General features: G+C 33.8%; 8 protein-coding genes and 1 pseudogene across 9 annotated transcripts; 5 read left to right on the top strand and 4 right to left on the bottom strand.

Annotated features, from left to right (window-relative positions):
- The first annotated feature begins 30,203 nt into the window (after positions 1–30,203).
- LOC132602964 (flavanone 3-dioxygenase 2-like) lies at positions 30,204–35,529 on the top strand. The gene is made up of 4 exons (XM_060315796.1): positions 30,204–30,525; positions 30,864–31,111; positions 34,146–34,470; positions 35,018–35,529. The coding sequence occupies exons 1-4, from the start codon at positions 30,325–30,327 to the stop codon at positions 35,264–35,266; spliced, it is 1,023 nt and encodes a 340-aa protein (XP_060171779.1). The 5' UTR covers positions 30,204–30,324; the 3' UTR covers positions 35,267–35,529.
- Positions 35,530–36,077: 548 nt separating this feature from the next.
- Positions 36,078–38,936, bottom strand: LOC132602975 (heavy metal-associated isoprenylated plant protein 9-like; annotated as a pseudogene).
- A 140-nt stretch (positions 38,937–39,076) lies between these two features.
- LOC132602954 (IAA-amino acid hydrolase ILR1-like 5) lies at positions 39,077–44,188 on the bottom strand. The gene is made up of 5 exons (XM_060315786.1): positions 43,749–44,188; positions 42,795–42,920; positions 40,632–40,946; positions 40,279–40,407; positions 39,077–39,754 (listed from the first exon to the last, which is right to left on the bottom strand). The coding sequence occupies exons 1-5, from the start codon at positions 44,079–44,081 to the stop codon at positions 39,374–39,376; spliced, it is 1,284 nt and encodes a 427-aa protein (XP_060171769.1). The 5' UTR covers positions 44,082–44,188; the 3' UTR covers positions 39,077–39,373.
- Positions 44,189–46,308: 2,120 nt separating this feature from the next.
- On the bottom strand, positions 46,309–51,670 carry LOC132602944 (NAC domain-containing protein 91-like). Its single transcript, XM_060315776.1, is given in 6 exon segments — positions 46,309–46,853; positions 46,931–47,380; positions 47,502–47,849; positions 47,957–48,238; positions 49,853–50,133; positions 51,124–51,670. Coding segments are annotated over 6 exon segments (1,860 nt in total). The 5' UTR covers positions 51,314–51,670; the 3' UTR covers positions 46,309–46,544.
- Positions 51,671–79,271: 27,601 nt separating this feature from the next.
- Positions 79,272–80,623, top strand: LOC132617291 (uncharacterized). Its single transcript, XM_060332267.1, has 5 exons — positions 79,272–79,344; positions 79,637–79,735; positions 79,940–80,031; positions 80,201–80,260; positions 80,358–80,623. Exons 1-5 carry the CDS (start codon positions 79,272–79,274, stop codon positions 80,469–80,471), a joined length of 438 nt encoding a protein of 145 aa, XP_060188250.1. The 3' UTR covers positions 80,472–80,623.
- Positions 80,624–96,751: 16,128 nt separating this feature from the next.
- LOC132626027 (serine/threonine-protein phosphatase 7 long form homolog) lies at positions 96,752–98,994 on the bottom strand. Its single transcript, XM_060340740.1, has 4 exons — positions 98,206–98,994; positions 97,951–98,113; positions 97,405–97,842; positions 96,752–97,321 (listed from the first exon to the last, which is right to left on the bottom strand). The coding sequence occupies exons 1-4, from the start codon at positions 98,232–98,234 to the stop codon at positions 97,106–97,108; spliced, it is 846 nt and encodes a 281-aa protein (XP_060196723.1). The 5' UTR covers positions 98,235–98,994; the 3' UTR covers positions 96,752–97,105.
- Positions 98,995–99,781: 787 nt separating this feature from the next.
- On the top strand, positions 99,782–101,632 carry LOC132602935 (uncharacterized). 2 transcript variants are annotated; one of them, XR_009567898.1, is made up of 4 exons: positions 99,782–100,128; positions 100,231–100,329; positions 100,421–100,863; positions 100,962–101,632. XR_009567898.1 is itself a non-coding variant. In XM_060315764.1 (3 exons), the coding sequence occupies exons 1-3, from the start codon at positions 100,071–100,073 to the stop codon at positions 100,486–100,488; spliced, it is 225 nt and encodes a 74-aa protein (XP_060171747.1). In that variant the 5' UTR covers positions 99,782–100,070; the 3' UTR covers positions 100,489–100,953. The 2 variants fall into 2 exon arrangements, 1 of the variants encoding a protein (XP_060171747.1); XM_060315764.1 differs by lacking the exon at positions 100,962–101,632 and having other exon boundaries at positions 100,421–100,953.
- Positions 101,633–107,676: 6,044 nt separating this feature from the next.
- Positions 107,677–108,931, top strand: LOC132626022 (uncharacterized). Its single transcript, XM_060340728.1, has 2 exons — positions 107,677–107,903; positions 108,454–108,931. The coding sequence occupies exons 1-2, from the start codon at positions 107,799–107,801 to the stop codon at positions 108,718–108,720; spliced, it is 372 nt and encodes a 123-aa protein (XP_060196711.1). The 5' UTR covers positions 107,677–107,798; the 3' UTR covers positions 108,721–108,931.
- A 14,377-nt stretch (positions 108,932–123,308) lies between these two features.
- LOC132602922 (pathogenesis-related thaumatin-like protein 3.5) lies at positions 123,309–125,419 on the top strand. Its single transcript, XM_060315738.1, has 3 exons — positions 123,309–123,954; positions 124,483–124,744; positions 125,083–125,419. Exons 1-3 carry the CDS (start codon positions 123,465–123,467, stop codon positions 125,237–125,239), a joined length of 909 nt encoding a protein of 302 aa, XP_060171721.1. The 5' UTR covers positions 123,309–123,464; the 3' UTR covers positions 125,240–125,419.
- The last annotated feature ends 2,056 nt before the right edge of the window (positions 125,420–127,475 follow it).

Here is a 127,475-nt window from a genome sequence, read left to right as displayed (position 1 = left end):
GTTTCTTAAAAATGAAGAAAATGATTTCATTAGTCGAAGTAGAAGGAAAAACAAATTCCGCATGTGACATTCTATATTGATTGTGTCCTCATAACTTCACACCATATATAGGCCCCATCCTCCCCACCTCACTCCCCTAACTCCCCCCCCCCCCCCCCCTTCAAATAGTATTTATCTAGATTATATACAAATGATTTTACGATAATATTTTTTGCTTAAGTACCAAACACAAGAAAATAAGTAAGAAACCATTTATTTTTCTAGAAAATATATTTCAAGAGAACAATTTCCATGGAAAACATTATATTTTCTTCTGTACCGAACACACCTAAATTACTAAACATCCGTTGCCAGTGAATTAACTTCGGAGTTTAAATCTTCTTGCTTCTGAAATACATTTCTATTGTCTCAAGCTATATTTACTTTCCTAATAACAGGAAAATATAGAAAAGAAATCAGGAATGAAATCTTGAGTGCTTTCCAGTAAAAATGCATCAGTGACCTGATCAGTGACGAATCAAGCAATTAGATCAGAGACTAGAACCGTACCAGTGAATTTTGCTTTTTTTATATATGCCTCAATTTAATATAGTACACATACATATTTATAATCAGAGGAAGATTCAGAATTATAATTTGATGGGTTATCAAATTCTACCATATTTTCTTTCTGGATATGCAACCTAACACCTCTATCCTTACTGAATTACCGCCACAGAACGTGAGATATATAACAGCTGATACCAGACAATGGGGCTAGCTATGACCTAGTCATTGATCTTCTTCTATTTCCTCTGGACCTCAATTCTTTCCTTTTTATTCCTTTGATCTTCTTTTCTCAATAAAAGAGGACCAACAGTGGGTGTTGTCACAATTATGATCATCTAACTTTCACTTTTTGTTCATCAATCCAGTTAGCTAGTGGAAGGTGCATTGTCTAATCTGCTCCGGAGACTTCCGTCAATTTCTTGACGTTTTAAGTACTATTGACTAATGTTCGGTCAAAATTGCATATATTTAGCTATTATTTACCTCACATTTTAATACTTTTAATTGTCTTTTGAGTATTAATTATAATGGTTTGTGCTTACAATATATTTTACTATGTCGAAATAAAGCGGTGTGAAGATGAAGAGGTTTGGAGCAAAAGCTAATTAAAGGGAAGGGAAAAGAAAGGAGACACAAAGTGGTGGCTTATGATTAGGAAATTATGGCAATGATTAAGCAATCATGGAGTATACTTTGCAATTAAGATTGAATTGAGAAGAAAAAAATGGGCAGAACGCGGAAAATTTGTTTGGGCTATTATAAATAGTCTATAAGACAGGATTTTTACATAATTTTGGCTAACTTGAAATCCAGAGTTCATAACTTTTGACCTAGAGAGAGCTTGGAGCCGTTGTGGAGGCCGTAGTTACAGGGTTTTTCCTTCTCTTTTTTGTAATACTTATTTTGGCGTTTTTATTCGGATGATTTGTTATTTTTCTTTCATGTCTATGTGGAGCTAAACTCTTTAGTTCTAGGATTTTGGCTCAAACATGAAAGTTGTGGTTTGACGATATCTATTGATTTCCATGTTTGAGTTGCTAATTATTTATTCTTGATCTTAATTGTTTGATTATTTGACGAAATAGTTGAGAACTATCTGTGGTGCGTGATTTCAACTTGAAAGAGGGAATTCACATACGTAATAAGAATAAATAGAGTTCGTTCGATTTAATCATTTCGCTACTGAGGATAGAGATATACCTTTTAGCCCTACTTAGTTGGCTACGGAGAAATAAATGCGTTATTGTTACCTCTAGCAACCATAGAGATATAGGCATTACAGTAGCATCTACAGGCTTGTGAGTAGTTCGAGAGAATATCATAGAGTTAACATCAACCCGTCAACTAGTAACTCAGGAAATTGATAGGTAGAACGGTTTAAAGACTCAACTGGATTGTTAGTGGTCATAGCCCTAGATCTTTCTCTTCTTCGATAAAAATTTGATCTTTCTTGGTTTAAGTTCATTATTTGCTTTCTTTTTATTTTTAGTTAGTTTATAAATATAACTTTGGATTTTATTTCTTGTTTAGATAATTAGCATTAGTTTAATTTAGTAAATAGTTAATCATAAGTCCCTCTGCGTCTGGGAGCAACAAGTTTTTGGCGCCGTTGCCGGGGATTTAAAAATTAACTGTTTACCTAGATTAGAATTTTCTTTTTGTCTATGCAAGCTTTTTTTTAAATATATTTATTCTTAATATAATATTTTTGTTATCTTTATTGACATGGCATCTTGGAATAAAATTTGGTTGAATATTGGTTGTTCTTATTTTGGTGATCTTTGTCTGATGTGTGGAGGACCCCACCTGTGGAACACTGTTATAATATTTACGGGAATGGGTTGTGCGCACCTACCTAATCCTTTGTGTGTAATATTTGTAGTAGATGTGGTGGTCAACATGGCCATTGGAATGGTTGTCCTAACTCTCATTCCCCATTCCCGAGCCCCTATTATAATTCTCTTGTTGTTTGCTGTCACGCCCCGAACCTGGGCCTGGGCGTAACACGGCACTCGGTGCCTGACTGCATGTGACCGAGCGAACCAACTGGCTGACTGAATCAACATGAGATACCAAAACGTAACTGAATGTGGAAACAACTAAACACATGATGATATACTAAAGGTCTGACTTAAATCATAATGCGGAAATACTTAGACAATCTGAAATATATCTGACAGTAGCCAACATGGCTAAACCAAAACGATTAAACAACTGCCACCAAGGCTAACATAATAAATATCTGACTGTCTGAACTGTGTCTATGAAGCCTCTAAGAGTACTGAATGATAGAGTTATCTATGAACTGAAATAACTGGATAGCTGACACCGCCCCGAAGAAATGTGGGGCTCACCAGTAGCTGATACGTGCACTCCTAATTAGCTGAGTCGTCAACCTGTGTATCGTTACCTGCATCGCGAGATGCAGGCCCCCAAGCAATAAAAAGGGACATCAGTACATTTGAATTGTACTGGTATGTAAAGCAACTGAAGCAATAAAATACTGGAACTGGAACTGAAACTGAAACTGAACTAAACAGGAAAGCAAGAAGCTGAAGTACTCCCTGTTCTGGATGAAGAATCACCTGTAAAACTGTATATATATAACTGTGGCCTAGGGCCCAAATAATGTGCACAAAACTGTGGCCTCTGGCCCAAGCAATACGTATGCATAAACTGTGGCCTAGGGCCCAAAAGTACAGATACAGGTGTTCAACATTGATATTTTACAAAACTGAGACTGGCTATAGCTGATAGCATGATAACTGTTTCTGATTCGGGGACTCTTGCAGTTAACTGGTTATACACTGACTGAGACTCATGTGATAATAATGCATAAGTCTATAAGGATTACGTGCTGGGTTCATGATGTTCAAAGTGACAACCATGAACGAATTCTGTAACTGCAACCCTAGAAGATAACAGTTCTATATCATTTCATGAAAACTAGAGCTAACTATATTCTGAGTCAAATTTCTAACAAGTATGAAGAATGAGGCGTAGGGAGAATCATGAACATTCCCTAACGTAGATAGTTAGCCTCACATACCTCAATTCCAGCCTTTGAGCGTAATACAATGTTCGTCAACCCTCTCAACTTTGATCTATATCAATACAAGTCAAAGGGATTCTATATTAGCAATAATATTCATGCTTTGGTCATCTAAGCATTTTATCAAACACTTGGTGGGCATGAAGCTCCACAACCTTCATTAATGGTGTTTTCTTCACCCAATCCCATTCTATTACTTCTAGATGATTCTACAATCTCAATTAGATGTAATTAACATCATTCTTCATCAGTCATATGAATACAACAAATCCCAAGTCAACAATCCAACAACCCTAGCATAGTTCATATAATTCGCTTCATCAAACCCAATTATTATTCTCCCAAGAATACATCAACACTTTAATCATCATGAGAAAGTCATGAAACTTACCTTAGATAGTGGTTGAACAAGTCTTGAGTGGAGTTACTCCTTTAGCACCAAAACCCTACTTCACTTCCCTTGGGTTTTCTTGAATTAGATGAACTTTGGCTAGGTTTCATACATTTGGGTTCATGGATTTGGTGTTATTGATCATGGATTTCCCTTGAATTTTCTTGTGGATGAAATGTTGAGAGGGTTCTAGAGGGTTTTCGGACCAAAAATGGTGAGAAAATGGGTTAAAAACGAAGTTGGGTCTATATATAATTGTCCAGAAGGTTCGGAACTGGCACAACATGCGACACCATATGCGAGTCGCATGTCGAACATGCGAGTCGCATGTTGTGTCGCAAATCATGCCAGCAGCCTAACTTTCACTGGCACAACATGCGACACCAAATGCGAGTCGCATGTTGAACATGCGACACCAAATGCGAGTCGCATGTTGAACATGCGAGTCGCATGTTGCGCCAGAACGTGATGAACTATCTGCGGTAAAATGGCCATAACTTTTGATCCCGATATGCTGTGAGGGCCCACGACCTATGGTTGGAAAGCTCTTTCAATTATCTACAACTTTCATCCTGTGGTGTTTTTCCCAAATTCCAACTTTATAATAGCGTTTTGGCCCCTTCAAATCAGAACATCCGAAAACGTTTTCCTTAACTCGCCCTTTTGGATGGCTTATGCCCATATTTGGCTTATGGGTCTTTCTTGAAACTTACTTAACACTTCATTACCAATATAAGGGACATTATAACTCTTCTCCAAAATTTCATTAAGCCATCATTAATTCGATACTCGAAATCCTTTCCCGATACACAACATATACCTTGCTTTCCTTAACAACTTTTGTCTCCTACCTCCAATATCTTTGAAACCTCATTTAGAATCATTAAATATTATTCCTTACTTATCGAAACATCATATGCATCATGCCCTTCGTCAGTCAATTCACTGTGCATGAACAGACAAAGTGACGAGGTGTTACATTTGCGATGTTAACAGGAGTAATGAAGTGGAGGATGCAGAAAGTCTTGCTCGGGTTAGAGATATGATGAAACAAATAGTGGAGCACGACACATTAATAAGAGAGCAAAATGCAGAACTAGGGAAGGCCATAGAGAGGATTCGTGTAAAACTCACAGAGATGCAGGCTGAGTCTGAACACATGTAATGATCTACAAGTTACAGACTTAGCTAATACCCTAGACGAACCTCAAACAGAAGAAGAAAGTGAGTTCTTGCAAGGAGATTGCTTTGAAGAAGCAGGGATAGTGAGTCAACCTTGGCTAACGGAACAAGCTTAACAAATGAAATTTCATGGGTTTCTCCGTGATGGACTTACAGACATGGCGACACAATTGATAGAAGGCAGAACTGAGCTCAGACAAGAGATAGACCAATTTGGCTCAGATATTCATGACTTGCAAGCTCTAATGAATAAAAAGGTTGAGTTGTTTGATGCCCAACCACCAATTGTTGTGGATACTGGCCAACTTATGGAGCAGAAAGAGGAATTTCTACCATTCGACCAGAATATTGTTAATGATGTCGAGGTTGGGGGAGTATGCATTAGTAAGGATGTAAAAACATAATGTAGTTTTGGAGTTGGGGTGTGTTGTTCCTCATTTTAAACAGTTTTCTACATTATGTTTGGTTGGCAACATGGAAATCGAGCTCTCCACGCCGACGAAAAAGTGTATAGATAGGGAACAAGAGCCTTACATCCTGAAATTTGTCAGACCGAAAAGACAAAACGAGATTCCTCACTTAAGGGCCAGGAAATGCAAAATGCGACACCTATTGCTTGGTTCCTTTATTTTCACACCACTGCCCCATGAGCGAAGTAGAAAAATTGATGTAAAATTAGGGGCACAATTTATATCCTCATAGTTAAAGGAAAAGTGGTGAAGGTGATGGCGTCGTGCCGTGACGTTAACTAAAGCGCTTGTTGGGAGGCAACCCAATATGTAATAATTTTAGATTTTTATTTTTATAGTGTCACGTTTTCTTTTGTTTCTATTTTGTAGATTAGGGGGGAAGTCTAAGTACCTGAAGTTGAAAGCTAAGGAGCATGTTTGGGCTTAAGTGTGGGGTTGTCCCGACCCTTAATATTGAGGATTATTCTGCTAGCTACGCCCTAGAGGGTCTCAGGGAGTATTTCTCACCTTTGTTTTAATTTTTTCCTATGTTATACATGCATCGAGGATAATGCATATTTTTAAGTGTGGGATGGGGGGTACTTCCGATTTTTGAGGTCAAGGATGATATGCCATAGGATTTTTTTTATTTCTTAGCCTTATATATTTATATTAAAAAAAATAGAAAACCAAGAAAATTCAAAAAGATTTTAATTTTTTCTTTTATTTTTCTTTTATAGTTTTTTTTCTCATTAGCATCATCGATCATCCACTCCTTGGGTTTTCTTATGACCTCGATTCTTTCCCGAGGGGGGCTTTGAACCGGATAATCTTTTATTTAGGACTAATTTTTTTAAGGAGTAGTAAAAGAGAGAGAAGAAAGACCCGTTTTGACTTGTTTGATACTAGCATATTTGGGCCTTAACTTGAGTAATACTTTCCTGTGAGTGCTTGAGTAATGAAAAGATAGCAGACTTTCTGACGCCTACACTCAGGGTTGACTCTGTATATAGCTTATTCTTATTTTGTCATTCGTGATGATCGTATACGTCCTAGAGTAGAATTGATCCATCTTGATTGATACTTGTGCCGTGTGTGATGACCTGACTTTGCAAGCGAACCGCTCTACACTATGACCACAATCGATATGGTTCAATATTTGTAAGTTTGGTTTCGGTAAAGTGCAGGACAATAAATCATTAATCATAGTTTATTCACTCCGACTTACATATAGTAGAGAATTATGACTTGAATTTTTTAAGAAATGTCTCAATTTTATCATATTAACACATTGCACGTACATAAATATTCAAGAAAAAAGCAAAAGAAATTTCCTTAATTAGTTAATTAAATATCACAAAAAAGATATTTCAATCAAGACAAACAATTCTTATAAAGTTTACATAATCTAATAAGTAATAATCAAAATGTACACAACTCCAATAAAAAAAAATGGAAATACAAGGATAGTAAAAAAAATTACCCACAATTAAATTGAATGTTTGAAACAAATACTGCAACAATTTTCAAGATGACATTAAATGAGATTTAATTTGTACTTATTCTATTTTTATTATTTTATGTACCCATACTTGTAAGTTATAATCAAATATATTATATAACAAAATATATATTATAAGTCATTAATATTCTTTAGTCAATTAAATTTAGGATTTTAGACCTTTATTTAGCTTATACTTTGATTAAAATTATTATTAATTATATTATATAACCAAATAATATAAGTCTTTAATATTCTTTAGTCTATTAATTTTAAAATCTTATACCTTTTATTAGCTTATATTTATTTTTAAAATTATTGTTATTTATGTAATAAGTAATATGACATATATTGATTATATATGTAATTAAATGTTATGTATTTCGCTGTTTTTCCTAATAAATACTGAATAGTGTACTAAATACTTTTTTTTTTTTTTAAATGCATACTGTTGACACTTAATTTTGGCTCGACGTGCTTAAAATTAACGTTTCGAGTGGTCCTGATTCGTTAAAGAGCACAAAATAGCTTTTTACACAATTTTGTATTTTTCGAGAATTTATCGATAATTATCCTTATTTTAGAAATTTTATCAATTTATTGTCATTTTCAAGAAACATTATTTTTGCACATGTACGGCGTAATACTACAATTTTTTGTGCAGTTAATAATTGTTTCTTAATTTTATAGCCTGTATATTTTTATATCTTATACATTAATATTTATATTTTATACATACATTATCACTTATACATGTATTAGTTAACTATATTTTAGTACAGTCCGTCAGTGTAGAGAAAATCAGAGCAATTAATTCTTAAACACAGAGCAAGAATCAATCAAGTCAAGGTCTTGTCACTTTTTAAAATGTTGACATTTGAAGTGATGGGTTGGGTTCTTCATCCATTGGTTAATAAATTTTTAAACATTGGTTAAAAGGGAGAAATCACCATTGGACAATGACCTAAAGACCAAATGTGGCATTAAGGGGACAATGTGGTGTAATCCTTTATTTTTCGAACAAAACAAGGGATCATTTTGTATTATAAATAGATGAGATATGTCTTCATATTTTTTCATCACTTGCACACTACCTCACACACATTTTTCTTCTTTCTACACTCTCTAGATATTTTCTTTCTATAGGAAGACTAGCAAGGCTAGCACTTTCTTCCTCTTAATATATTTTTTAATTGTCTTTATATTTCATTCATACATTGCTTCTTTACTTATTCATAAATATTGTCTTTACATTTATTTACTTGCATTGTCTTTATATTTTTTTTATATACATTGCCTTTATATTTATTTATCTATAGTATTTTTACATTTATTTATATACATTGTGTCTTTATATTTCTTCATATATTTTTGTATTCTCTATACATTTTTCTTTACATTTTCCTTACACTCTCCACACTTTTCCTTTATATTATCTTACATCTATCAATTCCTTTATATATTTTTTATACACATACGTTATATACAGATACATGTACATATTTACATTACTTAACTACAAAGAAAAGAATGGAGAAACTTTTTATTAAAAGGAATGCACTTATTGTCTCTACATTTTTTATGCACTATCTTTATATTTTGTTATATTGTCTCTACAACTTTATTTATTTTCAATACATGTATACATTGTCAAGTATTTTTCTTTACACTTTTGTCAATACCATCACACTACATGCCTATTTTTTTATATATATTTTGCTATTTACATTTACTCTGCATTGGCTATACATCATATTTATATTTACCTATATTTTCATTTTTTATTCTTATGTTCTTTTTACATACATAATTCACCTATTCATTTGTTACATTACATATACTACACTAATCTTAGAGTCAAATTAAGTTTCATCATTCTTTTGTTAAATCACTTTTTCAAAAACTTTATGTCAAATCATCTTTTCAATAACTTTTTGTCAAATTACTTTTTCGAGGATTTTGGTCACATTACTTTTTCAAAGAATCTTTATCAAATCACTTTTTAAAGACTTTATGTCACATATCTTACTTTTTGACTTTTTCAAATTATTTTAACTAATACTTTTTCTTTCATCTTGCAATTTATTACAAAGACTAATGATAGTAGTCTTGTTAGATTTACAGACAGTGATTGGACTGGTGACATGATGCAAAGAAAAAGTACTTCTGGATATGCATTTTATTTGGGGTCTGGTGTATTTTCTTGGTCTTCAAAAAAGCAACAAGTTGTTGCTTTGTCAACGGCTAAAGCAGAGTACATGGCTGCAACAAGTAGTGCTACACAAGCATTATGGTTGAGAAGGATGCTTGGATTTCTTCAACACAAGCAAGATAGTCCTACAAAAATATTTTGTGATAGCAAGTCTGCGATTGAGTTAACAAAGAATCCAGTTTTTCATGGCCGCATCAAACACATTGACATTAAATATCACTTCATTCGTGATTTGGTTCAAGATAAGGAGATAGTTATTGATTATTGCAAGACTGAAGAACAAGTTGTTGATGTTTTCACAAAGCCACTAAAATTGGAGTTGTTCATAAAGTTGAAGATAATGCTGGGCATGGTCAAGTTTGAAGGTCTTGGCTTAAGGGAAGCTATGTAGGAAATAAACGAAGAGTAGGAAACCTAAGTTGTTTAGGATTTAGTTTATTTAATTCATGTCTAGTTAGGATTTATTTATCAAATCCATATTGGAATATGTTTTTCTAGTCCTAGATTATTTTGGTTTCTAGTATTATAAATAGGGATGTTATGTCACATATTTTCATTGTAGTTGGATTCAAGAGTTTTGAGTTATGAAGTAAAGCCTCCTACCTTCTCTCTTTAGTTTGATAAATTTCTTCTATATAGTCATTGTTGAGTCTTTCATGTGTGCTTATATTATTCCTTTGAGTAATTTTATTTCCTTCAACTACATCCACTATATTTACAGTTATATTATTAAAAAGGAAAAAAGATTTTTTATATAATTTCCTTAGCTAGTGATAAAGATTCAATTTTTATACGATTGCTTTTCTTCCATAGAAGATAGGTTTGCCATGGGGAAAAGCCTAACCTTTTTTTTTAGTGCAGTCGTATCCAAAATGTTTGATTATCTCGATGTTGTGCATTTTAAGAGACAAAGCCTCTTCTGCTTCAGTACAGATCCAAGGAATGTAACATTAATTCTACTTTATTTTCTTTGGTGCATTTTCATAGGGAATATCCTTTCCTTTTATTTGCTGGGCATTGCTAATTTGGGTTTCTCGCTAATTAGAGGATTCTTACTTGTTTATTTTTCTTTATTTTTGAGAGGTTAAGTACTCAAATTTTACATAGCTCTGTTATTAATTCTTGTGTTTTTTTGCAGCCAAAGAAGAACTTAAATATTTACTCGAGTATCTTCACCAGTACTTATTTCTCATTTTGTTATTGCTTCACAAATTAATACTATATATACTTATGATCAACGTTTGACAATATATTCGTACTAAAATTACAAGTTTTCTCTTTTCACTGGTACATGAAGTTGGAAATTTATTCAAGAGTGAAGTTGTTCGAAAAGTGGTTACATTAACATTTCAGGAAGCAACATACATTCATCTTTTTCATTTTATCAATATATCTTGTATTTCAATTAGACTTTCATGTTGGATAGAATTTACTTTATTTGAGTGTTTTGATTTAAGGAGTTTGTAATGAGATATTACCACAATCTAGTATTAGTTGTTCTTAATTATAAGATCATAGGTGAAATTTTTGCATGTTTTATTATGTTATTTCCAATTTATATAATGATAAATTCTCGAATTAACGAAGAACTAGGTAAATACTAATTGTAAATATTACCACCACGGAATTAAACGTGATAAATATTTGTAATTATTGACAAAAAAATTCTATCTTTAAATGCTCATCTTTTAACGACTACATTATATTTTCCAGACAGACAAATTTATAGAAATTCATCATAAATTGAATACAACATTTCGTGACAAAAATAATATTTTTCTGAGCATCGTCTTTCCATTAACTATGAGTTAGTTTTGCATTTTATGACAATTATAATTGTCACTAATCATGACAATTATAGTGACAAATTTGTATTGTTAGTAAAAGCAATATTTTTAGTGACGAAATAATAAGTTTAGCTACAAAATTGTAAACCATTTATACAAACAAAGTTGACGATGTTCTATATATTTTGGGACGAAATATTTTTTTGTATATAAAAGGCAATCTTTAGTGACAAAATTACGTTTTTTAACTACAAAAAAAATATAACTTTAGAGACAATTGACATCATCACTAAAAAACTAAATGGTTAGTGACAAGATAATTTCATCGCCATTAATTGCCTTTTTAGTGACGAAAACACGCTATTACCTACAAAATGTTTTACTTTTTCTTACAAACAAGTTCGTCACAAATACTATGCATTTAGGGACGAAAAAGGATTTCGTAGTTAATATAACTTTATTTAGCGATGAAATGCTAATTTGTGTTCGCATACTAAAAGTGACCCATTTTTCGGGACGAACGATTGACAAAAAAAAATTCGTCACACAAAATTTTTTGTGACGAAATATGATTTATGTGTGACGAAATTATTCGTCACTGATAATCGAATTTGTTGTAGTGATATTGCCAATACTTTTTATATCTCGCTTTGAGCAGGGGGGTCTATTGGAAACAGCCTCCCTGCCCGTTAAAAGGTAGGGGTAAGGTCTGCGTACACTCTACTCTCCCCAGACCCCACATGGTGGGATTATACTGGGTATGTTTTTGTTGATTTATATTGCATCAGTCATGACTAGACACTATATTTAAAAAATAATTTTAAAATTTATGGTTAACAGTAAGTCTTAGATATTCGTGTGCTGATAATCATATCATTAAAGATAAAATAATATTTTTAAATATAAAAGATTAACGTTTTTGTGAGATAAACTAAAAGAAAATTATAACTCGTAAGTTGAGATAAAGTGACAACTTTTTTGTCACGACCCAATTCGCGAGTCGTAGTGGCACCTACACTATCCCTCCGAGTAGGCGAACCACACTACTAATAACAAGTTAAATAAGCGGAAAATTAAATAAGCATAAGTTATCAAGTCTTAAATACTTATCATAACTAGAAATGTCACGACAATCCCAAAATCTGGTCAAAAGGTACAAGAGCGCTAACATAGTACGGAATATAAGTCTAATAATACCCGAAGGCTACATATTGTCTGTCGAATACAAAAACAGAAATAAATAAATGAGGTCCTTCAGGGGCCACGGATGACCAAGTAGCTCACCCTGAATGACTGAAAGATGTCACCCTCACGTATCAGTCACGGAGTGTAGAACTGGAGCCTGGATCGTACTCTGCACTCAACAAAAGTGCAGCAAGAGTAGTATCAGTACAACACTAGTACCGGTAAGCATCATAGGCCGACAATGATTAGATAACGTATGAAGAAGTGGAAACTAACAAGAAGCACATAGAGCAAACAGGTATGGTCACATATAATATACAAGTAAGTGTAAAGGAATCATGAAATCAACCAAGACAGATATAGTTCACCAGATGATCAGTCAAATGTATGAGTGAATGAATGCAATGCAATGCAACATTTACCTCTCTCACTCCACTCTCGTACACACATGCTAAGGGAAGTGCCTCGAAGCCATGACCCATGGGGGACCCGCGAAATCCATGTACCACTCGTGCTCTCCGGCAGAAATCTCGGAGGCTTTCAATCACTCTCAATCTCCGGCAAGGACCTCGGAGTCTCTCTGTCACTCTCAATCTCCGGCACAAACCTCGGAGTCTCTCAATCACTTAGCTCACCATCATCACAAGAATAATATGGAAGGCATGTCATGCATGATAGTAGTCTCAACAATATCACCAATGTACAATAATCAAATACAAGTCATATTAATGTTATCATTCCTTTTCATATGATGAGGGAGCTAGTATATGATAGAGACGCAACAGGTGATAATCACAGAAAATAACACATATGGCGACAAGCCCACATAACAGCTGACAGAACCAACTTAATTGGAATCCACCTCCACTTCATGCCCGAAGGCCTATATGCTATCCCCGTCACTTTCTACAACTACATACGATTCTCTAATCAGAGTCTAACTAAAGTAGACCGTAACCTACCTCAATGCCGAGCGGATGCCACGAACAATCAAACTAATGTCGTCTCTTTGCGTAGAGCCTCTGAACCATCAAAATCTATAAAATATGCGATCTACGTTAGAATTCGAATCTAAGGACACCCATATTGTTATATTTATATTCGAAACCCAAAAAGCGCACCCCAAAAAGTGGTCTTGTGTCACGACCCGACTAGGAGCCGCAACGAGCACCCGGGGCTAACCACCGAGCACCGCTCATTATACTGCTCACTATACTCATTATACTATTCTTTATCAAATTCATATACAATTCATGCTAGAAATCGTACTTTTATAAACATAAGCCCTTAGGCTATCAAAATAGTAGTATGCATATACGTAAAAATTGTGAGACCATACTATCCACACTGCGTACCTACGAGCCTCTACTGAAGTACTATACATATAGGCGGAACAAGACTCCGTCATGCCCAAAATATACATAGATATACACAATAGAATAACCATAAGCACCTCCGAACAATGGAGTGCTCTCAAATCAGCCGCTAACTCCTATGCACCTGGATCAAGATTGTCTCCCTGTCTACCTATGGGCATGAACACAACGTCCAAGAAAACGAACGTCAGTACGAATATTGTACTGAGTTTGAGAGGCATAATCAATAATAATACATCAATGAAATAGGGAGGCATCAATAAAATAAGGTATAATCTGTAACTAACTGTGAATTATAGAGGCATACTGCATGTTGACTTACTCCATACTCATCATCTCATGTATGCATAACACATATGTATATAAACTGCCCGACCATATAGGTACGGTGTGATAATCAATAACATTAGCCCGCGTCCAGGCCTCCCGCGTCCGGGGTATCATCTCATGCCGCCCACTAGTGGTGTCTGCCCATGCCGTCTGGCCATGGTGTATAAGCTGCCTGCCTTCGCGGTGACTGTCCGGCCAACTAGGCGCGGTGTAACATAATCATAACATGCTCATCATAATACATGTATAATAACTCAAGGATAGCTATACTTTATCGGGGTGACCTGAGGTAGCGGACCCCCGAATCCATTATGGAACTTTTTTAAGTATTCTGCCTCACCTTGAAGGAAATAGTATATAAGGTGAGTGGTTACAATAAATGACACCATTAACGTCATAGGAACATCATATTATAAATTCTAGAATCGTTATACTAAATTCTTCATCATCATTATTGAACTCATACTGTGTCTCATGTGGTTATCCATGAACATGACTATTAATTTTCTAGAATGTAGGAAATTCATGAAGAGGAAGGAAAAGTCATGCTATAAGATTCATGTCATAGAAAGAAGGGACTAGCCTCGCATACCTTGAACTCTATCTAATGTTCAACGTCTACTTCTTGAGCTCGCATGTCTAAAATTAAGATAACATAGGCCACAGTTAGATTATCCACATCACTTACTAACCAATCCAAGTACGAATGAAACTTAACAAAATTCGGGCAGCATTTCCCCTGTAAACTTAACAATCCTCAAAATTTCAACTTAGCCAAACATCAATAAAAATACCAACAACAACAATACCAACAATTTCATATCAAACTAGAATTAAATCCATTCTTAAATTACTCCCAAAACAGCCCAATATGCATTCGAATGCTAATACTTGTATATACTTCTTTATTTCCGTATATCCATAGTATAAAAATAACAACTACAACGAATCCAACAATAATAATACCAATCCTAATTCCAACAATAATAATACCAATCTTAATCCAACAATAATTCATCTAATTCACCATAGTTAAGTTGATATAACTATTACGCACAAACAAAACAGCACCAACAATATCATATACGATTTCCCATTATTTGTTCGTATTTCTCATCCCACAATTTAGCTATGAACTGGAAGAACTTTAAATATATCTAGTAGAGGAGAACCCTTACCTTATTTGCCAAGAACTCCTCTTCTTCCTCCTTACTTCACTTTGAAGAAATCACTGATTTGCTATTACCCGGAGATTATCGACGTGGATATAATCTCTATGTTGTTCCTTGTACTTTTCCTCTGTGGTTCAGCTAAAAGACTTGATCTCTTTCTTTAAATAATTCTACGTTCCTATCCTTTCAAGAAAATATAGAATCTGAAGTCTTTCTCACAATTGAAGAATGATTTATGAAAAGAGTAGTATATAATTTCCTTTGTAAATTATGGGGACCACCCCTTATCCCACACTTCCAAAAACGTGCCACTTCACCCTTGCATGCTCTTAAATAATATATGTAGGATGATAATCATATTGTTTCCTCACATGCAGCCACGTAAAAGCTCATCCACCTAAGCACTTATCTACCTAACCACTTTAATTAATTACTTTGTTAAAATACCCTTTAGTAGTATAAAATTAGAACAAGTCATGTAGCAACATTGCACAATTATTGTACACGTTTTTTTTTATCTGAATGAAATGAAAACTCAACTCTTTTCATCATTCCTTCACCGTGGGGCTCAACTACCTTTTCCATGTGTTATTACTAGGGGTGGGCACAGTTTGGGCCAACCCGAAATCTGAACTTTTTAAATATTTAGTTTGGATATTTGGATTATGGATTGGACTTCGGATTTTATTTTTAAAATTTATGAATTTCAGATTGGATATGGATTTAGTACTACGGATTTTTGGATATCCGAAAATCCGAAATTTTTATAGCCCTACCTATATCATATGTGCCCAGTACTAATAAGTCTAGTTTCTAAAGGTCTAATAGATTAGTACCTGAGTCTCTACCCATTAAAATATTAAGTCGAATATACAATTATCTACTAAATCAAATATAATATAGGATTTTCTTACTTCTCAAGTCTCAAAAGTCTCACGTTAGTGTCACCCATGGCAGAGTTCTTTGTTATTTTTCAGATGACTACTTAGATTTTATTTTATTCATTTTCACTTTTCCAGAATGCTTTTATTTGGTATAGATTTACTATGTTGGACATGACTTGGATTTGTTAATCCTAATTTGAACTGGAAGGCTTTTTTTACTGAGCAATTAAGATTTAGATTTACCTCTCTGGAACTAACACACATGAATTTCGTTCCCAATAAGTTTGCCTTAACTCTCAACAGTCAAATCCAAAAATCCAAAATATCCAAACCGAATAATCCGAAACCGGGCTTAAAATATCCAATCCAATCCGAACTTATTTGGATTGGATTTGGATTGTAATTTCTTCAATCCGAAAACCAAATATTCAAACCGAAAATTTCATATCCAATCCGATGGCCCGAATGCCCACCCCTAATTATTACCTTGGAAACTCATCTGAATGCTTCCACTTATACATAATGTCAATGAGTCATATTTTATTTTTCTTGGCATGGCCCCACGTGGCCACATTAGGATAGTGTTTATCCTTTTTTTTTGGTCTCGTAGATTTATTTAATTGTTACCCACTCACAATCCAACACTTGGCAATTTATCCGGATAATTAATTTCTTGATCTCAGTCCACTTAAACATGAACCACTTTTAACACACCTCATATACTCATTATCGTAATTATGTTGTAGAACTTTAATCCATAGCCTGTTTATACATACACCAAATGTCGTTCCCGATCACCGTCGTCACACTTGTTAAGTCCTAAATTATTTCAGGACTTCATCCTTGGATACACCGAGCTCTTAATTTTTGTGTTTTGATATAACTAAATCTTCCAACCTCGAGTAAATTTTCTTAGGTTGGACGGTCCAATTTTTTTTCCGATCCAAAATACAGAATATTATAGCTTGGATCGTATTTCGTTCAAATAAATTTCAAACCTCGACGAAACTTATTTCCTTCGATTTGTTTAATTTCTAATCCTTTTTATACATTTGTACCATCCCTCTAACCACCTATGAACTTGAGGGATAACCTCGCTTCCGTTACTAATGTGATTTAACTCGCACGCTTTTCAACGCACAAAAATACGGGATGTAACACCTTTGGCCCACAAGGGCAAAATTGAAATTTTATTTAAATATCAATCTACCCATAACCTAAGGGTCATATATCTAGAAAATTAGCCAATTGCATTCACAAATGGACTCTCAAATTATAAATTCTCATCTTTTAAGACTAGGGCACAAAACCTTTAATTACCTCAAAATCTTCACGTATGATTAACATCTCACTTTTCACCACTCAAATACCATGAATTTGAAGATGTTCATATAATAAGATACCATAATATTTAATTAGAAAACACCCAATGTATTAAAAATTAAAGTGGCAAACTAATAACATAAAGACAAAATTCAAAAATGGAAGTGAAATAATGAAACCGGAGGACCTTCAACAAAAGAACAGGAACAGAATTAAACATAAGACTTAATAAGTAAGGATTTAAATATTGACAAGATAAACATAAAAGGACACTTTGAAATTGAAAGAATGTACAGTGCCTACAAATTGAAAAAAAACGCACAGTGCATATAAGGGAAGAGTAAGAGAACGTGTGAAATATTTTCCCCACCCAATTCATCCCTATTGTCCAACAATAGCTGTACACCATAGCTTCCTATTTTGTCCTCTATTCAATTGACCATTGTATTGGAAAAGTCCTCTTCACAAATTAATATTATAATAAACATATTATGGGACACTTTCCAAAGCAAAAGCAATCTGAAAATTTACTACAAAAACGTGTGAAGTGTTTTTTTTCCTCATCCCTTCGTCCTTTTGCTGCCACCCAATTGCACTAGTTGTCCCCTACTTATCATATTCATTATGTTGACCAATGCACAAATTGATAATTCTAGGCAAAGTAACAAGGACCAGACGGATGGCATATCTGGTTGCCTTTGTATTTGGTGAAAATAAAATAAAATTTCACTGCTCCTTCAATATTAACTGACAATGCCTTCTTCTGTTCGTCTTTTTTCTCCCCTCTAGGTTAGAAATAAGTGAATAATTTTTTCCCATATTTTTTTTTCCTCTTTCTTTTGGAATATAACGTGCCAGATAAAAGGGTAGTGGGCTTGGCCCACTTACTTATTTAACTAATTCATGCACCATTTCATATATTAAAATCATATGAATAAATACAACATAATCCCATACCCTTTTTGTAGTTTTAAAGTGTTAAACGACCAAATGGGTCGTTACATTTTTGAGATAGAGCCACCTTTCATTATGTCTTTCGCCCGAAAAGACGTTGGTGGTCACGTTTATTTTAACTCGGTCGTGTCACGTTTATTTTACGTCGGTCAAATAATAATTTAATCAAGTCGGTAAATATGAAAAGCAACTGTGAACTATTAATTAATAGGAGTATTATAAACTTGATCTGATCTGATGCACGTGAAAGAACCAAGGACTACGCGTTATATATATACTAGATATGAAAAGCCTATGCATAAATATTATTGTTTTTTGCATTTTGTGTTCTTGCGTCAGTTCAAGTATCGACAATATGCGACTTGATAAGTTTGATCTTATAGTAATTTGATGATGGAGAGATAATAATGCAAAGTTGTTGTTCGAGTGAACCAGTTAGTTGTTTCGAATTTTTGGTGATTCACTTGATGCAGCTGAAGAGTTGCAAGATGCCAATAACTGCAATTATAGGAAAATAGTTAATTTACTACTATAACTTAACATGATATCATGATGCTCTACTATTTTTTTCGCTTTTTTTTTTTTTTTTTTTGCTATTCTACGATAATGACAACTTCAGTTATGATTTTGAATTTCCACCCTTAATTCCAAATTTGATATCATCTTGTTAAATTTTAATTCTAGAAAAATTTTCGAAAACAACATTTATATTTTTGTTGCTTTCAAATATAAAATAATTGCATTGTGGATTTGAAATCCTTAAAGAGCAAATAGGAAGAGTGTTAAACTTAGAAGAACGCAGACCCAAAAAAAAATGGAATAAGTATAGTACTCTGGGTCCCACGGCTCCCATATTTCCCAATGAAGACCCAAGCACGTGTCCTTGAGCACATCACCTTTTCTAAGAATTTAAAAAGCACCCAAACTTCTCCCTATTTACTAAAATGTTAACAGATAAATAATGAAATAAATTCAAAAGTCAAGGGCAAAGTACTAAATGAATTCTAGTACCTTTTTTTTTTTTGTCCAAAATGAATGAAGTTTTCAAAACCCAAGAAGATATCAAATAATTATTTTCAAAGTTACCCTTCTCTCAAATGAATTTTTTTAATCCCAGCATTAAATATTTCTGATAGTTTGAAAAAAAAAAAAAGAATAGTATTGTGAAATGACTCTTTAATTAATATAATTAATTAACTTTCAAAATTTATTTATTTTGGACGGGAAGAAGTATAAATTTTACAAAATAATAAATGTGACAAAGAGGGAGCAGTTACCTAGTTAATGAAATCACCTTTAATTTGAAATTCCAACTTTAGAAATTGGTGGAAAGTTTTTTTTATGTTAATGGTTTCAGTTAATTTTGTTCCTATGAAATTGTTCCTAAAGTTAAGTTAAAAATTGCAGCCTAAAGTAGAAAACCCATACTTCTACTCCTAGCAACGTTATAGACATACGGTAAGCTACAAGTATTTTCACAGATGGAAAAGTGAGTGGGCCCACATTCTGTAAGAGTCACAGTTGACAAAGCTTGCAATTGCAAGCGTGTAGCATGTAAAAGTCAGGTGGGACCCGAATTTCAACATAGTCATAACACGTGGCAACCGATTATTGGCAACAACCACTGTAAAAATGAAATGACCAAACAGCCGCAGTGCCAGGCAGGCATGTTGACGGGGTGCTGCCTGATTGTTTGTCTTGGAAAAAACATGGGTGTGGCATAAGCAGACCATGAAACAGACACGTGAAGCTCCTCACTGTTGCTTCTTATTACTACTAGACGTCCTAGGTCTGTGCGCCAACATTTTAAATTATAGTGTATTTTTATATATGTAGTTGTGTTGGGATAGTAATAATATATATATTTTATATTACTAATAAATATACATAAATTTATATTATTTTTATACATATATATTATGCTCAAAATATGATTAATATAATATTTTAATTTATGCTTCGTATCTAAAACTTTATTATATTAGTGTTTGCTATGAATACAAAGTCGGCAAAAATTTATTAATATTTTTTAAAGGAGAAAACTTGTTTAAAAGGAAACTATTTTTCTCTCTTTGAGATAAAATAATAGTAATGCTTAACCATCAGTTGATACTTTAAATTTTAATTCGATTAATTTAAAAGTGTAAAATACTTATTATTTTTTTATCAAATTTTGATTTGGATAATTCTAATTCAAATTATTAAATTAATTTTACATGTTTAAACCGAAATAAAGTAAAAAATTTGATTTTCTATTTAACCGAAGAAATACTATTTTTTTATTTTTGGTAAATATTCTCGGTTTAGCTCATTTTACTTGTCATGTTGTCTTTTGCATGTTTTTTTAAGGAAACGTCAATTAAAATTAAAATTTGACTAATTTACCTTATTCATTATTTGATCTTCATTTGATATTATTTTTTCTTTTGCGACATTAATCTCTTTTCACATTTATTAGAGTAAGAATAAAAATGAAAAAGTAATTAAATTCTATCTTATTTTAAAATATAAATATTTCAAGTATAATTATTTTAGTAAACATAACAAATAAATGACATGGCGGAATAGCAAATACAACAGTTCAATATCTAAATTAGATCTCACGTTAATATAAAAAAAATGTATAATTTGGCTACTTAACCTTTTGAAGAAAAACAATAATATGGGGTCCATATTTTTTGTTGTACAATTATTTCATTTGCTCCCACTAATGGGTTGATACGCATGTGGCAATGAATCCATCATTATTGACTTAATGAGATACTTTGAAAATTACACGAATACTGTTTGATTTTTTAATATGGGATGCACTTTTTTTTTTTACATTATTACTTTACACTGTTTCTATCCATATTTCTACTATATTAGAAGAGTGGGTTTGGTCGTCAATCACCCACTCTTCTAATATAGTTAAATAAAAAAAAATTAAGGTGGGGTCCACGTGAAAAATTAGGAGACAATTGGAAAAACAAATTAAGATGGCCTCCACGTGAAGAAGTAAGAGACAATTGCAAAAAAAAAAAGACATTTAAATAATGATAATAAATTCAGAAAATGGTAAAGGTACGCTTAAAGAAAATTTAAAGAAAAGAAATTCAGAAAAAAAAATAACGATTTAAATTAAACACAAAAAAAGCTAAAGAATTCATAAAATCAAAAGATTTAAAACTTATATCTTTGGGTAAGGATAAAAATGCACTAATTTTGGACACATACGTCTCACACAAATAATGAGGAATAACAACAAGAAGATGAAATACAAACGGTCAAGAAATGTGTACACATATTTTCTAAAAATGATGAAGTTGGTCTATACTTAAAAATTTAAGACTACAACAGATGCTAACACATGAAAGCATTTTTCAGTGTTGAAAGTGTTTTTTAGTGTTGTTGAGTAGAAATAGATGATGGCATGAAACTCGGTAGGAGAAGGTATATTTCAAATCTTTCAATTGGACAACCAAACCAGGAAAGTCATATATGAGATAAGCGGACTAAGTAAAATAATTTATTGATATTTTCAATTAATTGAATTATAATACTTTCTATAATAATAATTCCATAATTATATTACTAAAAAGTACACTCTCTGTCCTAATTTATGTGACATAGTTTGACTAGGCACGAAGTTTAAAGAAGAAACGAAAGATCTTTGAAAATTATGGTCTAAAACAATTCATAGATATTTGTGTGGATTTAAATCATTTCATTAAAGGTAAAAAGGGAAGTTTCAAGTTAAATGATTTCTCAACATAAAAATATATCATTCTTTTTTAGCAGACTAAAAAGAAAACTGTGGTACCATTTTTTGTGTTGGGCCCGTTCTAGCACGGGCTTTCATCATCTAGTATATATATACTATGTTCAAAACACGATTAATATAAGATTATAGTTTGTGCTCCGTATCCAAAACTTTATTATATTAATGTTTGCTACGAATACAAAGGCTGCAAAAATTTATTAATACTTTTTAAAAGAGAACACTTGTTGAAAAGGAAACTATTTTCTTCTATTTGAGATAAAACAATAGCAATATTTAAGCATCAGTTGATACTTTCAATTTTAATTCGATTAATTTAAAGGTGTAAAATACTTATTATTTTTTATCAAATTTTGATTTTAATAATTCTAATTCAAATTGTTAAATTAATTTTACATGTTTAAAACGAAACAAAGTAAAAATTTGATAAATACGATTAATATAACATTGTAACTTGTGCTCCGTATCCAAAACTTTATTATATCTATGAATACAAAATCTGCAAAAATTTATTAATACTTTTTAACAGAGAAAACTTGTTTAAAAGGAAACTATTTTCCTCTCTTCGAGATAAAAGAATAGCAATATTTAAACATCAGTTGATACTTTCAGTTTTAATTCGATTAATTTAAAGGTATAAAATACTTTTTTTTTCAAATTTTGATTCAAATTTTTAAATTAATTTTACATGTTTAAAACGAAACAAAGTAGAAATTTGATTTTCTATTTAAACGAAGAACGACTATTTTTTAATTTTTGGTAAATATTCTCGATTTAGCTCATTTTACTTGACATGTTGTCTTTTGCATGGTTTTTTACGGAAACGTCAATTAGAATTATAATTTGACTAATTTACCTTATTCATTATTTGATCTCCATTTGATATTATTTTTTCTTTTACGACATTAACCTCTTTTCACATTTATTAGAGTAAGAATAAAAATGAAAAAGTAATTAAATTCTATCTTATTTTAAAATATAAATATTTTAAGTATATTTATTTTAGTAAACATAACAAATAAATGACATGGTGGAATAGCAAATACAACAATTCAATATCTAGATTAGATTTTAGGCTAATATAAAAAAAAATTGTATGATTTGGCTACCTAATCTTTTGAAGAAAAGCAATAATATGGGATCCATATTTTTTGCTGTACAATAATTTCATTTGCTCTCACTAAACGGTTAATATGCATGTGACAATAAATCCATCATTATTGACTTAATAAGAAACTTTGGAAATTACATGAATAATGTTTGATTTTTTAATATGGGGTGCACTTTTTTTTTTACATTATTTATTTTTTAATATGGGATCCACCTTTTTTAATATGGGGTTTCACTTTTTTTAATATGGGGTTTCACTTTTTTTTTTTTCAATTGCATGGTGTTTAGTATGGGGCCCACCTTTTTTTTTTTTTTGGTGGAACGGACGATGATCCACCCGTGCTTCTATATAGTTAGAAAAATATATAGAAGCATGGGTTAAACCCGTGCTTCGTCGTCAGTCATCATTTAAAAAAAAAAAAAAAAAAGGGGGGGGGGGGGGACCCCGCCATCTCCAAACTCATGTAAAAAAAAAAAAGTGGACCCCATATTAAAAAAATTAAGCAATATTATAAAAAAAAAAGTGGACCTCATTAAAAAAACAAGCAATTTCTACTATATTAGAAGCACCGGTTGGTGCTTCTTTCGTCGTCCGTGTGTGGGCCCCCCCCCCCAAACATTAAAAAAAAAAGAAAAAATTTTGGGCCTCATATTTTAAACAGGCCCTAAAAAAAAAAAAATTATGGGCCCCATATTCAACAACATCCAGTATTAAAAAAAATTGTAAAAAAAAATGTGGGCCCCATATTAAACAACATCCAGTATTAAAAAAAAAAAGTCAAACCCACCACATCAAAACTCACGAAAAAAAAAAGTGGACCATATATTAACAAAATTAAACAATATTGAAAAAAAAAGTGAATCCCATATTTTTGGGCCCCATATTAAACTGGCCCTAAAAAAAAATTGTGAGCCCCATATTCAACAACATCCAGTATTAGAAAATATTAGAAGCACCGGCTGGTGCTTCTTTCGTCGTCTGTGTGTGGAACCCCCCCCCCCCCCCCCCCACCAACATAAAAAAAATATTTGGGCCCCATATTTTAAACAGGCCCTAAAAAAAATTGTGGGCCCCATATTCAACAACATCCAGTATTAAAAAAAAAGTGGAACTCACCACATCCAAACTCACGGGAAAAAAAAAGTGGACCCTATATTAACAAAATCAAGCAATATTAAAAAAAAAGTGAACCCCATATTTAAAAAACAAACAATGTTAAAAAAAATGTGGGCCCCATATTAAACATGATGCGTATTCATAGCAAACACTAATATAATAAAGTTTTAAATACGGAGCACCAACTACAATGTTATATTAATCGTGTTTTGAACATAGTATCCCATATTGACAAAATCAAGCAATATATAAAAAAAAATGGATCCCATATTAAAAAAATAAACAATATAAAAAAAAAGTGCAGAATTTGTATTCTTAGCAAACACTAATATAATAAAGTTTTAGATACGGAGCACAAATTACAATGTTATATCAATCATGTTTTGAACATAGTATATATATAAAAAAAATAAAAATTGTGCCTCATATTAAACTGGCCCATAAAAAAAAAAAAAATGTAAAAAAGAAATTGTGGGCCTCATATATATTGACCCCATACTAAACAACATCAAGCAATATATAAAAGAAAAAAGTGAAACCCACCATCTCTAAACTCACGGTAAAAAAAGTGGAACCCATATTAACAAAATCAAGCAATATCAAAAAAACTAAATTGAACCCCATATTAAAAAAAAATAATGTCAAAAAAGACTTTGTATTCGTAGTAAACACTAATATAATAAAGTTTTAGATACGGAGTACAAACTACAATGTTATGTTAATCGTGTTTTGAACACAGTATGTGTATATATATATATATATATATGCATAAAAATAATGCAAATTAATAATGTCAAAAAAAAAGTGCACCCCATATTAAAAAATCAAACAATATTCATGTAATTTGCAAAGTATCTCATTAAGTCAATAATGATGGATTTATTATCGCGTGCGTATCAATCCATTAGTGGGAGCAAATTAAATTATTGTACAGTAACATACTTAAAATACTTATATATTAAAATAAGATAGAATCTAATTACTTTTTCATTTTTTCCTTACTCTAATAAATGTGAAAATAATTGTAGGCCCCATATTAAACACCATGCGTATTTGTAGCAAACACTAATATAATAAAGTTTTAAATATAGAGCACAAACTACAATGTTATATTAATTGTGTTTTGAAAATAGTATCCCATATTAACAAAATCAAGCAATATATATACAAAAAAAAAGTGAATCCCATATTAAAAAAATGAACAATGTAAAAAAAAAAAAGTGCAGACTTTGTAATTAGCAAACACTAATATAATAAAGTTTTAGATACGGAACACAAATTACAATGTTATATCAATCGTGTTTTGAACATAGTATATATATATATTATATACATAAAAATAATGCAAACTAATAATGTCCAAAAGGGTGGGCCCCATACTAAATGACACCAAGCAATATAAAAAATAAAAACAAAAAAGAAGAAACTATATAAAGCATGGGTTTAGACCCATGCTTCATCGTCCGTTGACCCTTTAAAAAAAAGTGGAACTAACCACATCCAAACTCACGGAAAAAAAGTGAACCCCATATTAACAGAATCAAGCAATATTAAAAAAAAAATGTGAATCCCATATTAATAAAACAAACAATGTTAAAAAACAAATGCTTAGAAAATCAAACAATTAAATCAATAATGATGGACTCTTTAAAATAAGGAAAAAAATCAATTTCTACTTTGTTTCGTTTTAAACATGTAAAATTAATTTAATAATTTGAATTATAATTATCTAAATCAAAATTTGATAAAAAATAATAAGTATTTTACACCGTTAAATTAATCGAATTAAAATTGAAAGTATCAACTGATGCTTAAATATTGCTATTGTTTTATCTCAAAGAGAGGAAAATAGTTTCTTTTTAAACAAGTCTTCTCTTTTAAAAAGTATTAATAAATTTTCGTAGCAAAGACGAATAAAATAAAGTTCTAGATACGGAGCACAAACTACAATGTTATATTAATCGTATTTTGAACATAGTATATATATATATATATATATATATATATATATATATATATATATCATTATCTAAACACAACTATATATACATAAATACACTATAATTCGAAGTGTTGGGCCCGTGCGCAGCACGGGCATAGGCCATCTAGTGTTAAATAGAAGTATGGGTTAAACCCATGCTTCGTCGTCAGTCATCATTTTTTTTAAAAATCAGGTGGGCCCCATACTAAAAAATAAAAACACCTAGAATATTAAAAAAAAAAAAAAGTGGATCCCGCCATCTCCAAACTCATGTAAAAAAAAAAAAAAAAAAACGGACCCCATATTAAAAAAATCAAGCAACATTAAAAAAAAAGTGAAACCCATATTAAAAAAAATAGAAATGTAAAAAAAAAATACGTGCACCCCATATTAAGTATAGAAGCATGGGTTAAACCCATGCTTCGTCGTCAGTCATCATTTTTTTTTTAAATAAGTGGGCCCCACACTAAAAACACCAAGAATATTAAAAAAAAAAAGGAAAAATAAAGTGGACCCCGCCATCTCCAAACTCATGTGGAAAAAAAAAACGGACCCCAAATTAAAAAAATCAAGCAATATTTAAAAAAAAAAATGAACCCCATATTAAAAAAACAAGTAATGTCAAATAGAAGCATGGGTTAAACCCATGCTTCGTCGTGAGTCATCATTTAAAAAAAAAAAATAGGTGGGCCCCATGCTAAAAACACCAAGAATATTAAAAAAATGAAAAAAAAAGTGAATCCCGCCATCTCCAAACTCATGTAAAAAAAAAAAAAAGCGGACCCCAAATTAAAAAAATCAAACAATATTAAAAAAAAAAAAAGTGAACCCCATATTAAAAAAATAAGCAATGTCAAAAAAAAAAAAAAAACATGCATCCCATATTAAAAAATCAAACAATATTCGTGTAATTCCCAAAGTATCCCCATTAAGTCAATAATGGTGGATTCATTGTCACATGCATATCAACCCATTAGTGGGAGCAAGTGAAATTATTATACAACAAAAAACATGGACCCCATATTATTGCTTTTCTTCAAAAGGTTAAATAGCCAAACCATACAATTTCCTTTCTTTTCTTATATTAGCCTGATATCTAATCTAGATATTTAACTGTTGTATATGTTATTCCGCCATGTCATTTATTTGTTATGTTTACTAAAATAAATATACTTAAAATATTTATATTTTAAAATAAGATAGAATTTAATTACTTTTTCATTTTTTTCCTTACTCTAATAAATGTGAAAAGAGATTAACGTCGTAAAATAAAAAATAATATTAAATGGAGATCAAATAATTAATAAGGTGAATTAGTAAAATTCTAATTCTAATTGACGTTTCCTTAAAAAACCGTGCAAAAGACAACATGACAATTAAAATGAGCTAAACCAAGAATATTTACCAAAAATTAAAAAATAGCAGTTCTTCGTTTAAATAGAAAATCAAATTTCTACTTTGTTTCGTTTTAAACATGTCAATTACTTTAATAATTTGAATTAGAATTATCTAAATCAAAATTTGATAAAAAATAATAAGTATTGTTTAGGTCCAATCTATATACATTAACAATAGAATATTTTACACCTTTAAATTAATCTAATTAAAATTTAAAGTATCAACTGATGCTTAATTATTGGTATTGTTTTATCTGAAAGAGAGGAAAATAGTTTTCTTTTAAACAAGTCTTCTCTTTTAAAAAGTATTAATAAATTTTTGCCATCTTTGTATTCGTAGCAAACACTAATATAATAAAGTTTTGGATATGGAGCACAAACTACAATGTTATATTAATCGTGTTTTGAACATAGTGTGTGTATATATATATATATATATATATATATATATATATAAACAGTGCAAACTTATGTATGTTTATTAGCAATATAAAATATATATATTATCACTATCCAAACACAACTACATACACATATATAAACTATAATCCAAAGTGTTGGCGCACGGGCATGCGCCGTCTAGTATAAGAGAAGAATAAGAAAATATTAGTGTCACTTGGCCCGTGCTAAGCCTGGGTCAATATTAACATTAAAATCTTTTTTTTTGCGCGGATTGCCCTTCATTTGGGGTGGTCTTTAATTTTTGCCCTTTAAATTGGTGGTCTTTCAGTATTGCCCCTCGCCTAACACCCTGAAGTTGTGGGTTCAAGGCAGAATTTTCTCGAGGTAGAGGTTGCATAATTCTGCCTCAGGTAGAATTTGCATGGGAACAAGCAAAATTTGCACGGGCTGAAATTCTGCCTGTGCAGGCAAAAATTCTGCCTGAAGGGCAGAATTTAAAGACCACCATTTTGAGAAGTAAAAATTAAAGACCGCCTCCAGCGAAGGGCAATCCTGCAAATTGCCCCATTAAAATTAAATGTATAATTATTTTTTATTTTTCACTCTCTCTTTTTGACATTAGGTTATTGAAGGAGCAGTACTTTGCCATTTTCTACAAAATCTTAAAAACTAAATCATAATATAGAAATATTTGAAAGTTAAAGAAGAATTTCCTTTTATTTTCAAATAAATTCATGATATCACATCTTTTTTTTTTTAATTTCATTGAAGGCTTTTGGGAATATAGTGTCCAATAATCCAAATTGAACTATATCATATATCGAATTAATTTGACTCATTTGTTCCTGAATTAAATCAATATTGACTAACCAACTATTGCAAAAAGATATTTGAGTGTACAAGAAATGCTAGCACGATTTTCAACCTCAAATAAATAAAGAAACTATGACTTGAAAGTCGATAAGTGACGTTATATTTAATTGAAAATGAACTAATGCATGACAAAGCAACAGTCTGTTGACGAAGCTAATCATTTGTTTACAAATGTTTTTATTCTTTATTTTCCTTTATCGCACTGGGTATTTCAATATCTATTGTTGAAATTCAATATCAAATAGACCAGTTCATTCTTTTTGCGAAACATTCCAAGAAGAAAGAACAAATTCGACAATCTATTTTAAGCTAAAATTAATAAAAAATACAAAATTATATTCATTTATTTTATTAGCTATCCTAAACGCACTACTTTCAATAGCAAGCTCACCATATAAGAGCATAAGAGCTCAATAAATTATTCATAGTAATGTTAAATTTTAAAATCTTTAGAGGAATGCCAAAAGCAATATCGTTAGTGGAATCTATATTTTTAAGCTTAAGATAAGAGAATAAGATCTATAAATAGACTTATAAATATCTATATTAGTGATACCCATCTCAGAAGACGGAATCATTAAGCAATGAATATGCACAATGACTGATGTGTCTTAGTAGATTTATTATGACATTGATTTCATTTTTTGTTAAGGAAAAAAATGTTCCTTCCTTCTCATTTTATGTGAAAGTATTATTCTTTGGGTAGTCAGATCATTTAAAAAAAAAATATTTTAACTGACTAACTATGTGGCCTTTGGTACTTTTGAATCATTAAAATAAAATTTATATATTTAAAAACTAAGCAAAAAAATTATGAATAATTGCTCTCCTACGTGAATTATTATATTTTTTTAAGATTATTTTTTATTTTATTTTTGTTGACAAAAACTTATAAGTAAAATAAAAAAGAATTACATAATTATTTTACCATGTAGAAAATTAGTGATTAAACACCAATACATACAACACTAAAGAGTTGGTGCAAGGGCGGGGGGTGTGGGGTGGGGGAGAGGGGGGGGGGGGGGCGGTGTGTGAAGAGATTGAATTAGAGTCTTGCAATATATCTAAAAGTATGTTTTTTCTTATTTACCAAATTAGATAATGGCAGTTAAAGTAATATTAAACTAAATTAAGGGCAACATAGAAGAGAAATAAGACAAACTTTCAAAGTCGAACAACACATGTCATCTATAAAATAGCTATCGGAAATTACAAACTTGCTTATCAATAGTAGTAATACCCTGAGGTTCCTAGAAACTACTAGCATATCTTGAACATTAAACATTCTTGCTCCTGCACTCTCAACTACATCTGTTTTTTCATGTTGTTGACATATAATGAAGACCACAAGTGTTCTTTCCAATGGAACCTACTCAACCCTCCCTGAGATTTATATTCGCCCTGAATCTCAAAGGCCTCATTTGTCTGAAGTTGTTGACAGACAAGATGTTGTTCCAGTTATCGACTTGTGTTGCAGTGATAGAAACATTATCATTCATCAAATTGGCGAAGCTTGTCGTCTTTATGGATTTTTCCAGGTTCTCCTTTTCATTTCATTAACGCATAGAGTTAATAATCTCTTTGTATTCCAATTTGTGTGGCACACCATTAGTCAAAAAGGTTTTCTTTTACCATGGTTTTGTTAAACAATTTTTCAATTATTTTGAACTATACATTAACTGTCAAATGACTTTCAAATATGTAAATTTTATTTTTAAGAAAGTTGAAAAATCTACGTTTGAATGCTCATCGAAAACTACGTATTTTGACATCCGTGCTCTGGACGTTGCTACATATGGTGGAGCACAGGAAGTAGTCATTTTTTAATGGCCTTCATCATTTTTTTTCTTATGGAACTTAGCTTGATTATGATCAGGTAATAAACCATGGTGTACCAAAGGAAGTAATAGATGAAATGCTAGAGGTTGCCCATGAGTTTTTCAGGCTACCTGTGGAAGAGAAAATGAAGTTATATTCAGATGATCCATCAAAGACCATGAGATTATCCACTAGTTTTAATGTGAAGAAGGAAACTGTTCATAATTGGAGAGATTATCTTAGACTGCATTGTTATCCTTTGGAGAAATACGCCCCTGAATGGCCTTCTAATCCCTCTTCTTTCAGGTAAACACAATTACATTCCCTCAAGCTAATTAGTTTTATGTTTCAATCTAATGTAATAAAATAGTTCATTCAAGTGCGCCAATACCATTACTACCAAAAACAAAAAAAGAAGAAGAAGAAGAAGGGAATTAACGACGGATAAATTATATAGCTAAATAAAAAAGGTTGCTAATCCTATTTACCCATAAATTTATGGCAACCTACGAGTTATTTAGTTGTAGATTAATAACGAATTTCGTAATTAATTTTTAATTTTCTTTTTAGTCATGTTCGGGTCCCTCTTTTAAAACATTTTTTTCTCTCTTTTTCCTTTTTTTTTTTATCGTTCACGGTCATTTTCTATGAAGCGTGTTTGTCAGGTATCTAAGGTGTTTTTTGTGCAAATTATTTGTCACGTATCTAACGAGTCGTATTCTTGTTTGTCATGTCTTTAAGTTGTGTAAAATATTATCACGTATCTAACTAGCCGTATTTTGTTTGTCATCTCTCTTAGTTGTTTTTGCGTAAACGTTATGTTACATATATATCTGGGTAGATTATTTGTTACTATTAAGTTCTTTCTATGTTAAAAAAGAAAAAAGAAGTACGGAAGATGTGAAACCCCCGAATAAAAAAGAGTGTTCACTTAATCTTTATTTTTTTAATTAAAAAAGATTATTCACCTACCAAATTAAAAAAGAATTTACGTGTCAATTGACTAAATTTCAATATCTATTTAATTATGAGTATTTTAGTCAAATTACCTATTTTTCTCTATAAGTTAGTATTTTTTAAGGTGTGTAACTGGCTAAATGGATACTTATTTTATCCGGAGGGAGTGCTATATTCGTTAAAGTACACCTTCATTGTTTAAGCCACGTGTCAATATTTCTGTGGTGAATATAAAAAATCTAGCTAGAGTAATGGGTCCCAAGACAATTCTTTCCCCAACAATGAATTTACAAAGTTAATGATTAACTTTGATTTGATTGTTTAAGAGCTCTAATTAGATTATGTCAAATTAGTCTGCATAACCCTTTTTCAATTCATAAGGGTGATGAATAGTGTTTTAAAAGGCGTTTCTGAGGTGAGTTCCGGGGCAAAGCGTACCAAAAACGCATCGAGACGTACAAGCGGGGTTTACCCCGAGGCAAAATGTACCAAAAACGCATCGAGGCGTACAGGCGGGGCGTAAGCCCCAACCTTCGGGGCGTTCGCCTAGGCATAAGCCCCAACATTTGAGGCGTTCATTTGGGACGTAAGCCCGGGGAACTTTTATAAATTTGAGCCAAAATTGCTTAATAATTTTTTAAAAAAGTTAAATATCCAGTAATTAATTCATAGTAAATTCTCAAACTAAATATTTCAAAAAGTCAAAAGTTTTTTCTAATGGTTTATCCTAATTTCATTAGCTTTTCTCATTGTTGTTTACGGAGTAACATAACATATACACTTTATACCTTTGTATGCAAAGTAAACTACAAAGCAAAGAGTTTTGTCCTCCAATTCTTACTATCTTCCATGTTTGCATTTTCCTTCATTATGCTTTATTTTCTTCAAGATTTTTTTAGCATTCTTCAATTTATAATTTTCAAGATAGTTTTTAGTTTTAGAATTTCTTTTGATATCACTCTAGTTTAGATAATGTTTTGAAGACTCTACTCTAGCTATTTGTATTATAATGAATATTAATTTGTATTTAGTTTTAGGTTTTAAAATAATAACTTTATATTATTGTCAATTTTATCTTTGAATTATTAGGACAAAGTATCGTTTTGTCAACTCTAATTATGTTTCATCATAGTCATGTTATTGTGTAATGCATCTTTACATTCACTTTTTCATGATATTTTTAATAATTCATGCATATGCTATTATGTTAATAATAAATATATATATATTTTTATACTAATTCTTTTATTTATTTATATAATTTTAGTATATTTTTTACTTATATTTTTATTTTATTAATTTAAAAAAAAATAAAAATTAAATATTCGTGGGGCTTACGCCTTGCGAGACATATGTAAAACGCTTCGCCTTACGCCCGCATCTTTTAAAACACTGGACTGATGATGAATAAAATCTCACGCGATTGTGCTGACCTATTTTTCTAAAGAAACAAAAATTGAAACAAAAACGAATATTTATTTTTATACAAACAAGAATTTTTATTTGACCTCACACAATTAACACAAATTATATGGAGTATTTCCGCATGAAAGCAACTTGTCGTCGGCATGACGGCATCATGGTGACATAGATGGTAGATAGAAATTGTGTAAGCTTCTGCGATAGATAATTGATTCCCTTTGTTGTCAGGTAGTATTATTACACTAGTAGACAACGACTTTAGGATTGGATTTCGATTTGGTCCGTGAAAGAACCTTTTTTGTAAAAAGATACAGTACTGTAATTTTATCAATCTGGTCGTATTTCGAGAACATTTTTCTGTCTTTTGAATATTTAATTTCTTAAACTAAGATTCGATTTTTTTTTTTTTTAAATTCAACGATGTGCTATTGAGTTCCGCGATCGGTTATCTCAGCATGTCATATTTTTTTATTGTTTTCAGTAAGTATTTAATATCTATATTGACAATAGTAGTGTATAAAATAAATATAATTCATTGTGATAATGAAGTGGATCTATTTAATTTAAGTTTATGTTTTAAATTAATTAGAAGATGTGAATGTAGTACTATTTTTTTTAGATTTATTCTTTCAATAGTTTTTGGTTATCTTGTCTAATCTTTCTATTTTTTTTCTTCGGATTGAATTTACACAGTTTTTCTACATTTACTTCGGTTTGCTAACTCAACTGTAGAGCTTCGTTGGTTGATTTCAAAATAGTATATGCGGTAGAAAAATGGATGATTTTTTTTTTTTTTTTTCTTTAAGAAAAGTCTTTTTACTCTCAAACTTTATTTTTGTTTCTCTCTTCATCTTTGGATTCATGCTTTTGTCTTTCATCCTTTTCCATTTTTTTCTTGTTTTTTACTCGTTTTAATTGGGAGAAGAATCTAATTACACCCTTTAATTTATTCAATGGACAGGAAAATAGTGAGCAGATACTGCACGGAAGTTCGACAACTTGGATATAGATTGGAAGAAGCAATATCAGAGAGCCTAGGCCTTGAGAAAGATTGTATAAAGAATGCGTTGGGTGAACAAGGTCAACATATGGCTATCAATTTTTACCCTCAGTGTCCAGAACCTGAACTCACTTATGGGCTACCAGCCCATACAGATCCAAATGCCCTTACTATTCTTCTTCAAGATTTGCAAGTAGAAGGTCTTCAAGTTCTCAAGGATGGAAAATGGTTATCTGTTAAACCTCAGCCTAATGCCTTTGTCATCAATATTGGTGATCAATTGGAGGTAAACCATACTCTCTTTTATTTCATGATAAGATTTTAAGTTAGTTACACTACTGTGGCTTAACCTGTTATGACAGATTACTTTATTTTTTTTCACGTTATCCTATAGTAGATGTATTCATTAGTTATTTATTGTCGTTGGTCAAAGTTGAAGATATTATTAAGTAAATAGAAGTCGTATATCCTATATATTTAACAGTTTAATTAAGTTTTTAGACGAGATAGTTACGCACAGTTCGGTATGATAGCAAAGGTCCTAAATTTAAACTTCACCGCCACACATTATGAAATAGAAATCTCCGCTAGCTTGACAGATGGAGAAAGAATCAGGCTGACCACATGTGAGAGAATGTCTTGAAGATATAATAGTAAATAAAACTATACCCTCTCAAATAAGTTAAAATTTTAGATGAGATGGTCACACATTTCACAGTGTAAGAGGTTTAAACATGGTTAAGCGCAGAGAACTTATAAATAGAAAAAAACTCCTAGTATACTCTTGCAAGTTCCTTACAGTGATATTTGAAATACTCGTGTTTATCCTGCAGGCATTGAGTAACGGAAAGTACAAAAGTGTATGGCATCGAGCTATTGTAAATTCAGACAAACCAAGGATGTCCGTGGCTTCTTTCCTTTGTCCTTCTGAAAGTGCAATTATTAGTGCTCCACAAACCTTAACTGAAGATGGGTCACCAACCATTTATCGGGATTTCACTTATCCCGAGTATTACAACAAATTTTGGAGCAGGAATTTAGACCAGGAACACTGTTTGGAACTTTTCAAGAAAGGAAACTAATACTAGTATTTGTATGTGGGTTCAAGTTATATATCAGTATGAAGAATTCTTACATCGACCTGTGTGTAGTTTGTCACACAGCTAGCTATCGTCAGGCCATCTAATAAATGTGTTAGGCAATTTTACACTGGTAGTATAAGGAATTTTTATATCTGCCTATGTGTGTTTTTGTCACACAGCTACCGATCGAGCAGGCCATCGTAATAAATGTGTTAGGAGATTTGTACAATAATCTGCCTTTGCAGAAGTTTTCTCTTCTCTTATCCTTTTTGTTGTAGTTTCTCGCTGAAGTTATGACTTCATTTCCTAGCTGATTATGGTATGTATAAAATATCAAGATCCGCGTAAAAACAACAAAATCATCAATGCAATCATTTAGATTGCATTGTCTTTTGACCATTGACACCCTTTAAGGTTAAGCTGCAACATCTGTTTGCTTTTATTTCATACAGAAAATTAATACTGTACAACCATTGCAGACGAACAAGATTTAAGGTAACTGATTTGAACCCAATGAGTTCTATCAAGAAAAATGCGCTTTCTTTATGTATATGATTATTTTGATTTAGCTCATTTTGCCTTGGGCCATCATCTTGTACCTGAGTACTTATCGATCCTGTGGGGAAAAATCCTTAAACTTGCATCTGACCGTCTTATATTATTCTAGAGGACTTGAGATTGTTGTCTTACTCCTCCCTCTTGAAAATAGTAATTTTATAAAACTCTTTTTATGGCTATACGGGCAACCTTTATGACTTTTTAACATTGAAATTATTTTTCCCTTAAGCTATCATCCAATTACATACGGATGTTACTGAAATGTTATATATAAATTTCGGTTCTTTTCCTCTGGCATCATCATCAGTTGCTCCCCTGTTTCATATGTAGAATCAAACTGGGAAAGATGAAATTGCTTGTCTGATACAAAATGCAAAGAAACATAGGAGTTGGTCATCCACCAAATATCTCATGTGGTAGTCTCAGCCCAAGATATATCAAAACTCAGAGAAAATGGTCTTCTATGACCACTTACAATTAATGTAGAAGAAGATGATCTTTCACGTAACTGTTATTATTGGTTACGTTATGCAACATGCATTAGGATTTTCATCGGAGAAGAGATAAGGAGGCGGGATTCGTTCAGTGACATATAGTGGCTGGCAATAATACATCAGCTTATTGATGATTTCTTCTCCTTCCGATGCCTTACTACTATCGTGGCCACCTTCTTTCTTTTCTTCTTCATCTTGTTTCTTAGCTTCTTCATCTGGATTTGGATCTGGATCTTCAATCTTTGGTTCTTCCGTATGCTTCTGGGTTTCAGGTTGACGGACAATTTTGGCCTGTTTTTTCGTTCGCCTGTATACATAGTCAACGAGCTTGTTGGCGTCCATGCTTCCTTTTACTATTACTTTCCCTAAGCTCAGATCTGTTTCCACCGTGCTCACCCCTAAATTAATCATGAAGGAGATTATTAGTAGTACTATTTATCCTTAAGTCATAACAATTGGTCTCCTAATATATTTTTATGCATGGTATGATTTGATGATTTGAGGAAGAATGTGTTAGTGTTACCGACTTACAATGGATTCTTACTAATTTGCGGATCAGAAAATTAAGTGCAAAATTATAGGAACGAAGTTTGGACTCACTAGCACGATATAATACATATCGTGAATTTTCACATTTACAAACTTAAAATTCTGGACCCGTGTACTTAAAATTTTGCTAGCTAATATTAAAGAACTCGTTTGTATACCTCTCATTTTTAGAATTGTTCTTTTCAGTTGCTGGGCACAGGCCTCACAATGCATGTTGACAGTGAGCTCAATTGTCCTCAATTCACTAACCTGAAAAGGTAATATAACAAGAAGGATCAAACATTTACATTTATGGTCTTTATGTATATTCTTCAGCAAGAAATATACTGTAGGAGTATAAAAGATATACCCGTGAAGCAACAAATTCAGGTAGAGGTTCACCCTCAGCTTCAGGCAGGGGGATAGTACTTTTGCAACTCTATTTGTTTTCTTAACAATCCTCTCGCACACTGCTTGTGGTTCGATCATTCCCTTTATTGTCACTTGATTTTGCCCCATATCTATCATCACTCTCTCAACTCCTGCTCCATTTAGACATAGATTAATTAGTAGTTTTCTAAAATAGCGTCAGAAGAAAACAACCCTGGAAAACATAGTGGAGAATTGAAGGTGCACATAAACTTATCAGGACATCACAAACAAAGTGAAATATAGAGCAGAATAAAAACCTCTAATCTTTGAAATGGACCTCTCAATCTTCTTGGCACATCCTCAACAATGCAAGTCTATGTACAACATGAAAGAAGAAGATGGTTTTGATTCTTCTTTCTCCTCTATGTTCTCTTCTTTCTTTACCTCTATTTTCAGGTCTTCTTTAGAGGGCTTCTATCAAACATAATAATCAACTGTGTGAACATTTTGTCATAGTCTAATCAAATATCATAAATTCAGATTCACCAAAAGAAACAAATTCAAGAAAGGAAAATATGACTAACTTGTTTAGCTTCTTCACCCATTGTCTCTGCTGATGAGCCCTGCTTATGAGTAGTGAGGAGAAACCAGCCACCAAGCTTTTATATCCTGAAAACGAGGAGAATCAAATTACAATCACAGGACAATATGAGTTTGCAAAATTGTGGGCGCTACGATTGTTACACACAAAAAAAGAAGCTAACTCTGCGATGGCAGAGCACATGCAGGGGACCTAACTGAATAAAGGGTACCTCTTGTAATCTTATTTAATTCCTCCTTTTTGTACATTAGTTGAACTGTATTCAGGGAGGAGGGAAAGGAGAAAGGGGATTCCACAAAGCAGGGGATACCCAAATTTATGGACATAAAGAATATTAATAGCTGAGAGAAAGTAGAGAGAATAATCTTATGTAAGAGTTTTAAGGTATATGCTCAACATAATCAGGTCATTAATTAAAAAGTTTTAAGTAAATATCTTGATAAGTATAACTGATAATTTGGTATATATAATAACTGGAGTAACATATAATCACAAGTTAAAATTTACTGATAATATGAAAAAGATGTTCACACCGTCAATTCAATTCCATCTATAAACAACCTGAAGGATCTTGAATTCAGTCGTATCTTTAGTTTCATCGGTATGTTTTCATATGATTTGAAGGATCCTGTGCCGACAAGTCAGCAAAGAAAAGGCATTTATATACCGAACTGTTTGTTGCCATACAACTTTGTAAGTTGAACAAAAATGGGTTGTATCAAACTTTAGGGATGCTAAAGCACTAATGATTTGAGTATAAGGATGTTCATTCCTCAAAGTTGGTCTCACATGGGTTCTCCCAAGTCCACACCCCAAGCCCCTGCCCCTTCTCTCGGGGCAAAAGGCAACAACAAAAAAAAAAAGAAAAAAAAAAGATGGATTCAGCAAAGCCTAGTAGCTTCGTTCATTAAAAAATCCACAAAATATGAACAAATATTAAATTCTAAATGCAATTATTAGCACTTGAGTAATCCACTTCTGCCTACGTCTGACTACTACTAAATGCACCAGGTTGTGACTGGCTCCCAACAATTTTTAGGGTGGTGTTTGTGTTACTAGATAAAATATTGACATTTCATCATGGAGGCGGATTCAAGATTTGGTTTATAAGTTCCTACAACCACCTAAAATTAATATATAATTTAATAGTTGGGTTCACAATCAAATATTATAGATTTTTAATAAAATTTTAATACGCATACAAGGTACGAGCAAAAGTTATTGGGTTCACGTGACCTCAATAGTTTTCATGCTACATCCGCCAAACACACCTGTATTACCAAATTGCCACAAAAGACAGCAACTTGCACTAGATTTTGCATTATTCATTTGGCAAGTGCGTTTGGACCGGCATCCTTAGCTACTTGCTTGTTGCCTTGTTACATAAGAGAAATTTTAAAGAGCACAAGGCTACCATGGCAATCAAGAAAATGGAAATCGCCCACATGAACCGACGCTCATCACCATATTAGGTTTGCTTATTTATGTCGTATTATATACAAGTGACTGGAACGTTTATGCAACTCCAGAGACCATCAAACCACAATGTATTATCTAAACTGCAGTAGGATGTTGGTAATCATTCAGATACGTCTCTGCTATGGCTGTGTGCATCGCTGCTCCAATTGGCAGGACATCCTCGTCAAGAAAGAAGTGAGGGGAGTGTGGGGCGTGGGTAGAACCCACTTTTTCATTTCTGATCCCTATTTGAAAGATAACTCCAGGAATCACTTGTTGATAGAAGGCAAAGTCCTCACCTGCCATAACCTTTTCAGCTTCCTTGACATTCTGAGGACCAAGCACGAGTCTGCCAACCCTCTCTATATGTTGATGTAAACGCTCATCATTTGTGCAAGCTGGATATGCTGGGAACTCCTCCTCTTTCATGTCAATGTACGCCTTACACCTATGCACAGCTGCCTGTCCTTCAACTACCTGCAGGCTCCGCATAAATGTGTGTTTCAAATGCACAAAATTACTACAAGAAACCTAGGTTCTGTTCTTATTAGAAAGAACTTGTAGCAATTTCATTGATACTTGACATTGAAGACAATTAGCATCTACTGCAACGATACAATGAGAAATACATGATTCAATGGTAAAAATAATAACCTTCTCTTTTGAGGAGAGGAACAAAATTGATTATGAAAGAGAGAGAAGCAAAGCAGGAAATGTGATCCTATGGATGCTAGAGTTACTTCATATGGCATCTTCATGGGCAAAGTGCAAAAACACCACTAGTTATATACGTGTTCAAGAAGTCATCCTTAATCTTGTAAGTTGATTACATAGGTTTATGTAAACCATCATTTCTCAATGGTTAAGAATGCAATCCCAATGGCTATCTCTCAAAAAGAATTTCAAAATTTATAATACAAAATTATACGTTAAAGGAGTCTGACAGAAGATCTAATTGCAGATGGTAGCTAACAACAGTCAAGGTTCACGTAGCCAAGTACCTCTTTCACCCTCTTTTGAAGTTGAAGCAAGCCTTCAGTTGTAAGACTCCTCATAGTTCCCCCAAATTCAACATAAGGTGGAATTATATTTGATGCTGATCCACCTCTGACATAAGTAACAGAAAGAACCTTCAGGTAGAAGTGAAAATTTCAATATCAGTCAGCTTAACTATCAATGAGGCAACAAATGAGTTGTCACACTCCAAAAAAAAAAAAAAAGTTTCTAAAGGGAATACACAACACATGCCTACATAATGGTAAACATACCAAAATGTACATTTCTTATGAGGTAAACATCTTGAAGAAAAATAGAAGACAAAGGATTGGATGAAAATTGAGATTAGGGTACATACTTGACTATGAAGGGGATCTACTTCTCTCGAGATGAGCTGCTGCAATGCCACAATTGCAAATGATGCAGCAAGTACCGGATCAACAGTTTCGTGGGGTAGTGCAGCATGCCCACCTTTTCCTTCTATTTTTGCTTCAAAGAAGGAAACAGAAGCTAAAACGGGTCCAGGACTAGTGCCGATGCCCCCTGTAGGTCTTTCAAAATCAACATGCATACCAAATATAGCTTCTACACCACCTAGTGCTCCTTCCTTTATCATATGATATGCACCAGCTCCTCCTTCCTCGGCAGGTTGGAAAACAAGTCTCACGGTTCCCTTTGTGGTTTACAAAAGAATTACAGTAACATTGACATTAGCTAATAAGAGCTATTGAATGATGCCACACAAAGGACAAAACAGATGAGGTGAATTTGAACAGTGTTTTAGGAGTGTCATGTGACAAATGTATTCCTATGAAGTTGAAAAGAATAATCTAATAGTATCATTCAGACAATTACAGACTGACAAGTAGTCAAACAGTGTGGTTCGAAACCGGATGTTCCGATGGATATATAGCAAGGTGAAGCATATGTTGTTATACATAAAGAGATCCAAGATATGGTCATAGTGATACTTGTAGAAGATGATTAGGTGGACACTATTAGTCCTCTAGGGGAGGATGATCCAAATTTCAGATCATGAGTATTAAAGAAGAATATGGCATGTCGTTTTTTTTAATAGCCTGCTATGAAGTTTCCGAGGCTCTATCGAAAACAGCCTCTCTAACCCGCAAAGGTAGAGGTAAGGCCTGCATACACACACCCTTCCCGGACCCCACTTGTTGGAATATACTGGGTATGTTGTTGTTTGTTCCTATGAAGTTTGGCCTGTTCCAAAGGAGACAAATTAAGACAATAAATATGTGGCTTAACTTTTTGGAATAGATGTACTCTTCATGATCTCCCCCAAGGTGATATGTCAGTAACACAGTATTATTGTGCTCTCATCCGTTTCTGGAAACAACTAGCTGTTTTTGAAAGTCCTTATTCAGAATGCCAGCAGATTCAAGGAGATCTTCAAAGAGGAGAAAAACTCTAAGTTCCTTTTAGGCCCAACAAAGAAACAGATAATCGGGCACAAGTGAACCTGTCTCTCCTCAGCAAAGAACAAGTCGAATGGCTGCAAGAAAATGTTCAATCAGGGAGCATCTCTGACTCCAACCGCTCAACATATGGAAAGGGAAAGGGAGTTAGAACACAACTTGAAATAGCAGTCAGGACACGATTCATCAGAGTTGAAAGACTTTGAGAGAGAGACATTTCCTTCTCCAACAATACACTCATTCTCCAACTTCTCAATCATTTTGTCTCAAGTTTGCAGGACTTATAATTGGCCCCAAATGGTATACCAAGGTATGTAGATGGAAAATTTCCAGTCTTGCACCCCTAAACAGTAGCTCACTTCTGTGTTGCTTTAACTTCGCCTATTAAATACTATATGATATTTCTGGATAGATTTATGTGACGATCAAACACTGGTTTGGAGTGCAGAAACAATTGTGTACAAGAGGACTGAGCAGTTTGCCAGTGTTGTAAGTTATCTTGCACAAAAATTGAGATGGCTCAAAAGCTGTAAAGTTCTATTGACTACCTAGATCATATAAGGAAGTTTTTTTGACCTGTCCTAGATGAACATATACAAAGCTCTTAATGTTCTATATTATTTCTCAAACAAGAGGTATGCAAGTAATGAACGAATGAACAAATGAACAAACTCTTTTAGAAAATAATAAGATATATCTTGTTTGTCAGTTCCGTTTGAGTCCAGTCTTTCATTATCCAGACAAAGTACACATAATATCCCCTCCATGAAAGAATGTTATTGTCTACAGTCATCTTTGTGTAAGAAATGCCTCCTTTTGTAATAAGCTCCAAAGGCCCAGCTTAAGTGCAAACATAGATAATAAGTTGAAGCACAACGGAGACTATGATCAACATAATCACTATGTTAAAAACCTAGTAGTAAGTATTAATTTTGAGAACAAGCAATCTGGTCATTGGTCAACATTTACATTGTGCAAAGAATCTTTTGTTGCAGAATCACATAAGCACAAATTACATTCAAAATGGATCAGTATTAGTGAAGAGGGTAAAGCTCCGTTAAACCAAACATCAACAAACTCACATTAAGTTCGCCCTTCCGTTCATTCAGCAGCTTAGCAGCACCAAGAAGCATCGTCGTATGAGCATCGTGTCCACATCCATGCATTTTGCCATTGACTTTGCTCTTATGTTCCCATTCAACGAGTTCCTGTGGTTATATTCACTCGAGATCAATATCTGAGACATCTCACACTTAAATATCCATAGTAGTAAGAATCTTCCTTTCTATATCTGCTCATATAACCCTCACAACGCATAGCCGGTCACAAATCCAAAATAAAGTTGGAGGACTGCTAGGTTGACAACCAGTGTAAAAAAAAATCTAACTATATTGAATCCTCTGGAATTGTGTTATAATTATGCTTTTGGACTGCAGTAACTTTATTTTACCGCTTTAGTTTTTTGAAAAAATCCTAGTTAATATAGTTTGTTAGCCACCTATTCCTGTTCGGTACTAATTAGTTAGTTGAAATTCTGATTTTGTGGAGATATTGTAAGCTAGTATTATGATCATCTTTTATTGGCTTTTGTTACTGCTAGTATTATAAATGTAGAGCTCAATAAAGCTAAATAAATTAGTTCCACGTTGACCGCATAGTCCAGTATATTTCTCTTAGCCCTTTGTTATTTCTCTAAGTTTCTTTTGTTAAAAACCAACAATTTGATACAGAAGATTCATACAACTGACCCAATTAATTCAAGATTGGGGTATAGTTAGTTGGTTGATAGTAAAAAAAATATTGGGTAACTAGTGCATATGTACCTTCGCCAAACTTAATTACCGGGAGTAGCCCAAATATACAAAACATATATACTGATATGTATGGTATATGTATATTTAAGTATAAATATACAAATTCCTATACATTTACTGGCTGGTTTGTAAACTAGATCACCCCAAAGGTATTGGGCTGTCATTTTCCCAAAAAAATAAATATTTGTGTCTGCAGAAAATTTCAAAGGAATTGACACAAACCTGAATAGGAAGGGCATCCATATCAGCTCTTAAAGCAACAACAGGGGGAAAACCGTTGCCAATTTGAGCAACAAAACCAGTTTTGGCAAAAGGGTATTTATAATAAACACCAAGTTTATCAAGTTCACTACGAATGAGTGCACTTGTATTATATTCTTGAAATCTAAGTTCTGGGTATTCGTGAATTTTCCTTCTTATGGATACTAACCAATCTTTATCTTTCTTTGCTGAGCTCAGTACCTTTTTAGCAAATTCTTGATCAAAATAGCTGCCTTGAATTGAATACAGGAAGCTGAAGCACAAAAGATGTACAAAGGGGGAAAATGAGAACATTTTGCCAGTTTTTCTGTGTGATTTTGCTGTTGATGGTTCATTTAGACGTTGTTTACACCAGTAAAAGACATTGGTCTTTTCCCTTTCTATTTTGCCACGATCCGACGAGCCGTTTGGACATGATTTAATGATGAAATCATGATGCATGAAATTATGTTTGGATATGTAATTTGAATTTCTTAAATTATAATTTTTTTATAAACATAAAAATCTCATAAGTAATGAAAATCATCAAAATTTTCCTAATTCTTATGTAATCTTACCAAATGAGTAAATTATAGTTCATAATAAAATTAATGCGTTACTAGAAAGCCTTTCTAAAATAATACAATATCAATTGATCAAACTTTAGTTCAATAAAAAAAAATTCAACATGAATAGTAATGTAACTACTCTTTAATATAATCCTCCCACATAGTAAACATGATTGGTAAATACATTTTACCAACTTGAAGATTAATATTTAATACAAATGGTTGGTAACCATGATTGGTAAATATATGTACCAACTTATGGGTTTTTTTTTACCAAAATATAAACATATGGGTCAAATTTTACATTTATATTTTTTGAAATTATGCCTTTTTGGATGATTTGGAATTTCATCTCATGAGATGAAATCAGAGATGAAATCGCATGTCCAAACGTTGATTTCATCTCATGGGATGAAATTGCATGTCCAAACGCCTGCTAATTCTAAACAAGAGACAGGGATACGCTAACAAAGGAGGAGTAATAGTCTGTCTAAATTCAGCTTATTTTGAAAAGTATTTTTTTTAAAACTGCTTTTAAATAGTTTGTATTTAATCAATTAATTTAAAAAATACTTTTGAATAGTAATTAGTGTTTGGTCAAGTTTTTAAACAGTGTTTCTAAGTATATTTTTCTCAAAAATAATTTTAAAAAAAATACTTTTGAATAAAAAAAAAAATTTAGCTTCCGAAAAACTGATTCTGCTATTCCCAAAGTCCTTGTTTTTCTCAAAAGCTTTGATCTCTAAGGCTATAACTCTTTTCAAATTCATCCTTTTTCATTTGTTAACTTTTGGTGATTTTTCCAAGGAACCTTTTTTAAAGTTAATATATGTTTAAATAAGTGAACTCTTTATATGATTAGAATCTACATAAAAAAGTGTTATGAATTCACTTAATTGTGGATGGTTGTTCAATGAACTTGTGAGCATACATATATCTAATCAATGTATTACTTGTGATATGTAATTCTGGAATATCTGTATATCATATATATATAAAAGGGTATTCTTCACCTTTCAGAAATACACACTTGAATGAGAAAAAACTCTACATTCTCCTCTCTCTATCTCTTGTTTATATGTCTTGTTTTATTTCCGGCAATTTTCAGGATTGCCCTTCGCTGGGGGTGGTCTTTAATTTTTATCCCTCAAAATGATGGTCTTTAAATTTTGTCCTTTAGACAGAAATTCTGGCTTGCATTTTTTTTTAACTGAGCTGGGGTTCGAACTCACTACCTCCGAATTTTAGGCGAAGGGCAAAACTTAAAGACCATCAATTTAAAGGGCAAAAATTAAAGAGCACCCCAAATGAAGGACAATCCGCGCAAAAAAAAAAAAAGTTTTATTTCCACTCAAAGCCTTTCCTGAAGAAGCCATCAATCCCTTTGAAGATGCTATCCATTTATTGCGACTCTTACAATCCTAGGTCTATCCTTAATGAATTTACAACAGAAGGTACATTAAGTCATAATTAATTCTTATAAATAAAATGTTCAGTAAAAGGCTATAATATTTGTAATAAGAGGGACAAAGTTATGTAACTTTCCAAATAAGTCAATAGAATGTATCCATTAAACCTATACTATATGTATGGAAAACTTGGCATATGCTATCCATATGAGAGGGAAATCAATGTGCCGACTTTTTGGCAAACGAAAAGTAAGAGCATGATGAAGATTCGATAATATGAGTAAATGCACTTTAGGATATGGAGATTCTTCTCATATCATATATGAGCGGTGTTACTTTTGAATGATAATAAAATACAACAACATACTCAGTGAGATCCTACATGTGGGGTCTAGGGAAGGTGAAATGTATGCAAATCTTACCCCTACTTTGTGTGAGGTAGTATACTTTAAAGCTGTTGAGCACAAACAGGGCTATAACGGCTTCCACAGCTTCAACTTATGGTCATTCCTTGAGTAAAGCCAAGGAGAGGTCATATAATGAGGGATGGTAATACCAAGGAGGTAAGTCAATATGCCAAATGCAAATCTTTGGATAAAGTCTAAATTAGATCTCCATACACAGCATAGTACTACTTGAGAGACTAATGTACAAAACGAGCCAATCATAAAATATACACCAGCAACTTCCAAGTTGTCTCAACTCGAGCTCCTCTGCTATAATAAAAAAGCAGATAAAAATCAACAAAACATAAAAGCCAGTTCATGCTACTGCGAGCACCTCTATCATCCATCAAGAACTTATTTACAAAACTTCATTCGGGATGCAGACTATCTCAGCTCAATGCATCTCCAAAGACCCAAGAAGACTACGAGCACACTTACAACCATGAGCAGCTTGGATATGTAGAAACTTAAGGAAAACGAAGACATTGCTGCTCTCTTTGATACTTCAGCAACTGGAAAATCAATTGTATCTTTCGCATTTGCTCTCAAGTCTTCAACCACTAGACCATCCCCTTGAAATTCTTTGCACATGGTATCTTGTGTTTCATCACAGGAGATAGCAGCGCCAGCATTAGAACTGTCTTCAGTGGAGAACTTTTCACTCTGCACATGCCAATTATTAAATATATGTCAATGTGTCACCTTTTAGCCTTTTTTCGTGAGGGATTAGGGAGATTTACCTCAGACACAGTTAACAGTTCTTCATGATTTGCTCCGCCCTGATCATAATCAGAAGGCTTGTGACACTCAACTCTTCCAGCTTGAAGTTTCACTTGGTAACGTATTCTTCTATCAGTAGTTCCTTGCGTTCCAGAATCAGGTTTTTTACGCATCGGCCGAGTCCTTAGTGTTATTCCGGTTCCAAAACCAGACTCATTACCTATATTGCTATAACCGCTCGATTCATCAGAGTTTAGTGAGCTGTGGACCTGCATTCCACCAGAACCAGCAGACAAAATAACCTCTCCAGGGTTGAGGAAATCCAGATTCCCCATCGAGTGATCATTGATAACATAAGGTGTTGCAAACGCCTCTTCCACTGTGGTTGCAACAGAATTAACCTCTCTCATTGCTGCAGTCTCTTCACGATTTGCCAACAGCAGCTCGGGTTCAAATAAATCTGTCCCAACCTGGGACAAAAAGAATAGCAACAGAAGATTAGTTTTCTGAAAAAACAGTTTAATTTCAAGTATCTGACATCTTGAATCGTGAATGCACAAAACTGAAAGACACCTACAGATTTCCACTTACTGGCTCTTGTCTAACTTGTGCCTTCGACTCACTAAGTGATCCAGAGTCCTTAACTGATGCCCTTGTTATAGTATTAATACTGTTTGAGGCAAACCGGACTGACCTTAATCCCAGTCCAGAATCTTCATAGGAAAGCTCATCAGAGCTGACAAGAATTGAATTAAAAAACTCATTAGTATCAACAGTGTTCTGAAACTGGACATCCTTTTGATCACAGCTGATCTCATTGGTCATGGGAGCATGTAAGTAAGAAGATCCAAACTCCACCTGGGAGGAGATTTTCCAATCAAGACGCTCTGGTGAAGGGTCACAAAACATTTCCAACAATTTCTCTAACACGGGATCTGGCTAAAATATGAAGCAAACAAATAAGTAGAATATTAGTTTAACCAATTGTCTGCAACGAAAAACTCAATTTTTAAGAAAAAGGCAGAAACGGCAATTGCTTTACTTACTGGTAATGATGTTATCTCCAACATTGGATCTTCAGTATTATCAGCAGTGCAAATATTGCCATGAGTTTCGCCTCCAGAGGTCTTTGGTGGATTGCTTATATTACTATCACTTTCCAGGATTGGAGATGGAGCCACTGCCTTTGGTAATCCATCATCAGTAGGTGATTTTCCAACAGCAGTAGAAGAAACAAACTGTTCAACTTCATCCAAGTGTGAACTTTCGACATTTTCATCTTGCTTCAATTCAGTCTTCTTAAAGAGACGACAAAGCACAAAGGCTCCCTGCACCAGGAAAATGTTTACCAATATGTTCCAATTTACACGGCTATACGAATAGAAACGTAAGCTAATTTATTAATGATTAAACTAACAATGGTGCATCTGATCTGCAATTGTTGACGGAGACATCTCCACTTTTTAAGTGCTTGGTTGCTACTAGTTTGAGTAATTGCAGACCAGCGAATATGGTGTAATTAAATCAATGGCACTATAAACGGTTCGTTTCAAAAAAGAATCTACAAGTGTGACTTTTCGAACAAGATATGCCAATCGAACATCTATTGAAGCTCTTTTACACAAGAAGCATACAATCATACACGGTAATGGATTTAGATGCTCTAAGTCCTCTATTTTGTGGTTGTAACAAAGGAATCTAGTTTTTACATCGGTCAATTGATGCGCCTAATACTGTAAAATAGTTGGGAGCTAGATAGATGACTGTGCTTGAGATGCTTCTGACAGTGTGCTATCAATGCGAGTAATCCGATTTATCCAAAACAACAAAAAACAACATTCTAGCAATTCAAAAATTGTGATTCACATGTAACCTATTAATAGGATTCACCATGTCAAAATCAAATATCATAAACAGACAATCTAGTCAAAAAACATACAACCACATACAGAAGAGAAGCCAATATCTAGTACAGCTACTCCTGGAGTCCTGGTATGGTACATAAGTGACACTTCAATACATAACGGAGTTAGACACTGAAGAAAATCCATTTTAAGGTTTTAAAAGAGGGATTGAACTATGAAATTTGCCCCTAATATATCATAGATTATTCCAGCAATTCAAAACTTTTGATTCATACATGGACTAAGACTTCACAAAACCCTATCACAAGCAGAATCGTTTATCATAAATGATCTTTCCTTTTTGTTCAAGATCCCAATATTTCTATTCTGGTGGTTCTTCAATACACTTGCTGATGATGACAAATTTGGTAATTTAAAACGCCATCAACTTGTTATTGAAGATAACTTGGGAAAAAGACAGGATAAAGTAAATTTGGAACTCCATGATCCCCCTTTTCACCCATTAAGTGATAATTGATTGTCATAGATAGCATACAATTAGCAGAGGGCGAAGATAGCTTCATCCCCATAAATTTTTGCATCTTTTTTTTTTTCCCGAAAAGGTAACATTTTTGCATCTTCATAGGGCAAATCTAAGTGCAAGAGGATACATAGGACGGGAATACTCTTACTGATAGGTCTGACAAGTCAAATAAATAGGACCTGATAAGATTATGCATTATAAAATAACTTTGCCTTCTGTAGGAACTGTGCCCATGCGAATGGAATGTAAAAGTTATCAATAACCGTGCACCCAATACTTTGTGGTCAAAAGATAAGAGGACTAACTATATTTAAACTGGCCAATCATATGCCACCCCATTTAAGTAAACGCTATTGATACAATGTCACATTAAGACATGATTTCTCTGAGATAAGAAACAGCTAGATATGCCACTATACCTTCGAGTAGATTAGATTAGCCTATAATTTCACATATGGAACAAGCAACCTTTTTCTAACTAAAACTATCCCAAAACCAAGATAAATGAATAAGAAGTTCAAATTGAAGGAGAGCGGAGAGATTTTAGTCCCTACCTGTCCAGGGTGTGAACCATCCAATGACTTGTCAGTTGCACGATATTCATGAATAACCCAATGCATCCTCTTTCCATCAGGAGCTCGCCCATTGTAGTATACCAAGGTCTTCTTCATCCCAATCTTCACCCCCTTTCTAGTGGCTATGCTTCTATCTTTACCAGTAGCTTTCCAGTATCCTCGTTCTGTGGCTCGGTTCAATCGCTGCCCATTTTGGTACTTCCTATCTATGGGACAGAAGTAGTACCACTCATTGTCATTTGACTCTACCACAGACAAATCTGCAATCATTTGAAACAATTCATACCATTATGATCTTTTCAAATATGAACTTCAGAGATACAAAGACAAACGGGCTTGGTTAGCGATGGAACTCCTAAGCTGGGACTACAGAGAAAAAGGTGTAGGTGCAGGGAGAGCTGCACCCTGATCTTCTTAAAGCCAAAAATAATATGGCAATAAACATTATCAGAGTATACCATATGGAAGCACATTGCTACGAATAATCAGTGTAACGAAAACCAAGAGTATTTTACTCTATGTAACTTCATCCATTCATTTCAACAATTCCAACTAAAAATTGGTCAAAAGCACCCAGAAACAAAGCTAAGCATAGTTATTTCAACTGTGAGGATTATCAAGAGAACTGTCTCCCTTCACCCCGAACCCACACCACCCCTCTTCCCAAAACACCTGGCAAAGAAAAAGAAAACTCACCTCTTCCAACCGAAAAAACAACAACATCATATCAGGAAAAAAAAAAAAAAAAGGAAGAAAAAAATTACACGTACACTGAAAAATCAAACAGATGATCAAGAGCTTGCATCACTAACTAAACCATAACCTTTTTCTTCTTACATTCAAAGGATTAATTACGTGCCAAATTCCTCTAGGAATCAAACTTCTGGCTAATTCAACTTGCCCCTTTGCTCATCTAATCATTTTACTTTTACGGGTTGACTATCTATCTATAAGAATCACAATTCAAACTACTTATCTAATTGATTAATGGATATTGGTTGCCCTTCCCCCAAAAATTCAATTTTGCAATCAATTTGCTAACCAACACGCAACAACAAGAACATACTCAGTATAATCTCACCAGTAGGGTCTAAGGAGGGTATGATAAATCCTCGGCTCAAAAGTGAAATCAAAGCAGGATTAAAAAGAAAATAACGACAGTAGAAAATCAAGAAATAACAACACAACAACACACATTAAAGAAATAATGATTCAACAAGAAGGGGCAAAAAATGTTGATGAAAACTAACCAGGCAAGTCCCAGGGCTCAAATTTACAGATATCAACTTCACGAATAACACAAACTTTTTCATCAAAACCATTGATCTTCAACCTCAAATAATGATCGATCAGCTCCTCATCAGTGGGCCTAAAACGGTACCCAATCGGTAAACTGTTCAATGGTGGAACAATCGCATTATCCCCAGCAAGTACGGCCATCACCAAGACTCAAACTTTACAGGGAAAAAAAAAAGTGAAAGAAGAGAACTGTTATATGGAATTTGTCTCAAACTAAGTAGAGATGATGTTATCTGAATCTAGAAAAAAGGTTGATATGATTCTACGTAAAATCGAAGTAATAAAAGAAGGGAATTAATAAAAGAGGGGAATTCAGTGGGGGGTTTTTCATAAAGATCCTAGAGAGGAAACACCATAGAAAGTGACATGACAGACGTGACTTAATTTCTGATTTTAGTACGACACATCACTTGTGTATAACAAAACCAATCCCCAAGCAAGAAACAGGAAAAAGTTCTACCGCGTTTTTGAATTGCTGGTATCTGCTGATACCGCGTAGAACTAAAGGAACATATTATTATCATAGTGGATGGTACATTTGGAGGTAAGAGAAAATGAGAAACGTAATGAAGAAGTTTAATGGAAGTCATTGCACCAATGGGAGTTATACACGTCAGCTGAAAAATGTCTTTTGTACACCCTGTCGTACGATGTTATGTTTATTTATCGAAAATAAAGATAAAGGGCAAAAGCGTTCAAATTTATTCCGGAAATATTCCTTCTTCTTTTTTCCGTTCCGTATCAGCACTGAGATTTAATTATTGGTGATGGTTCGAATCCCCACATTGTAATCCCCTTCCCATTTTCCCTTCCCCTACCCCTATGTAATAAAAAATAAAATAAAAATAAAAAAACTATTGAGGTACAAAAAATCTAAATTTACAGTTAGATTAAATTCGTCTGTATATACCTTTTAATATAATTTAAAGCATGTATCTAAATAATTGAAGATGTCTAAAAATACTTCTGAGTTCTGACCAACTGAAAATAATTCAAAGTATACATTTATGCGACTTTCATAAGCTAATTCAAAGTAATTTTTCTAAACGACTAGTGCAAAAGGCATATTCGAGAATAAAAATAACAATAAAATTCGCTATCTACTACTAGATAACGAAAATAAATATAAGATAAAAAAATTGCAGAGATCAAGATTCTAATTGGACCTTTTCTCAAAGAAAAAGAGTGTATTGACTATCGGGGAAATAATTTTCTGACCAAGTCCGTCACAATCCTATTCCTTATTATATTAAGAATGTTCTAGAAGATCGAAATTTTGCACATTCAGATATGTTTTTCCTTTCCATGTACTCATCCTGAGGTTTATGTTGTTAAAGATGAAACATTTATTTGTATTTATTAAGTCTGTAAATAATGTATGAGGCTAATTTTTTTTTTTTTTTGGATCAAACACTACACATTCTTCTAATTTTTTTTATGTAAATATATAGTCACAAGATTTGAAGGTAGAAGCTCTAAAACATACCATATTGAAAGTAGAAGCTCTAAAACATACTATATTAAACTATGTTACAAGATTTGACAGTAGAAGCTCTAATACATACCATACTAAACTATGTTACAAGATTTGACAGTAGAAGCTCTAATACATACCATACTAAACTATGTTACAGACCACCATTAAACTTTTAGATGAAATTAAATAGTCTAACAATTCAACAACTTGCAAGTTGCTATTGGTAAAAACTTATCAAGCCAATAGAATGATAGATGCATGACATATACTTTGGACATAAAATTTAGCACTTGATCATGGTTAATTAACATGCATTACTAAATTACTTAACTATAGTAAATTTATATAGTTTGACGTAAACACTGAGATTCTCCCTTTGCAGACATCACAATCATAAGCAATGGAATTGTCTAACTATGAAATCTTAAGAAAATAAAACATTTGGCGCAATAATTAATTTTGTGTCCCATAAATTGCATATCAATAAAGTCTTCTGTGTAACTAATAAGCCATGAATTCCATTGTTTTTGCACATTTCACCAAAATAGAATCATATACACACAAAACACTTTTGGATTACATGTTAATTTTCTTCTTTTCTCTTTTTCCTTAGTAGTTTGACTGCTTCCAAGTAGGTTGAAAGTGGAAAGAGGAAGGTGTGATTAAGAAGTGGAGTACCTCCACTCAATACGATTTTTTAATGTAAGTGTATATTCTTAAAAACTTTTTGGAACTTTATTACGTGTTTTATATAAATCATTACCTGAATCTAAAGTAGCATCGTTCATACCTACTGCCTTTAAGTGTTCGTCCGTTCTTGGTGGACCATTAATTGGCCATAGTTTCAGTTGTGCCTCTTGAGACTTGAGTAGTCTTTAGACAATCTATTGCTGTCTGGCCAAACACAACATAGAACAAAAATGTCATTTTCTATCTTTTCCCATCTATCTAATTAAGAAGTACGATCTTGTGGAAAAAGTATAAACAGACAAAATGCAACTTGTTTGGCTTGCTATTAGACTCAGATTTTTTTAGTTAATCGTTTGTTGTATTTTAATTTCATGAAAGGAAGAACCTTAGTCCTTAAGGTACGTAGGTAAAGTCTCGGTCAAGGGTCTGCGATTGTTCTGTCTTCTCAAAACCAAAAAAAAAATTGTTAAAATTGTCTGTCTTCTAATTCTTCCCTTGAAAATCAATGGACGTGATCAGTTCAGGAGCGTAGCTATAACATTCGGTAGGTTAAGACGAACCGAATAATTCTATATTTATATTAAGAAATTTATTAAATATATATAACTATTTAATTACAGATCTAATAACTAAAATAAATTATGAGTTCGATTATAAATATAAAATTCATAAACTTTAAATCTTAGACTCCCTATTTTTTAACATTCTAGACTAGATATTAATCTTTATGCGTGCTAGTGCTTCTAAGGATTTTTTTTTTAAAATTACTCATATGGGTTATTGCTAAAGGCATGTGAGAGTGTACGATTCGAACTTTAATAAAAAAAGGAGACATGTCATCGTGATTGATTGAACTTCCTTCACTCTATGCCTGGCAACCGGTTCCAACCGGAACCGGACCGGTAACCGGCCGGTTCTGGTTTACCGGTTTTAAACTTCAAACCGGAACCGGTTTGATTTTAAGTAGTTAAAACTTTTTTGTTTTTTTGTTTTTTGTATTATATATATATATATTATAATATTTATTAGTATATTGTAGGTATATTTACATATGTTATCCAACTTTATAATTAAAGTTTAAATATTTACTGACTAACAGGCTAATAGCAAGTCAGCAATACAGAATAGTGTTTTTCGTATACATATATTATATATACTTATATACTATATATACTTATATATATATACTATATACTATATATACTTACTTATATACTATATACTAGACGGCTTATGCCCGTGCTGCGCACGGGCCCAACAGTTTAGATTATAGTGCATCTATGTGTATGTAGTTGTCTTTGAATAGTGATTATATATATATATATATAGAGAGAGAGAGAGTATATGTTATGTTTAAAATATGATTAATATAACATTGTAGTTTGTGCTCCATATCTAAAATTTTATTATATTAATGTTTGCTACGAATACAAAATCGGAAAATTTATTAATATTTTTTAAAATAGAAGACTTGTTGTAGAAATTGATTTTCTATCTAAACAAAGAAATACTATTTTTTTAATTTTTTTAGTAAATATTTTCGGTTTAGCTCATTTTACTTGTCATGTTGTCTTTTGTATTAAATTCTATCTAATTTTAAAATATAAATATTTTAAGTATATTTAGTGAACATAACAACTTGATTTTGTCAATATGGGATACTATGTTCAAAACACGATTAATATAACATTATAGTTTGTGCTTCGTATTTAAAACATTATTATATTAGTGTTTGCTACAAATACGCATGGTGTTTAATATGGGGCCCACATTTTTTTTAATATTATTTGTTTTTTAAATATGGGATTCATTTTTTTTTTCCAATATTGCTTGATTTTGTTAATATAGGGTTCACTTTTTTTTTCCCGTGAATTTGGATGTGGTGGGTTCCAATTTTTTTTTTTTAATAATGGGCATGTTTAATATGGGGCCCAATTTTTTTATTTTTTTTATATATACTATGTTCAAAACACGATTGATATAACATTGTAATTTGTGCTCCGTATCTAAAATTTTATTATATTAGTGTTTGCTAAGAATACAAAGTCTGCACCTTTTTTTTTTACATTGTTATTTTTTAATATGGGATTCATTTTTTTTTATATATATTGCTTGATTTTGTCAATATGGGATACTATGTTCAAAACACGATTAATATAACATTGTAGTTTGTGCTCCGTATTTAAAACTTTATTATATTAGCGTTTGCTACGAATACGCACGGTATTTAACATGGGGTCCATAATTTTTTTAACATTGTTTGTTTTTTAATATGGGATTCACTTTTTTTTTTTAATATTACTTGATTTTGTTAATATGGGATTCACTTTTTTTTCCGTGAGTTTGGACGTGATGGATTCCACCTTTTTTTTTTTAAATACTGGATGATGTTAATATAGGCCTACATTTTGTTTTTAATATTAGTTGTTGTTTAATATATATGGAGCCCATAATTTCTTTTTTACATTTTTTTTATGAGCCTGTTTAATATGGGGCCCAAAAATAACATTGTTTGCTTTTTTAATATGAGATTTACTTTTTTTTTTTAATATTACTTGATTTTGTTAATATAAGGTTCACTTTTTTTTTTCCCGTGAGTTTGGATGTGGTGGGTTGCACCTTTTTTTTTTAATACTGGATGATGTTTAATATGGGGCCTCCATTTTTTTTAATATTAGTTGTTGTTTAATATAAATGGAGCCCATAATTTTTATTTTTTTTACAATTTTGTTTTTTTTATGAACCTGTTTAATATGGGACCCAATTTTTTTTTTTTTATATGTACTATGTTCAAAACTCGATTAATATAACATTGTAATTTGTGCTCCGTATCTACAACTTTATTATATTAGTATTTACTAAGAATACAAAGTCTGCAACTTTTTATTTTTATTTTTATATGTTGCTTGATTTTGTCAATATGGGATACTATGTTCGTATTTATATGTACTATGTTCAAAACACGATTGATATAACATTGTAATTTGTGCTCCGTATCTAAAACTTTATTATATTAGTGTTGCTAAGAATACAAAGTCTGCACCCTTTTTTTTTATATGTTGCTTGATTTTGTCAATATGGGATACTATGTTCAAAATACGACTAATATAATATTGTAGTTTATGCTCCGTATTTAAAACTTTATTATATTAGTGTTTGCTACGAATACGCATGGTGTTTAGTATGGGACCCACTTTTTTTTTAAAATATTAGTTGTTGTTTAATATATATGGGATCCACAATTTTTTAGTTTATGCTTCGTATTTAAAACTTTATTATTTTAGTGTTTGCTATGAATACGCATGATGTTTAATATGGGGCTCACTTTTTTTTTTAAATATTAGTTGTTGTTTAATATATATAGGATCCACAATTTTTTTTTATAACTTTTTTTATTTTTATGGACTGTTTAATATAGGGCCCAAAAGTTTTTTTTTTTATGCGATCATTAAAAAATATGTGAGAAGTTTCTGGATTGAAAGTAATCCCTATATAATATTATACCCTATAGAAGTGAAAAGCAACTAAAGTGGGTTTATTAAAAAGCGGGTGTTTAAAAAATATGTGGGCCCAAAATTTTTTGGGGGCTCACAGACGGACGACGAAGGTGCTCTTAAACTGACTCTTCTAAAGGATAGAAATACTTACTTATATACTATATATACTTATATATATGTATAACTTAATATATATACTATATATACTTATATACTAATATATACTAATAATAATAGTAATAATAATAATAATAATAATAATAATATTAATAATAATACTAATAATAATACTATATATATTTATATACTATATATACTATATATACTTACTATATATATTTATATACTATATAAGTATATACTTATATACTATATATACAATATATACTTATATACTATATACTATATGTACTAGTACTATATATATTTATATGCTATATATACTTATATGCTATATATACTTATATATGTTTAAGTATACTATATAACTTATATATATATATATATATATATATATATATATATATATATATATATATTATAAGTATATTCTTAGTATATTTTAGGTATATTCCTAACTTAATAACAGTAAAAATATGAACACAAGTAACTAGAAGAAAGTTCAATGAGCCATATATTTTATTCATTCTTGGATAACATTTATTTGCAAGTTGTAATTTTTTTTAACTTGCAAATAATACATGAGTTGTACAAAAATAGTAGAATAATAAAATCACCAATTTTGAACCATTTCGTTAATTTCCCCCACATCATATTCGGTCATGGAAATATCTTCAAAGTCTTCCATTTGGTCCGGTCCACTAGCTATCAAATCTTCAATTTCTTCCTCTTCGCCTTCCTCCGCTTGTAAGTTTTGGTTGCGTCGCTCCGATCTAATCCAATCGCGAATGCACACTAGTACTTGCAAGCTAAAGCCGGATAATGAATGTCTATGGTCTCTAATTTGCTGTCTTCGTTGGCTAAATGCGCTCTCCGAAGCCACGGTTGATACTTGAGCCGTAAGGATATCTCGAGCCATTCTTGAAAGTACCGGATAGCTTGCCTTGTACTTCTTCCGCCATGATAAGACGTCCAAATCATCTTGTTGGTTGATATCCACATTTGACTGCATCAAATAAAAGTTATATTCATCAAAGTTTGCAGTAGAAGAAGAAGTTGGCTGTGAATGTAAAACTTTTAAACCCGACAAGCCCTTTTTGCTACTCTGAGAAGTAGTAGGGGCGTGGAGCAACGGGTGTAGCACGTTCTTCCAAACTAGAATAATGAGTAAAAACTCTTCTAAACTCATCATCAATAGCGAGATCGGCTTCAGCTAAAGATGGTTGAACTCCCTCTTCAATTTCTAAAAATTTATAAATTTGACTAACCAAATTTTTAGTAAAAGACAGTTTTAAACAAGGATTTAAAAGGGAACCCAATATAAATAAAGTTGGGATGGGAAAAAAATACTTCTTAAATTTGATTGTCATTTCAAAAATAGTCACTTGATAATCGGGTTTATATTTATACTCTTGTAAAACTCTAGCTATTTCCGCTAAGTAGGCTAAAATTCCGATTACCGTGGGATAGAATTGTCTAGAAAAAGCAAGAGTTGCATTATAAAAAATTTCTAAGAGGTCAACACATTCTTTAACATCTTCCCAATGCGCATAATTTAACTAATCATCACTATCAGTATTATATTTGTTGTGAACTTGTTGTATGGGAATCCTATACTCATATGCTTGTTGCAGCATAATGTAAGTGTAGTTCCACCTAGTCTCAATTTCTACTTGAATTTTCTTAGGTCTAAGGTTATTTTCCACACAAGCATTCTTAAAATCTCTAATTCTTCCCCTATTAGCATTACAAAAAAGAAACGCAACCGCATCTCTAACTTTTTGAACAGAATCATCAAAATGCGCAAGACCATCTTTAACAATTAAATTTAAAATGTGACAACTACATCTTACATGAAAAATATTTCTTAGCGGAGGGTTTAGTTCTCTTTTTATAAGACCTATCGCCTTTGTATTATTAGAAGCATTATCTAAAGCAATACAAAGTGTTTTTCTATAAATGTTAAAAAATCTCATAATAGTAGACATTGAATCGGCTAAAAATTTTCCATCGTGACGACCTTTTCCTTCGTCATATAAAAAAGCTATAATTCTTTTTTGCATAACCCAGTTGTCATCAACCCAATGACATGTAATAGCAAAAAAATCTAAATGGTTAATACTAAGACCCAAATCAGCGGTAAGACAAACATTACAATTTAAAGAATTAAATACATGGCGCAAATAAAATCTATATTTTTTAAACAAATCTATAACATCGGCTCTACAAGTACTTCTAGGAATACCCTCAAATAACGAATTATAACAACGTTGAATGTAAGTAACAAACCCCAAACCCGAGGGAAAGGAAAATGGTAAACAATCATAAGCTACCATTTTAGCTATTTCTACGCGTTCTTTTTTCTTGTCATACTTAAAATTTCTACCGGTTCGTGGGTCTATCGTCATTTGAATCCCCCCCACATTTGAACCTGTTTGCTCTCCCCAAATATCCATATGTTTGGTTCTCATATGAGCATTTAGTGTACCCGTTCCACCATCCTTACTAGTTCCTTGCTTAAAACTAAATACTTGTCTACATATGTTACATGTAGCTGATTGGTTTTCCCTATTCTTAGTCATAAATTTCCAAACTTTAGCTGTTGGCTTACGAGTTCTAGGCGGTTTGTCTTGTGTATGTGATTGTGCAGGACATGTATCTCTTATGGGATTTTCGGGGGGTTGTGTTTCATCATCATCATCTAAGTCTTCATCAAAAGTGTCGGTAAAATGTTGTTGCATTGCCTCATGACCTAAAAGTGGATTATTTCCACCAACATCAATACCTAAATTAGGTGTTTCTTCCATAAATGTTTCCTCTTTAAGCGCACCCCTAACAATACGACTACTACTACCGGCACCACGTCTTAATCTCTTTGACATTATTAAATAGAATTAATTTAAATCACAATCAAATAAATTACAATAAATTAAATTGCTAGAATTAAATTGCGTAAATTAAATTGCGAAAAATAAATTGCTAGAATTAAATTGCGAAAAATAAAGATAGAGTTGGAACGAAGGTACCAAATTGCCGGATTAATTTCCAACAAAGTGAAGGCGGCTAGAATTGCAAATCCACCAAAGCTACTTCGGATTGTTGCAAAATCACCAACTCCACCAACAATATTATAATTGCAAAATTAATAATTGAAAGTTGAAACTATAATAAGACTTTGTGGCTAATTATTGCAAAGTAACTATAATTGAGAGATTGAGATTTGAGAGAAAGATGAAGAAGAGTGAATTGATGTGAATTAAAATGAAAATGAAGAAGGGTTTATATAGGGGTGGAGATGAGTTAAAGTGTTAAAAAAAAAAAATTGGGGGCTAAAAATTAAAAAACTGACCGTTTGGCAACGACCATTTTTGCAAATGGACCGTTGCCAACGGTCCATTAACGGACACTGCGGCCCAACGACTCTTTCCTTTCCTTTTTTTTTTTTTTTTTTTTTTTTTTAAATTTTCACCGGTTAAACCGGTTCCGGTTTCCAAAATATCGGAACCGGACCGGTAAACTATTACACGGTTAACCGGTTTAACCGGTTTCGGTTTAGCCGATCCAGTTACCGGTTAAAACCGGTTAACCCGAACCGGTTAACAGGTTTACTTCACTCTCAATTTTATTCTTTCACGAGTTTGTTAGCCTTTTGAAATTCAACAATTGATTGACGCGCACCAAATTAAAGTTGATGGTCGCGGAGAAGGCATTAAGCTCCAAAGTATTAAAAGGTGTGACATGCACCAAAAGTTACTCTTCTTGATAACTACTACTCCAAAAGATTCTCTATCGAGTTCTATTACAAAGTCGGGTTCCAAAATTTTGCTATTCGTGTGGGGCTTTGTTTGAATTTCAAGAGTCAAACGAGTTTTTTTCTTATGATTTTTTTTATATGTATTTTAATTATTTTTAAATTGTTAATTGTTATAATTTAAAATATTTTTTACGTAATTTTAAATATATAAATTTTATGGCTAGAAAACTTAAAATTTTGATATCCGGATTCACAGTCAAAATTAAGTATTTGACTCTTAAAATTCGAATTGTGACAGATAAATTGGAACAAAGGAAATACTATTCTTTTATTTTTTTATAAACTGATACTAAGGCCCCGTTTGTCCATAGAAACCAAAAAAAAAAAATCATTTTTTTTGGAATTTTGGAGTTGGAGTTGTGTTTGACCATAGTTTTTGAAATTGTAGTTTTCGGCGAAATATAGTTGTAAAAAAGTGAAATTTTTTGAAAAATAAGTTTTTTGAGTTTTTGGTATTCCGGAATACAACATCAAGTTGTATTCGGAATTCTTATGGCCAAACGCTGAAAAGTGAAAAAAGTGAAAAAAAAATTCCGGAATAAAGTGAATAATTCTTATGGCCAAACGCCTACTAAATCTACAGTTCTTCCTTCGGTTGCTGCAGTTAGGAAAATACTTTCATATAAATTTCGTATTATTTTATACTGCATTAGGTTTGTTTGGTATAAGAAATAAAGGTATCAAATCCAATACTCAAATAGCCTATGGAGATCAACTTGGATAAATCACCTGAAAGACTTAAAATAGTTTTAATTTCAAGTTTCAATTTTTAATTACTTTCAAAATGAGTAAATTGATGAACTTCTAAATCATACATCATATATCCCAATTTTTAATGCAACTAATATCTCGTCACATACATTGCACGTAGATATCATGTCATGTAGTATATGATTTAATAAAATAAATTCAATATGAATTTATAACTTAGAAAAAGTCGATTTATTAGCATATTATTGATATGAATAGTCAATATTCCAAAGCTCCCTAATTAGATTAGAAACAAAGAATTAAGTTTAATTTCAATCATATAAAGGAGAGTCTTCTCTAAAATATATTGCTCAAAATGGGAGTTTTCCTAATAGTGCAAAAAATTAAAATATTTGTTACTCCCTCCATTTCAATTCATTTGTCTTACTTTTTTTTTAGTCCGTTTAAAAAAGAATGTCTCCTTTTTTTGGCAACACTTTAATTTCAACTTGTGACATAGCATGTTTAAGACCACAAAGGAATTTGGTACCTTTTACATATCTTTAGGTTAAGACCGCAAGATTAAAAAAAAAAAAATCTTCTTTACTTTCTTTAAGTCTGTGCCAATCAAAATTAGTCAAACAAATTAAAGAAAGAGAGTATTTCCTTTCTAATAGTGTGTACAAAATTAGTATGTTCTGAATTAAATGGGTGATGTTCGAAAGGTGATGATGCGAGGATATTCTTAGGGAAAAGATAGAAAAGGAGATCATAGAAGTTAGATATTAGTCCCTCTTCACCAACACATTGACAAGCAAGAAAAGATATAAAACACACAAATATTTAAGATATAAAAACACACAAATATTTTCAGAGTCGCCGTAGATATTAAGACATTTATCGAGAAAGATACTTTGAAGATTTTTTTCCCATATATATTTCAGGAATACTTTTGATATGCATCCAAAGTTATTATCCCCCTAAATTGAGAAAAAGCTTAATACTCGTTACATATTTTCTTAAGTAAATGTGAGGTCTGCTGTAACATTTTTTAAGAAGTTTATCACATAAGAAGGTACACTATCCATGAGAAATGAGTACATTTATAGTACATGTGTTTAGATGGAATTTGCTTGAATTGAGAAAGAGTAACATGTGTACTACTACATGATCATGTCAAAGACGAAGAAAAACCTTTAGAACATTACGTGTGATTGTTGTATAATTTGAAAGTTGGTCAATTAACTTTGAGTAGTTGTTCCTTATTCCTTGACCTTCCGACACTGGGCAGGCGTCAGACCTCATACATGGTCTTAAATTTTTGAACAGAGAAATTGATACTCAATTTGAAAATTTTTGGGTTGTCGGTTCAACTGAAATTAATTTTCACAAAACAGAAAATTCGAAGTTTTTAATTCTTAAACCGACACCAACCGAGTAACCGAATAAACTAATTTTTTTTCGGTTCGTTTGTAACGCCCATCCTTATACAACAATATATCTAAGATGAAAGAATACAAATATATATATATATATATATATATATATATATATATATATATATATATATATATATTAAAAGAAAATACCAAAAAAAAACAGGAGTAATAGATTATGAAATTATGATTTTGTAAAGATTATATAATAAGCAATACATCGTGTAACAAATATATGCCAAATTAAAATGTCAAAGTATATGCTTGAGTGGGAGTTAGTTTGAGTACATGAAATAAAACTTACATGTATGACCTTTTCTTTTTCCAATTTATATGTACGTGAGATGTAGGGAATATATATATGTTTAAAAACAATGATGTACAGCCACGCACCAGTTGGCCATAGTTAATGTCAAATTTGTTTATCTCGGAAGAACACATCTGTTCGGTTTGTGTTGTTTTTACGACAGTTTTTTTTCTTTTTCTTTTTCTTTTTTCTAATTTATAAATATGGTAAGAAGATTATCAAGAAGGGTATTTAAGTAATTTAACTTTTAAGTTAGGGAATTCATGTTTTTAATATAATATAGATATAAATGAATCGAATATCCGCCAAAACAACATATAAATAAACATGTCATAATTATTATTAATTCATTGCACATTTAAAATTATGGGTTCAAAATTTAATATTTATTAAGATTTTAGTAGTTTTTCATATATACTCCTATACTACTAGGTTCGATGATTAAACTAGTTAGAATACTATATGTACGTCTATTTAATTACCGAGTATTTCTGCCCATCAATACGCTTGATGAAATTAAAGTACAAGATTGTTTGCTGGGATTTGAACTTGGTTTTCCATGAGACTTGTGACATTGTAATGCAACCAAAAGTTTTACAATCTATTCCAACTTCAATGATTTACTAACGGCTTCCGTTCAAGATAAAACAGGACCAAGTCCCACCATAGTTTCAATAATTCACAAGATTCAGGTTTTTCTATTTTAGGCTCCCACACCATGCTTGTAGTTGCTATATTCATTCAATTTGTTTTCCTGTCTTGAACAACCAGTGGTCCACAAGTAGAGAACATGACAAACCCACAAATACCAGTCACATGCATGTTCTCCCGATCATCTTATCCCTCAATTAATATTTATCTCCCAAAATTTAATTTCCATATGCACACCACATTCAAAGCACCTGCCCTGAGTGTGCTTGTTTGCACCAACACGCACGCACTTATTTATAACACCATCTTATATAGTGACCTTTTCAATGGCACATTCCAACAAAGCCAAATTTGCTAGAATGGTGAATTCCAAGAGCAGAAAAATGTTGCAGCGCCAGAGGAACAGAATTAGTTTTTCGGCTAACTTGCCTGAAGATGTTCGTGGGGCGATTGCTGATAGTATTTGTGTTGTGAAGTACTCAAGCGATCCATTGTCAGATATAAGAGAATCCATAAGAGAGATGGTGAAAAATGTTGGTGTTAAAGACTGGAAGGAGATGGAGGAATTGGTGTATTGTTACATAGTTCTTAACTCAGAAGAGGTTCATAGTTTGATAGAAGAGGCTTTTCTCAGTTTATGCTCTACCCACCTGGGGATGAAAAATGCATAAACCAAGTAATCCTCTTCAATTTCTTTACTGTATGCTCCTCATTTTAGTTTTTTTTTTTTTTTTCATAGACAATGAAAACGAATGTTTACACAAGAAGTGTAATTTAACCTATTGTAAAATGTTATTATATGTGCTCCTCGTTTAACCTATTATATGTGCAGTTTATGTTATTTATTTGACTTTGACTCAATCTATTTCGACTTAAGTATCATTGGAGCAACGATAAAATTGTGCTTTATGTAACTTATAGATCGTGAGTTCCAGTCGTAAAAGCAGTCACTAATGCTTGCATGGGATAGGTTGTCTACATCACATCCTTTGGGGTCGGCCCTCCCCGGACCATTCTAACGCGTGTTGTTTTAATACATAGATAATGATAGTTTAGGTAGGTAAATGGAACAACGAATAGTTGCCGTATGAAATTCGTGAAAACGTGATAATTCAGGTGTGTTATTGATCGTCATCTCTAAAAATAATTGGTAGGAAAAATAATAATTAAATTTTTAATTAATTAATACTTATGTACCCCATTTAGTAATTTCATTTTTCCCCTTTTTATAATTATTTGGGCATGCAATCCATTTTGTTTAAGAAATGTGTTGCTAGGATCGTGGATTGCTGCTAAAATCTATCTATGCTATTATAAAAAGTATGAAATGTTGAAGATTCATAATCTTTAGACGTTCAGAATGATGAATTTAATTATTATTTGAAAATATATTCTTCTTTTTTACTCTTTATTAAAAATAGATTTTACATTAGAAAAAAATTACTATAATTTAATTATTTTCCATTAGAACTTTGAAAGTAACTAAAATTTGGGTGATTAAACTTTTTCCTTATTAGAAGTATATAGTATACTAGATCTATAAAAAATAAAAAAATAAAAAAGTAATAACTAATTAAAAATGTATTCACAGTACGTAGGAAACTTTCTTAGACTTTGAGCTCCTTTTAGTTTTAGGATTCTTTTGGGTTGTCATTAAATTTTGTTCAATTAATTATTTATAAATATTTTAGGTAAAACTTTAATTCGACCACTTTCAATATAATTTCCACATCCACACCACAGTCAAATTACCTGCCCTGAGTGTGCTTGTTTGCACCAACACACACATTTATAAAACCATCTTATATATTGTGACCATTTCAATGACACATTCCAACAACAACAACAACAACACACCAGTGAAATCCAAAATGTGGGGTCAGAGGAAGGTAAAGTGTTCGCAGACCTGACCCCTGCCTCGGAAGATAGGGAGACTATTTCCGAAAGACCAAATGACACATTCCAACAAAGCCAAAAATTGTTAGATTAATGTTGAATTACAAGAGCAAAAAGATGTTGCAGCGCCAGAGGAACAGAGTTAGTTTTTGGGCTAACTTGCCTGAAGATGTTCGCGGAGCGATTGCCGATGGTATTTGTGTTGTGAAATACTCGATGGATTCATTGACAGATATAAGAGAATTCATAAAAGAGAAGGTGAAAAATGTTGGTGTTAAAGACTGGAAGGAGATGGAGGAATTGGTGTATTGTTACATTGTTCTTAACTCTGAAGAGGTTCATAGTTCGATAGAAGAGGCTTTTCTAAGTTTATACTCTTCTCTGTAACTAATACCTACTAGGTGATGAAAAATGCATAAACCGAGTCCTCCTTTCATTATTATTATATGCTTCTCATTTTAGCATTGTTATGTTGTTTATTCATAGACAAGGTAAACAAACATAATCAGTGCAATTTAACCTGCTGTAAAAGATTACCTTGACTTTTTTTCAGCAAACTAATTTCACTAATTATAATTAACTATTTAAAAATAACCTGATAATATGTATAAAAACATGCAATGTCAGTATATGTTATGTATATCAATTCCTCTGAAGGAAATAACTCAACTATCCACTTACAATTTCAACTGAAGAATAGTACCTTATAAAGATCTTATATTTTTTAATTACAGATATTCTGCATTATTTTCTAATGATCTCCTGTGAAAAAGGATCATACAACTAAGTTATATACGAAGTTCTAATGAATCGTTCTTCATTTTTTCTCCACTATTTCTAATGAAGCCTTTGGGTCGTTAACATCGTTGGTCAATGTGGTAGAAACACGTACAATGGGATCATCACCAGGCTTTTTCTGTACACTTTACCATAGCCCACAGACAAACTTACAAAAGTAAAAACATTGCATATCCAAAGGCAAGCAAGAGGAAATCTCTTTAAAGGGGGTCATGATTAATAGAAAAACTCTTCAATAGGTAAATACACCCCATAAGTAAATATAGAATTAGGTAAACTACAAATTCTAAAAAATAAATCATAAATTTCATGTTTTCCTAAGCAGTGCTTACGAAATTTCCATCACAATTTAACTAGTAAAGTGATTTAAATTGAATTTAACAATTATACAATAGCATAAATTTTTATAATACACTCCCTCCGTCCATTTTTATTTGTCAATTATACTAAAAAATATATGTCTACATTTACTTGTAAGTTATAAAGTTTGAAAAACCAAGACATAATTTACCATTTTATACCTATTTTACCCTTATTATTAGGTACTCCAATTCATTTCTCATTTTTTTTTTGTTGCTTATTAAGAGTGTCCAAGTCAATTATAGACAAGTAAACATGGACGGAGGGAGAATGAACAAAAGAAATTATAAAAAAAAATGAATTTTGATCTCAATCCAAAATTCCCATTGAGACCCAAGTTTTTCGATTTAAATACTCACATATTTGAGATTAAGAGAAATGCTTCATTTAAGGGATTTTGAAGTTTCTATTTGTGTGTTCTCGCTAGAGATCACAGATAAAATAATAGAAAAGAGGAAAGGCAATATAAATAATAAAAAAAATAGAAAATTAGGGGAGCCGAAAAGGGAATTACTGGTACAAAGTAAGTAAAAAGCACAAAGAAAAACAGGAGTCGAAAAATGTTCAAGATAGATTCAAACTTGTGTCTACCAGCTGTGACACCTTTGTCTAATTTAAGACTGGGGGTGGCAGGATCAAATATTTAACCTAATTTAAGCAAATTTCAACATAAGTATATAAAAAAATTATTTATCTAAGGGGTGCCATGCCACCCCACCCTTTAGGGTGGATCCGCCCCTGATCCTGACATGCATTAATAAGATTATAAGTGATAGGAATTTGCCACTCTTACTTGTAACTGATCTGGAAGTGTAAATATTTTCTTTTTACATTGTCAGTTTATAGAAGTGAAGACTTAAAAGAGGCCTACATCGCTTTTCTCTTTATTTTCTCATGAACCCCTCCAGTAGAGTACTTACTTTGTAGTTTGTAATTTTCTCTTGGTAAGTCTTTTCTTTAATTTGTTTTACTAGCAGATCTATGTGGGGATGATCTAGAACAACAATATGGGGATTTCAACGGTGTTAACTGTATTGTACGCGAAGAACAACATATTATGGTGGTTTGTGTTGTAAAAGGCCTATTTGCATCATCTCCACCACCTATCCGATCTCACTTGTACTGCTTTTACATTCTCCATTCTTCAATAATAACTTCTTGATGGCTGTAATCTAAATCCACTAATCTCAAAGTCTTTTATGCTTTTGTAGTATTTATGATTTTTAAGTTTTTGTTCTTTCAGCTTTTGTCCACACTAACTAATAAGAATAGCAATAGATGGGCAAAGAAGAGCAGGTGGGGCAACAAAACAGAGAAAATAATAGGTGAGAAAATAGTTTTATGCATAATTGACTCTTCTTAATAAAAAAAGCCAAATCAAATTAACCACTATCTAATGGCTGTAAATTCAGGGGTCTCAACAGGTCCATGCAAAAATTTCAAATAAATAACCAATTTCTATACTGCTTTTCAGGGATACTATTTTCTTGACATGTGTGTTGCACGTATATGCCAAATCATATAGTACATTATTTTATAATAATAACAATACAACTTTGAGTAAATACTTATACATAAAAATACTATACTTGCAGTGCAGGGCTTACGACAAAAGGTTGTATCATACAAATAGCTAAATATTACACTGCCAAGCAGGGCCGTCTCAACAAGATGGGGGGCCTAAAGCCAAGCTTTAGAGAGAGGCCCTAATTTTTATTTAAAATATATTTTTCTAATTTTTTTTAGATGCGAAGTCATTAATTTCTGTTTTATAATCATCAAGAACAATGCAAAGTGGTTAACTTTTTTCTTTTCTTTTTCAAATCAATCTATTCTAAAAAATAATCAACCGACAATATAGCTAATCAATCACGTGATTAAAATAATTTCTTCTCTTTTTTTTTTCGTTATAAAATCCTTCTGTGTCAATTTATTACTCCCTCCGTCCCAATTTATTTGACATTTTTTGCTTTTCGAGAATCAAACGAGTTGTTCTTTGGCCATAATTAATAGTGTTTTTTTACATAGTTTCCAAATATGAAAATTTTAAATATTCTATATTCAAACATACAATCAAAATTAAGAAATTTTACTGCCAAAAAGCAAAAAGTATAGATAAATTAGGACGGAGAAAGTAATAAAAATAGGGCTCAAAAATTTGGGGGCCCAAAGTCATTGCCTTAGTGGCTTTGGCCTTGAGCGCCCCCCCCCCCCCGCCAAGTATGGTCCCCAAATGAAAAATGAGCATAGTTTGCTTGAGAAATATTATGATGCACTTCCTCGTAAGTGCTCAAACATCGTAAACATGAAAAATCATTACCAACATCATTTACATCAAGGTAAATGCATAACTGAAGATTAACTTTCGTAGATGCCTGTTATTTAAGAAGAGTTTTTCTGTGTGAGAAATAGGGTCAAAGATAATCTATAGGCACTAATTAATAGAATTGTGGGCCGTGCGAGTTCTCTTACATTATACTATAAGGTTAGTGATACACTCTTTTTCAATATTTTGTAATCAATAACCTAAATCTCATAATGAAAATTTTCTTTGCACGTCAAGCTCTCTTTTAAATACGCTTTTGGAGGTGACATAAAGCATGCAACCTTGCACAAAAACGATAGGCTGCTGGAGACCAAAGGAAACAAAAGGTGTGACTAAAAGGTAATGTGTGGGGATAAAGATTAAATTGTTAATTTCACTTTTCTAAAGATGTTGGACTTGCACATCAATTCAAAATAAAATTATATTTGATACAATAGTAAATCTGAAAGTAAAGAATAAAAAAATTTCAAATAAAAATTTGTTCTAAACAAAAACCAAAATTTGAAAAATCTTGTTCTAATTAATAAACACCAAATTTTGTAAGCAAATGATTAACTCAAGCTCAAGGGTAACTCCACTTATGAGTAAAACCTCCCAATATATGTGATTAAAGGAGCCAAATTTTCTTAAAAGAGACAATGTAGAACATCTTACAACAAAACAATCCATCACCCATGTACTCACAATAAATAATAAATAAATCCACCTCCACATACTTATACTATAGCTACCATATATTTGGTGAAATTTTCTCAAAACGTTGAGGGATTCAAACATCACTCTTGTCAAATTAAAAAAAAAAAAAGAAAAAAAAAAGGAAAAAACTGTAATAACCTCATGTTTATGTAAGACCTGACTCTAAATTACTTTATGATTTTGACGATATAACCATTATTTAACCATTAACTTCTATTAAAAAGATGTGTTGCTTTGGAGACTAAAGTGTAGCTAAATTCTTCAGATTTAAGCATGCATGACATGATGCAATACCAGGCTAATGACGATATGACACTAATATTTTAGAAATTTTGACCAGCTACATGCAGTGGCGGATCCAGGATTTTAAGGTCGTGGGTGCTGACTTCCCTTTAAAGCAAAGTTGCTAGCGATCATAAAGTATAAGCGTAGATTTGTTTGAACACAATAATGAGAAACGTGAAAAAAAAAAAAGAAGTTATAAACAAAAAAGGTGAACAAAAAAATGTCAAAGAAAAGGAAGAAGAGAAGAATCTATATTGGGGGAAACGGAAGAAGTCATGAGGGACAACTAACAAACTTAACAATTTCTGAGTTAAAACAAAATAAAACTAAAAAGAAAAAACAAAGTATGGGGAAAAAAAGAAGGAAAAGTCAAAAATAAGAAAAAGTAGACAGGAAATTCTTAATTGGGGAAACGGAAGAAGTCATGAGGGACAACTAACAAACTTAACAATTTCTGAGTTAAAACAAAATAAAACTAAAAAGAAAACTAATAAAGAAAGAACAAAGCTGTATGGGAAAAAAAAGAAGGAAAAGTCAAAAATAAGAAAAAGTAAACAGGAAATTCTTAATTTTGTGTAAGCTGGGAATCGATCCCAGGCCAGGCCTGTCATGACTATCCAATTCGGGCTCTCAACCAAAGCACCCAGCATAACTTTTGGTTAATGAGTGCTACTCAACTAATATATCCATTCCTTAAAGAAAGAACAAAGCTGTATGGGGAAAAAAAAGAAGGAAAAGTCAAAAATAAGAAAAAGTAGACAGAAAATTCTTAATTTTGTGTAAGCTGGGAATCGATCCCAGGCCAGGCCTGTCATGACTATCCAATTCGGGCTCTCAACCAAAGCACCCAGCACAACTTTTGATTAATGGGTGCTACTCAACTAATATATCCATTTTTAAAGAAGTTTCTGTAATAATACATATAGTTCGTGTATGGGTCAATGGGTGCTCGAGCACCTTAATATAGTACGTGGGTCCGCCCCTGGCTACATGTAGGAAAACGTTCAGGGCATACAATTGACAAGATAACCGCATAAAATAACAAAGATGTTATAAAATAATAACTATAAAGTAAATATACAGAAGAAATATGTAGAGAGAGAATATGTAGAGAGATATCAGATTATCTTACTTCTGCTCTTTCAACATTGCATCTGTGCATCCTATTTATAGAGAAACAGGAAATGAGATATTTTGAGATATTTTGGGATATTTTGGGATATTTTGGATATCCACTATTTGGGATATTTTTGACACTCCCCCTTGGATATCCATTAATAGATGATGTGTCTCGTTAAAACCTTATTAGGAAAAACCCTGTGGGAAAAAGTCCTAATGAAGGAAAAAGAGTGCGCATATCTAATAATACGCTTTGAGAGTTGCCTCATTAAAAACCTTACCAAGAAAACCCAATGGGACAAAACTTGGTTAAGGGAAAAAGAGTACAACACGTATTTCACTCCCCCTGACGAAGATCAAGATTCAGATGTCGGAGTCTTCGCATTCCAATCTTGAATATCATCTTCTCAAGAGTTGAAGTTGGCAAAGATTTAGTGAACAAATCTGCAGGATTGTCACTTGAACGGATTTGTTGCACATCAATATCACCATTCTTCTGGAGATCATGTGTGAAAAATAACTTTGGTGAAATGTGCTTTGTTCTATCTCCTTTTATGAAACCTCCTTTTAATTGAGCTATGCATGCAGCATTATCTTCATATAATACTGTTAGTATTTTTGTATCACACTTCAAGCCACATCTTTCTCTGATGAAATGTATCACTGATCTCAACCACACACATTCTCTACTTGCTTCATGAATAACGATTATCTCAGCATGATTTGAAGAAGTAGCAACAATGGACTGCTTGGTCGATCGCCATGATATAGCAGTACCTCCGCATGTAAACAGATAGCCCGTTTGAGATCGAGCTTTATGTGGATCAGATAAATAACCTGCATCTGCATAACCAACAAGATCTGTACTACCTTTGTTAGTATAAAACAGACCCATATCGCTAGTTCCCTTCAGATATCGCAATATATGCTTAATCCCGTTCCAATGCTTCCGTGTAGGAGAAGAGCTATATCTTGCTAGCAAATTAACAGAAAATGCTATGTCAGGTCTTGTAGCATTAGCAAGATACATAAGTGCACCTATTGCGCTAAGATATGGTACTTCAGGACCAAGTAGCTCTTCGTTTTCTTCCTGAGGTCGGAACGGATCTTTGCTCACTTCAAGTGAGCAAACAATCATAGGAGTACTTAAAGGATGCGAATTGTCCATGTAAAACCGATTTAAAACTTTCTCAGTATAGGCAGATTGATGGATAAAGATCCCTTTTGCGAAATGTTCAATTTGCAGACCAAGACTGAGTTTTGTCTTTCCGAGATCTTTCATCTCAAATTCTTTCTTCAAATATTCAATCGCCTTTTGGAGCTCTTCTGGAGTTCCAATGAGGTTTATGTCATCAACATAAACAGCAAGTATTATGAACCCTGATTTTGTTTTCTTAATAAAAACACATGGACAAATGGCATCATTTATATATCCTTCATTTATCAAGTACTCACTTAGGCGATTATACCACATACGCCCTGATTGTTTTAAACCATATAATGATCTTTGTAATCTGATTGAATACATTTCCCGAGACTTTAAACCAAATGCTTCAGGCATTTTATATCCTTCAGGAATTTTCATATAAATTTCATCAAGTAAGCCACATAGGCCATGACAACATCCATCAGTATAAATAATGTGACATCTTCTGTTGTTTGGACTGCTGGCCCAATAAACATTACGTCTACCAAGATGCATCATTTTACTTGGTAATTATTCTACGTCAACATGCTTTAAGAGACGTAGAAATCAAATCCTTACAACCTTATACAATATTGCGCGCTATATTGTATATTGTCGAGAAGATATCATGTTGTATCGGTTCGCAATTCGACATAACTTACTGAGATCTCATCACTTCATTATTTTCAGGTACCTGAACCTCCCATAAGGTTTATGAAGTGTTATGTCGTAGCTCTTCAAGAGCACATTGCCTCCTTATTATGATCATTTGTTCCTCCCTTTTTCAAGGATTATTATATTTGGAACCGATTGGTCTACCATGCTCCATGCACGTTGTAGACTTTGTCCTTCAGGGACATTAAGAGCATATTTTGCAGATGAAATATGAAATAGTTGGGTCAGGAGGCATCCAATGCCAAACCAACTTAGATATAAACCAGCATTATCAAGATGATTGTCTTGATTACATATTCTGAAAATTGTGCTTCCAACTCAATTATTTTGAGCAAGCAACTTTGTAAATGTCAAACTGCCAGTTGACAATAAACATACATGTGACCGTCTCATAGATGCATCTATTTAAGACATCACATTGCAGGTGAAGGGGCCCACACTCACCTTTTATATTTTTCAGAATTTTGGGGATTCAGTCCCAACATTAGCTGGTGTAATCAACTTATCATGAGAACAAACAACACAAACAAATTCTTGAAGAATCTTCTAGTTCTTCAATATGTTTTTAATACTCAATTAGCACATCAGATTTAAATCAGGACGATCAAAATGGTCTTGTCAACTGATAAAATTATCTGTACCTGTAAACTTCAAGTTTACTATGACGAGTGCTATTTCTTTTAATAAACTTCTGGTTTGCTGTTGCATGAAATTTTATGTCAAAACTTCTGGTTTATTGTGACATGCGATCTCATCATGCTCGGGTAACGCTTTTACACACGCGACCCTACCCGTAATAAGTTGGAGATATTCAATCTTCCAATCATCTGTAGTCTCAATATGATGACCATTTTTCTCGCTAGTAAACTTCAGGTTTACTATAATTTATTTTCCGATCGAAATAATTATGATCTGAGATGAATGGTACTATCATATATAAGCTCTTCGAGAGACATTAATTTGTTCACCATAATCATATATTATTTGGACACTGCTAGTGTCATGATACTTGTAAATAAATAATTAGCTCTTCTGGAGCCTTTGATCATTAATTTCTATTACCAAAAATTGTATTAATATTTCCCCTTTTTCTACGCAAGTAAGAAAAGTATTTCTCATCTTTGAATATAGCATGCGTTGTTCCACTATCAATTACACAAATATCTTCATGATTGGTCATTGATCCAAATAATATTTGAGGATTTTCCATATATTCTTCAAAACGAAAGAATAGGCAAAGTAAACACCGAAGTAGATATTTTGATTAGACAAAGTATTACACACACTTTATTACATATATATGGAAACATAACCACAATAGCTAATACAAACGACATGTATGAAATATCTAAGTTAATACAGATCCATCACCGATCAGATGATCTATTTTTCCTTCAGGGAATTCAAAGAAATCTGCCACATCTAGATGCATAGGCTCAACATTATCTTCAGAAATAAAATTTGCTTCGGCATCCTTTTCTGCCCTTTTGAGGGAGGCTTGATATAGCTCAACAAGGTGCTTTGGCGTACGACAAGTACGTGACCAGTGCCTTTTTCCTCCACATCGGAAGCAATTATTTTCTGAATTTTTCTTTTGCACAACTTCATGCTTTTCATCCTTCCTTTTACACTGCTGGTGGTCAAGGGTATTATATGGTGCAAAACGAGAATCATGATTAAAATCCCTTCCTCGACCACGGCCATGACCACGACTGGGGCCACGACCTCTTCCACGCCTAGAATGGCGAAAATTTGCCTCATTCACTTCAGGGAATGGGGCAGTACCAGTGGGTCGGCTTTCATGATTTTTCATCAATAATTCATTATGTTGTTCAGCCACTAGAAGATGTGAGATTAAATCAGAATATTTTTTTGAACTTCATCTCTCGGTATTGCTGCTGCAAGAGCATACTCGAGGCAGGAAAAGTGGAGAATGTTTTCTCCAGCATATCAAGATCAGTAATATTTTCACCACATAATTTCAATTGAGAAATAATTTTAAACATAGTAGAATTGTATGCCTTAACAGATTTAAAATCTTGGAACCTTAAATGGAGCCAATCAAAACATGCTTGTGGAAGTATGACCAACTTCAGGTGATCATATCTATCTTTCAGATCATTCCACATCGTAAGAGGATTTTTAACCGTGAGATATTCCATTTTTAAATTCTCATCAAGATGATGGCGGAGGAATATCATTGCCTTAGCACGGTTTTGGTTTGATGCCTCATTTGTATCTTTGATGGTGTCTTCCAGACCCATCGCATTAAGGTGAATCTCGGCATCAAGAATCCAAGACATACAACTATTGCTGGATATATCTAAGGCTACAAATTCACGTCTAGAAAGATTTTCCATTAGTAATGGAAAACAAAGAAATCAATACCTTCGAGGCTTGTAAAGTATTTGCTCGAGATGACAGAGTCTCGTGCTGATAACGTGTTATAAAATAATAACTATAAAGTAAATATATAGAAGAAATATGTAGAGAGAGAATATGTAGAGAGATATCAGATTATCTTACTTCTGCTCTTTCAACATTGCATCTGTGCATCCTATTTATAGAGAAACAGGAAATGAGATATTTTGAGATATTTTGGGATATTTTGGGATATTTTGGATATCCACTATTTGAAATATTTTTGACAAAAGATTAGTTTTCACGAAAATTAAACAACATAAATACAATCCACATAGGAAGGGTATTAAGTTGCTGATTTGAAAAGCATGTACTGTGTTTTTTTTAATCAAAATTTTCAACCTATCCAAAAATATAGGGTAGGCCTAGGGCTTTGAACAAAGATTTTTGTTTACTAAATTACTTTACAGGCTACACTAAGCAACATGTTATTATGATAGTCAGGGGCGGCTCTAAGGCTAGGCCGGTGAGGCTGTCGCCTTAGGCCCCCAATATTTGAAGGCCCCAAATTACTTTAAACTATTATTATTATTAAAGGTTATTTTATATCAATAAGTTCATAAATTATGATAATTTTCTACACTCAGTAATTACTATATTTGCTTCACTCTTCAATTTTAAGTTTATCCTTTTTTATATAGGAATTAAGTTATATGTGTCGACAATATAATGAACTTTTTAACAATCTTCTCTGAAATTGCATGAGCACAAACGTATTCCTGCACCGGTTCTTTTTAGTGTAAAGTTATTTACAATTTATTTTAGATATTCACCGATGAGTGCTACTTAATAGAATGAACAACAATTATCGTTTTAATTGATCAGATATGTAAATATTTTTGACACTGTCAATGCTCAAAACATAAACTATTACGTTGTGTACTTGATTTCTCTTTCTTGTTTGTGATGATAGCCAAATCAAAATTTTCACTTGGAGTTCCGGAACCCCCCAACCCCCCCCCCCCCCCCCCCCCTTTTTAAATTCACTATTTTTTCTCCTAAATGATTAATTTGTTTGTTTAGAAAATAATTTTATTGTTTGTGGACAAATTTTATAAAATAAATTTAAATGCCTTTCAATATAAACTCGCCTTAGGCCACGAGATCCGTTGAACAATCCCTGATGATAGTAGTTTTAAAGTATTGTCACTTGAATCAGATGTAGATATATTTAAATTGAGAAATTATACTCACAGTTTACTATAATGAAAATTTGTCTAACAAATAGAGAGGAGATAACTACAAAAGAGAGAAAAGGTGAAAAGATAACTATTTAAAATGGAAAAGAAAATAATGATTTACAACAGATAGACTCAGACACAATGCATTTAACAATGTAACTAATGGGCAAATATATAAAAGAATGTTAAAATTAATAGGGTACCTTGAAGGCGTGAATAACTTCACGAACTATTGCTCAACTCCGGCCAAAATGAAATTCAATAATCAATATTGGGGGAGAGCCATTAATTAAGAACATTTGTTAAAAACCGAAGAGAAGTACTTGTTGAGTTGAAACAAAGAAGCGATAACATTTGCTCAACCAAACCATATGATGTACCTGTTGGGAAAAGAACTATACCTGTTGGCGATAATCAAAAGGATAGGTTTAAAAGCGTTAAGCGTTAGGTTTTAATTTTTATCAAATGAATAGGTATTTGTTTAGATTAATACTAAGTATTATAGTAATTTAACTTTTTAGTTTTTGAGTTCTTACTTTTAATATAGTATAGATAGATTGACCATAACAGCACCTAAAAGCTGATCTTATCTGAACAGAACAGAGCAAAGGAAGGGGAAACTCATATTCTTCTCAACTCTATTTTCTTGATTCAACGAAGCAAAGTATATCCACTTCTACTTCTTCAGTTCCTTGACTAAAATTTCAACAAGAGTGTCACTACCCTGAACTTAATTAATTCAAGACACCATTTACATCCTTATAAAACATACCATTTGGAATACTGGAACCTGCAGTCTCAGTAAATAAATTATAAGCAGCACACAGCAAATAGTGAAAATTAAATAGCCAATCTTTTGCTATAAACAGTACACATCAAATGGTTAAAACATATATCCTTGAAAATATAACTGATGGGATTAGAAGGAAGTTTAGTTCCCTTTAGGCTATGTGCCTCAAGTACATCAGTAGCTAGATGTGAAAAGATATCTAGCTTGTTTTATATTAACTACGCATGATCTTAAGCCAGTATTCTGATAATGTCACCACTAGAATTCTAAACGAATTTCAAGGTCTTGAGCATCGTCCAATATTTTGGTATCATTGGGCTGATTCCAGTACCAATAACTGACCAAACAGCAGATGACAAAATTAAGGGAGGCAGGAACTAATAACATTGCATAGTAATTGTCTAGACGACTTGTGTTTAAGTTGTCGCTAAACCAGGACCTGAAAATGAGGATGCAGATGGCACTAACGAATTTGCCAATACCAAGGGGGAGTTGGTTGAGTTCTGGGCCATAATCCTTCATTGACTCACAAACTTGAGATTCAAAGAAATGTTGAAGTCCACTGGTAGCAAATCCATCCATAAGGCCAAGAAAGAAGAACTAAGGAGTTAGCCAAGCAACACTAATGTGGTCAACGTAAGTATCTACCCTGACATCAATCCTTCGTAAATCAAGATTACAAAGCCTGTAAACTTCAATCCTCCAAGCAGTAAGACAACATAATACAGAACATAACATTCCAAAGCATATGCTGTTCAGCAAAGGACGACATCGGTTTGCATTTTTGTAGAGATATCGATATATCATGGATATACTGAAACTTGTGAAGCCCTTGAGGATAACAAAAATTACTATTGGGAAATGGGATCTCTTTCCAATTTGGCCATCTATATGTTCAGCTTGTTCAATAAAGAAGGTGCTCCCTGTTGCTTCAACAAGACCGTACACGATAAAGGTTAGCCACATCGGGAGCATTTTTAGCAAGTTCTTCACATTCCTCACCTTTGCGACCTCGAAAAGCCTGCCAGCAATTTGTTGCTCAGTCAATCCTGGACAAGGTGATGACTCCAAAGTGGCGGCCTTGTCTAGCCATCTGCAATGTAGATACAAACGCCTCAAGTGAAAATATGTGGTCAACTATCTGCGTCAGGCTAGGGTGGTTGATATGACTAAAGTCAATTTTTTCAGGAAAATCTTTTTGCAAGTCATTTTCTGGTGTTTGGTTACTAGACATGTGTTCCATCAAAGGGACTCACATATGGGCCAACTTCATTTTCCTTTACGACAATCTTAACTTTCAACTTCATATTAATTACTACTTGTTTCAACTGACATTTAAAGATTACTACTATTAATCTTTAGTACTAGTCAAAACCATAATCAAAACACTCTCATGTGCATGCTAATATATTATTTTTGAACTTTAACTAATATTACTGGCACATGCTCGAATTATTATATAGCACTTGAGAGAAGTGGTAGATGATGAGGTAGTGTGCGTATATGTACACATTACCTGAGGAATGCAACGTGAGGAAGAACCTCTGCGTCTTTAGTGTCATTCTGAAACAACTGATTAGGAGAAACTGGGTAATTGAGATGTCTCTTCGATAGTGCCGCTTTAACAACCATTATAACGCAACGAAGGGGGCTATTAGATGGCTCCTCGTATACATAATATGGCATGCCTAGGGCAGCTATGGAAATGCAAGCAGAAGCGGAACGTAAAAAAAGGGCTCAAGTTCTGGAGTCGGAAGGTAATAGTTCCTCTCCCTGATTTGAGCGATGTGAGGTAGATTGTGCAGGCAATGAGGAGGAGGAACATGCTTTTTTATGTCATACATTTAACGGTTAATATACTGCATTCATTCCGTCCTAACTTCATGTTTAGCGTATAACTGTAAATCCTTTTGGTTGGTAAGATAGATGAGGCCTTCTATGAGTGAAATGACCTCGTTAGAAGAGAGATACTGAAGAGATTCAATGCGCCATAGCCCATATGTATGACATTTTTCCGTATTAAAATTGATGTATTGTCACGTACAATAGGAGAGAGGCAAGCAAATATAAACATCGCTGATGGAAGGAAGAGTTCAGTGATCCTTGCCTCAGAAGCTGCAAAGATGGACCAGGTCAACAGAGCACTAGGTTAGTAAAGTTGTTGCCTAGTGAATCCATGTTTAAAGACTCAAAATGGACTAGAACAAGTTTAATCTGGTTCCAAGAAATTTCAATGTATTAAACATTTGTAAAAGGGAGCACATCTCTTAAGCCAGTCTTATTTCTAAGATCATCAAACTTGTTTTATTGATTCTCCTCACCCATACACTCTCTCCCTCTCCGATGAATCAGGTGAAGCCGAAGCCATTCTCTCTAGAGCCCAAGCTACAGCAAAAGGAATTGCCTTGGTCTCACAAACCCTTAAAGAGCATGGAGGCGCAGAGGTGAGATCTTTAAATTCATGCCAAACTCTTTTTTCATGACATGTAACAAGTTTTTGGAGAAAGATATGTTTGACTAAATTCAGAAACCTAGATTTGTAATATTACATTTGATTGCGTCAACGCCAATCTGCATTCTCGTTCACAGCTTTTTTGCTATTGGGTATTGTAGGCAGCAAGCTTGAGGATTGCAGAGCAGTATATCCAAGCCTTCAGTAACATTGCAAAGGAGGTGAAGCATAATTAGATACCTTCTAATTTAGTCCATTACCATGAATCACTGATGTGCTAACCATTTTTATTTTGTGCTTCCCTTTTTAATTTTACAGGGCACAACACTGTTACTTCCTACAAACGCTTCTGATCCTGCCAGCATGGTGGCTCAAGCTCTTAACATATACAAAAACTTATCGAGCAAGATTGCGGGCAGTAACCAACAATGAGCACTTTATTAGTGCTGACTCTACTGATGAAGCTTAGAAGAAGGATGACTGAGTATTTTGTCAGACCCATTGATAGAGTAGATTAATATTTGAATTAGCCATTCTGGATTATTTAGCTGTACATACATCTATAATCTGAGAAGCTCTGGTCAATGATAGGATGTCTATTCGTTTGTTCCGGTGATTGTGTTACTTAGAATGGATGCAGAATTACATGGTTTTGAGAACTTCTGAGTAAATGCCGGTTCTTTCTGATAAGCTTTTTGACATCTGATTTCTGCATTTTATACTTGAGAAAATATACTAAGCAAAGTATCACTTGGAGGAAACATAAGAAAAAAAACCAAGCTTTTCAATTTATAGTTATGAAAACGAAAGAATCGTCTGATTAATCCTTCAAACGTACCTCCTCTTAGGATTGCGATTAAGCGTTTTTTCTTCTTTCTCTTTTCCAGGTTCACTTTTTAATATTTATAATTCATCATGTTATTTTAAAATCTTACATAACACACATATTAAGGAAGTACCAATACTCTAATTGTGCCAATAACAGTAGACTAATTAAAGATATCTAATTCATGATTTCTCCTAAAATTCTAAATTGGAAGAGCATACTTTTAACTTATAAGTTGTCGTATATGTACGTACACTGCACCATATATAAAAATGTGAACTTAAATTCCAAAGCCTATACATCCAAAATTAGAGTAATTAGTTAAAGAATAGTGTATAAGTATTTGGTTTTTCAAAATAAAATTTTCCTTCAAAATTTCCCATTATATGCGTTTAATATTAAGTACTAGTGTCTTGAAGAACAAGACACGGTAACTTGAGCAAGGGACTGTCTTCTAGCTATTTAATTCTACTTCATTGATCTCAAATTCAATTTCTCGAATAATAATATGAACATAGCAAAATCAAGCTCCATGAACAAGCTTGGTCTGCTAAATCACCAACTTCATTCACCCCATATCAACACTTCCACAGCAACTTCTTCTCTAATTACACGGCAATACTCCAATCAGCTCCCGCCACGTCAACTATCCCCTTCCTTTACTTCCACTACCGTCCGCCATTTTTTCAGTAAACGCGACCCATACGCAAAGTAAATTTTCCATCATAATTATTTGGTTTGTAATTTTTTTTTTTTTTTTTGGGGGATTCGTATAGTGCCTGAAAAAAAAGGCGTATGTTGTTGAACGGTTAGGGAAATATGTGAAAACATTTGACTCCTGAAATTCACCTTTTGGTCCCTTTCGTTGATAAAATTGCATACGGGCATTCACTCAAGGAAGAGGCTATTCCGATACCTGATCAGACCGCTATTACCAAGGACAATGTTAGCATTTCGATTGATGGTGTTCTCTATGTCAAAGTTAAATAATCTCTGCTTGTTATTGTTTTGCATTTTTATTACTCAGTATTGAGGGATTAATGTTTGAATTTAAAAATGTGGGGATGATGTGATTACTTTGCTCTGTAAATTATAGAGTGTGGACCCGAAATTGGCGTCATATGAGAATCCGTTGTATGCTGTAATTCAACTAGCACAGACAACTATGCGAAGTGAACTTGGTAAGATCACACTTGATAAGACCTTTGAAGAAAGGGACACTTTGAATGACAAGATAGTGGTAAGTTTTTTAGTATTTTATCTTCAAAAGAAGAGTAATTATGATTAAAAAATATTTTACCATATACAAAATTCTAGTTGTTTTCGGTCTTTATATTGATTGTTTTAAGTTCTGCACTTTTCTTGCAGATGGCCATAAATGATGCTGCAAAAGACTGGGGATTGAAATGTCTTCGTTATGAAATAAGCCAGTGGGGCTGCTGTTCTGGTGACTTGTTGAGTATTACAAAAGCATTCATGGTTCTTCATTGCTGAATATATATTTTTCCTCTGCAGGAGATATATCTATCGAGTCCGGAGCCTAAAGGGTATAAAAATATACGGTATAAACCAAAAGGGGATAGCCAAACCCAATTTTTTTTTTCAATTGTCAGATCTGATCACCGAAAAATTAAAAGGTATAACGTGGGCTGATCCACGTTATACCTTCATTAATTTTTTCCCCAGCGTTTTACAAATACTTTGTAACGTTGCCTCTATTTAAATCATATTCGGCTATATTTTTAATAAAAAAAAATTATTGATTTTTTTAATTTTTAAAGCATATAGTTAATTTCAGTGATTAACTCAAATAAATATTTTAACACATGCAATAATTAAATATGTGTTATATATGCGAACAGAAATAAAAAATAAAATATAAGTTAAATAAACGTCACACATTAAATGAGTAGTAAATGTTAAATTACATACTAACTATTAAACGACACAAGATATGTTATATATTCTTGGAAGATTACATAAGGAAACAACAATCGTACAACTTAAGAAAAAAACATAAAAACCAACAAGCAATAATAACTACTGATTTCTGTCGGGGCAGCGATTCTTGTTATGACCTGTTTGCTTGCACGTACTACACTTTCTAGCCATGCGAGCAGGAGCTATATCAATTTCATTCCTCCTTCTAGTTGTAGTCCGCGCTCCTGAAGTTCGCTCGTATTCAGTGTTTGCAATTAAACTGAAGGGAGAAGGTGGCCAATATGCTTCATCACCCAACGGTGAAAAATTTCCACTATACGTTTGCTTGTAAAACCTGCAACTGTAGTACTTGCTAACATAGGTCTTTGGTTGAATTCCGCGGATATCACAAAATTTAATTGCATGTGAACATGGCATATGGTAGTTTCTCCACTTCCCATACGAACACTTTTTCCCTTCGGCAAAGACTTTATGGATATTTTCGCCCTTACCTTCGTGTGCAAATGTCAAAATTTCAAAGACCCCTTCAGTTGCATTGTATTGCTGTATGTCAGTATGCTTTAGGGACCTCTCCCAGTATTCATCAAACTTCTTTTCAACAGCGCGCGGCCAAAACTTTTTATCCGCAATCAACAAATCAGCAAGGGTGCTTCTCTCAACAAACCGATCAACAAGATTTTTAAACGTATAACGGACCATGGCAGTAACGGGAAATCCACGAGCTTTCTTCAATAAACCGTTGTAAGACTCGGAGACATTCGTTGTTGTTATACCTTATTTTAACCTAAGTCAAAATAGTTTATAACATTCCGGTAATTCCGGGGTTAATTAAAGTACGGGAGTTGCCACCTAATTATTTACGGTGAATTAGAGCACCTAAAGTTTATTAAAGTAATTATCTAAAGTTGATTTTATTTTAAAGTCTACGAAACCAAACGATTCTAGGTACGGGTTCAACTAACCTAGAGGGAAGGTACTAGACATCCTCTAAATTCCATTAATAATGGTTAATCCGACCGGACTCAAATTTAATTAGGCTAAGTGTAAATGTAGTATTATAGAAAAGAAAATAGTTTTGTAAGTATTGCTAAAGTTATAGATAAATATGTAAGAATGCTATTAAAATAGGGCTTGTAGAAATAATAATTTGTATAAAAAGGCTTAGTTATAAACTGAAAGACGCGGGATATGTAACGTTTTAAACATAGTTAAAAATAACTCAAAAGGGGAGGTCTTAACTAATTTTTTGTTTTGAGAGTACGAACAAGATAGGAATTTTCTTTCTCCTTTTTATTATGTTTATTAACTACGCCTAGCTAAAAGGTGCACGTGATTGATTCAAACTTGAAGAGTTGTTTATAAAATATATTTGAGTTCATATTTGTATATTAGTAATACCTTAAGATTTCCAATATAGTAAGAATGAAAACATAATTCAAAAATATGTGTCCGTGGCTTCACGCCTTTGAAAATCAATTGCTTTAATATAGATAAATGTTATAGGTACTATAAATTATTTAATACGAAAGAAGAAAATGAAACTATGGAATTAATTCTCAATTTTCCTTAAATTAGCTATTCATTATCAAAACTAAACCCCACTAATTTCGCTAAGGTTAATCTAAATTAAGAAATAAAAGTGTTAGTCATGCAATACAAATTAAATGCACACGCAAGAATATATAGAAGAGCAAACAAGTAAAGAACAAAATGGGACGACTAATGGACAATTAGCCAAATTCCATGGCCTTTGGTACAACCCGAACGTGGGAAAAGAAAGTGGCACACAGCAGCTGATGGCAAGCAGTGGCTTAGGAGCTTATGGCAGGCAGTTGCAAATGGAAAACAGTGGCGCACAACAGCCTGAGAGACGCGGCAATTTTCACAAAGAAACAGCGGCGATAAGCGATATCATCTCGTGAAGGTGACAGCAAGGTTGTCATTCAGTGGCGGTGTAGCCGAGTCTCAAAAGTGAGACTCTGTTCGTGGTGCAGTGAAGTCGGACGTCAAAGCCTCGAATCTACTCTCGTATTGACAGATTCGACACTCGAGTCAAAATTAAAGTACTTCTGTCGTAATTAAAGTTCTTTTGCCGAACAGCGACGAAAGTTGATCGAATTATGAAAACTTAACTTTTCAATACAAATCTCATAACAGAAAGTATTTTCTGATTTGAAAATGTTTAAGACCAGATTTTTTGAAAATGAAAGAAACTCAAGACTTTAGAAAATACCCATCTATCACCAAAAATCCCCCTAAAAATCCTCCCCTTTCGGCTATGACTCAAGGACGTATTTATAGGTGGAAGAAAGTGTTAGGGTTAACGATTTTTGAATTTCAAAATTCGCAAAAAATCCAAAAGGTCACGGGTTGAGATTCTTTTTTTTGGTTTTTCTCTGTGTAAAAGAGATTTCACAAGTTTTCTTGGCCTATTGTGTTGACCGTGTAGGTATTAACACGAAAAAGGGGGTAACAAAATCTGTGAGGGGAAAGGGGGACTGAGCTTTGCTGAAAACAGGAGGGAGATGAAAGGGATGGGAATGGTTGTGCGGAAATGGTATAGGCAAAACTGCCATGGTTGAAAGAATGGTCAAGGTTTGCTAAAATGGGGATGAGAGAAGCGTAAAGAGAGGGAGGCGAGAGGAGAGAAGAGGGCAGTGGGTGAAGGGAGAGAGGAAAGAGACGAAGAGAGAGGGATGAGAGAGAGAGTGCGGCTAGGTTTTGTTTAGGTAAGGTGAAGTGGATGAAAAAATGTTTAAGAGAAAGTGGGCCAGTCGGGTCGGGTCGTTGCGGGTATGGGCCGAATTATTTGAGTTGTTGGGCTGGCCGGGTATAAGGGTAATGGGTTGTTCCATTGGGCTGGTCTGTTGGGTGAATTGTGAAGGGTGATTTGCTAAATGGGCTGGCCGAATTATGTGGGTTACGGATTTATGGGCTTGATCATTTGGGTCATTAATTTGGCTGAAATTCCTCCTCCATATAAATTTCATTGGGCTTTTAACTTAATAACTAGTACAATATATATTATGATAATTAATGATTAATATGTAGAAAATAAAGACTTGATAAAATATAATTAATTTAACGAGCACAAAATCTGAAAATAAAATGATGACGAGCCATTAAAAAATTGTGATAAAGTAATGCTCGTAATGTTGATAGTGAAAATAATGAAAATGAAAGTAAAGATAGCAGTAAAATAAAAATAGTAGTGAAAAATAAAATATTTAGATTATTAATAAATTCAGAAACCCAAGGAAATAAATTGGAATAAAGGAGGGGCAAAATTGGGTGTCAACAGTTGTCATAGCCCCCCACCTATGATCGTTGTCCTTATGCAATGTCCATTTCTCCTCCGGAAGAGCTTTTAACCACAGATGCGCTGGAGGTGACATTGTTTTGATTTGTTCCATCCTCATTTTATACTTCTTCTTCTGGTGCTCTGTAGCCGCCAACCACATTAGCTTCTCAAGGTCACCGCTGAGTAACTTTTTATTGAAATTGCTTTTCAAATGCCGAATGCAAAACCTCTGGTGTGTGGATGGTGGTTGTAACCAATCATGTGTTTGGACACATTGCAAGATGCCCTGATGATGGTCAGAAATAAGTCTAATTCCTTGTCTCTCACGAACAATATGTCTCCACAACAACACAAGGAACCACGTCCAGGACTCAAAGCTCTCACGTGCAACAATAGCATATGCAAGTGGAAAAATGTTATTGTTCGCATCAATTCCAACAACAATTAGCAGTTTCATCTCATACTTACTGTACATATGAGTACCGTCTATTGAGATGACAGGCCTGCAACTTTTGAATCCATCCATGCTTGGTTTATAAGCCCAGAACAGAAACTTGAAGATATGTTCACCTTGCATTGTAGTTGATTAGTGCTCCCACTCAACAACGGTCCTCGGATTGAAATATTTTAAGGCAGCCATGTATCGGGGCAATGTCTTGAAAGAGGTTTCAAAATCACCAAATACCATTTCAATAGCTTTCTTACGCCCATTTTGTGTTTTTCTATAACTAGGAGTAAACGTATGCAATCCTTTTATTTTTTGCTGAACTGACTTAATATTGATGTATGGATCGACCATAATATATGGTATCAACGTAGTAGCAATTAGGTGACTGTTCAAATTGGAATGATCCTTTCTGTAATCGTCCGTGAGACAACTATGGTGGAGAACCGCTTTGCTTGCCTTCCACATACCACTTGAAATTTCTCTAAAACGAATCATCCACTCACATCCCAACATATGACGCTTGCAAATAACCCTCCAAATTTTACCTTTGGACTGATCACAAATGAACTCTTTCTTTTATTTGAGACAATATTGTCTCACTGCGCCTTTCATTTCCTGTTTGTTCTGAAATAACATACCTAATTGCATAATATAAGGAAAATTATCAACCCCTTAAAAATGGGCCAACAAATAAAAAGAATATTCATTGCCACCATACTAACCCGATCTGACAAATTCAAGTTTTTTACAATCCCAAAGTGCAGATCGAACTGGACTGTCATCTCTCATGAAGGCAAAATCATCCGGGCCTTCTTCTGTGTTATCCAAATGTGGAATCGCATTAGAATGGTAGCTAACGTTACCATCACTTCGAGTAGTAATGTCTTCATAAGAATAACCATCATCATCAGATGAGTGATCATCGTCTGTTTCTGTGTGATCTAATGGGATATCACTATCTGACTCATCGGAGTGATCATTAGCTACATCATTATTGCTCACAATTTGTGTGAGCTGAGTTAATACGGGGTTTTCTTCAAAATCGTTACACCTACAAACATAGGAAAATTCAAGGGGTTCAAATCTCAGAAACAATTAGTTAGAAGTCTCCTAGTTTAAGCGAAAAAAACATCGTTATATTTACCTTTCTGTAAATGACTCCACTTGAGTAGGGCGATATCGAATTATACTCCCGCCACCTAATTTACTTGTATCTGGAGCACTACTCGGTCCAGGAATATCACAGCTCTGCATAGTCCAACCAAAGTTATGTGACTGGCTACCAACTCCTACCATTGTTTCTTGTTGAAGTGTACCTCTTTGAAGCCCAATATTCATAGCGAGAAGATACGTAGTACCCCGAATATCAAACTCATCGTCAGTGGGTGCTTCAACATTAGTAGAGCGTTCAATAGTTGCATACATGTCAAGTGTCGCTATACTGATATGATTGCTAAATATATCAGGACTTCGAAGAAATAATGATAAGGAGTCATCGTCCGAAATAAGAGTTTCCTCGTAAATGGGAAATCCCCTAGCCGTAATTGATGTTGGATATCGTCCAGTGATAACCACTGAAAGGTTAGGATCAGATATGACCATTTTGCTTATGAAAACACGTTGTAGACGATCGTATTTGAGGGAAATTGGAAACCTTTGTACGGCTTCCGGACGACGGTTATATCTCACTGAACCTTCTTCGTACACAACTTCACCACCCCAATATAAATTAACTCTTACATAATTTTCCGCCATATTATTTTCAACAGAATACAAAAGTAAAAATTAATGGAGAATGCAAAAGAGAAGTTGAGAATTCGTTAAAAATGAAGTCTACAAGAGAGAAGTGGAGAATTCAGGGAGATATGTAGAAAATACAAATCTTAACTGGTATATAAAACAAATGATTCACGGACCTTTGAATGTCATAATCTGATGTTGAAAAAATATATTTACTGTTTGATTTTACGAATGCACGCTTGATTTGACGATTGCATGGCAGATTTGATCGGTTTTGTTTTTACAGCTGCATGCGTGATTTGACGACTGCAACGATTCTCTGGCGTAAAAAACAATTTCAAGAATCAATTATTGCAAGAATCAATTACCAATCAACAAAACATTTTGGAGCAAAAACCGTTGGCAGCCAACGTTTTTGCAACAAAATATGAATTGTTTTTCCATCCCCTTCAATTACTTGTTAGGATACTTCTCCTTTCCAGAATGCCTCTTCCTTTTATTGTTCTTTTTCGGAGCAGCATCTTCAATGACGTTTGCCCCTTCAATCGGTGAACTCTTACGGTACCTCTTCTCAGCGGTTTTGTTATCTTCCTCGATCTTGAGACGAATCACAAGATCCTCCAACTTCATTTCCTTTCTCTTGTGCTTAAGATAATTCTTGAAATCTTTCCATGAGGGTGGCAACTTCTCAATCATTGCAGCCACTTGGAATGCTTTATTCACTACCATACCTTCAGCAATAAGGTCATGGAAGATAAGTTGAAGCTCTTGAACTTGGGTTCCAACAATTTTTCGATCCACCATTTTGTAGTCTAGGAATTTGGCAACCACAAACTTCTTCAAGCAAGCATCTTCGGTTTTGTACTTCTTTTCGAGTGCAATCCACAATTCTTTGGAGGTCTCTACTGCACTGTAGACGTTGTACAAATCATCTTCTAAGGCACTCAAAATGTAGCCTTTACACAAAAAATCAGCCTGTTTCCAAGCCTTAGTAACCATGAACTTCTGGTTGTCAGGCATGTTGGCGGCAGGCACGAGAGGGTCCTCACTGGTGAACTTTTGCATACCAAGGGTGGTAAGCCAAAAGAACATTCTCTGCTGCCATCCTTTAAAGTTGGCACCGGTGAACTTCGCAGGTTTCTCAGCCGGTGGCACAGCGGTACAGGTTGTAGGAGTAACCACTGGTGCAATACCCACAGAGGGAGTTCCAGTCTCAATTGCCATTATTTCTTTGTCACTGTCAAATGGACAAACTGTTTTAGTTAATAAAACCAGAATAGCAATTAAATCACAAACTTAAACGATGAAGATTTTATTTCTTCAAATTGCAGTATAATTATGAACTTTGGTATTCCAACGAAGTTTTTATATCTTCGAGTCAGAATACTAATATTCATATGGAGTAGAAAACTACACAAGTTTTAATCTCCTTAAACAGAATACAGATTATATATTATATCTAATTTCCTTAAGATTGTTGGCAAAATAATCTGTATAAGTTTAAATAAAGTTTCAGAATGTATAAAGCACTTAGTAAAACCAGATTACACAATCTGTAACAACTTAAAACCAGTAAATTACAGAAACTGGAAAATGAACAGAAATAGTGTTGAAAAAATATTTTCAGAACATAATCGAGCCCACTTAGTTCAAAGTGTATCCTTAAGGAAATTATTCCCCTCACAGTACTCGAGGTTGATGGAATATCCCCTCCCAGGATAGAACGATTATCTTACCAGAAAAGTAGTACTCCAAATTCTGGTAGCGGCGAACCACTCAATGGAAGTATATCACACAGAAAAGAAAACTTTTAAGAAGAGTAGAAGAGTAAAGAATATCAGAAAGTTCGTAAGTAATAATCTGAATATTAACTGGAATTTATAGCCATTAATGCACTGGTTGGGAAAAGGTTTGCAGCTTTTCACTGCAACCTTTCAGAAAATAACGTTTTTTTAAAAAATAAAACGGAGGGAAATTTAAATTAATCCGGGAAGAAACGGGTCGCGGGTCAGACACGCGGATCCGGGTCAGGATCTGGAAATAATTAATTAATTAATTAATAATTAAATTAAAATTAAAATAATTTTGGTCCAAAAAGATTATCAATCAATCAGATCATTTGACCAAATCCAAAGCCGAGCGAGCGACGACGACGGCGCGAAGGGTCCTTTCCCCCTCAACCCTTTTAGCAACTAGAGAAGGTGTAATGTAATATATACACCTCTCTTTTTCCTATGTGGGACAGATGCTTTAACCAAAGCACAAGGGACCTTTTACATTCCCCAAAGCAAAAGGGACCTTTTACATTCCCTTTATTTTTCATCCCATCATTTCCCATTCACTAATATCAAAACCCAACAAATACTACAACTACTAGTATGAAAAATAAGTAGAATGATGCTACCTAGCTACCTACTAACCTTCTACCCTCATGTCCTCAGTAAGCTGGACCTACGTCACGTCCTGTCTAATCATCATCCGTGCGTATATATACTCAAATAATAAGAGTATATCTTTTATAATTATTTGCGTTCACAACTACATATAACTAATGAATATAAAAGAATATTAATTAACGATATATTAGATGCATGAAACTTTTTTTTATGCACGTTTTAGCTGAGAATCCATGCAGTCGTTAAATTTGTCATGTAATCGTAACATCAAGAATGCCATTGTTTTTGTTGTAAAACATTGTCAAGCAATCAAATGTAACCTTTATTTATTCTTGAAAGATTACATAACTATTGAGATTTGAGATAAATCGAATAATTAATAAAAATTTAATTTTTATAGTGTCCCTCCCCCCCCCCCCCCCCCCCCCCCCCCCCCCCCCCCCCCCCCCCCCCCGTGCCACACCGAGTTTGCCGGCGCTCTCGTTTTGATCTACGTTGGTGAACCTCCTCTTGTATCACACCCGCATCCTGTAAATGCCATAAAAAATAGAAGTTATTTTTGTATGATAAATTTTCTTAGCAATTACTTTGATTGTCGACGTAAAATCGGGCAGCATCTCTCATGTAACAAGGACTTCCTCCAATACCATATACCAACACAAACAACCAAAGCAACCAAGACAAAACACCACATAACAACCACAAGTCTCCAAAAACTTTGAATTAAAAGCTAACCTGTGGCTCTAAAGTCTGTACATCCGGCACAGGAATGTGTGAGGATCCAACATCAAATGCCATGGGAGACTATGCAAAATAAATAATATAGACACATAAGGTAGCCATTACATTAATGAAATTAAACAAGATACAAGCTATTTGAGTGGTTAGAATACTCACGTCGGTAAAACTCAGTCTCCTCCCAATTGAAGAGCTCTGTCCAGTGAATGCAGGTAAAGGCTGTCACACCCCATTTTAACTCGGGTAAGAGTTAAAGTTAGAAGTATGACGTATTGGAGATTCCTGTTTTTGTTTATTTGTTTTAAGGAGTCGCCACCTAATTATTTATGGTGAATTAGGACACCTAAAGTTTATTAAAGTTATTTTCTAAAGTTAGCTCTGTTTAAGGTCTGCGAAACTTAAGATTCTAGGTAAGGGTTCAATTAGTCTAAAGGGAAGGTATTAGGCACCCTTTAAGACCCATTAACAATGGTTAACCGACCGGACTTATGATTAGTTAGGCTAAGTGTAAATATATTATTATAGGAGAGGAAATAGCTTTGCAAAGTTGTAGATAACCATGTGAGAATGCTATTTAAAATAGAACTTGTATAAAAATAATAATTTGTATAAAAGAATATTTCTAATGTTATTTTTTGTAAACACGGCTTATAAATGTCGTCAAGGTTTTAAAACGAAAGTGTAATAGTGTTGTTTAAAATAATACTTATAGAAAATGTAATAATTTGCGTAAAAGAAGATTCTAAATGTTAAATGAGACTCAAAATATTGCTAAGACCTTAAATGAAAATATAGTAATGTTATTCGAAAAATAAGATTTTGTAGAAAATAGGGTAATTTACCTATGAATAATAGCCTTTTAAAAGATGAATTGTCAAATGTTATCTTTAGATAAAAATGATGTTATATGAATATGGTGGTATAGAAATGCCTAGACTTATGTTCTTAAATATGATGAAAAGTCCATAAGTTTCTTTCTATTTTTTATCACTCTTTATTTAAAACAATTTCGGCTAAAAATATGTATAATTAGACAAATCTTGAAAATGTTTATAAAATATGATTGGATTCCTATTTAACGATGTTTTGAAATTCATGAGATAGTAAGAATAAAAAAGATGATTCATTTAACAAAAAATATATATAATCATATTATTTGAAAATCAATTACTCGAATAAATGTTATAGGTACTATAAATGGTTTAGAAAATAGAAGTGAATGTAATTTGTGGATTTAACTATCCATTACTAAACTAAAAAAAACCTTAATGTTACTAAAGTTTATCTTAATTAACAAGCATAAATGTTAGTCATACAAACATGTTAAATGCACACAGAAATAAAAATGGAGGGATAGATATAATGTAAATGGGCTTGGCCCATTTGGATTGCTGTGATCCGTTTGCAGCTGGGCTTCGGCCCAGTAACAATTTTTATTTGTTGCTGCTGTTGTCACGCCTATTGGGCTTCGGCCCAGATTTTTATTCCCTTGTTTGGCTGCGAATTGGCTGCTACTATATGGGGGGCTGACTCGAGGAATGTTACGTTGGGCCTTTAGCCCAACACCGGATGCGGAAGATGACGAGTCCCTTGGACTCGCACTCGATAGTCATGCATTAAAACGAACGAAAAGAATTAGTATTCATTCGGGAAAATTAGCAAAAGCTAGATAACAAAACACTGGAAAGGCAAAACAAACATGCTGGAAGTCCAAACTAAGCATTTTTTATGAAAAAATAAATAATGAATCTCAGTGTGCTAAAGGGGAAAACTGATTATCAAGAATGACTTGGACGTAACATGTTCTTCAAATGTCAAACATAATACACACCCGAGTTTAAACATGGCAGATTTGAGACATACAGGACACCTATTAAGTTCAAGAGGGATATCATAGTACTCAGGTCGATTTTCAGTTCATGTTCTTCATATTGACAAAGCATAACACTAAGATCTATAGAAAAATATCATCACTACCAGTGGCTTACAAGGCCAGAATTAAAATATCAACACCTCTTAGTTCTATTTTTACAATCAGTTTCTCATTTACACCTCTTAGTTCTATTTTTACAATCAGTTTCTCATTTATCATGAACGTATAAAAAGAAAACAAGCATTGAATCACAGATAGAACACAGCAGCCCAATGTCATAGTAAAACAGTAGAGTAAGCAATAACAGTAATATCTCCTCCAAATAGGCACCAAAATAGAGAATCAATCCAGCCAAATATAGCAAACATTTGCTGCAAATTTGCAGCAGTCAAGTTAAACTAAAAGGGCAGTGTTTTCAGCCAATGGTACTTATCACAATTAACATATGTAGCTGTATAGGAAAACATACATCAGGAAAATGATTCGAGGAAAAGTGGACAGGATGATACTCAGTCTTTTAAATCTCGAAAGATGAATTTAAAGAAGATTTCAGCAGTTTATAAGACCATAAATGCCAGGCTAATATCGGATTGATTCATTCAACAATAATGACTCAAATTAAAAAAGGGACAGAGAGCAGGTTGCTGAGGACCAACAAAGGCAAATCAATTCAGAATATTGATGTAGAGCTAGGTGGAGTGTTTCCATGCACTAGAGACATAGAGGGAACAACTAAGGGTATAGGAAAATATACTTAGAGATAAGGGCCAAACAAGGCAAGTATAATTGTGACTGATTCAGCCACAACTCATCAGAATGGTCAGGAGGTGAATGAATGATAGGTCATAGCAAGATTTAAGAAGACAACACCAAAAGAATGACCTATGGTACTATAATGACTCTGCAGCAAATTAGATCTTAAGTATATCAACGAATGAGTGCAAAATTTAGTTTTTTTGTTAAGATGTTTGCAAATGACAAGCATACGTAGTCTGAACCAACCATCAATTGTTGAAAGGGCTGGATCAAACAGAATAGCAGAAAGGCAAACAGAATAGCAGTCCGAGATACAGTTCATAATACCACACAAGCAAAAGACATGCCCCCAAGTCAAGTTCTGTCATTCATTTGTTTGAAAAGACAAATAGGCAAATATTCAAATCTGATCCCTATATGAAGGTTTACAATACTTTCACATCTATGCGATTGGTTGGACTTTATCAATCTAGTAGCCATACAATAGGTCTCTTATAGGACATCATGTTGATCCAAGCTACTTTCATCTCACAACCCTTTAGAACATATGTGATCTTAACACTAATCTTAAAACATGCTTGTGTTGTAAACTGTGATTGATATGTTGATAGAACATTCACAACACATCCATGGGCAACCAAACAACAGATTTAACTAACCACTATGTAGACATGGACAAACATAGAGAAAAGTAATCACCAATTGTTCTAAGTATGAATATGTATCAGACCACACACATATCTGAGAAACCCAGAACTAAACCCAAAGGGATCAAGATACCTAGACAGATTACCAAAATTATGCATTAGACAAACACAGACAATGTTTCAGGGAATACACGTCAATTTATATGTTACTCATGGTGTCAACATACAAAGTCATATGAGATAAACAACCGAGATCAAGTCATACACAAGAGGTTTAAAGCTGGCAGTATAACAACAATATTCAGACCCAATGAACACAACCCTTGACTACCATAAATCAGAACATCAACACATAAACATCATTTAACTAACATAGCCAGCAAATAACTTAACAAACATCGTCGACTAAACAAAATTACCACTTAACTAATTACTCAGTTCAAACCCAATCAAATCAACTTGATAAATATAATTAAACACATTAAGCTTAAACTGATACTGAACTTAACAAAGCATAACTAGAAATCCAATAAAACAATAAACAGATAGGAAATTTACCTCTTGTGGTCGCAGTGAAGTGGGTGTCGACGGCGTCGAATCTACTCTCTCGTTATGAATAGATTAGGACTCGACCCCACTAAGATCCGAAAATCCCTGTCGTGGTTAAAGTTGACCGAGACAGATTGAATGTTTAACGATCTTAAAGTTAGACCGATAATCGAACGAGTGAAAGTCGTAAAACCTAAAGATTTCTGCAAAATTTGAGGCGATTAGAACTTGTGTTTTTGTAGGGGGATTTTCAGGTTCCAAAACTTTGTTGATTCGGGTTTCTTGCCGATCCCCCCCCTAAACGATTCAACTCCCCTGTTTTTTTATAGAATGGGGAGAGAGAGGAGCGGTGTGAGGTAAGGAATGATGAAGGAAGGGAATCGGGGAAAGGGCACGGCGTGGTCGGAAAAAAGGAGGATGAGCGGCGGTGGTGGGGTGAGTGAGACGAGGGAGATGAGGCGGAGAAAAGGGAGAGAAAAGTGGGGGACAAGGGTGAGTGGGGAGCGGAGAAGAAGGAGGGAAAGGGGGGTGAGTGGGAGCGGCGGCGAGGGAGCGGGAAAGGAGGAGAAGGGGAGAGGAAATGAAGAGCGGCGGAGGAGGAGGAAAAGGGGGTGAGTGGGAGCGGCGGTGAGGAATGAGGGGAAAATGAAGGGGAAACCCTAAAAGGGTTTCCCTTATTTTGCTGAAAATGAATTGGACCCGGTCCATTTGTGAACCGGGTCAAATTTTAGACTGGGTGTTTAAAAGAATGGACTAGTAAATTAAACATGGACTGATCTAAAAAATTGAGATAAAAAATATGGTGTAGTCCAAAAGTATTAGGAATTAATCGAACTTTGATTTGGGGTCCGGTAAGTCAAAATACGGACTGAGTGCAAGAAATAGTTTGGCTTCTAAATTTGAATAAGAGACACATTTTGATTAACGATGTACTAAGGGTGCCAGAATATCACCTGGTACGAAAAATGTGTAATTGTAAAAGACCCGGATAATAAAGTTATATCATGTTGCAATGACCGCGCAATAAAAACGCTATCATTTAAATGTGCGAAATAAATGCGATGTGTATGCGGAAGTTGGTAGAACGTTGAGAAATGCAAGTTTCAATAATACTAAATAATAGTAGCAAATAAATAGCGGTAGTAATACTGCTAAATAACAATGATAATGGTAATAATGATAATGTTGATGATAATGGTGATAACAAATAACGCTGATAATAATGATTAGTAATTAATAATAATAATGATAATGATAATGATAATGGAAATAACAAGAAATAATAATTAATGACAAAAAATGATAATTTAATAATAATAATAATAATAATAATAACAATAATAATAATAATGATAATAATAAACTGCAGAAGAATAAATAAAACGTGGGTGTTAATAAAAGACTAATAATTATAGTAAAACTTAAATGCATATTTTTTAATTTCTCGAAATACCAGAAGTATAAATAGGTATTTCGGAGGAGATGCGGGACAAAATTAGGTGTCAACAAAGGCCCCTCAGTCATCCCATAAGAGCTGCTTGTCTGAACACTATACTGTTGGGCCATAACTGCGAGGCTAATAGGCTCAGACGATGCGAATGCCTGAAAAGGCCCCTCGCTTCTGATTACCGCTGATGATTGAACCTCGAGAGCAGACGTCGATGAGCTAGACGTAAAATCTATTATTGGGTAATATGCATCATCAGCTGCAGGCATCATTGAGCTGGGCATATCTTGATCAAAACGAACCTCTTCCTCATCAACCAACTGGTGATCCACGGGACCTCGACCCCGTCTGTTACCTGATTGGCGTCCTCTACCATGCACCGCAGGTCTTGGTACATTAGGACGTTAATGACGAAGCACTTGCACAGTAGGCGGCTCAACATACTCTGCCGGTGGTGTATAATTGGGGGCGAAACTCAACATCGTCCCCAGAGAGGCAGCAGCCATGGACTCTGTATTAATGTGGCTAAACATCTCTGTTATTTCCTTCACTTCATTAGACTTGGTTGGATCTTGGATAGTCTGCTGAGCCAACCTGTACGATTCTTGATGTCCTAAAGCCTAAAAAAAAAATTGCAAGATTTGATAGTGGTCTAAGACATATATAAAGACATCAAACATCTAATGCAATGTAATGTACGTACCAGTGCCTCATGCTTGCCTGCCATGTGTTGGTATCCTCTATCCACTTTATGCGCAGGATTTCCTATGAAAGTGTGCGAGTGACGTCGATACCAACAGAAATACTCTGATAATGACTCTGGGTCTTGAGTTTCATACTCGGCCAGAATTACCCTTTGTCGACGATTTTCCCACAAAAAGTCCGTTTGTGTAAAATTTTGTTGATCCTCCACTGTTATAGCATACCGCTTGTCACGTTTGTAATGAAAAGGATCAATCTCAGCATATGGTCCCGAAATATGTTGCTTCCTACCGAACTGTCTGAGAACGCGGTCTACCGTGTGCCACTCTCGATAGATCCCACAAATAAGGGGAACTTGCGCCATCCAAATAACTCGGCCACGCTGACACCACTCAGGGAGTCCATTAATGATGGCCTCTGAATAAGGCTGCCACACAAACTACGATAGAAAGAACATAAAATTACATGATAATAAAATAAATAAATTACACATAAGCGTAACTATTATATCAAAACGCCATTAACAACCATAATTATGATAAAATACCTGACCATCTGTTAGGTTGTCCAATACATCCCTACATATGCTACCCAACACGTGCCTCATTTTCGCGAGCTTTACGATGAGTCCACTTTCGTGCAAGAGCCGTGTGTGGCTGAAGGGCCCTGGATGGTGGCTGCATCGGTATAATTCGCTCCCAAGCCCAAACCTATATTAAAAATTTAAAATAAATACATAAAAACCTTATAACTATCAAATAGGACAACCAAATAACATTATATAATTTTAAAGGTCACGTACCTGCAATAAGGAAATGAATCCACACACATCCTTGGCTTTCCTCAACGAAGCGCGGCATAAACAAGTATACAAATATGACAATGCAGCTGCTCCCCAAGCTTGTCTACTCATTGCTCTAAGGTCACGCATGTCAAGCAAATAGTCTAAATTAAGTAAGTCACCGGACTTATCCGGAAATATCGTGCCGCCACAAAGCCATAGCAAGTACAAACTAACCCGCTGTTGCACATCAATTTCTGGGGTCTGATCTGTAATGTCATCTAAGCCTCTAATATATTCAATTAATTTATTTACTTCTAACCTACTAACACCATTAAAACAATCCAGACCGGGTGCCCAACCAGTAAGCTCATGGATCAATTGTTGCCACCCAACAATACCTATATTTCTAGCATTAAGATCATTCAAGGGATTACCATCAACAACCAAGCCAAACATGAGCTCAATATCTTGTAATGTGATGGTCGTCTCACTTGTACGCAGATGAAAGGTGTACGTCTCAGGACGCCATCTCTCTATAAGTGCAGTGATGACTGCCCAATCATATGATACACATCCTACCTCTACTACTCTCCTAAATCCACACAGGCCAAAGTAGTCAAGGATGCGAGGATGAAAAGGATGACGCCTCACGTGCTTTCAAAATTCGGTATCCGCGCGACGAGGAAACAAGCATCCGGTCGGTCCTCTCAAGGCACCATTCCACACAGCCTGTGATCGATGCTTCTCGTGGAGTGTTAACACATCGTACACTTCTGGCCCCGGATGTACGCATACCCGTGGAAACTCCATACCTTAGATAAAAAATAAAAAAAAAGTCCAGATCAAGCCATTTGGAGTAACTTACTATTAAAAAAATATATATTATTCCAATTTTAGTAGAACAAATATGCACTGGTTAGATAAAGTCAACTTCCATACGCCTTATTTAGAAACCACTGATAGTGGACCACATTAATACCTATAAGGTATAGAGAAAATAATTGTCCACTCACTTAGACTTAGGTCTCATATAATAAAGCATTATCATGACATTTTAAATATATATTTTTTGGGCTACTGATGCATCAATTAAGTTTCACTTTTCTGGCTATATAAATATCACATTAAAGGTACAATGAAAAACAATTAGTTATTCAGATCTTTTATATAACAATCCACAAAAATAACAGTAACATAACAACAAATTTCTTCAAAAGTGCTACTAAACAAATCGGACCTTTTATATAATAATGCTTCTAACAATCATATCTTAAGTTCAAATTAAAATAACACAAATAACACAAACATATATCTTATACGTATTAAAATAACACAAATAAAAAATAACAATTAAGATATATAAGACAAACAGATATCTACATCTACTATAAATATACAATATTATATGAGTTAGAAAAAATACCTTAATTTAAATAGCAACAAAAGATAAAGATGAAGAAGTTGCTCCAAAAATTAGACTGTAATGCAGGGTTTAAAAAGAAAATAAATAGAGGAGAAGGAAAAGGAGAAGGAGATGGAGAGGTTCTGTAACTTCAAAAATGGAGGAAGAGGCGGAGGAGAAAGAGCTGAAAATTTAGGGCAACAAATGAGAGTGAGTCGTGGACAGTACCACGCTTTACAAATATATGTTGTATAACGTGGATCAATCCACGTTATACCGTTTAAATTATTTTTTTTTTAATTTTTCGGTGATCAGATCTGACAATTGAAAAAAAAAATTGGGGTATAATGTGGACCAGTCCACGTTATACCCGTTTTGGTATGTAAATTTTTGGCTACCCCTTTTGATTTATATCGTGTATTTTTATACCTTTTAGGCTCCGGACTCTATATCTATCCCTCCTGGGGTTAGGGGGGCAGCTATGGAGATGCAGGCTGAAGCAGAACGTAAAAAAAGGGCTCAAGTTCTTGAGTCAGAAGGTAACTGTTGCTCACCCTGATTTGAACAATGTGAAGAAATTCAATGTGCCATATGTATGACATTTTTCCTTATTAAAATTGATGTATTGTCACGTACAACAGGAGAGAGGCAGGCAAATATAAACATCGCTGATGGGAGGAAGAGCTCGGTGATCCTTGCCTCCGAAGCTGCAAAGATGGATCAGGTCAACAGAGCACAAGGTTAGTAAAGTTGTTGCCCTGTGAAACCATGTGTCAAATCAAACTAGTTTTATCTTCCTCACCCATACTCTCTCCCTCTTCGATGAATTAGGTGAAGCTGAAGCCATACTCTCAAGAGCACAAGCTACAGCAAAAGGAATTGCCTTAGGTGCCGTTTGACCATAAAAATTATTCACTTTTTTCCGGAATTTTTTTTCACTTTTTTAACTTTTGGGTGTTTGGCCAAACACAACTCCAACTTCAAAAATTCCAAAAAAAAGTGAATTTGTTTTTGTTATCTATGGCCAAACGCCTACTTAGTGTCATGAACGCTTAAAGAGCATGGAGGTGCAGAGGTGAAATCCTTGAATTCATGCCCAAAGTCTTGTTCCTATGACATGTAACAAGATTTTGGAGAAAGATATGCTTCACTAAATACATCAACTTGGATTTGTAATATTACCTTTGATTGCATTGATCTATTGGACTTTGTAGGCAGCAAGCTTGAGGATTGCAGAGCAGTACATCCAAGCTTTCAGTAACATTGCAAAGGAGGTGAAGCATAATAGATACCATCTAATTTAGTCCAACGTCATGCATTACTGTTTTGCTAATCGTTTTTATTTTCTGTGTTTCCCTTTTCAATTTTATAGGGCACAACACTGTTACTTCCTATAAATGCTTCTGATCCTGCCAGTATGGTGGCTCAAGCTATATATATATATATATATACACATACACAAAAACTTAACGAGCAAGAACGCAAGGGTTGAGCTTCCAGAGGCCTCTCAAGCTGAACTGAAGCAGATTGATTCATATGCAGTAATCAATAATGACCACTCAATTTTGGATGAATATACTGATGAAGATGACGAGAAGGATCGCTAATTGCTTTGTCAGACTCATCTATAGAGTAGCTTTATTTTTTTACTTGGCCATTAGGGATTATTTAGCTTTACATACATCTATAGTCTGAGTAGCTCTGGTCAATGATAGGATGCCTATTCTTTTCACATGGCCGGACTTGCTTCCACACCATTGTTCCGGTGATTGTGTAGCTGAGAATGGATGCAAAATTACAGGGTTTCGAGAACTTTGTTCCAGCTCTTTCTGATAAGCTTTTGACATCTGATTTTTGCATTTTATACTTGAGAAAATATACTAAGCAAAGTATCAGGAAACATAAGAAGAAAACCAAGCTTTTCAACTTATACCTATGAAAACGAAAGAATCGTCTGATTAATCCCTCAAGTGTACCTCCCTCATATGATTGTGAGAAAATACTTGCATCATTTAATGGTGGTTGACATGAGAGCTTATCATGTAGTAGGCTAGTAGCTTAAGAACCACGTCCTCCACCCCCCCCCCCCCCCCCCCTCCCCAACCAAAAAAAAAAAAAAAACCACCCAGCAACCAAAAGAAGAAAGGAAAAGCACAAAGGGAGGAGATCAGCAGACTCCTGACTCCGATCCTCCAGCAAGGAAAAGAAATTGCATTTGTAGATCTAAATCTTCCTAACAGCGGCCTTGATATATACATATACTGCAAAGATTATCTTTATCACTCTTTAACTTTTTAGTCTGAACAAGCAATAAGTACAGAGCACAAAAATATCTGATCAAATATTTCTCTAGCTGTGGAGCACACGAAACAGAGATCACTCATCCAAAAAAAAAAAAAAAAAAGAGAAATATTCAATGCAAGCTGAAAAGAGATGAAAAAATGGTATGTTGGATGGGTTGGGTCCATTTGCTCATCCAATCTTGGCCTAAGCATACTTTGGACATGTTAAGCATGACTCTTATATTAACTTAACCCGTGCCTGCCCAAATCAATCAACGTACCCATTAGAAACTTCCAGAAGATTCTTATTCATAAAGATCCCCACCCCCGGACGACATGCTTTCTTGAAGTCTAACAAGGGATTTGTTGCTTTCCCTCTGCAGTTACAGTAAGAACTAGCTGATAAGTAGCTACTAGGGGGATTCTTGAAGTCTAGCAAGGGAGCATTTGTTGCTTTCCCTCTGAAGTTATAGTAAGAACTAGCTGATAACAAACTAAAAGGGCGATATAATGCTGCTACTGATTGACATGTCCAGTATCCATCTTAGATTGAGAATCTTACAGCAAAAAATCTCTACTTTATCAATTTTCTTAAGTAATCAAACTCGTACTTTTGGATAACCGTGGTATCCGGGCCAGCTTGCACGCACCTCGACTAATTCGAGGGGATACCTGTACCTCCCACCAGCAACAGGTACCATGTAACTCTATTCACCAAGGCTAGAACGTATGGGAAGAAACCACCTAGTGTTTTTTTCTCTGTTGGGATTTGAACCTGAGACCTCACGGTTCTCCTCCCACTTCATTGACCACTAGGCTTTACTATCTTTCAGCAAAATGAAGAAGTTTAGTTACTTATAAACACAATCCATCCATTGAGGCTCTTTATCAAATTGTTTATCTGGTGAAACAAAGACAATTAAGCTAGAAATTAAAAGAATTAAGGAAAACCAAGATGCAAAATATCCAAATCTCCAACAATCAGCAATAAACAATGAAACAAATCTGAAACCAACCGTGGAATTTCGTTCATATATACAGCAAATACAAGTGTATACCCAATAAAAATGTATGTAAAAAATCATACTATCAGATCTAACCTCTATCACCGTATCACATACATAAACAATCAACTTGACAGAACCAAGAAGCCAAAGAAAAAAAAAAGACTTGGTCAACTAAAGAAGTCCAAACAGTAAATAAATACCAAGAAATATTAACCAAACAATATGAAGCAAAAGAAGGGCTTGACCCGGAACGGCTCCTGACCCGGAATTTCCAACACTACAAGGTCCTAATTTGGCAACACGCACACCAGCACAGTGTGCATCGGGGCAACCACACCAGTAGGTCACTCCATCTACACCACAAACCGGGTCGGGTCGGAAACAGTTTATGGGGCAAGAATCCGTTGGATATGGTGTTCTTGGGCACTTATCTTCGTCGTCTTGATGGGATGGTAGTGGATTTAAACCGTGTGTGCATACAGTAATTGAGAAAAAAATTACAGCAAATAGCAGAATTTGGAGATGAAATTGGGATATTCTCAACTTGGATTTCATTGTTTTTTTTTCAAGAATTGATGATATAAAGAAACCCTAATTGAGGAAATTGTAAACCCTAGAAAGGATTGAAATTAGGGGTTTTATGCTGACTAAAAGGGGAGAAGTTTCTTCCTTTATCTTCCTTCTTATGACTTTGTCCAACTGCAGACTAATCTTTGGAGGCTGTTGATTACTTGTATTCTCACTGTAAAATATTTAAAAGTATTGTTGCACTTTAGAAAATTAAATAATACTGCCTTAGTTTTAATTTGTATGAGCCCGTTTGGATTGACTTATAAGTTGTTTATAAGTTGTTTTCAGCTTTTTTGAGTGTTTGGCTGGTCAGCTTAAAGTCATTTTGTGCTTAAAATAAGTTCAAAAAAAATAATTGAGCTCATTTGACTTAGCTTATCTAAAGCAGCTTATAAGCTAAAAACAGTTTATAAGCAAAAAAAAAAAAAAAAAATTAAACTACCCCAACTTATTTTTCTATGTCTGGTTTTGAAGAAAGTAAACAGTATTTTGAATCTTACATCTTAAACTAAAGCTATGTTAAATATACCAAAATAATCTTTAATTTTGTGATTTTAAATGTATAAGTTGGAATTAAGAAGTAGTCACAAATGAAATAGACAATCATTTTTAAACAGAATAAAAAATAAAGTAAGATAAATAAATTGAGCTATTATTGGTTAATTATTTTGGTGGGCCAACAAACGTGGAATTTTTCCAATTTTATTTTCTTTTTTGATACGCTAGCTTTGGTGCCTTTGAATTGGTTTAGTTTTATGCATTGACAGACTTGTCTAGGCTGGTATTTTCCATGGAACAGTGGATGGCCTTGCCATGTGAGTTGTGAGTTTTGACATTAATGGAATTCTGATAGTTTTGTGGTTCAAGCTGATTCATAGTTTTTTTTTCCAATTTAAGGAAATGGATGATGTTTTAGTTTTGTATTTGGGTTTTTTCAAGGAACCACATGTGGGGTGGTGGCTATCCATATATACAAGCCAACCACAACAAATAACCTAATCATTTTAGTCCATGTTCCATGGAACGTAGACTCAATCCATACTAGACTTTGGATATTTATTTTCAATAAAAAATGGGTATTTGTACAATTTGCACGTATATTAACTATTTCATTGAGTACCTGTTATATCTTACTATAAATAGATATTCCCAATTGAATCGATGGCAAATGCCTCTCAGATAACGACCCGCCGAAATTAGGTTAAATGGAAAAAAAAAATACCGATTGCCTTTTATTTCTACACAAAAAGAGATGACGTTCCAAGCACTCCTACCAAATTCCTAAAGTATTCACTTTGCATCTTCCAACTTCTTCATCTTGGATGTGAACAACAATCTGTAAGTTGTTCCAAAAGAAATTTCAAGGATGTAAACCCATGAGGAAATCCAAATTTATCGCATTAACTATGCACCATCAAATCCCATAGTTTATTGTTTGTATCCACCAAACACTTTTGGAAGAAGATATCTCTATCTCTAAAACATAAACAACCAATTGTGCATGTATCCACTCTTTTAGAAAGCATTATGCCAGTGATGTCATTATTGCATGAATGATTGCACCGAGACGGAGACTTATCTGGAAGAACGATATATTTAGCTAACTCCAGCTAGTTTGAGATTAAGGAATTAATATTGTAATTATTGTTATTGGTATGATTGTTTCAATATAGTTTGCCACGCTATATTTGTCAACACTTATGTGGCACAACACCAAATCGCAAGCAACACCATAAACTGGCGGAAAAAAATATCGTTACATTTTTGCAAGAAGTTAATGAATTTGTGTGAGATTACGTAGACATGCATGACTAGCATTTTAAGTTTTTAACACAAGGAACGTTTATATATACATGCATTTCCACATTTGCGAAACGTAGGTTTCAAGATGTTCTTCCCTTATGTCTAATATATCGTTAATTAATATTCTTTTATATTCATTAGTTATATGTAGTTGGAAAACCAAGAAAATTGTCTTGTACTTAGCTTATTCCTAAAGTTTTGTTAAACAAGTTTAATATTAGCTCAAACCGCGGGATGTAACTAACAAAATTCTCAACTTACAAACTACGCAATTCTACAAAATGTTGAATTAAGTACAACTTTGTGAACGCAAATAATTATAAAAGATATACTCTTATTATTTGAGTATATATATGCACGGATGATGATTAGACAGGACGTGACGTAGGTCCAGCTTACCGAGGACATGAGGGTAGAAGGTTAGTAGGTAGCTAGGTAGCGTCATTCTACTTATTTTTCATACTAGTAGTTGTAGTATTATTCTTGTAGTTTATTGTCCTTTGATTTCTGCGACTATCTGTTGTATTCTTGTGCTTCGATTATCGTACGCATTTGTGGTAGTTCAAATACTTTTTATTCTCTCTCGATAGCTTTATCATGCTTTTTATATTATTTTGCCCTGACTTCTTATATTGCTTTGAATTTCTTGTCCTTATGCTGAGGGTCTACCGGAAACAACCTCTCTATCTCCCAAGGTAGAGGTAAGATCTACGTATACTCTACCCTCCCCTGACCCTAGCTACTTTGTGAGATTCAACTGGGTATGTTGTTGTTGTTGTATGTATGTACATATGGATGAATTATATAAGAACTACAATTGGTGGGGAAATAGAAGAATAGTTCTTTAAATATAAGTACAATATGTAAAACACTTTTTAACAGCTATAAATTAAGGAGGATATTTCAACATTCAAGAAATAATAGCCAAAAAAACCTTTTCTATTTTTGTTTGTTATCTTTTAGTGAGAATGGAACATTATTGAATTACTATTCAATATATTTCAACCTATAACAACTACTCAGACAAAACAGGAATAAATATTTAAACCTGACTACTTGCTTGTGACATGTACTCACTACTAAAAAACTTCTATTTTCCCACTGAAGAGTAAACGTTCAGTGGCTATTTATCACTGAATGTCGGTGAAAAAACCTAAATAGTAGTGTTTTCACATGGAAAAGATAGGAAGCTTCCAATGTTTCAAAGAGAACCTGTTTCCTACCATGCATTTTCCCATTGAGTTGGTTCGGAGAGAATGAGATGGAAAAATCATATTTTATAGCATAAATTACCCACCGACATTCGGAGAGAAAAATCTCTATTTCTAGTAGTGACACAGTGCCGTTCTAAATTAGCATTTCCTTCTTCTTTTTTTTCCCCTTTCCACTTTCCCTCCACCTTAATGTAAATAGGAAAAAGAAAAACCTTAATGTAAATAGGAACAAGAAAAAGTAAAAACAATAGATGAGAGGAGTGACGGAGATTAACACAATTTTCTACGTAAATGGGTACTAAGGTTTATATCCATGGCTATTTGCATGTGACATGACTATAGTGCCATTACCTACGTACTATTGAGGGCTATATGATAAATTTTAAGTATAAGAAGTGAAAATCTGAAAGTAATTTTGAACTGTCTAAATCTAATCATATAATGTATTGCTGAGTTGTTAACTTATTTATTTCATACGTAACTAAGAGACAGCGAAACACTTAATTATATTTTCTTATACAGTTTCAATTTACTGATTAGTCTATTTTCACTTAGTCACATAAAATTTGTAAAAGTATTTTAAGTAGTAATTGATATATTAAGTGAACTTTTATTTCTTATAATCAAGCACATCATCCAATGTTTATTTACATAATAACATTAGGGTAAAAACCTTATTTGTGTGTTTACACTAAACCAATAAATGCTAAACATTTGTCCTTCACATACTTATTCACCACTTAATTATAATTAAATTATATGTATTCTCACTCTAATTTTTAAATAATATTAAAGTTACATATTAAATTTGATTTAATATAAACATTCGATGCGGGTAAGTATTTACCGTAACACTGGTTACCATTTAGAAGAGCTCATATGCTATGAAACGGAGTGAGACTTATTTTGTTGGGAATTGATTGCAGTATAGACCCAAATCATTTTCCAAACAATTCTACACGAATCGATGGATTTTGGATACCAAATGTTTCTTTTAAAAAAAATACATGAATTATCTACCAACCGTAATAACGAACTCTTAAAACGAAGCCTCCACTTTGCCTAACAATCAGCCAGCGGCCCTACAAATAATGTCAATTATTACACAATTTCCACAAACATGTCCGCATGTTTCGACGGTAGAAATCCTTTCTTCTATTCTGTCCACAACAACAAATGAGGAGGCCTATCTATAAAACCTGAATTTTTGTCCTCTTTCTGAAATCAGCCTCAAACAAGTTAACAAGCCTCTCAGCTTTGATTTCCTCAATAATACTACCCTCTCAATCCCATTTCTTGTCCATCTCTTCTAGCTCGCTCGCCTCAGACAACCATGGGCGCCTGTGCGAGCAGACCTAAGGATTTGGACAGAGACTTGGCCCCTGCCCCTGTTCCCGCTGAGGATCCCGTCTCTCCCAAGGGAGAGACAACTCCTCAGGTATGCGAGCTTTTCATATTACTTACATTATTATTCTTGCATTTCGCTAATGTTTGCATGGAATGATGTACCGAGTATATATGTTGCTTCTGCTCGTAGGCGGATCCAGAATTTAAATATAGTCAATTTGGAACATGCACTATTTAATAAATAATTATACATGTTATTTTTTAAAGAATATATTGAAATATATATACATGATGCAAAAAGTGGTGATTGATGCAACAGTAAGAATTATCGTTGTGTGATCAAGATGTTAGGGATTCATGAAAATAGGACTTTGCAGAAATGTAATGTAAGACTGCATATAATAGTTGCACATATATACATGATTGAACCTACGGCAAAAGGGTAGATTTCTAGTGTCAACATATTTTTGGCAATCAACAATCTCTAAATGAGTATTATAAAACCGTTGTCATTTTTCTAAATCACATATGTTAAGATATTCCTTGAAACATCAATTGCAGATTAATATATATGAAATTCATAACGAAATTGATGCAAATTGAAATGTATTTATTGATTTTCTTCGTGATAATAACATCAGGAGAAAAAGGATGGAGAGGAAACAAAGAAGGAAGAGCCTTTGATTGATGTGTCAGAACCAGCAGCAGAGGCTCCAAAGATTGAGGAAGTAACCACAGAGACAAAGGCTGTTGTTGAAGCAAAAAGTGTAAACAAGGAGGAAACAGCCAAACCAACAGAGGAAGTCAAAGTTGAGGCTGTGAAAGAAGAGCCCAAGGAGCAACAGCCAGCTGAAGAAAAGAAAGAGGTTGAAGAAAAACCAAAAGAGGCTGAAACTGTTGCCCAGTAAATAATTCTTAAAAGTGCTTATCATCCCTTTGTTAATCAATGTATAAATAAATAATGGGCTTGAGATTTATTTTCAAAAATATGTTTAGCTAGTTGATTGATTTGTTGAGGCTCCACTACTTAATTAAACAACAATAGTATAAAACAAAAAAAACAAAAAACATTCTTGTATTTCTGCTCGCCTTTTTTATGTTATTGTTGTGGTTCCTATTTATACATTCTGCAAAACTACAATGTATTTGCACACGCGGTGCTCATTGTCACGGTTACTATGCTCAAACCAATATAACAGGACTCCCGATAGTACTCGTTATGAGTATCAAATGGATTCAATTAGCGTTACTTGAGGAAAAATAATGCTAAATTACCAATCCATGCTTATTCTTTAACTAATTCTGGATAAATGCATTGCACGTATATCTCATGTTATTTGATGCAAACTTTAAAAACGACATAATAGTGAAAGTGTGCGATCATTGTTATATGATATCCGAAGGTTAAAGAGTGCAGGTGCAATTAGTAAAATGTGAAATAAAGAGCAGTAGAAAATTAATGACTCGATTTATTAAGGGAAGTGGAGAGAGCTGTTTTAATGTGCCTACTTTAATATGCTGATTTTTTTTCTTATTTTTAGTAGAATGTTTAATTTTATCTTTGTACAAAAACGTTTTGTAGTAATATTTTCTTGAAGGTTAAAAATCATTTAACTTTTTATGGAAAATGAGGCCTTTCAACTTTTCCCTTTTTGCGCGTGTAGCTCATATCAATGAATAAAAAGATTTTAAAAAATTACATAAGAGTCAAATAAGTTGTGTTTGAGTAATAGATTAAAAGCTAAAGAAGAGAGGATGGTGAATGCTGATCTTATGTAGCTAATTCAAAGGAAGAAATATTTCGCTATATTAGTTTTATATTTCTCTTAAAAGGTGACATTGAGTAGCGCAAAATAAATTCATTGGACGGGGTTGCCTTTTTTTTTTCTTTTTTTCTTTTTTTCTTTTTGTAGCAATCTTTTAAAAATTAACACTGTAATCAAAGAAAAATTAATAATCTAGCTATTATGCTCTGCCAAAAATGCATTCAAATCTTGCATTTCATTTTACAAAGGAGAAAATGTTAATAATGATATGAATTCACAAGAATTAAGAAATAAAAAAAAAACGGAAAATGAAGCACGTAGTCTTCAAGAATCACATCAGAAGCCAATAAACTTGCATAATCCAAATGTAATGACCATTGCTATTCAATTTGCAATCAACATATTAGCACAAAATTTTGAGACGAATCTCTTTTATTGTTTTGATGTAATCACCGAGAAAAAAACTGCTGCAATAGTCACTATATCTCACCTCATAGTCCCCAAAATGCACTTGCCACTAATGAAACGGTAATTCCTAGCAAAAAGGCAAAAGTCTGATGATAAGAATAGTTGGTATTCACTTTATACGGATTCGCTAAACAAAAACATTGTCGTTTTCCTCTTTAGGAAGTTTAACCGATATGATTTACGAAAAAATCGATTACTGTAATATTTTATCTATCGAATAAAATCAAGTTGCAGATTGAATGTTATGATAGATCAACTAAACATTAAGAGAGGAAAATAAATTTGATTATCTTAAGAAATAAATATTCTAATAAAAATGGAAGGGTAGCTGTGACTGCTGATTGATTTTGAAGCCACATGGTAAGACAAAGTGAAATTGAAAGGAACTAAATTTCTTATGGTGATGGTTGGGGTAAAAGTCCATTTATATTGGTGCTGATAACTTCCTTAACTAATAAAGAAGGCATGATCATAGAGCAAATCAAAAGTCCTTGGTTGGGAAGTGAAAAGGCTTACACGTTTATAATTGTCATTGAATAGGATTTCAGTTAATTACATTTATGTAGTTAAAATTCAACACTTAATAGGGGTTATTATACTTTTTTTTTTAAGAGAAAAGACATCATTTAACCCCTGAACTTGGCACGAAAACTCACTTTAGCAACTAAATTTAAGTTGTATTTATATACCCCCCTTAACAACTTTCATTTCAATTATTTTCCACCCCACATGCTGACGTGGCAAAAAAAAATAATTAAGAGAGTGAAAAACAAAAAAAGTGGACCCGCTCATATATATATATTATTATAAATTAAAAAATAAAATAAAGGTTATACAATTAAAAAATAAAATAAACATTATACAACTAATAAAAAAAATAAACATTATACAATTAAAAAATAAAATAAAAATAAAAATCATCTTCTTCACAATCCCCCTCCCATTCCACAGCTTCACCCACCATCTTCTTCCTACTTCACAGCCCCTCCCCCAGCTGCTACTTCTTCCCACTCCACAGCCCTCCCCCCCCCCCCCCCCCCCCCGCCACAGCCTCGCCCCCAGCTGCTTTTTCTTCCCACTCCACAGCCCCGCCCCCCAGCTGCTTCTTCTTCTTCTTCACCCCACAGCCCCGCCCCCACCACCTTCTTCTTCTTCACAACCCCCCACCCCACCCCGCAGCCCCGCCCCCACCACCTTCCTCCTTCTTCTTCTTCTTCTTCACAAATCCCTCTTTCTCTCTATATTCTCATCATTCTTTTCTTTTCATTTTCACCATTTTTTGATTTCTTGATTTTGATTTTTATTTTCTTTCAAAAATAAAGTTATGGAATAATGGTTATGGAAGAAATGGATTTGCTAATAATAATACTAATAATGGCCAACGATAACAACCAAAACAACCAATTTGGACGAATTTAAGTGTAAGTGAGACTAATTTGAGAAGGAGTTGGATGAAATTTGTTGGGGGAGATGATGGTGGTGGTTGTGGATGTGGGTTAAAGATGGTGGTGGTGATTTTTTTTTTCTTTTAAGGGCATTTCATCCAAACTAATGATGGCCAACAATAACAATCAAAACAATCAATTTGGACGAATTTGAGTGTAAGTGGGACTAATTTGAGAAGGAATTTGATGAAATTTGGTGGGGAGATGATGCTGGTGGTGGTGGGTGTGGGTTAAAGATGATGGTGATGATTTTTTTTTTTGAAGGGCAGTTCGTCCAATTTGGACTGATAATAATAATGATTTTTTTTTGCGGCGGCGGCGGCAGCAGTGACGGTAGCAGCGGCGTAGTGGTTGCTAAAAGTAGGGTGAGGATGAGGAGAAAGAAGAAGAAAGAGAAAGAGAAAAAATAATAAAAGAAAAACAAAAAATGAAGTGTTAGTAATTTTGACATGGCAATGATGTGGCAACGACGTGGCAATGATGTGGCATTGACGTGGCAATGACGTGGCGCGAGTGTAATACACCTCACATTGTGAGAGTGGTATTATTTTTTTAGGGTGGAAAATAATTGAAATGAAAATTGTTAAGGGGGGTATATAAATACAACTTAAGTTTAGTTGCTAAAGTGAGTTTTCGTGTCAAGTTCAAGGATTAAATGATGTTTTTTCTCTTTTTTTAATGATGAAGGGCAATATGGATACGTGCAACCTAATAGTACAATGTATCTATCTTTTTTGTGTTCGATTCAAATGAATCATATACTGTTTATTTCTTCCTCATTGAAATAAGGCACGTGTATACAAATTAATGCAGGAATTAAAATGATCATAGGTGTGCTAAATTTCTTCTTTTGAAGTGTATTTATATGAGTTGACGACTTTAACCGACGGAGAAGACATGATGGCTTATATATTACAATGTATGTTAATTAGGGTAACAATACTACCAAAATTAACTAATATTTTTAAATCTTACAAAAAATGACTCACTCCCTTCTCCTCCTCCTCCCCTCTCTCTGCCCTCCTCCCCAGGGTTTTCCAAACTTCCTGGGGTGAAGGTCAACTTTGTAAAGCATCAGTAAGTATTATCTTCTTCTATATTCCATCCCTGCTCTTGTTGGCCGGAGTGTTTTTATTTTTGCCGCTGTTTTCCCTGGCTTCCAGCTTTGGGTGATTCTGGTTTGGCTTTCTGGCCTCCTTTGATGACAATCTATCGGTGGAGAAATATTTTCATGTTTCTACTAACCATTTGATTTGTTGTGAGGTATAATAATTTAAGAAAAATATCATCTTCCAAGTATAATTGTGTATAAATGTATATAAGTGCGTATTTTTGTGTATATGTTGTATAAGTATATTTTTAGTGGATATACCTACACGTTATGCAATATTGTATAATTGTGTATAAATGTGTATACGTGTGTATTTTCGTGTATAATATTATATAGAGAAAAGACATCATTTAACCCTTGAACTTGGCACGAAAACTCACTTTAGCAACTAAACTTAAGTTGTATTTATATACTGTCACGCCCCGAACCATGGCCTGGACGTAACACGGCACTCGGTGCCTGACTGCATGTGACCGAGCGAACCACATGGCTTGCTGAATCATCATGATACATAACATAAGCGGAATATAACGTGAATGCATGATGAGCCTTTATAAAACGTAGTAAGTCATAATACTTAATAAAATACTTGTTTAAACATGAGTGCGGAAATAACAAGAATGAGCCAAAATGGCTATACGACTCCAAATGTCTGACATGACATAACTGACTTGTCTAGTCTATGAAACTTCTATCATGAGTCTGACTGGAAAACATACTTACTGGGATAAGGCCCCTAGCATACCTTAGATGCATAACTAATCATAAAACAAAAGTTGACTAAACCCCGAATGAGATGGGGCTCACCAAAAAGCTGATACGAATGCTGTCCTACTGAGCAGATGTGTCGTCCTGTATATCAGTACCTGCATCGTGAAATGCAGGCCCCCGGAAAATAAAAGGGGACGTCAGCACATTGAATGTACTGGTATGTAAGCAACTGAACGAAATAACATGGGACATGAAATAACATGATAAGAACTGAAACTAAAAACCTGGACATGAACATGAGCATGAGCATGAGTATATAAACATGAAGTTGAAACTGAAACTGAATACTGACATGAGTACTGTAAGCATGAAATTGTTACACCTCGGAAAAGTCCCCGTACATGTACAAGGAATAGAACGACAAAGGGAAGAGTGTGGGGTGTTTTATTAAGTAAGGGGGTGAAGATTCATGAATTGTTGAAAGTGGGAAAGTTGTAGAAATTCAGGCAGCCCAGTGGTGGTAAATCAGTATACGGCCCGTAAAGTGATTTACAAACCGTATACTGCCATCGTCCTCCAGCTTGCCAAAAATCTCAACCTTCTGTTAAGTGTTGAAATGGTTAATAACGACTTAGTGGACGGCCCGTAAACTGGTTTACGGACCGTAAACCTTGGTCGTAAACTGCCATGTGCCACAGCCAAACCTTTCTGTTCTTGCCATGCTTAAATACGACCATGGAGGACGGCTCGTAAACCAGTTTACGGCCCGTAAACTGTGGTTTACGACCACTGTTCACCCCGACGAAGGTTCATTAAAAATCAGAGTATGTGATTATTAAAGGGACCTAAGCTTCATATTGCTTCATTTCTCATCCACACTACTTAAGAACATTCTAGGGCATTCTCCAAACATTTCAACCACCACCCAAACCAAGAGAAACTAAGATCATTAACACCAAATCTAAGCAACCAAGTGTATGAAACCTAGTTGGAGATCCTTTTCTTCAAGAAATTCTAAGAGGGGTGAATTAGGGTTTTGGTGCTAGAAAGGTATTCTCATTCAAGGCTTGTTCAACTATTATCCAAGGTATGTTTCATGACTATATCATGTGATTCAAGGCATTGGAAGACTTAGATACTTAAAGTGTACAAGAACATAGAAAATGAGTCTTGCATGGGTGAATAGTGTCTCAATTGAATAGTAATTGAATGGGATCATGAATGTTGATGTGTTATAATTATGAATACGTTCTAAATAACGTATAGACCATGGAATAGGTGTGAAGTAAGAAAAACTAGGATGATGAGCTGAAACCATTAAATGTGGGAAAATTGGAAGAAAATGGTGGATCTCGCTTAAGGCGTGTAAACGGTGATTGTTGCTTGCAATATTATGAGTATTGTTGTAAACGTTTGGGGGTTGAAATAGAATGGGGGAAAAGTAGTAGAAACAAGGGAAATGTCGCCTAGTTTTCTTTAGGAATAATGATGCGTTTTCGTAATCCATTAACTAACATGAGCTAAATTCTCTCGTGAAGGTGACGACGTGACATCGAAGGAAGACAAGTGAACGACAACTGAGTTATACGATCAAGGTATGTGAGGCTAGACCCCTTCTTTCTATGGCATGAATCCCATGACATGATTTTCTCTCTTTCCATGATTCTCCTATACCCGGAAAGCCAAGAGCTTAAGATCATAAATAGCCATATGAGTCAAGAGACATGATATGACGTTTCTATGACATGAGTGATGTTGTTCCTTGTATACACTCACCTTATACATTGATCCTTCCAAGGTGAGGCAGAATATCCATGTATGTCCATAATAGTATCGAGGGTACATGACCTTACGTCACCTCGATGGGATACAGCTGATCTAGAGTATTTATGCATGTATAATAGCAAGTATATTTTGATAAACATATTGTATAAGTACTTTTACCATGAGCATGTCATGATTACATTTACACCGGGCCTAGTTGGTCGGGCAGACACCGCTTCGGCGGGCGGAGATACGGATACACCATGACCCTTTTGGGCATGGGCAGACACCACTAGTGGGCGGCATGAGATGGTACCCCGGACGCGGGAGGCCTGGTCGCGGGCTTATATTATTGATGATCACACCGTTCCGGTAAGGACGGGCAGCTTGCATGGCATGCATTTATGATATTATGATAAGTATGAGTAAGATAGCATGCATTACTTCTCTTGTGATTATTATTCAGAATCAGATGCTCTTATTGATGCTCTCACTATATTACTGTTGTCCTTCTTTATTGATTATGCCTCTCATACTCAGTACAATGTTCGTACTGACGTCCTTTTCTTTGGACGCTGTGTTCATGCCCATAGGTAGGCAGGGAGGCGAGCTTGATCCAGATACGTAGGAGCTGTCAGCTGTTGAGAGCACTCCATTGTTCGGAGGTGCTTATGGTTTCTCTTTTGGTGTATATATATGTATGTATATTTTTTGGCATGACGGGGTCTTGTTCTGTCCATTGTGTAGTAAGTCAGTAGAGACTCGTAGATGCGTAGTGTGGGTAGCATGGTATCACATCTTTCATGTATATGTGCACTCATTATTTTGATGTACTAAACCTTTCCATATACAAAAGCATTTATGTTTTCATGCAAATTTTGATCTTTTCCATGTTTTGAGTATAAACGGGATAATAAGGCATTAATCAAGTAAGGAGAGCAATAGAACGAACGGTGCTCGGTGGTTAGCCCCGGGTACCCGTCGCGGCCCCTAGCTGGGTCGTGACAGAAATAATCAGTAATAATCTGTAATACTGACATGAACCACCACGGGGAGAAACGTGGAGTCTGATCTCTGCCCGATCAGCTAAGCCATCTCGTACCTTGCCGGGGCACGATACATGAACATGACATGAATGGATCCAAAATCCCTCAATAGGGAAAACATGAAGGAATCGTCCTAACTGGGCGGAGCGATCCTTATCCTACGTTGGCATACCTAGTTTCAGGCTATCTGAGCCTTCTAGGTATTAATACAACTCCCGAACATGAAAATAACTGAAAACATGATTTCTGAATCTTGACATGAACATGGGTACATGAAGACATGACAATAAATACATATATAAAAGTTTTTCATGAAAATAAGCATAATGTCTCATATCTTGTGTTATAGAACCCATGGGATGCAAGTTATGGGTTTTTCATAGATTACGGACTGAGTCTCAATTACCAAAACAGTAAATTAAGACTAATCAAACGGAATTGAAACTGACCATATAATATACATCATGGTTCAAGTGTCTAGGGTTTAGCATGAATATACTTAGAATCCTAAAACTTGGGTGTAATCATCGAATACTGAAACATGGGGAAGAACAAAGATGTTCCCTCACGTGGATAGCGCCTACATACCTTAACTTCCTGCTTTTGAGCGTATCACAATGTCCTTCAATCCCTTCAACTTTAATCTATAGCAATACAGGTCATAGAGACTCTATATTAGCAACAATATCCATGCTTTGTTCATCTAAGCATTTTATCAAACACTTGGTGGGCATGAAGCTCCACAACCTTCATTAATGGTGTTTTCTTCACCCAATCCCCACTCTATTACTTCTAGCTGATTTTACAATCTCAATTAGGTGTAATTAACATCATTCTTCATCACCCACATGAATACAACAATCCCAAGTCAACAATCCAAAACTCTAGCATAGTTCATATAATCCTCTTTATCAAACCCATTTACTATTCTCCCAAGAACTCATCAATTCACAACTATAAATGATTAGAGAGTAGAAACATTACCTTTTTGAAGTCCAATCCTCTTGAATTCGGGTTTTAGGGTTTCCACATCCAACAAATATGTTCCAATCATAACTCTATGGATTAGAAGAGTTTACTCAAGTTAGAAAGGGATTAGGGACTTAAATTCAACCTAGAATCATGATAAAAACTTACCTTGGAAGATCTTGAGGTTGGGTACTTGTTCTCTATGAGTTTAGAGAGAGTTTTCGTGAATGGGATGTTGGGGAAATAAACCCCAAATCCCAAATATAACAAAAAAACGCGTAAACCCAACTTTTGACCCGAAATCGACCTGTTTCGCGATGGTTCCGCGATGCGGGTGCATCGCACAACATTCTGCAGCTAAAAACTCAGAGTTGCGCGATAGGTCCTCGAAGCGGGACCATCGCGCGATCTCTCACGCGCCCCGAGAAGCGACGGGTGTCGGTTTTGCACTGTGTTCGGTAAAATAGGCATAACTTCTTGTACACAACTCTGTTCAAGACCCATAATATACCGTTGGAAAGCTATTTCAAAGGGTTACAACTTTCATCAAGGAAGTTTTCCCAAATTACAAATTAATAGAGGGGTTATGGTCGTTGGAAGTAAGACCTTCTATAAACTCACTTGCAAACATGCCCCGTAGAGTGGCTTCCAACTTTTTTTTGCCCAAAGACATTTCTTACGACTTAATTGGTTTTCGAAACACTTCCTATAACCCTCATATTGGTTCCATTATATTATCATCTTATGAGTCAAACTTTCGCCCGAAGCTACGAGGTGTTACATAAACCCCCATTAACAACTTTCATTTCAATTATTTTTCACCCTAAAAAAATAATACCACTCTCACAATGTGAGGTGTATTACACTCGCGCCACGTCATTGCCACATCATTGCCACGTCGTTGCCACATCATTGCCATGTCAAAATTACCAACACTTCATTTTTTGTTTTTCTTTTATTATTTTTTCTCTTTCTCTTTCTTCTTCTTTCTCCTCATCCTCACCCTACTTTTAGCAACCACTACGCCGCTGCTACCGCCACTGCTGCCGCCGCCGCAAAAAAAAATCATTATTATTATCAGTCCAAATTGGACGAACTGCCCTTCAAAAAAAAATCATCACCATCATCTTTAACCCACACCCACCACCACCACCATCATCTCCCCACCAAATTTCATCAAATTCCTTCTCAAATTAGTCCCACTTACACTCAAATTCGTCCAAATTGATTGTTTTGATTGTTATTGTTGGCCATCATTAGTTTGGATGAAATGCCCTTAAAAGAAGAAAAAAAAATCACCACTACCATCTTTAACCCACATCCACAACCACCACCATCATCTCCCCCAACAAATTTCATCCAACTCCTTCTCAAATTAGTCTCACTTACACTTAAATTCGTCCAAATTGGTTGTTTTGATTGTTATTGTTGGCCATTATTAGTATTATTATTAGCAAATCCATTTCTTCCATAACCATTATTCCATAACTTTATTTTTGAAAGAAAATCAAAATCAAAATCAAGAAACCAAAAAATGGTGAAAATGAAAAGAAAAGAATGATGAGAATATAGAGAGAAAGAGGGATTTGTGAAGAAGAAGAAGGAGGAAGGTGGTGGAGGCGGGGCTGCGGGGTGGGGTGGGGGTTGTGAAGAAGAAGGTGGTGGGGGGCGGGGCTGTGGAGTGAAGAAGAAGAAGAAGAAGAAGAAGAAGAAGAAGAAGAAGCGGCTGGGGGCGGGGCTGTGGCGGGGAGGGATGTGGAGTGGGAAGAAGAAGCAGCTGGGGGCGGGGCTGTGGCGGGAGGGGGGGCTGTGGAGTGGGAAGGAGAAGCAGCTGGGGGCGGGGCTGTGGCGGGGGGGCTGTGGAGTGGGGGGTGGGGCTGTGGAGTGGGAAGAAGATGGTGGGTGGGGCTGTGGAGTGGGAGGAGGATTGTGAAGAAGATGGTTTTTATTTTTATTTTATTTTTTAATTGTATAATGTTTATTTTATTTTTTAGTTGTATAATGTTTATTTTATTTTTTAATTGTATAACCTTTATTTTATTTTTTAATTTATAATAATATATATATATATATATATATATATATATGAGCGGGTCCACTTTTTTTGTTTTTCACTCTCTTAATTATTATTATTTTTTTGTTTTTTTTTTTGCCACGTCAGCATTTGGGGTGGAAAATAATTGAAATGAAAATTGTTAAGGGGGGTATATAAATACAACTTAAGTTTAGTTGCTAAAGTGAGTTTTTGTGCCAAGTTCAGGAGTTAAATGATGTCTTTTCTCTATTATATAATTATATTTTTAGTGTATATACCTACATATTATACACCTTCAGACACCTATATACATAATGTACCTGTCTTTTGTATATACATGTATAAGACTGTATAAAAGTGTTTTTGGGCCAAGGGTTTGCAATGTAAGTTTTAGGCTATTTTTTTGCAATGTAAGTGACCAAATTGTATATTTCTGAAATTTTCCCTTAAAGCAAACCAAAAGTCCTTAGTTAAGAGGTGAAACATCAACTATTTTCAATTAACCGCATTTAGAATAGCAATAATTTTCTTATCATTTAATAGAAATAAGAGGCTCGAACCATTTCTTCCGGCTCTTTTTCAAATTCGATAAATATTGATTGAATTTTAATTAATTACCAAATCTAATGCAGCCAAAAATTAATATTTAATAGGAGGTTATAATTGTCAATTAACTTTTGAAGAATATATTTGTAATCCAACTTTTAACTTTGTGGCTTCCCACTTTTAATATAGTATGATGGTAAATATTATGTAATATTTGGTAGTCCACTTAGAGAACAGATAATGGTACCAGACTCCGGAATGAAAATTCGATAGAGAAGGTGAAAGATTTATGTCATTGAGGTATTAGAGGGAATTCGATGATACTCCCTCCCGATCAAAAAAAGAGTCCACTTAGTCATTTGCACACCCCTTAAAAAACTACTCACTCCAAGAAAAAAAAATGTAAATTGACTAAACTACCCCTAATTAAATAGGCATTGGGATTTGATCACATAACACTTAATAGGGGCAAACCTGGAAAGATAAGGTTAATTGTTTCTTGATTTAATATGTGAACACTTTTTTTTACCCAAAGTGGACATTTTTTTTTATCCGGAGAGAGTAATTTGTTAATTTTCCTGGTAATTCTCTATCGTTATTATCTGAATACCCACATTTGCTTCCCTGGATTATGCCTATAGCAAATCAGGCACTGCAAACAATACTTTATTTCACTTTTGTTTAGGAAATTGTCTTTGATTGTAGGTAGTATGTACTTCTTTGGAATGTAGTATTTACAGTTCTTGAAGGCCGATAAACCACCTGCCTGAAAAATAGAGGCAAATTGGTAACTAGAAATATCATGTAAGTCGAAGGCATTGTGTTGATTTAATTCTTGGCTGCTTAATCATCAGTTGTCAAAGGTAGCCAGGATTGATGTTAACTTGCTGGTTTGTCTCATTTGTGTCCTATTGCAGAACTTACAGATGGACAAATGAATTATAGTTTCATTTCAGAAAGCAATAAAAAAGGCTCTTCTTCTAGTGTATATCATACTCTATTTATCAAGACTAAGCAGTATTGTTGATTAGTTTACTTGATGGAACCTTTACAAGTTCTGATAAGGTGGTGAATATACTAATGTTTACTTAGCGAGCGTTGCGTAGCTTGGGTTACATTCCAAAAACCACCTCCATTTGTATTGGCCGGTTGAAGCAGGGGCAGATCCAACATGTTACGTGTGGGTTCATGGGAACCCAGTAGCTTTTGCTCAAATCTTATATTTATAGAAGAGTCGTTAAGTTTCTACAAACTCAAAGCTTCCCGAATGTGTTTCTTCAACACCACCTGAGAAAGTATAGGTGTTTTCCAGTTCTTGTTTTCTCATAAATTCACCCCCACCGAAAACAATTTAAGAAAAAAGAAAGTGTAAGGTTTTGAACGAGGAAGACAGAAAATTTGGAAGGCAGTTGTTCTCAGAAAATAAAGTTCTAAGATGCTCACTGGATGATAAAGAAAGCTATTTCACTTAGATAATTTAGATATTCAAGGATTGTACATTCTATTACAGAGTATAGAGACCAGAAAGAACGCCAATGAAGAAAGCACTTCATCGGACGACACTAATAAAGTTCTCAGAAATACTCTTACCTACATAATTAGAATGATTAACATCAAATCAAATTGGACTGTTGCTGAAGCTGCTATGGACTCAATGATTAAGCTTGTGGATGAACTAGTTAGTCCGGAATTTGACCTACCTAAGAGTTACTATCAAGCAACGAGATTGGTATCCAAGTTAGGATTGTCATATGATAGAATTCATTGTTGTCCAAACGGTTGTATATTGTTCTATAAGCAAGATGTTGATTTAAATGAATGTAAGTTATGTGGACATGCGCGTTTTAGGCAAGCTCCTACCGGGAACATGGTTCCAATGAAGGCAATGTATTATTTACCTCTTGCTAGTGAACCAAGGAACATTTGTTTGGGTTTGTGTGCAGATGGTTTCACACCATACTCTGTTTCGGCTGCACCCTATTTTTGTTGGCCTGTATTTCTTACTCCGTATAATCTCCCGCCTGAGATGTGTATGACAAGTCCCTACATATTCCTAAATTGTATTATCCTTGGTCCCCGTAATCCAAAAGTTTTGATTGATGAGTTAAAACAATTGTTGTGTGAAGGTGTAGTGACATATGATGTATCAACTAAGACAAATTTCAGTTTGTGTTCTTCTTTAATGTGGACTATTAACGATTTTCTGGTGTATGGGATGATGTCTAGTTGGATGACTGTTGGAAAGCTAGATTGTTCTTATTTCATGGAAAATAGTAAAACATTCACTTTAAAACTAGTTAATGGTACTTTTGGTGGAATCATTTGAATATTTTGAACTTTTATGGTCTTTTTAGATCGTATTTGATGTGTTTAGATAGTGTTTGATGTGTTTGATTGTTACTTAGGGTGATTTTATGTGTTGTAGCTCATTTAAAATTGATTTGGCAGCATTTTAGTTCTGATTTTGTGCTGGTGTGGCTGCAGAAAATGCAGCAATTTGCTGCTAATTTTTTCCAGAAAACCGACGGACTGCGTCGATTTTCTAAAAAAAATAATTATAAATTAAATATATAACCGACGCAGTCCGTCGGTTTTTAATAAAATTTATATTATTTCTTTTTAAATATAAAATATTGAAGGAAAATAAATAAATAAATAAAAATATAAAACCGACGTTGTCCGTCTGTTTTTTATAATATTTTATATTCTCAGATTTAAAACCGACGGGCGTCGTAACCGACACTGTATGTAGCAAAAAATGACGCAGTCCTTTGATTTTTGAAAAGCGACATAATATAAACTGACGGACTGTGTTGTGTTGATTTTCTGTCGGTTTCATTAAAAAACCCGACGCGGGCCGTAGGCTATTTTTTAGTAGTGATAATTCTCGGACAAGGCCAATAAATTGCCTATTTCTCTTTGCACCACGCTCAGAAAAGAAGACGACATTATTTATTCCCTTAAGTGGCAAAAAGCTAGGAAAATTCTTTTTTTGGTCGCTTGCTTAACGTGCCCTTTAATGTTGTCGGTTATACAATTTCTGAGGAATCTAGGTAGCCTTTTCATATGATTGTACCTTTTTACACACTAAACGAAATCGATTCGCTTACAAGATATCTGAAGCATAGGCTATTGGGGAAATCCTATGATTCTATATGTTGATTCTCTCTCTCTTTCTGTTTAATACTCTTTCCGTTCCATAATAAGTGTCACCTTAAGTAATCAAGACAAAAATTGACTAGTTTTTTTCAATCTCCCTTGGACAAAAAATAACAAGTTAAAGTAACATCTAAATGATGATTGGAAAAGACACGTAGTAACTTGGTATTGTTGAATTCGCAATGTCAAAAGATTTACTACTTGTGCATGTTCTAATCAAGAGAAAAAAGGTTATAAAGGGGTAATTTGATAAACTTCACATTGCATATTTGATTCCTTAATATGCTTATTTTTTACTAAGATGACACTTATTATGGGACAGAGGGAGTACTTGTTTCTGCGGACATGCATCCTTAAATTTCCAAAGAAAGGAATTGCTTATTATTGAGGCTACCCAAAAGTAATGCTAAACCCAAATGTGAGATTTTGCGGCTAATGAATTTGCAAATTAAAGCTACTTCACACTGGATTTTGCATCCAATATGTTCAAATTCCCTTTTTGTTGAATCCTTCGACATACAAATATGTCACGATGATTCATTTTTTCCTATTCTGGACCCTCTGCCTGCCCCTATTCTATTTCTCAGAAAGACAGGACATGCTAAACACTTAAAAAGAAAGGCCATAATAATATGTTCATGAACATAATTTCCTGTAAAAAGCTTTCAATTTCATTGCTTTTGTGCACGTTCTTTTCGTACTCTTTTGCTTACAATTTCATTATTAGTAACAACTGTCCTTTTACAATATGGCCTGGTACACTGGCTGGCGCGGGAACCCCTCCACTTCCCACGACTGGCTTTCGATTAGATACAGGGCAAAGCATCACAATTCCAAGTGTAGCTGGATGGTCAGGTCGCATTTGGGCTAGAACTGGATGCACTTTTGATGCATCGGGTATTGGCTCATGTCAGACAGGCGATTGTGGTGGGAAGCTCGAGTGTAGCGGGCTTGGTGCCACCCCACCTGCCTCCCTCTTCGAGATAACCTTAGGCACGGGAGACAACAAAGATTTCTATGACGTTAGTATTGTTGATGGCTATAATTTGCCAATGGTTGCAGTCCCTCAAGGAGTCAACGGAAGATGCAATGCCACGGGCTGCCTCTCCAATCTTAACATGGGTATGTTCTCAAATTAGCATAAAAAATTGTTTGTAGGTGCCGACCAACAGTCGCTAGGTTTTTTCATCTCTTTAAACCTTCCCCTCTGGAGGTAATGCCAGGGCCTTTTCAGTACTGACACTCTTGATCCCAAGAAGGAGACCAACTAGACGATCATCTGAACTACCCATAATTGTCTATTTATGAGATTGCAATAGTCAGTCAGTTCGTTTTCTGCTTTCTATCTTGGGGTTCAACTATTTGTTATATAGTGTATAAAGTCTGACTAATGGAACATGTTAGTTTCAAGAAAATGGTCGTTCACATCAGGAATAGAAGCTGATAGCCAATAGGAAAGGAAGAGGGACACTATAGATTGATGGCCAACCAACATAAAAGTAGTCTAAACATAATAAATAATCTGAATAGGATTCATATAGCCCGAACCTAACTATTTTGGGATTAAAATGTTACCACAAGATTGAGTTACTTTAGAAGCATTAATTTACACATAAGAAATAACAATTCATTGATCTAAAAATGGAACAGGTTGTCCAAAAGAACTTCAACTGGTAGGTGGAGATGGAGCAGGAAATGTGGTAGCTTGCAAGAGTGCATGTGAGGCCTTTGGTTTAGACCAATATTGTTGTGCAGGACAGTTTGCAAATCCAACGACTTGCAAACCATCTTTCTATTCCACCATCTTTAAGAATGCTTGTCCAAGGGCTTATAGCTATGCATTTGATGATGGCACCAGTACTTTTACCTGCAAGGCTAATGACTATGCAATCATCTTTTGTCCAATGAATGGGTAATATCTCTAATCTTTCTTCATGTTATGTAGTACTAGCTCTTTTCAAGTTACTAAACACTTTTTCCTTAGTCAGTTCTAAAAAGAATGATACATTTTTATATTAAGTAATAATAATTTAACTTTAAACTTCTTATTTTACCCTTAATAAGATCATTTATAAAAACACAAATGTCTATGACTTGTTTTAGACTACAAGTTTCAAAAAAAATCTTTCATTCTTAAATTTCATGCTCAATCAAACAGCGTCACATAAATTGGGACGAAGGAAGAACCACCCCTGCCTCCCCCCCCCCCCCCCCCCCCGATTTAGCAGTAAGAGTTGGATGTTGAAACAGGGTAAAGAGGCCAAATGAAGAAGCATCAACAGCTCCGGCGACTAGGCCTATTGAAGAGAATAAAACTGGAAAGTTTGCAGGGGTGGCTTCATCTTCAAATATTCTCCTGCCTTTGCCAATGCTGATTGTGCTGCTAATTTCCAGCTTATATCTCTAAACATCAATCAGATTACAAGAGGACACATTCAGAAATTCAATTGGATGCATGATAAGAAGGGCAGACAAGAATGGCACCTCAAGAAAAAGTTGTGCATCCTTTGAAAAATTTAGAGCCAAACAACACCAGGCCCACCTTTTCTTTGAAAAACAAATACAAGTAGTTTCTTGCTTCTGGACACATTGACTCTTTTTCTTAAGTACTGTTTTTAACATATTTTAGTAAATAGTTTTTTACATTGAATATTAAGTATGTCAGAGAATTTGATTGTGGTACTGCGTTAAACTCAGACCAGCATTCAATTAACTCACATGTAATCCTTACAATGAAAAGAGTAAATATGTCACTCAAACTTTCAGAAATTTTTTAGCAAAGTCATTAAATTTTGCTATATAACAATAAAATCATTGGACTTTGGTCTTTACTCTCATAAAATCACTCAACTAAATATGTCATCAAAAAAATATAATATGACAATATTAATTAATTTTTTTTATACCATGTAGACATGGACCCCATAAATTTTAAAAAAATAATCATATTTTAATACCTCAACATCCACTCCCAACCCTTCATTTAAAACTCATTTTCTTTGTTATTTTTACCTTATTTTTATGTCTACTCTTATTCTTTTTCTTGAAATTATTTTCTTATTTATTTATTGCACTGTCCTTTTTAGATTCTACAATCTTTCTTTTTGGCTCTGTTTTCTTATCTTTCTACTTTGTTTACGTATATCTATTTAATAGATAAGACTTACTCATACAAGATATTTACACTAAATCAACATGTATGAATTTTATTATAATTAAGAAATAAATAAAATAAAAATACATATTAATTAATCATAATTAAAGAATATATAGAAACATGTGAATGTTATTATTGGTCTGACTAAAAGGAAGAGGCCATATAGGACCGGTTGGACCTTTTCCTTTTGTAAGCAACAACTTTTTTTTTTTTACCAAAAAAAAAAAAAAAAATTGGTTAATATATGTTGGAACTAAGGTTAAAAGTTGGCATTAGTGTGTTCAATGAGTCAATTGAAATTTAACAACTTAGCTCTCACGTAAAGTGTCTAAAGTAGTAGCTTAATTTTTATACATTAAATTTTAGAAAAAACTGAAATGTATATCCAAAATTAAAATATGAATTTATTTTATTTTATTTGTGGGGTTCATGTTTACATGGCATAAAAAATTGATTAATATTGCCATGTCAAATTTCTTTAATGACACATTTAGTTGAATGATTTTATGAGAGTAAAGGTCAAAATTGAGTGATTTTATTAATATGTAGCAAAGTTTAGTGACTTTGCCACATAATTACTCAAAATTGAGTGACCTTTTGAGATATTTACTTCAATGAAAATGAAAAAGAAAATAATATCCATCTCTAACGTTCATCCATACTTGAGCCTATTAAGGTAACATGCTGTGAATTAGTGTAATGACCTGCTAGGTGAATTAATTTAAATCGCCTTGGCTATTTTCTTGCAAATATGGGGCTTTTGTGGGCCCCTCTTTCTCCGAGGCACATAATCATGCATCCGGTTTCTCTCCGTTTCTCACTCTCTCCATTTCCCAAGTTCCTACTTGGATGAGGGACACATATCTTATTTTAAAATTAATGATTTAAATTTAATTTGTTAGATCAATGTTTTAACTATGCTCAGATCACAAATATTGATCCAAACAATGTACTTATCTTAAAAATTGAATGAAAACGTATACATTATTAATTTAGAATTCAATAAGTTAAAAAAGTTAAAATTTCGAAATCATAAACTTTAAATCTTAACTCTACCTCTGATTATGATTGTAATACAATATTCAGAATTATTTTTATACTAATTGTATAAAATAAATTCTGTAGTTCGTTCTCTACCGTCACCTTCTTTGGAAGCTTCTGCAGGCGAATCAAATGAAAACCATCAAGAGTCCCCATTTACGTGGAACAGAACAATTTAAGTAGACTTCACTTGTCTTTTTTTTTTTTTTTCAAGCCGCGAGAAAACATTAACTAACAGGATAATTTGATTAAATTATCCTTCTTTATTATTTTATCTCAATTAATATTTTTATTACTTTCTTTTCCACCACATTAATCTCTCTTCATATTTATTGAGTAAGGGTAAAGGTATCAAAACTAATGATTAATTATCTCTTGGTTTTCTAAAATAACAACTATTTTAGAACATGTTTTTTTTTTAAGAATGACAAGTAAAGTGAACCGG

Source organism: Lycium barbarum, chromosome 1 (genome assembly GCF_019175385.1).
Source record: "Lycium barbarum isolate Lr01 chromosome 1, ASM1917538v2, whole genome shotgun sequence".
Taxonomy (NCBI): Eukaryota; Viridiplantae; Streptophyta; class Magnoliopsida; order Solanales; family Solanaceae; genus Lycium; species Lycium barbarum.
This window is presented reverse-complemented; position numbering and strand designations above follow the sequence as displayed.

Bases quoted from the DNA above. Each gene is read 5' to 3' on its own strand.
- LOC132602922 (XM_060315738.1), top strand. From the start codon at position 123,465: ATGTTCATGAACATAATTTCCTGTAAAAAGCTTTCAATTTCATTGCTT. The intron at 123,955-124,482 runs GTATGTTCTCAA...AAAATGGAACAG, and splicing joins CCTCTCCAATCTTAACATGG to GTTGTCCAAAAGAACTTCAA. The intron at 124,745-125,082 runs GTAATATCTCTA...ATGTTGAAACAG, and splicing joins ATCTTTTGTCCAATGAATGG to GGTAAAGAGGCCAAATGAAG.
- LOC132602954 (XM_060315786.1), bottom strand. From the start codon at position 44,081: ATGTTCTCATTTTCCCCCTTTGTACATCTTTTGTGCTTCAGCTTCCTG. The intron at 40,408-40,631 runs GTATGTACCCTA...TTCTACCTGAAG, and splicing joins TAGATCCCCTTCATAGTCAA to GTTCTTTCTGTTACTTATGT. The intron at 39,755-40,278 runs GTACTTGGCTAC...CGGAGCCTGCAG, and splicing joins TTCAAAAGAGGGTGAAAGAG to GTAGTTGAAGGACAGGCAGC.
- LOC132626022 (XM_060340728.1), top strand. From the start codon at position 107,799: ATGGGCGCCTGTGCGAGCAGACCTAAGGATTTGGACAGAGACTTGGCC. The intron at 107,904-108,453 runs GTATGCGAGCTT...TAATAACATCAG, and splicing joins AGGGAGAGACAACTCCTCAG to GAGAAAAAGGATGGAGAGGA.
- LOC132626027 (XM_060340740.1), bottom strand. From the start codon at position 98,234: ATGTGTGTGGATTCATTTCCTTATTGCAG. The intron at 98,114-98,205 runs GTACGTGACCTT...TTTTTAATATAG, and splicing joins GATTCATTTCCTTATTGCAG to GTTTGGGCTTGGGAGCGAAT. The intron at 97,322-97,404 runs GTACGTACATTA...TTTTTTTTTTAG, and splicing joins CAGGCAAGCATGAGGCACTG to GCTTTAGGACATCAAGAATC.
- LOC132602935 (XM_060315764.1), top strand. From the start codon at position 100,071: ATGGAGATGCAGGCTGAAGCAGAACGTAAAAAAAGGGCTCAAGTTCTT. The intron at 100,129-100,230 runs GTAACTGTTGCT...CACGTACAACAG, and splicing joins TCAAGTTCTTGAGTCAGAAG to GAGAGAGGCAGGCAAATATA. The intron at 100,330-100,420 runs GTTAGTAAAGTT...TCGATGAATTAG, and splicing joins TCAGGTCAACAGAGCACAAG to GTGAAGCTGAAGCCATACTC.
- LOC132602964 (XM_060315796.1), top strand. From the start codon at position 30,325: ATGAAGACCACAAGTGTTCTTTCCAATGGAACCTACTCAACCCTCCCT. The intron at 30,526-30,863 runs GTTCTCCTTTTC...GATTATGATCAG, and splicing joins GTCTTTATGGATTTTTCCAG to GTAATAAACCATGGTGTACC. The intron at 34,471-35,017 runs GTAAACCATACT...TTTATCCTGCAG, and splicing joins ATATTGGTGATCAATTGGAG to GCATTGAGTAACGGAAAGTA.
- LOC132617291 (XM_060332267.1), top strand. From the start codon at position 79,272: ATGCCTAGGGCAGCTATGGAAATGCAAGCAGAAGCGGAACGTAAAAAA. The intron at 79,345-79,636 runs GTAATAGTTCCT...CACGTACAATAG, and splicing joins TCAAGTTCTGGAGTCGGAAG to GAGAGAGGCAAGCAAATATA. The intron at 80,261-80,357 runs GTGAAGCATAAT...TTAATTTTACAG, and splicing joins TCAGTAACATTGCAAAGGAG to GGCACAACACTGTTACTTCC.